This window comes from Vombatus ursinus, unplaced genomic scaffold, assembly GCF_900497805.2.
Source record: "Vombatus ursinus unplaced genomic scaffold, bare-nosed wombat genome assembly UNPS02004691.1, whole genome shotgun sequence".
In the NCBI taxonomy this organism is placed as follows: Eukaryota; Metazoa; Chordata; class Mammalia; order Diprotodontia; family Vombatidae; genus Vombatus; species Vombatus ursinus.
Genome location: NW_020944469.1, coordinates 5,070,646 through 5,200,305, shown reverse-complemented (window position 1 = coordinate 5,200,305; position 129,660 = coordinate 5,070,646). Strand labels below are relative to the sequence as shown.

At 38.3% G+C, this 129,660-nt stretch overlaps 1 protein-coding gene across 2 annotated transcripts; it reads left to right on the top strand.

Moving 5' to 3' along the window:
- Window positions 1–21,121: 21,121 nt before the first annotated feature.
- On the top strand, window positions 21,122–111,874 carry RPS6KA6 (ribosomal protein S6 kinase A6). Of its 2 annotated transcripts, none has more exons than XM_027839888.1 (21): window positions 21,122–21,174; window positions 42,821–42,940; window positions 56,105–56,186; window positions 56,953–57,033; window positions 58,132–58,211; window positions 60,741–60,847; window positions 61,156–61,193; window positions 63,694–63,836; window positions 66,300–66,370; window positions 66,634–66,722; window positions 70,845–70,909; window positions 73,244–73,346; window positions 74,048–74,172; window positions 74,704–74,829; window positions 75,416–75,505; window positions 76,159–76,317; window positions 81,283–81,444; window positions 84,756–84,832; window positions 87,412–87,529; window positions 98,252–98,392; window positions 109,387–111,874. In XM_027839888.1, exons 1-21 carry the CDS (start codon window positions 21,133–21,135, stop codon window positions 109,510–109,512), a joined length of 2,145 nt encoding a protein of 714 aa, XP_027695689.1. In that variant the 5' UTR covers window positions 21,122–21,132; the 3' UTR covers window positions 109,513–111,874. The 2 variants fall into 2 exon arrangements, with proteins under 2 accessions (XP_027695689.1, XP_027695697.1); XM_027839896.1 differs by having other exon boundaries at window positions 21,124–21,174; window positions 42,824–42,940.
- The last annotated feature ends 17,786 nt before the right edge of the window (window positions 111,875–129,660 follow it).

The following is a 129,660-nucleotide window of genomic DNA, read 5'->3' as shown; positions in this document are numbered from 1 at the left end:
GTGTGTGTGTGTGTGTGTGTGTGTGTGTGTGTGTGTGTGTGTGTGTGTGGCGAGCGCTAGTAAAGGGCAACACTCTGGAAAGCACACAGGCACACAGGATGGGACTCTTCACCGAGGAAGAGAAATGAGCCAGGGCTGAATGGGGGAAGGGAGGTCCCCTCATGCCTTTAGGCACATGGCTGATGGAGATAATAGACGTTCAAGTCCGTACCCTTTCATGCGTCTGGCACAAAGTCAGGGGGTGGGTGTTAGTGAGTTAGACGGTAAGTTGCTTTTGTGGGTCCTGAAAACGGAAATATTCCAGAGCCCTCTCACTGTCCCGCCCAGGGCCTCTCTCCCCCTCCTCCACTGACAGGCTACTCCTGGTACCCTTTCGGGAATCCTTCCTCCGGCTACTCTACTCTGAAGCCCCGAGAGGGCCTGCTGAGCATGTGTGAACAGTGCCGCGCATGCTCAGTGCGTAGAACAGGTTTACTGAAGCGGTTAGCCGCGACTCCTAGTACAAGTGGCTTCCTCCGCCTCCTCTGCCCGTCCCCAGCCCCCTCCCCTTTCCCTCCCCTCCCCTCCCCTTTCCCACCCTACCCCCCCCCCCCCCCCCCCACACTTGCAGCCCTTCCTCCCCCACTCCTCCTCACTTCTCCCCACTTCTCCTCACTTCTCCCCACTTCTCCCCTCTTCTGTTCTCTTCTCCCCTCCCCTCTCCTCCCCTCCCCTTTCACTCTCCTCCCCTCCCCATTCCTCCCTTAGCATCCTCCTCCTCCTCCCATAGCTTCACCCCAGGCTGGGGAATCTCCGTTGACGTCCGGGTGACGCCGCTGTGCTGCCGCCGTAGGGGGTTCCAGGCGCCGGCCGCACAGGTAACGCCGCCGCCGCCGCCGCCGCCGCCGCCGCCGCCGCCGCCGCCATATTGGCTGAGCCGCGAGCGGGGGAGGGCGCGAGGGAGGGGGGGGGGCCCCGGGCGGGGGGGGGGGGGGGGGGGGGGGGGGGGGTAGGTTGTGAGTCGAGGCTGAGCAGCAGTCGCAGTAGCGGCGGGAGCGGGCACCGCGCGGCAGTAGCCTCAGCCTCAGCCCCACTTAGCGGCGGCAGCAGCAGTGGCAGCAGCACTTCCACCCCCGTGCGCCCCCTCTATGGGAAGCGGCAGCGGGCGGTAGAGGGCACCCCTTGCTCCGCGCGCCCGCGGAGCGGAGCGGAGCGCGGGGAGGAGGGAGCGCGGGAGGAGGGAGCGCGAGCGAGCCGGGTGCTGGGCTCGCGGCAGCGGCGGCGGCAGCGACAGCAGCGACGACGGGATGTGTGGCCGCGACGGCGGCCGCCGGCTCCTCCTCGGCGGCTGGTGAAGGGGCGATGCTGCCGTTCGCTCCGCTGGAGGATCCCTGGCACCACAAAATGGAGGTGTGCGGCGGCGGCGGAGCAGGAGGAGGCGGCGGCGGAGCAGGAGGAGGAGGAGGAGGAGGCGGAGGAGGAGGAGGAGGCGGCGGCGGCGGCGGCGGCGGCGGCGGCGGCGGCGGGAGCAGCGGCGAGGTGAGTGGAGGGACCGGGGCTGGCGCGAGCCGCCCCTTCGCTTTCCCCTGTCCGGTCGGGAGCGAGACCCCCTAGGCTAGCCCCCTCGTGGCCCCCTGGCCCTGCGCGCATCCCGGCCCCTTCCCCCTCCCCAGGAGGCGCCCCGGGGGTGGAGGTAGGGTAGCCGGGACGCGGGACGGTTGGAGGTTGGAGCTAGCAGCTAGCAAGCGCGCGGGTAGCGCGCGGTTCTGCTGCTCCTGCTGCGGCTGCTCACGCTGCTAACTTTGCCCCCCCCCAGCCCACCTAGAGTGGGCTTGGGGGTGGGGGGGGGACCCCGGCACCGAACTCAGGCCAGGGCTCGCCCGCGTGCACTTTGGGGGAGCAGCTGCCGCGGAGCCGCAGCAGCCGCTGACAGCCGCGAAGAAAACCGAAAAGCAAGCCAGGTAGCAGAGTAGCTCTGGGCGCTTAGGGACGCGCGCTCCTCTCCAACTTCCTTCCCTTTGCCCATTCCCGGGCTGCTAATACCTTGAGGCGGTAGAGACCCGGGGTCGCTCGGCTCCGCCTGGCCGGGCTCGGCTCCTTTCCCTTTCTCCACGCTCCCTAGAATGCTGGTAATCCCGGGGATTCTCCTCTTCCCTCTCTCCTCCATACAGAATCTCAAAAAGTCAGGCTCGGATTTTTCAAAAGTACTTTTAAGAAAATATGGGCGGCTTTTCAGCTAGACCTTTTAAGTCGATGTCCCTTCCCAACGTGACTTCCCCGAGACGGAAAACTGTGGCGTGCTCCCGCTGTGCCTAGGCTCATTGTCAAAACCCTAAAGGACAATGATGGGCAACGAGCGAATGATGTGGTGTGCAAATGTGTGTGCCCTGGGAAGTGTGAGATGCCTCTGCTTGTCATCGTTTTATTACACATCTTACTTTTCTAATTGCTAGTTTTTTCGTGTGAACGAACCAGCAGAGGCCACCACATTCCTCCTTAAAAAGTCAGTTCCCACCGAGCTACTTTACAATAGGGGATTTTGAGGTTCCACGTAGCTCTGGTGCCCAGCAGTCACCTTTACTTTAAAGAACTAGTTCCGTTTTCCAAAAACAAACAAACAAACAAAAAACGTTTGCTTGACTAAAGCATGTTCGTTCCTTTTTTCTTTTATTCCGGTTGAACTCGAGGTCTTACGTTGTGTGACACATTAATTTTTAATGAACATATATATATTAGAAATGTACACAGAGGTAGAGTAAAGTTGGCGCTTCACTATTCCTGGGAAATATTTTGCTAGATGGCTTTTCCTAGTAGTGTAGGCAGTTCAGAAATACCATTTTATGTTTTACATCTGAAAACGTGGTAGAGGTTAATTTTTTCCTTGGTTGTTGCTCAGCTTTCTACTCGATAAAGTTTTTGTCACACAGTGATGACTAAAGGGTTTATAGTAGCAGCTTTTTTATATTAAAGACGTTTATACAAATAATTTAATATTTAAAAATATTTTGAAAATGTGGCAAAGTGAGAGAGCCTTTAGCATCCCAAGTGGGTTTTTTCCCTCTTCCTTTTTTGCTATTCATATAGTTTAATTCTGACCATTTTAATGACTATATAAGCCTTTTGAGATTAATGCACTGTGATTTTTAAGTATTGTTTTGATTTAGCACTTAATCAAGGTCTTGATACCTCAGTGTTTTGAACAAACATTCAAGTAGAAATTGTTGAACCACCATAAGATTAAAGAGCCAATAATGAGAAGATGAATTTTGTTTAAAATAATATATTGTTGGCCAAATTTGACATGGAAGTCAATCTAAATCAGTCCTCTAAGTGAAAGGCAAATGTGTAGTTTTGTGTTTTGATGTGATTGTTTCTTAGAGATTTTTTTATAACAAAAAGGTGAATTTTTTGCTTCTTTATTTTGTTCTACTTATTTATAATTCATGTTCTATTGTGCTGTTGTTGATGTAGAAACTTCATGTTTCTCAATCACTGCTTTCAAATAATTCTCTATAGAATGAATGTTTTGGGGGTTTTTTTTTGCAGTTTTTGTTTTTGTTTTTTACTGTGTATCATGTATTTTTAAAATTTTTTACTGAATTTAGAGAAAATAGAAGAATCTCTTTACTTTTTAAGCCCCAGGAAATAGAATTGAAATATATGTGGTGAATCCTGGCAAGAATACAGTGGGACTAGATTCATATTTTTCATAGCCTTTATCAGTTCTTTCTATTTCTCTTGTTTGAATATGGGCAGTTCCCAAAATACTAACAGGTTGCTTTTCAGAAGCTTGGTTGCAAGTTTACTGAAATTTGAAAAGGATTTTTATCATAGTAACTGTTACGATAGGAAGTTGTTTCCATATTATTTCCCACTTAGACTATTATAGTTCAGTGAGATAATCTTTGTAAATCAAATGAGCTATTTTAAAGTGTTTAGTACAGAGCCTATCACACAGTAGGAACTTAATAAATGCCTGTTTCCTTCCTTCCATTCAGTGAGCTTCTTTTTTTTTTGCTTGCAAAATTCTAGAAACCTTATCAAAAGAGAAACAGTGATCATTAAATGCTAGCATGTTTTCGTCAATAACAAGTCATGTCAGACTAACTTAATTTCCCTTTATGATAGAGTCACTACCAGAGTAACTGATAGATTAAGGGAATGTTGTAGAGAGATTAGGTATATTTACATATCAGGAAATCAGTTGATAGTCATTGCAATTCTGGAAGACAAGTTGGAGATGGGGTGAGATACTATTAGGTAGATTCACAATTGTTTGACCATCCTCCAAAAGCAGTCTTTAAGAAGTTAATGTCTACTTAGGAGTAAGTCTCTAGTGGAATGCCCCAGGGATCTACCCGTGGCCTTGTGCTGTTTTACAGTTTTTTTTTCAATGTGTCTGATGAATGAATGAATTCAGCAAATTCATTTCAGCATTCGTTAATGTTGTCTACTATGTACCAGACTTCACCACTGCTACATGTTGAACCTGTAGGCAGTGTGAGAGGATCTGCCTTGCTCCAGGGAGCCATTTTGTCTTAATGCCTGCTATCACAACACTGCTCTATTCCTTAGTCATTTCAGCAATAATGGAAGCAGTGCAAAGGTGGGAGAAAAACGAAATGAGTTTTCATGGAAAATCTCCAAAGAAGACAGCGGTTACACTAACTCTGGGTTTGGTGTCAAGTCCTGATAATATGCTGTTCTGACAATAGACACTTCTTAATTGGAGGCTGGCTGAAGGAAATTCTGAATCAATAGCTTGAAGAAAACAAAAACCGAAAAAAGCAGCATCCTCTTTAATGAAGAACCGTGAAACAACAAAGCAGTCTTAGCAAGACAGATAAAAGTAGCATCGAGCAAGTCTAGAAAGTGAACTCAGGAGCATAGAACAAAGAATCAAAGAGAGAACTATGCAAATTAAATGCCATTCTCTGAATAATTGCGTTGTGCAAATATACGAATCTTCTTAGGGTGCTGTGATGGTTAAATTTTAGATTTATAGTATGATAGAAATAATATGTATTGAGGGGAGAATTCAGGGTTTTTTTTTTCCTTGTAGCTTATCTAGAGCTTTTCCTTAATTTGAATAGCCCCAATTCCTTCAAGCAGTCCTTAAATAGCATGGACTCCAGTCCCTTCACCATCTTGTTCATTCATTTTGGACCCATTTACAATTGATGCTCCAGCTTGACAGTAGCCTTTTTAAATCATGCTGTTCAGAACTTACATATCTTGGCTTCCCAGATAAAGTTTCCCCCCGATACATATTTCAATAGATAACCACTACTTTCTAATCTCCCCAAGATAACATTTGATGAAATGTGAAAGCCATTTATCAAATAGATTAATACAATAAGAGCATTTGTGAAGAATAGATATCCATAGGCATATATGTATATCCTTCACCAGTGATAGGTATATTTTAAGATGCAAGTTTCAGCATACCTTTTTTTGAGAATCTCTTTGGAGCACTTGAGAACCATTAAAGTCATTAGTACTAACTTGAGCTAAGCAGAATAAACCAACCCCTGCCTAGTAGGAAATAGTTTAGCTGCCTTTCTCAAGTCATTAAATTAAACTTCTGAAAGTCTAAAGGTTCCACAAGAACTTTCTAATGGTATATTATTTTGATCTACTTAAATCAGCTTAGTAACTTGGCATTTGTATTATTAAGATCTCTCTTTTAAAGTTTGCCGACATTTGGTTGATTTTCAATGACTTTAAGTCATAGAGATTTAGAGCTAGAAGGGACCCTAGAGGCCTTCTAATAAAACACACTCATTTACAATCTCTTTTTATTAATTCATCAAGTAATTTTGAGGCCTTACTATGTTAAGAAAAAAAAAAGGCACTGTGGTAACTAGTAATAGGGTCCATATGACTTTTGCATGGGAACCTTCCTAACAAATACACAATTAACATAACTAAAATGCCCCAGAAGCAATTATATTTTCATCTATCATCAACCTATCTCTCCCACAGCCATAAAACAAATGTCTGATGAACAGAAGAATTTTGTGTCATTATGCTATGTAGACCAACAAATTTAAACTGTAAAGAAAATTCCTCCTTTTGTTTTCTTTTCCCTGTGGTAGTAAGGCAATATGGTGTAGTAAATAGTGGGTTGGCATTGAAGTTGGCATTCGAGGAAGACCTGAGTTCAAGCCATGCCTCTGCTGAACACTAGCTTATGACCTAGGCAAATTACTTAACACCTCGTGGCCCAGGCAAACACTCTAAGATTAGTTGTTGATGTGCATCTGTGGAGGTGGTTTCCACATCGGGAGTTCCCCATACTGAACACCCCTCTCCTACCCTCCCCTTCCCCCTTAATTTTCTAATTCTGTGATATTAGGTTCACTTATTGTCCTTATTCTTTTATCTTTCCTATGAGGAGCTTCTTTTTCGCTTATTTAGAATGTTGTTCAGTAAGAAGAGCAGTAATGTGTGTGGCAATTCAATTTGACTTGGTACGAATCAAACCATAGATTGTGCATGTCAGAGCCAATTTATGATTGGGCATAAGTAGCCCTTGTATTTATCTAGTGGTGTTTTTTTTTTTTTTTAGGTGACCAAAAGCCACCTTCACAGTCATCTTTGTATTTAGGCTTGCTGGTGCTCAGGACCTAGGGTTGTTATATCCCTGATAGAACTAAGGAGCAGTCACTTTCTGGAAGTCGAATTTCTGGGTCAGCAAGTCTAACCCTCCCAGTTGCTAGTAATATTTCTCAATTCAGTAGATGTAGGCTCTACCACCTCCTGATTGCCAAAGTGTGAACAGGGAGTATACCAGAGGACATAATGTACATTCTCCAAACGGCTTTGTTGTAGCAATCGTATAGAATTTAGTGTTTAGACCTTCTTTCATCATTTTCTAGGTATATCATAATGGGAATGTTCAGTACCTAGCTAGTCAGATGAGTACCAGCTGCCTCTCCCCAGCTTATGTGACCACTTGTCTATCAGTATATACTGTGTATGTCCTGTATATCAGTGCCCCCTCAGGAGCACAGAGGAAGTTAGCCTTGAGAGGGCTGACTTCATGTGGGCATCTGGAGAGTTGCATGAGACTGCTTTGGAAGCTCCGATGTGACCATTTTCTAGAAACAGTAGCATCTCCAAAGGGGCAAAGGGATATTTGAAACAGGATGGAAATTGGTGGGAATATTTGAATCTAGTTAAGTTACTGAACTTAAGGTTTATTACTTTGGCTTACTGGAAAGAAAATGATTTTATTCTCACTGTTACAGTTTAGTGCTTTCTAAAATTAGACATTCTTTGTGGCAAAAACCTTGATTTTCTTTACTTTCCTGATACGCTTAGTATGGTCTGTGTGCTCAGAAACATTGAAGGTGATTCAGATAGACTATTCCCTTCCCAAATATCCCTGCCTCCCACCCCCACCTCTTACCAGTCACTTATTTTTAGGACTCAAACCTTCTAAGATCTCAATGTAGGTATCCTCCTACCATAGGGAGGTGTTTTTGCATATCTCTGCCAATAAGAGTGCTGGTGCCTCCTCATTGGCTTTCACAAAGTAGGAAAGATAAAGTGCTCTTCTTCCAGTGCCTTCATTCATGAAGATCTTAGAGACACTGAGATAGGAGGTAAGTAGGACAATGCTCTTCCTGTTTTGGGGTGTTTGTGAATATGTGCTGTGTATTGCAATGTCCTGTACATACTGTGTGGCTTACAACCATATATTCATAGAGTAGCTATTTTTAGTTTGCTCTTCTGTTGCTGAGGCAACTCAGTATACTTTCTTGTGCATATTTTTAATTTATACTTGTACTAATTACCAAAAAAGTGGACTCTCTCCTTACAGTAGACAATTGTTCTACAGCATAGCTTTTGAAAAGTTTGACTTGTACTTGTTTGGTGGACAGTGTTCAGAATTAGGCTTCGGACTGGGGAGAGCTTTGTGGGGCATAGAATCTTTTAAGAAGGGAAAAGAGGAAGCATAAAATTTAGAGAGGTGTGGATTTTGGTAAATTTACCCTTGTGAATAAAGGGAACTCTTGGGTATGGGGGCCTTTTGTTTGTTTTTGTTTTTTGACGTGACATGTTTAAAATAATTGAATTCATATGTGACCGGGGATTAAAACTTTTAAAAATTATTGGAAAAATCACCCTTCCATGAAATTTTACTTTATGAAAGACTTTCAAAAATTAGTTCTAAACACTCCAGATAGAAAAATTACCTGTCTAATAAAATCATACAGTAGGTATTTATTGTCTAAATTAATTCCCATAAACTTAATAGAGTTGATTCTCAAATTTTTCAGTGAGGGAGAGGTAGCAGAAGTATAGGTTACCAAAAATGTCTGTTTCTCCAAAGATCAGTGTGTTTTATAATTTGAATATGTGTTTTGTTCAGTTTAATTCACTCCCCTTCCCTGCCAAAAAACTAAATGATCATACCCTCCCTCTGCCCTAAAGATTTGAAAACACCAATCTAAAGTAAGAACTTTTTTCTCTCAGCCCTCTTTGGAGCAGGTTAGGGGTTATATGTTTGGGTTTCAAAAGGCTTCTCTGCTGGGGTCCAGGCTGCTTGTTAACTTAACTATAAACTGAAAGCCTGGGGGCCAAAAAAAAACTCTTGAACAAGTCGTTTAAAAAGGTTATTGTATGTATTGTCAAATTTAAAAGCAAGATTTATCCAATAAGTAAGCAAATTTACTGTATACCTTTCAGTTAAAATAAGGTGAAGAAAAAGTCTAATTAAGCTGATTTCCCCCCAAGAACCTTTCAAAGACAAAAAAAAAATTGCCTGCTCCGGGAATGTTGAACAAATTGATAAAACAGATACTATAATAAAAATACTTTGGAATACTTTCTCCTTTGCTTTGTAAAGATAAGTGCGTGGTGTGTGTGTGTGTGTGTGTGTGTGTGTGTGTGTGTGTGTATATACATGCACACATAGTTTAGAAAATATTCTTTTAAAATTCTTTCCTCAAATGAAGCAGGTGTCACTGTCTTAAAAGTAATTTGTTTTAGCCTTCCCAAAATAGTATGACAGATTGAAGTTAAATCAGGATTTTAGGTTGTTAATGATGTAGCAACAAGGTCTGATCCTTGAGAGAGTTTTATTAGTTATCTGCAGTAAAACCATGATTAAGCCGAGCCTTCAATTTCTTCCCTCCACCTAACATGCCAGTTGTAGGAAACATTTTCTTACATTACTTCTGGATTTCTCCTTTGCCCTTATGTTGTTTTATGCTTAACTGTGCCAATGCCATATCTCTGCCCCTCCCCCTCCTTGAAGGCAGTTACTGTCATGTTTTATATTTATATCTCCAATGCCTAGCACAGTGTCTTCAACATAATAGACACTTAATAAATTGTTAGCTTGAAAAATGACAAAATAAGCTGAAACCACTTGTAAGCTATGTATTGGGCTCAATGCAAATTCTGCCCAGTGACATATACCTTCCACAGCACTATATGGTAAGTGATGTTTTATGTTCAGAAGATGATGAAGTCATTGCAATATCCAGAATCATCCTCCAAAGTAGTCATGTCTAGTATACTCTACTCGTGAATTAGGAAAGTGTATTAATTAATTTGAGGAAGTTTAAGTTCAGTGTTACTGTACCTCGGCTTCTTCCTTAGCTGTTCATCATCAGATGGCTTTATGCCTACCCAAGCAAGCAGAGATGGTTTTATGAGAAGCTAAAATGATAAAATTAGTTTGTTTGTGGGAAATGTAAAATTATGGGAAGTTTCATCCCCATAGTATTAAATCAGGTAGATTTGTTTGAGCCTGCTCAGACCTTCTTTTTCAGTGCTTAATTAATAAGGATGCATACAAACTCCCATGTGCTAAGCTGATGTGGCATGTACTTTTTGATTTAGTTCTCAATAGTTATTTAGCCTGGAAAGAAACCTGAACTTTTCTTTCAGGAGAGAGCTATTTGGGTCTGATATATCACAATTGGGAAATTATTTAGTTAAGATCAATAGGTTTTCTTTAGAACTTTAACTTTTTACACAAGTTACTTTTTTTTTTAAACAATAGTAGCAGTGATGATAGCTAACATTCATAGCACTTATTATGTGCCAGGCGCTGTGCTAAGCACTTTACAATTATTTCATTTTATCCTCACAACAACCCTGGGAGGAAGGCGCTATTATCACTCCCATTTTACAGATGAGAAGACTGAGGCAGATAGTGGTTAAATGACTTGCCTAGGGTCATTCAGCTTTTAGGTGTTGGGGCAGGACTTGAGCCTGGCTTTCCCTGGTTCCTCCCACCTTCTTTTCTCCTATGTCATGTTCCCTCACATGAGCCATAGAAATGTAGTTTTGCTTACCTGATAAACTTCAGAGTGCATGGGGATTTTTTGGTAGTTTCTTATAAAAGGTTATTGTGAAAAATAGTTTTCTGCTGTTGCTTTGGTCTACTCACCCTGATTTCCTTTTCCTTCTTACCTATTTACCCCAGTCTTTCCTGACTAGTGCTCTCCCACATTCTCCCTTGTTATCTGTTCATCTGCTCTCTCTTCTACCCCCACCTCCCCCCATGACTCTTCCCACTAAGGGTTTTGCACATATTCTTGTTTGTATGATACTGTGAAATAGGGTATATAAATTTTGTATAATGCTGCTCTATCAGTAAACCACAGATTAAAAACTATACTTGTGTACTTTCTCCACTTAAATATTTTCTCCCACCTTTAAGTTTTGAGAAAGTAAAGACTCCTCCCCCCGATATGATTTTCCCTTGATGATTGCCATTAGCAGCAGTAACAGCAGCAAGCCAGTGGTATAATAATCTAAATATAGGTAGCAACACTAAAATGGAATCACTTTGAAAAGGAAAGAAAAAGTACATACTGAACAATAGCACTGATCATAGGCCATTGTATAAAACCATGTGTATTTTTAATATATGTGGATTTGGGTAGAAAGCTTGTGGGCTCTATTCAGAACAACATATAGGAGTAGTAGATTCAAAGTGATTCCCATGCTTTTCTGGGACTAGGCCAGTGCAGCAATTTAATTGATAGTATCCCTAGGTGAATGCTTGAAAATAACTTATTTTTCCCTTTTCTGTGGAAATGACAATTTTCAAAAATCTTACAGTAGACTGATATATGTGAGTCTGATACAGACCACTCTTTGTTCCATCACCTATTACCTCTACTTTGGAAATGCTTTTGAGTTCTTCAGGAATTTTCTTCTCTAGAAAGTTATTTCCATATCATTTCAACATCAGTTTGACAACAGTATGCCTCTTTATTTTCTACCTTGGAAATTTTGTTTTGAAATAAAGGTTATTCTCCAGTAGAATTCTTAGGAAATGACATGGCTCAAAGAATGATTTAAGTTTAAGAAATGTACTTTGGAAGTGGCTCTGAATTTATATGATTATAGTCCGAACATTGTTTTGACGTTCAAAAACTTAATCTATGAGAAATAAGAGTTGCTTATATTCTACAGTCTTTGTTGTTTGGAATGATCATTTGTGTCTACAATGTTTTGAAATTTTTTCCATGAATGGAATTTCATTTGTTCTAGTTGTTGCCTTTAGTACTCGGGTGGATTTGTGAGCTCATCAAAATGCATATTCCTTCCATTAGTATAGATCACAACTTAGCCATGCCTTCTTCTCTTGGGTTATTCTTGTCGGTTCCCTTGCATGAATCCTCCATTGAGAATCTACCCTTCTTGCTGGAGACATTTCCCTAGATCTTTTCATATTTTGTGAATACCAGTGCTACACCTGAGCTGTCCATCTGATATCCCTCATTTTTATTATGTAACTAGCCCACCTTCTTTTCTACTTATGCATATTATGATTTCTTCTGTTCTACTTCTTACAGATCATTATTGATAATGTGCTTCAGCCTGCATGTACCTATTATGGATCTTTCTATTGGTCTTGAGTCATCCACAGTTTTTGTTGCTTTGGAAATTGTAATATTCTATGATTCATAGCCATATGGCATCATCAGAAGGTTGGCCACTAGGTAATGAATTCTTCAGCTATGGTGACCCACAAAATGGTTGAACCCTGGGGAGAATAGTGAGGAAGCAACCACGAAATACTCAGGCAAGACAGTTTTGGAATAAATGGGTTCACCACTAATCACACATCTGTAATTGAGGTGACCAGTAACCTTGGCAGTGTCAGAGGGAACTTTTTTGTGCTTGTGGGATAGAACTTTGCCAGGTTTTCACAGAAAGATATTTGAGGAAAAGTCAAGTGAATAAATGTGGTGGCCGAATAGTGGGCCTGTGTATCATCTAGCTATTTCCAGGTCATTTTGAATAGTATTAAAACTCTTGTGAAGCATTTTGGAGTAGTGGAAAGAGCGCAGGTCTTGAAGTAAAAAACTCTGGGATTTTTTTTGGGGGGGTGCCTTTACTAGCTCTGTGATCCTTGGCAAATCACCTAGCCTCAGTTTCCTCATCTATAAAATAGAGATAAGCCTACTTTTACACCCTTCACCATAAAGGTTGTTTTTCAGGATCAAATGAGAAATGGATATGAATTACTTTGTGAGCCTTGTATAAATGTAGGCTATTAAGCTATTTAAGTCTTGTTGAGATGTTTAGATAACTGTTAGTAATCTTTTAATTCAGATTACAATTTCTTAGATAAATATTTCAAATTTGTATCCAGAGTAACTTTTGTTCTGATGTGATCATTGAACTCTATATGCTCAATTCAAGATAATGATGATGATAATAATAATACCTAACATTTATCTAGTGCCTACTATATGCTAGGTACTATGCTCAGCGCTTTTTACAAATATTATCTCATTTGATCTTTATAACAACCCTGGGAGGTAGGTATAATTATCCTCATTTTACATTTGAGGAAACTGAGGCTGACAGAGGTTAAGTGACTTACCCAAAGTCACACAGATACTGATTTTCAAAAGCATCCTTGGTTTGTGTTTGTCTTTTTTTTCTTAATAGTTTTTGATTAGGTCATCAATTTTTTTTCCAGAGATTCTGTTTGATTTACCTCATAGTCCTTGTATTCGAGTCTAAAATGCAAATTCTAGTTGAATAGCGTTTCAAAAGTGTGTTTTAAAGTACTACTTAAATCTAAGAAATAACACACATTGTTTTTGTCCATTTTATTTTTGGTTGAACCAGTGATCTCATCTGTGTAGGAAACGCTGGATGTAGAAACTCCCTCTACTGATAAAAATATGTAATTTATAATCTTAGAGAGTTGCTGGGAATGCTGACAGTGAAATGACCTGCCCTTGATCACATGGCTATCGTGTGCCAAAAGTGAACTTGAACAACCAAGTCTTTCTAACTTCAAGGCCTGGCTATCTGTTCTCTACGTCATGCTGCGGTTCCTTTAGCTACTAGAAGAGTTAAACTATCAGAAATATTGCTATTTAGTATACACTAAAGAATCTAGGCTAATGTGTGATAAAATTAATGTTTTGGATATACTTGTGAGAATTTCTTGATAAATAACTTCACTAGGAGTTATTGTTGATATAACTTCATTACATATGCTGATAATACTATGAGATGTGAAGACATAGCTACCGATATCAGAATATGTGCCTTATTTTTAGTAGTATTGATGGGATTTGTTCTGGTTCTTTCACAGTCTGCTTTGTGGCCAATTTTCAGGAAACTTGGGATTCCGGGTACAGTTTTCAGCTATGTAATAGTGAACCAAACTAGCCCATGTAGGAACTGGACCCACCAGCCAGGAACTATTAATATATACAATAACATATAATATAAATAATGTGAGATGTGACTATAATGCAATGAAATTGATGTTCTTGTTTGCCTTATGGAAAGTAGTCTCGTTACTTTATAATCACACTGTGTATATGACTTTGAAATGATGTTATATTGATTGCATTAAGCCCCAAGACATTGCAGAGCCTCCTAGAAGAGACCTACAATCATTCAGAGGAGGCTAGTTGGCCTATCCGTCCCCAGAGGAAAGGCAAAATGAATGAAGGCTATCAGTTGCCCGGATTTCAGCATGACTCTCTAGAGCTTTTCTAACAATGTGTATATTTAGGACAAATGATACAGATAGTCAGTGAACTAGGCCCATAGTTTAAAAGGAGGAGGGCAAATTGGATTGCCTTCAGGAAATTGCACAGTACTTGTACTGACACCAAGCTTCTCATAACAGTAAATCCTTATTTTTTTCAATGCCAACATTTTACTAGTGTTGTAACACCTTGTCTCCAAAGAACTAAAGATGAGCATCACACATAGGGCAGTGGAAAGGGACGTACGTGGTAAATAGGAAGAGGCTGCCACATAAAATTGCAAAGATGTTATAAAGAATGATATAAAGAAATTATAGGTTAGGAAGAGAAGCAGGACTGGTCACTTGGTAAGAGCAAGGGATTTATAGGTTCCCTTGTTCTGTTGAGAAAAATCAAAGGTCATCAGCACTTTGGGTGGGCCTCTTGTGGTAAACTTCTGGGAACACATGGACAGAAGTCACACAGGATAGTCAGGCATGGGTGCACTGTGATTTTCATTGTTTGAGGGAACTCTCAAATTGATCACAGATACATTTGTGCATTTGAGAGAGTTATTTTTATTAAGGTTATAGTAAATGATGTATGTAATGATTCATGATCAAGTAAAAGTTGAGTTACCTGCTGTCATCTTCAAGAAATGACTGTTAATTGGCTGTTGGCACTCAGAACTTGTTCTACCTTGGAGACCTCAGACTCTATCTTCACTCCGACCTGTATTTCAAATGCTGATTAGACATCTGCACCTAGATTTCTCTGTACTCAACGTTGTCAAAATTAACTCACTATTTGGCTTTCTCAAAACTTTTCTCTAAGTCAGTTCAACACACATTTATTTATTAAACGTCTCTACACTCATTCTGATTTTCCTATTTCTGTTAAAGCCTTCTAGTCACCCAGGCATGAGTCAAATACTTTTTTAAAGTCTAGAACAAATTTAGTGCAGATGGAATGTTATATTCTTGACATCTTTCAATCACTTGTGGGATGATAAAGTGCTCTAGTCTGTAATGCCACTTGGAAGAAGCTACCTATTTCCTTTGAATATCCTCAGCTAAGGATGCCTGGGATGCATGTGGGGATTGTTTTCTTAAAAATGTTATATAAGTGGGAAAGTAGGTCTCAGAGTCCATAGTTTGTTATATTTTTTCTTCCTTTTTTTTAAAAAAAAGTCATTATCAAGTCCAAGATTTCTTTCTCCATGTCTTGGCTTTCTTCCTCTCCTTCAGATACCTTGGATGCATGTTTCTTCTATGTCCTCACAATTGGCACCTGTAAATGAGCACCCTTTAGATAGCCTTACTGAAGGCCGACTGCTTTTCACATCTTTGCTTGCTTTAGTGCCATTTCCACTTTCTTAGTAAATATAACTGGGGCCCTGAGAGTAGATTCCACAAGGATCTCCATTGGTTTTAGAGTGAAAAGAGTTGGTTCCAGAAACTTTGCACATCTTACCTATCTTTTATGTGTCTATTCCCTTCCATCACAGTTCAAGTGTCCATCCATTCCCTTTTCCACACCCACCCCTCCACTCCCTGATAAATTTGCTAAGTTGAGGCTCTCACCCTGTTTTCTTTAACCTGGATCATACATAGATCTAGAGCGCTAAGGAACTTTAGAAGTCACCTAGTCCAAGTTCCCTAGAGCGGTGGTGTCAAATATAAATGAGACCACTAAACCGTCCACATCCTTGAGGGTAGCATCTTGACTTAGAAAACCATATGTTAAAATTATCTATATTCCATTGTATTTTTTACATATTTTGTTAAATATTTCCGATTACATTTAGATCTGGTTCTCTAGGATCCTGAGTATAACAGCTGTGGTCTGGATTACTGAGGATTTGTCCAGGGTCACAAAGCCAATTTGTGTTAGAGATTTGAACTCACATCTTCCTAACTTCAAAGCCTTTTCTCTATCCACTATACCACCTTGCCTATACCTATAATGTATATTGTACATAATGTTCTTATTACTTTGGGTATATTTAAAATAACCATTATTCTGCTTGCTTGTATTGTGTTTACATTAACTATGTCATCCATAATACATTGCTGGGAAGTTTCTTGTCACAATGTCTCACTACTTTTATCTTTACTTAATTGCAATTTTTCAGGAAACTAACAATCCGCTTGGCTAAGCTTTATTCTTCCCAGTTTGAGCCCATTTGTTGTGGGGGTGTCTCAACTTGCTTTTTCCTGGCATCTGCTTCTTGAGGAACATTTCACCTAACTCGCCTGTTTTTTCCTCTTATATAAAACATACCAGAGGATTCATGACCAATCAGTTCATTACATATAGAATCATAGGACCATGGATTTAGAGATGGAACCTCATAGGTCACAAAGAACAAACCCCCTATTTTCCAGATGAGGAAACTAACATCCAGATAACTCAAATGGGTTGTTCGAGGTCCTACATCCATAGTAGTAAGTGACTGAGATAGGATTGGAAACAAGTTCCCATCCTTCCAAATCCAGCATCTTTCCACTCTACTGTCAGAGAAGGCACAGTTTCCAGGACTGAGGAGGCAATGTTACAGTTCAGTGATAGTCCTTTTGTGCTCTGATTTGGTCAGACTATATCTAGTAATTCATGCTTAGCTCTGGATGCCACAATCTAGGAAGTGTAGCTATAGAATGTCCAAAGGAAGTTATCCAGAATGGTGAAGAACCTTGCGTCCATGTCACATCACGATTGATTTGAAGGAACCAGGGATAGTTAGTTTGAAAAAGAGGAGACCCGGAAACATAATAGTTGTATTTGAAGGATCGTCATTTGGAGGAGGCATTACATTTTGTTCTGTTTGGTCCTAGATGGCAGAATCAGGAACCACAGCTTACAAAGAGGTAAATTTATGTCTGGTGACAGGTAAAACATCCTAACATTAGTTTACTTGTTAGTGAAATGGACTGCCTTGGTAAGTAATGACTTCCTCCCTTATCGGAAGCCTTCAGGCAGAGGCTGAATGACCACTTGTTGGGTATGTTATAGTGGGGATTCCTTTTTGCACATGAGTTGTTGGTGTGTATGGCCACTGAGGTCCCTTTCCACTCTGAAATTCTGTGATCCCTTCCTCTTCTTTATTCCTGGTAAACTTGTTAATTCTGTACTATACTCTATCTCACATCTTTATTCATTCCCTTTATTTCATTCTTAGAGTTACCGCCCTAGTTTAGCCCCTCACTATTTCTCACCTCCACTACTGCGTGGCTTTCTAATTGGTCTTCTTGTCTCTAATATTTGTCCACTCCAATTTGTCCTACATATCTACTGTCAACATTAATCTCCCAATATAGAATTCTGACCATGCCATTCTCTGGCTCAAAAAAATCTTCAGTAGCTCCCCATTGTCTAAAGGATAAAGTCCTTCCTCAATTTGAACCCAACCTACTTTTCCATCCTTATTTCCCCTGATTTACCAAATACAACCTATCTTTTCCTGTGTCCATCAGTTTACTTGTCTCTCCATCATCACATTTTGAAATTTTGTCTCTGTCATCCTAGGCCTAGTTCAAATATCATACTTTCAAAGAAGCCTTCCTGATTTCTTTATTCTTTCTTGTCTTCATTCTCTTTTGGATTCCTGTTACTACTTGGTATACCACCTTTCTTATGGCAGTTATCACTTACAAATAATTATAGTGTAATATAGAATGTGTTTTCTCCTCTACTAGATTATAAATTCCCTGAAAGCAGAGGCTGTTATTCATTTATATATTTTCCTTTATACCTTACGAAGTATCTTATGCATAGTAGGAAATTAATAAATATTATGTGAGATAAAAGTATGGTTTAAGTATTGGTTCTATACACACGAAGATAGATAATTAATCATGTACCTACTATGTGCCAGTACTGTGGTAAGTACTAGAAATAAAGACAGAAGAAAAGTCCCTTCCCACAAGGAGTTTACATTCTATCAAAGATTGTTGTTGTTCATCCATTTTTCAAACATGTCTGAGTCTTCGTGACCCCATCTGGGGTTTTTTTGTCAAAGATACTGGAGAGGTTTGCCTTTTCCTTCTCCAGCACATTTGACAGATGAGGAAACTGGGACGATCAGAGTGAAGTGACTTGCCCAGGGTCACACAGCTATTAAGTGTCTGAGGCCCCATTTGAACTCGGGAAGATGAGTCTTCCTGACTGTAGGCCTGGAACTCTATCCACTGCAGCGCCACCTAGCTGCCCTCTATCTGAGATAGTATAGACTCAACATAATTATATACAGAATAACAAGGTTATTTGCAATGGGTAGAGGCAAACACCAGCATCTAGGGGGATCAAGAAAGGCCTTACGTTAAAGATGGCACTTGAGTCAATCTTTGAAAGGAATGAGGAATTCTAAGAGGGAGAAGTGGAGGTTGGGGAGAGGGGGAATCATCATGTGTGAAGAACAGTAAGAAGGCCCTTTATTCTGAACTGTAGAATATATGAAGGGGAATCATGTAGGTTGGTATTCTATTGGTAGCAATACATGTATGATGTTTACAGAAACTCATTTGGCCGGAATATTTAATAAGAATATGCCATTTAATGATAACTTTTCCTTGAAGTGAAAAAAAAAAAGCATTTTCAACTACTGACTCAGTTGTAGCCTGAAAACTATTCAATTTCTTCCTACCTTCCAGCCAAACCATTTCCTTCTTTCACCTTTATTCTAGTATCTACTCAGATGAGACAGTGGAAAGTTTTAGATAGAGCAGAGTTGGCCTCACATGTTCATGTTCTCCTCTGCTCTTTGCTCTCCTTGTCTTAGTCTTGAATTCTGTCTTCCCTTGCCTCATTTTGTCTCTTTGACATTGATAATACTATTATAATTTAGGCTGGTTCTTCTTTGCCCAATCCACATAACTTCACTTCCTACAAAATCCTGTTCAAAACTTAGCGCCTACTGGAAACTTCCCTTTATTAACCTGACCTAGCTCAGATATCTTTTAATCTGTGTCCTCTCAGGAGCTTTGTGGTCAATTGTGCTTGTTTATGTTTTGTTTCATAGGCTCTGTGTGTGTGTGTGTGTGTGTGTGTGTGTGTGTGTGTGTGTGTGTATGTGTTGGGAGGAGGTAAGGGAAGGGTCCCATCACTTAGATTTAAACTCTCTGTAAGTAGATGTTCTCCTTTCCCTTTAAAAAAATCTCCAAATCCCTCCCCTTATCCAGTATAGTGTTCTATATAGTTTTTAGTGTTGATGGGCACACATCTTTTGAGGGTAGATAAAATGAAAGTAAGTGCTTTGATTTAATAGGTTTTTCTTGGTAGTTAGTACATGATCCCAGGATCTAGGGACCTCCTTAAATCTCTGATTCATTTTTCCTCCTGTTTTTCAGGACTGTAGCTTCATGTTGAGTCAGTCAACACTGGGTTTGAAGAACAGGGCAGTTGGAGTTCCGTCAACAGAAAAGAGAGCAATATTGGCCTTCCTTGTGGGTAGTGAAAAGAGCTGATTATATAGTACAACTTCAGTTATCTGGACCTTCTATTTGTAGTTCCACACAAGTCATACTTTCAGAGTTGGCCATCTTACCAGGGGTGGGGAACCTTCAGGCTCAAGGCCACATGTGGTCCTCTAGGTCCTCAAGTGTGACCCTTTGACTGAATCCAAACTTAACAGAACAAAAAAAGAATTCCATTGTACAACAGAGCTGACAAGATTTTGATATATCTGGATCAAATTGCTGAGTGATTCCTCTTTCTGTTAATATTTGTAGATGAAGTAAGAACTTAACACCTTCCTTTGTATCCCTCATAGTCTAGTGTGTTATCTGTGTATATGCACTTTAGAAATGCTTATTGAAGTAACTATTCCAGGATCTTCCTGGTTCATGAATGATGATGGTTTTCCTTCAGTCCAATGTGTTTTGTGTCAGCTTCTGTAGAGTTGGTAACAAAGAAGTTTCGAGTAAATACAATATTAAGTTTGTATACCTTTAGGCACCCTTTTAGTAAAACTTAAAATCTTTTTCAAAAAGGCTCATTTGAAATTATGCTTTATGGGTCAAAACATTTCTTATTTTGTCTGGAAGATGGGATAAGGAAGAAATGGGATAGTATTTTATCTTTTTATTGAAAAGAGTATATAAAAATGCACAGAGGTAGCAGTGTTGTGATAATTGCTTTAAAAATTTCTCTCCAGTTACTGTAGTGGACTGAATAAATTATCTACTTTGACTTTGGTTTGCCATGGTATTCTAAAAGGAGGTATGTTAGTTAAAAACTGAAAGTGTCCCTTTGTATTGTGGGAGTTTCTATAGTACAAATCACCCTTCAAGTTGGGTTTCATTTTAAGTAACAGAGTAAAATATTTAACAGTGAGTAGTTAAACCTTTCTTGGTATATATTGGACCTTGAATCCTTTAGAACAAGTATGTTTAGTAAATATAGAAAATAATTTTTCTGGCAAATAGCCAGTTAACTCTTCTTAGGTCAGAGCCATTGTGAATTGTCTCATTTTGTAGACTTTGTGTTACTGGTATCATCTGTTTGATTCTCAGATATAAAAATCTTCGGGTCTAATAGGCCTTAGGTAAAGCTTTGTTTACCTAAACAATTTTGTTAACATGACCAGTTATTTCTATTTCCCATGCTTGCTTTGTTAGGTATATTATCATAACATTTAATTGAATATAGTGAAAAGGGAGAAATCCAGACTAGTTTAAGTGTATAAAACTCTTCCTAACCTGATTTCTTTTGAATACATTTTGGAATAGGTACCTTCTGTAGCATATTTTCCATTTTCATTTTCTCATCAGGTATTTGGGTAGTGGCACTCTTGAATAGAACTCAGTAAGTAATTAGTTGTTTGAAAAAACTCCATCTTGCTATAATTCTTACAGCATAGGTCATATATTTCTAGTTAATTATTACATATTGTTGACTTTAATAGGAAAAGTCTACACAGTATGATTTGAAATGGATTATAAGGCTATTGAAATCAGTTCTCCTGGAAAACCTCTCAGCGTCTTTGATTAGCGTTGTTTTCATCATAATTTTTTTTAGCTCCATGGCCTTTTGTTTGTGCTTTGGTAGGTATTAATCTCATCAAGTTGTAAAGTGTAATGCCTTTGAGAATTATATCTTTGTTCTAAGTGGTTTTATTTTTAAATTAATACTGTGAAACTTCAATTTTTAAAAATGTGTTTTTCAGCTGAATGGTCTTAAAATGGTTGAGCCAATGGAAGAAGGGGAACCATATTCCTACCATGTAAGTATTCTTGATGACTCAAGTTTTTTCTTATCTCAAAAGTTGTTGCACATAGATTTTTTTTAACTTGGTAGTATAGGCCTAATATTAGCCTGTTGAGGTTCTCTTATTTCAGAGTATCTTGCGGCTTTCTCCTAAGTGTAGAAACAAAACTTTCTACCATAAATACTTTGGTATTTGGATGAGATCAAGGATCTGCTGATGTGGACCTTCCTGTCAGTGGTACAACTTGCATCCCAACTTGTCCTGATGGTTCGTTTTGGGGTTTGAGGAGCTCATTTTGAGTCCTGGCTCTGCCACTTCTGGCTTTTTGACCTAGGGCAAGTTAGCTTGGCTCTCTGGGCCCCCACTTCCTCTGTAAAACAAGAGGATTAGACCAGCTGGCTCCTAAGGTCCTTTTCAGCTCTAGCATTGTCATCCTGTGATTGTGGCCATATCTTCCCAGAAATTCTCCACGGGAGACCAAGTCAACACATGTGAGGTCTTCCATGAGGTTTTAATATTTCATGAATGGAGACCTTAAAAAAGTTTTTAAAAGTCCAGTCCCAGCCTCTCAGGCTGAGTCTAGTGTTCTAGTATTGTTTCAGTGAAAGCAAACTGCTTATTCTGTGGGAGAGTTGAGCTGTAATAATACATGAATGTGTTACATGAATGTAAGACATGAAGATCTTTGAGATTCTAATTGGGTATTATTCTGAGATCTCTTTAAAAGGGCAGTAGAAATTTTTCATTTTAACCTCACATTGCTGTTGGTTAAGTTCCATAATTTTAGTCATTTCTCACATAACTTATTTTAAAAGATCAACACTAATCGAAGTAGGGAACTATATTCCTTGTTTAATATTTTGTCTGGCCACTATAAGGGTGTGTGTATGTGACTGTTTGTCTCTTTGTGTCTGTATGTGTTTACTAGAGAGAGTGATGCCTCAAACTGTAGTTGATGTTCCATTATCTGTGTTTCTGTGGAACAACTAGTCATTCCTAAAATTGAGCCGATTGAGAAATACAAATAAATACTGGTGCTTAATATTTTTTGCATAATCTCAAGTGTTAGAAGGTACCTCATAGGCTATCAAATCCAGCCTATACCCAATGAGAAATTCCGTCTTACACACTGCTTATCCAGCTTTTGCTGGAAGATCTCTTCTGAGGGAGTATACCACCATCTCTGGCACTAGAAGGCTAATGTTTTTGTGGACTCCCTGAAGCTTTTTGCTAAGAGTCTCTGTTTTTTTCTCTTGCCATTCTCTCTTTTAGACAAAAGGTGGAGAGCATTATGAAGTTACCTAGCTATGAGGTCCCTGTATTAAGCCGACACAGATTCCTATTTTCAAGAGAGTTCAAAACATTATTCTGTATTTAAGATCCATAAGGTAGCCCTAATGTGGTGAGAGTCTGCATTCAGATTGTTAGTAGCTTAAATGAGATTATATATTTAGAATACATAGCAAACTTCATAACACTGTGTAATTGTCAGTTATCATTCCTGTGAAGTTTTCATTTCTGTATATGACATATTCATAAGATCATAGATTTAGAACTAGAATGAACCTTAGAGAGAATCTAGTACAACATCCTCATTTTACAGATGAGGAAACTGGGGCCAAGGGAAGAGTGACTTGACTAGATAGTAAGTGATAGAGCCTAGGTCTTCTGACTCCAAATCTACCATTCTTTCCATTGCACCGTGCTCTTTCCCTATGTTGTCTCTATTCAGATGCTTATGGTTCAGAAGGAAGAAGTAGAGAAGTACCCATATTTTCTAGATTAGATAAGGACAGAATCACCCGTGATGCTAGAATTCTTATTTTTCTTTTTCATGAAGGCAGTTTGCAAATGTCTTTCTCTGTTGGGAACCAGTCAAGAGATTGATGTTAGGTTGTAGCCAAGGTTTCAGTATTCCATCATGGCATGAAGGTGAAATTCTTATTTTTTTTTGTTTTGACAAGGCGGTTGGGGTTAAATGACTTGCCCAGGGTCACACAGCTAGTAAGTGTTATGTGTCTGAAGCCAAATTAGAACTCAGGTCCTCCTGACTCCAGGGCCAGTGCTCTATCCACTGCACCACCTACCTGCCCCATGAAGGCGAAATGCTTGAAGAATGTTCCAGCAGAGTGTACTGTATGGGTCCTACCAAGCTTAAAAGATGAAAAGCATGTGATATAGCAGGGGTAGGAAACCTGCAGCCTCGAGGCCACATGTGGCAAGTGCGGCCTTTTGACTGAGTCCAAACTTCACAGAACAAATCCCCTTAGTTAAAGGATTTCTTCTGTAAAACTTGGACTCAGTCAAAAGGCTGCACTCAAGGACCTAGAAGGCCACATGTGGCCTCGAGGCTGCAGGTTCCCCACTCCTGGACTATCATATCTGCCATTTGAAGAGCAACCTAGCTATTTTGGGAAAAGCTTATCACTAGAAGATTGGCCACCAGGCCAATCTTTGCTTTGTCCATAACAAGTCAAGAAGACCATCTGCTAAGATGTTAAATGGTTGTGGTCTGTCAATGAAAAAAATACCCAAACTAATTCAATCATAAGTTCTTAAAATACTAAATAACCAAGACTATTCTTTGAAATACATTTGTAAAAATTTGCCAACTGGTAATCTTGTGACCAGTTCTAGTAATTAGCTCAGTTCTAGTAAAATATAAGTTAAAAACATTGACCTTTTAACCTTTTTAAGTTTATGCTTTTACGAGTAACATGTTTATTCTTATCCTTGTTTTGATTTCATTAAGTGTGAATAAACTGAAAATTAAGGTTGTCTAAGATGTATTACATAACATGAGCTAACAGGGCTATTAATTTGCTTCGTTGTTTATCCACTTCTGGGAAGCATGAAGAAATAAACAGGGCAAACTAGAAGATTATCTTAGTTATCTTGAGTAAAGTATAATGTGGTAATAAGTAAATGGAATGCTACTGATGTTTATAATATGTAAGGCTGGAGGGGTAGTTATGTATTTGGAACTCAGGTTTCAACAAAAGGATTGGGTAAACAAAAACTGGAATGAACAGCACAATAAGTAACAACTCCTACTGCTGCCACCCTAGTTCAAACCCTCATTACCTTTCCCCTGGAGTATTGTAATAGCTTCCTAGCTGGACTGACTGCTTCTTCTCTTCAGTTTATCCTTTCCATGACTGCCAAAGTGATCTTAAGTCATGTGTTGGACCACATCACTCTTCTGTCCCAAAACAGGACCACTAGCCAGTCCCTATTTTGTTCCTACCTTCCTCACTTCTGTGTCTTTGCATGTTGTGTTCTTTGATCCTTGAATGGTCTGCTCACATACCGGCCCATCTTTTTCCTTTAGGTCCTGCTTGAGTGCCACCTCCTCAATAAAACTTTCCCACATGTACATGATTGCTTCCTTCTTGAATCTGTCATCCCACTCTTGATTTCTATGCCTTTATAACATGATTTATTCTCATAGGTGTCTTGTCCCTCCTACTGGAATATAAACTCCTTCAAGGAAAACACTTTTGTCTTTTTTCAGTTACACAGTACAATGCACATAATAGGTGACTAATAAATGTTGGATTGATTTAAATTCTGATGTGTATTAGTAGATGCTATGAACCACAACAAAATCATAGAAATTAGTGTTCCAAAGCTAAAAGACATCTTAGCAGTCAACTCCCTTGACCTCTAATTCTATAGATACAGAAACTCAGGTCCAAAGAGGTGAAGGGACTTGCTCCAAGTCACACCAGGAAATCAACGATGGAAGAGCCCTAGACAGATGTCTAAGAATTTGTAATTTTCTCTTGTCCACAAGGGACATGAGAGAAGACAGTGTCTGGTCATTTAACCTTTCAATTTTAGGCCTCAGTTTAAAATATTAATTTGCTTTATCAGCATTCTAAACTGGTAGGATAGCGTAATAAACATGATTTTTCACCTTTTTATTTAATAATTTCCACTCTACATTTATTCTATTCTGTGGTGATACTGCTGATTGGTATCTCAGATGCTAATGATAATAGTCTACTGCTGTGTCACACAGGCCTTTCGACAGTATTCCATACCGTTCTGGGAATGTGAACTTCTGTGCTTCTCTAATCTAATACTGCTTTGTAGTCTTTTCAGCCTTATGATTGATTATTTCAGTTAAATTGTTCACTCAGTCTTCAGTTGTTAATTTTGTAGATTAACATGGTTGCTTAGAAAAGCTTTCCATACTGCATGAAATGTTTTAACACTTTGTTATCTTTTAAATGTAACATAAAGTAATATTGATACCCCTAGATCAGGGGTTTTGACTATTGTTTTGTGTCATGGATTCCTTTGGAAGTCTTGTAATGATTATGGATACCCCTTTTGAGAATAATGGTTTCAGATACATAAATTAAAATGCATAGCATTGAAAAAGAAACCAGTTCTATCGAAATACTGTTATAAAAATATTTTTTTAAAAAATAAGTTAAGAACCCCTATGCTAGATTTACCACTGACAAATACTCAAATATGTCTTCCCGTTTTGGTAAGTGATGAGTTAAAAGTCATTGCTAATTATCTAAAAGCTGAAGAAATGTCATATTTCACATCATCCACCTTTTGCTTCTCCCATTTAATGATTGAATAGTGGCATAAATGTTAGGGGAGAAAATGTCATATTGCTTTTCTTTCATAGTTGATGAGATAGGGAAACCATCTAATAATAAATTAGATGTTTTTGTAGTTATTTCTACTCACCTGTTATTTGAAATGCTGCTTTTGTGAGAATGGTAGCTGACATGAGTACTTTTTTTTAAAAATGTAGTTGCCAGGGTAAGCATGTTAGATGTCTTTCATTGATAATGCCTAGTGATTTGGTGATTTATATGGCTTTTATCCTATTTGTCAAAAGCTTTATGCCTTGACAGAAGACTTTTTTTAAAATGCCCCAATCATAGTAATTTCTTAAGACTGAGTTATCAATTAAATTGTTGTTTCATTAACATTAGGTGAGTGCTATATTTGTTTCTAGATCAGTTTCCCAACTGTGATCCTGTGAACCTAACTGCAAAGCTTTACCATCAAAGGTTCTTACTTTATAAAACCTACAGTTTTTTTTTTTTGTGAGGCAATTGGAGTTAAGTGACATGCCCCGATTCACATAGCCAGTAAGTGTTATGTGTCTGAGGTGGGATTTGAACTCAGGTCCTCCTGACTCCAGGGCTGGTGCTGTATCTACTGCACCACCTTGCTGCCCCAAATTTTAAATAATTTTTAACCTACAAATTTTTTAAAAATTGACCCCTCCATCCCCCCATACCAAACATATATTTCCTGCATGCTGGTCCTTGCAGGAACTCTGATTCCTTACCCCTTGAGCCAGAGAGAGCTGAACGTCGATGCTATGGAGGGCACAGCAGCCAAAGGTAGATATTCTGCAGGTCTGCAGCACAGTTTATGCTGACAAACAATATTCTAGATAAAGTTATAGCTTTAATAATTATGAACTTAGATCTCTATCCAGAAATTTGAATGCCAGATGTAATCTAGAACTGTACATTTTTTAAAGGCAAATATACCTGAATTCAAGGATGAATGGTATAGTGGAAAGAAAGACTACCTTGGGAGTCAGAAGAGATGAGTTCAGGTTTTCCCTCTGACACATGCTAGCCTTATGATTCTGGGCAAGTTGCTTCTCAGCCCAAGGCCTCAGAGAGCTCTCTCACACCCTAAGTTGTGGATGTACATCGGTAGGGACCGGGAGTTCCCCACACTAAAATTCTAGGTCCAGGAAAAAAATACTTAAAAAATATCTTTTCCACAATGGTATTTTGGATGAGGTCAGTTATTAACTGTGTCACGTACCATGTGGCCTCACCTTTTGATTGACTGATTCCTCCCTGAGCCTCAAATTTAAGGAAGAGGTCCAGGCTAAAGATGCCTGTCTCCAAGCTGCGCTGCTGACTCATCTTCCCAGGACTTTTGTATACCATGCCACAGAAAACTCTTCACCCTGGAGATACACTTTTCACCTTGAGGCCTTATCTTCTGATTGGCTGGTGCCTCCCAGAACTCCCAGTTTAAGGAGGAGGCCCAGGCTGAAGATGCCTTCCTCCTTTTCCAGATGCATTGTTGTCTCACCTCCACGGGACTTATTCTGCCATGTCCTGGGTCAGGTACCTTCTTCCCAACCCTCCCCACTCCCTACCTCATTCTTCCTGCCAACTTTTCAGCTCCTTTTTTATATGTTGTCTTCTTCCATTAGAATGTAAACACCTTAAAGGCAAGTACTGTCTTTCTCCTTCTCTTTTTATTCCCAGTACTTAGCAGAGTGCTTGGTACATAGCAAATGCTTAATAAATACTTGTTGACTGACTTACTGCTGGAGTTTTGTTTGAAATGCTCCATGGTGTGATTGAGTGTTCTTAATTTTAATTCTTTCACTGTTTTTATTTCCTTGCCCTAACTTGGATTCCTGATGGAGCACCCCCTCCTCTGTGCCTGCTCTACAACTTATGTGTATTGTTGCCTGGAGGCACTGAGAGGGTCAGTAACTTGACTATGGTCACACAGCCAACACGTGGCAGAGGCTTCTGCTGGTAAAATGTGCTTAAATCTGTTATCCCATATGTTTTATGTTTAATGTTGAAAGTACATGGGAGGGGCAGCCAAACTAGCTGAATCCCTTCTGAAGGGTCCTTTGTTGCTTACTGGTGAGAGGGCTTGCTACCTCTGAGTTTTTTGTGTTGATTTCACCCTGCTGACTGGCCTCCCATTCTGCTGAGCAGTAACAATATTGTTCTGCCTCTTTTCCTCCTCTCCTGATCTGTTCAGTCTCTCATATCTGGTTTTTCAGTCTATTTACTTTCTATTTTTCTGTTTCCTGCTTAAAATACCACTTATATTCCTTAGCTCTGGGACAAATACTATGTCAGTACCAGTTTATGTGGCTTGAGATTTGTATATTCTAACCTCAGAGATCTTTATTTTTGATTGAGTATAGAAAATTCCCCTGTTCCTGAGTAAAATTGTCCTGAAGCTTGTAAGTCCTCAAGGAGGGAAATGGGGAGAGGAGGTAATAAATTGACTATGATAGAGGACCTAAATATCACCTCACTTTCAGGTACTGCTTGACCACTTTATGTCTTTGGTACCTAATGCCATAGTACATGTTGTAGCATGAAAATTAGATGGTTGGTTTAGGATGCCTTTGGTATCTTGTTGTTTTTTTTTTTTTTTTAAATTACTGAACTGAAAAAGAACAAATAAATGTATTGCATTTTATGAGTCATTACCACACGTCATACCACAAATACTACTTTCTGATACATACTTAATATAACTTGACTAAATGAAATTTCTTGTAGTTTTAGCGTAATGTTCATTGCTTGAAGAAGTTACTATTTTCATATTTAGTAATGTATTGCTTTGACATTAAGATATATTGCATTCGGTTTTTATTTGCATGTTTACTACAAGTGCACCAAAATATTTAAAGTATATATTCTGACCATTTATATTACATTATGAAAACCAGTGACTTCTTGTGTGTATAGTAACATTAAAATAGTTATTGAAAGATTAATAACTGGAAGTTTTTGTTTCTTCCTTCTTTGGTTTTAGTCAAATTTTGTCTCTATCCTGGACTCCATGGTATCATTACTTAAGTATTTGATCAAATATGGTCTCTTGCTTATTTCATGCAAGATCCAGACAATGTTTCTCTATAGTCATGTTGGCAGAAATGAAGGAATAAATATATAGATGGACTCTCATATTTCAGTTTTTCAGAAATTTCCTTTTGAGTGATTTGGAATCAAAACTATTAGGTACATTTCACTATTAAAAATTACAGGACTATCCATTGGTATGTGAAATTGTAATATAATAGGACATTGGACTAGGAGTCAAACCTGTGTTCTTCTTCTGCCTGTGCCAGTAGCTCTGTATGTAACATTGGAAATCAGTAAATAAGCATTTACTAAGGACATGCTATGTGTCAGGTACTGTGCTTGGTGCTGCAGATACAAATACACAGAATAAAATTCCCTGCTCTCAAGGTGCTTACACTTTAAATGGGAAGACAAGAAGTACATAAACAAATGTATGCAGAATAAATGGAAAGAATATACAAGATACTTTGGGAGTGAGGGTACTAGTAGTAGGGATCAAGAAAAGCTTTATGTTGAGGGTGGTACTTGAGCTGCAACTTGAGGGAAAAGAGAGATTCTTTGAGTCAGGGGGTAAGAGTGATACATTCTAGGCCTGAGGGATAGCCAGTGCACAAGTATGAAGATGGGACATGGGGTGTCGTGTCTGAAGCATAGAAAGAGGCCAATTGGGATGTATCACATAATGGAAATAATATCCTAATTAGGCTGGCAAAATGGCTTGGGACCAGATTGTGAAGGGCTTTAAAAGGTAAACAGAAGAATTGATGTTTTATCTCAGAGGGAGCCCCTGAAGTTGATTGAATAGGGGAAGTTACATGCTCAGATCAGTACTGAAGAAAAATCACTTTGGCAGCTGGGTGGAGGATGGACTAGTGGTGAGAGACGAAAGGCAGGGAGACCACTTAGGAGGCTGTTGCAAGTCACTTGCCTGCTTTGAGTGTCTGTTTGTGTAAAATAATGGTGGAATAGCAGAAAGCAGTGCAGAGAGCCTCCCTCCCCCCAAAAAATAGACAGACTCCTCAAAACAGATCTAAAAAATGTACCAGGTCACATCCTGATGGGAAAGTCCAGAAAAAGTCACAGTGAATAATTTGTCCAGTCAAGATCTGCTTAGGGAGAAAAAGAAGTCTGTGGACACTAGGGAGGGGGTCAGGCGAAGAGAGAGCACTCCAGTAGCAAGGGGGAGAGGCTATGAACTAGGGCAAGAGGATGCCCCAGAGCACCACCAGACCTACACTGGGCACTGGGATGGGGATACATGTCAGTGAGCAGTTGTGTCACCCACTACCCAGTTTTAGGTCACAGTTCCAAGGCAGATTGAGCAGAGGACCTGCCCCCAGTGGTGGTATTCCTTGATAGGAAGGCCCTGGGTAAGGTGAGCAAGCAGCAGTGTTAGGGTTCAAATGTCAGGAGCAGAACAGGATCTCAATTCCAACATCTGGTCCAGTCTTCAGAGGATTGACTTCCCTTTGGCGAGCTTACAGTTCTGTCCCTCTGAACCAGCAGAGCTTCCCAAGTGGATGATAGAGGTTGAGTTCAGCAGTGTTCTACTGTTGCTCAGACCCAAACCAGGTCAGAAAATTATATGGCTCAGACCAGAGAGCAGGCAAGCAAGCTCTGCCTTGGATCAGACCACGTAGGAAAGCATTGAAATCTTACATGGTCTATATGGATGATGAGATCCTGAAAAGTTGATTCTAAGGTTACATTCTGTATACTGAATTATATTTTCTAGCTATTTACCATATGCATTAGTTAGATATCTTCATCCAGAAATTGATTTGGAATTCCCAGTTTTAGGCATATAGCTAACTGCTGCCCAATTTTACTGGTCAGGGCTTCTTGAGAAGTGGTGTCAGCTGGCAGTGTTGGAGAAAGCTGTCTTGTGATAGTGTTACAGACAGAGTTTTATAGCCTTTGGCCCCACCAGTCGAATTTACCTTTGAGGTGCCATAAAGTAGGGAGTATTATAGTATATGTCACTCGAAAATATTTCTAAGAACCTAAAAATTTTGTAGTGCTGCATCTTTATATAAGATCTGCCAAGTCCATTAAATGCAGGACATTTCAGCATATTATGTGGCTCTGTGCCAGCAGAGCACAAAGGCTAGTAGACTCTACCATGCTGAAATGGTTTTGTGTACAGTCCCAACAACAAACTAGTTTTAGAGGACCACCTTAGCTGAGTCCAGAGAGACTCTCACCAGTAGGCCAACCACTTGGTGATGATGTTTGATGGTGACTCATCAAAGAAAAATACAAAATGGCCCCCATTTTTCTGTGTAGCTCTCTTCTATTTCTGTAGCACCAGGTTCAGAGTGGTAGAATAGGAGCAATGTGTATTAAGAATCATATTATTTTTAAACCACCTATAAAGATTTACTTATGGGGCAGCTAGGTGGTGCAGTGGATAGAGCACTGGTCCTGGAGTCAGGAGGACCTGAATTCAAATTCAGCCTCAGACACGTAACACTCACTAGCTGTGTGACTCTAGGCAAGTCACTTAACCCCAATTGCCTCATATATTTTAAAAAAAAAAGATTTACTTAGCTGTTAGTACTCTAAATGTGAGCTACTTGTCCAGTGACTGAGTAGATATGTTAGTAGAGAAACAAAATCATATCAGTATTGCCATTTTCTCTGAAACCAGAAGACTATAGGAAGTTACAGCTAAATAGAACAGTTGTTCAGAGGGCCTCCTTAGAGAGGGAAATAAAAGTTAATGGAGTTAGTTTTATCTTGTCCAAAGGCATTAAGAAAACAGTTCATGACATACTTGGTTGTATTGCAGTACTCTTGGTTGCATTTTTGCAAATGCTGATCATGAAAGAAATTGGAACTTACGTGCCAACATCCATTGCAGAGAATAAAGGAGTTAGGGAAATTCTACACAGAACTTGAGAAGACCCTCCCAATTAAATCAATGTGTACTTTAATACTTGGTGACGTCAGTGCAAACGTGGGCATACAGAAAGATGGCCAAAATGTTTTGGAAAACATGATTTAGGAGAAAGAAATGAGAGATGCAAAAGATGTGTACAATATACAGATGCTTCCTGCCTGTGCATGAGTACTTTCTTCTAGAAGAGTCTGCAGGTATGCCACATGAGGAACACCAAATAAGATCACAGAATCAAAGTGTATACATCTAATGAAACAATTGATTACTGATGTAGAAATAAATAGGAGGAAAGTAGGTGAGAGTGCATTTAGGAAATTGTGCAGTGTTCTTAATCACTCCAAGCTTCTACCTGAAAGGAAAGTTTATCTTTTTAACATTAATAATTTTCTAGTGACGCTATGTGGCTGAAAGTCATAGAATATTATCAGTCTCCAAAGAATTAAAGCTGTGAGTTACCTCAGGGGCAGTGGAGAAGGTTGTGAGTAGGCTGTGCCATGTTAACATTGAAGAGTTGTGTAGGAGAAGAGATCATGGCATCAGATATGATTTATGATTGGAAAAGGTTGTGGGCCAGGCACATAGCAAGAGCAAAGGATCATGGAAAGGTTTCATTGGTATCCATGCACTGTTAAGAGATATAGGGAAGGTCCTCAGCTTATTGACCCTTTCTTCTCTACCTCCATCAGTACTACACATATATGTACCAAATGGCATAGCATCTAAATGCATAAAGGAAAAGTTAGCTAAATTACAGATACTTTAATGTTCTCTCAGAACTGGAATCTAGCAGAAAGATAAAAAGGAAGATATATAAAAACTAACCTACAAAAACACACCCATATTTAGAAAACATAAAATAGAGATTTTAGCCCAGTCTCAGAAAATTATATTGAATTAGCTGAAAAGGAGTTACTAAAGGAAAAAAAAATCCAGTCCAGGTGGATTTACAGGAAAATTCTTTAAAATATTTAAAGAATAATTATAATCAATACCTGTACTATAGAAATTATTCTCAAGAACTGGTAAAGAAAACACTACCAAACTCCTTTTATGAGGTAACATCCACAGAACTCTTGATGGTCTGTGGACTCTAGGCTAGTTAAGAACCCCCTATTCTAGAACCCTAACCTGATGCCCTCTAGTCACTGGTGCCTTTCTTTCAAATTATCTTGTATCTCTTTTACATACGTTGCATATATACCTATATATGTATGTGTTGTCTACCTTGGCTAGATTGTAAGCTCCTCAAGGGCAGGGAGTGTTTCATTTTAGACTTTGTATTCCTAGCACCTAACATAAGTGCCTGCTATTTGTCACTCTGCTGACTGCTGAGGATACAATTAAAAAAAAAAAAAACAATCCCTACTCTCAGGAAAGTTGCATTCTGGTGGAGAAACAATTACATATGTAAATAATAATAATAAATGTTGCCTTATATATAGTACTTTAAGATCTGCAAAGCACTGTGTGTACACACACACACACACACACACACACATATATGTAATATATATTATGTATATACTATACGTATATATCATTCATATATATGTACGTATATATGTGTATATGCACACACACTCACACACACACATATATAATTTGATCCTCACAACAGCCCTATGAAGTAGATGACTTTATCCCCATTTTGTGGATGACAAACTGAAGCTGAGGGAGGTTAAATGACTTGTCCAAGGTCACACGGCTAATGCATCTGAGGTGAGATTTTAATTCAGGTCACCCTGACTCCAAGTCCAGCACTCTGTCTGAGTTGTATATACAGAATACATATAAAGAAAACAAAAAGAAGTTAGAAAGGTAGGGCAATAGTAATTGAAGGGATCAGGAAGTTTTATATAGAAGGTGACTCTTGATCTATGTCTTGAAGAAGAGAGGGATTCTGTGATACGGAGGTGAGGAAAGAATATTTCTGGCATGGTGGACAGCCACTACAAAGGCACAATGATAAGAGATGAGTGCCATGTGTTAGGAACAGAGAGAGAAGGTCAGTTTGGCTGGACTGCAGAGTAGAGTGGTGAGTAATAGATGGTCAGACTAGAAAGATAGGTTGGGACCATATTGTAAAGGGTTTTAAAAGCTAAATTTTAGCTTTACATGCAATAGTGAATCACTAGAGTTTATTGAGTAGGGGAAGTAAAATGGTCAGATCTGCTCTTAAGGAAAATCACTTTGGCAACTTCATTAACGATAGACTAGAATGAAGGAAGACTTGAGGTAAGGCGATAAATTATAGAAAGGTGTTGCAGTATACTAGGTGAGAGTTCAAGAGGGCTTCAACTAAAGTGGTAGCAGAGAACTGGAAACAAAGCCTCTCAATTGAGGAATGGCTAAACAAACTGTGGTACGTGCATGTATTGGAATACTAAATACAGAGAAGCATCAGAAAATTTATATGAACTGATGCAAAGTGAAGTAAGTAGACCAAGGAAAAGAATATACCCCATGACTATAGCATTGTAAATGTAAAAAAAAAAAAGAAACTGAATGCTGTACAGTTATAATGACCAAGCTTGGCCCTGAAGATAAGATGAAAAAATGTACCACCCTGTCTCTGTTGTGGAATTGGGAGACTACAAGTGTGGAGTCTTACTTATACTATTAGTCTCAGTTGATGTGTTAGTTTTGCTGAAATACTTTTTTGCTTTACTTTTGCATTCTTTGTTAACAGAGGTGGCTCTTTGGGAAAGGGAGGAGGGAAATATATTTGGAACCTCAAAGAAAGTGAATGTAGCAAGGAAGCCAAAGGCAAAGCTGAAACAAAATACGATGAAGTGCAATAAGAAACCCTCTTTGAAAAAGGAGAGACCCAAAACTAATAAGGTACCAGAGGTGGAAGAATTTAAAGTGAAAGAAATTTAAAGTCTTAGTAATACTTAAGACTTCCCTCTATCTCTCTCCTGTATTGTTAACATGGAGGAATAGGTCAACTATTTTCTAAATGTAGATTTGTGTTTTTAAGCATGGTTAATTCTGGAACATCTCCATCTTTTTTTTTTGTTTGGTTATGATGTCAGCAACAAGAAATCACTGCCTCTTCATTTTGTGATGGTAATAGTTTGATTTATAGGAAGAATGAGTGGTGACAGCTTCTTTAGTCACTGTGTACTTTATTTGTGGAAGCTATCTTTTCAATCCTTTAGATTTTTCTTTGACCCTGGTACGTTTGATTCTATGAAGCAAGGAAGTCTCAAATGGAAAGTTCCTTTTCATTAGCCAGTCCATGGTTTCTGTGGGTTGATTTTATTAAGAAGATGAGCTATTATTATTAAATTCTAAGAGTTGGAAATACCTTAACCAATTAATATTAGGTTTTGTTAAATAAAAAAAAACCATGTTTTAAAATGAAATCAAGTATTTATTTCAGAAGGACAGACTGATTGATTATATGTGTATCCACTATTAGAAATTTTGTTGGACTTATCTCAATACAGTGAAGACTTCTCAAAAGAAAATACATAACTAAAATATAATTGAAAAGAACAAAAGCTCCACCTGAACAACTTGTCTCTAAAGAAGAGATGAGGAAATGTGCCTCCTCCTCTTTACAGGGGTGGGAAACTTTGGGACACTACATATACCATCGGACTCAGTTGATAAAGTAGTTTTGCTGAACTGTGTTTTGTTTTTTCTCATTTGTTATTGTTCCTTGCTAAAAGGGATGCCTCATTGGGTAAGGGAGAGGGGAGGAGGCATATTTGGAAACAAAAGTGATATAAAAAGAAAATGTAAATACAGGAAATTTTAAATGAAATTGAATCATTTGATAAATTTCTTCGACTTTCCTTCTCCTACACAGATGCTGAATTTAATTGTATTTTCATAACTTATGTAATTCAGTGGTGGCTGGTTGGTTGTTGTCCTTCATTCTCTAAGAGGACCAAAATGACTGCACTTTGTTGGGATCAAGCTATAGTGTGTCTGACTGTGGCTGATCAGACCAATACGAGCACAGACGGCTCTACCGTATGTCAGGCACGAATAGTCCACATGAACATTTGGAGTAGAGGTATCTCTAGATTTGTGCATCTCACGTTTCCTTTGTGCTACTGAGATTCAGCTTTGCTCATGGAGCACAGCGTCTTCTTTGATGTTGGCACACCATGTTGGGCAGTTCTGTGCCAGTGTCTCCCATGTCTCCCAATCAATTCCGAAGTTCTCACAGTGGTGGCAAATTCAAATAGAAACATATTGACAACATATGTAGGCAGCATATTGACTTAGCAAACCCCAAATTAACATTGTCTATATTGTATTGCATTTTTATTTATTTTGTTAAACATTTCCCTTTTACATTTTAGTCTGGTTTGGACTGTTCTCAGGATGTTTTGTGGCTCTAAGTTTGACACATCTGATCAGGTAGTTACCTACAAAGAAAGGAGTCCCCTCTATCCTAGAATAATATCCCCAGCCTTGTAGACTTTTTGAATATTGCTGTGAGACTTCAGCAGCCATATTGCGTTTTTGCCGGTTAGTTAACTGGTACTGTTGGCAGGCTTCAAGTTGGAAAAAAATTTTGAATATTTTTGTTACAAAGGGAGATTGGGGTACACAGCCCATTTTAAATGTATCCTTTTCTGTTATTTTCATTCTGGATTGTAAATTTCTTATGTCTCAAGCACCTAGTAGAGTGCCTTGTGCATATTAGGTGCTTAATAAATGTTTGTCGATTTGACTATAATCCCTTATTTCTAAGTGTGAAAAAGACCTTCCTTTGAATGATATTTTCATTAGTTGGTAGTGGCAGGAATTGCTACTACTACAGTTTTGGGTTCAGATGCATTATTACATCAATAGGATGAAATGGTGAAATGACATTTTTTCTGTAGATTATTTGTAAAAGCAACGAGTGTGGTGTTAGAAATGAATTCTGTGAAATTTGGAATTTAAAAAGAAATTTCATATAGTGAGAAACTTGTGTAGTAAGGCAGTGTGGTATATTGAAAAGAGGACTGGAGTTCAAACATGTTGTAGATTCTAATCTACAATTGCTATTCCTTGCATATGAGGCTGTAAGCAGTTAACTCCATTAAATTTTCTGGTTCCCAACTTCTGTAAATTGATGGGTTTTGACTAGATGGCTAGAGATCTCTCTTCATCTTTAGAGAACCTATCATTCCATTGTGAATCACAGGCTAAGAGACAACATTTTCTGGCCCCAAATGGGCATTTTTATGTTTATAAGTTACACTATCTTCATTACTATGCTTCAAGCCTTTTTGGTGCCTTATACTGTGTATGTATGTGTGTATAAATCAGGGTTACTAATTTAAGGAAAAACCTTACCTTGAACTCAAGGGCATGTTATTGATTGATTTTAGCTTTCTGAGTCTCAAATTTTGTTAGTTTGTCTAATATACTTATTCCCTTTTTTATCTACCATTAATAAATAACATTTTTTAAAATAAATTTTTATTGATTTTTTTATATCACCCAAATTTTCCCCAATACCCTCCCTTTTTCTCCTCCAGAGAGCCATCCCATATAACAAAGAATATTTATTTTGAAGAAAAAGAAGAGAAAAAATTTGCAAAACTAGTTGGTAAATTGAAAAAATATGAAAATATATGCAATGTTCCACACCAGTGGATCTCCCATCTCTACAAGGGAATGGGATGGGAATTTATTCTCATGTCTCTTTGGGGCCATGCTTTTTGTTTATAATTTTGCAACATACACTTTGGACTTGTGTGTGTGTTTTTTTCCATTTACATTGTTGTAATCGTTATGTATGTTGTTTTCTTGGCTCTGATTACTTCACTATACATCTGGTGATGTAAATCTTTCCATGCTTCTTTGTATTCATCATATTCATAATTTTTTATGGCATAGTAATATTTTATTATATTCTCATACCGCAGTTTGTGTAGCCATTCCCCAATTGATGAGCATCTGCTTTGTTTCTAATTCTTTGCTACCACAAAAGATGATGCTATAAATATTCGGGTGTATATGTCAATTTTCTTCTTATCAATGAGCTTCTTAGGGTATAAGCCTAGTAATGGAATCTCAAGTCAAAGGGTATGGAGAGCTTATTCACTTTATTTGCATAATTCCATTTTGCTTTCCAGAAATGCTGTATGGATTCATGGCCTCATCAACAGTGGACTAATGTCTCTGTCTTGCCACAACTTCACCAACATTGACTCTTCCCATCTTTTGTCAGCCTTGCCAATTTATGTATGTAAGGCAACTCCTTAGGATTTTTTTGAGTTGCATTTCTCTTATTATTAGTAATTTGGAGCATTGTTTCATATGGTTATGAATAATTTGCAGTTCTTTTGAGACCCATTTGTTTATATCCTTTAACCACTTATCTATTGAGGAATGGCTTTTGGTTATACATATATACATATATATGTATATATATGTATATATGTATATCTCTTGGCTACCAAACCCTTATCAGAATTTGATAGAAAAATTTTTTCCCCTTGCTTTTGACTGATTCCCTTCATATCTTAGGTCAATCAATTTTGTAAGAACATATTTTTAAATTTTTAATTCAACAAATGTTCATTAAATACTTCCTGTGTACCGAGTACTGTGCTAGACTTTGGAAAAAACAAAACAATTCTTACCCTCAGGGAACTTGTATTCTACTGGGGCAAAGCAACATGTGCATAAATAGGTGATACAAAATATATACAAAGTAATTTTGTTGTCAGGGAGAGGTATGCACTTAACAACTGGAGGGAACAAGGGAGGTCTACTCCTTTTGAGTAGGAGGCCTTTGAGCATAGTTCTGAAAGTAGGGATAGATTATAAGAGATAAATATTAGGAGAGTGAACATTCTAGGAATGGGAGACACCCTAGGCACGGGCAAAGAAGTGCAAGTTGGAATTCCATTTATAGGGAACAAGTAGAACAATTTGGTTGAAACATAAAGTGAATGAGAAGGAGTGATCTGAAATCAGCCTGGAAAGAGGTTTGTGTAATATTGTACAAAGCTTTGAATATCAGTCTAAATTGATATCTTATCCTAGAAGCAGTAGGAACCACTGAAGCTTCTTTAGCCAGGTCTGACCTGCGCTTTGTGATTCTCATTTTGGAAGCTCTCTGTAGGATGGATTGAAGAGGGTATAACTTAAATGCAGGGAGACCAACTAGGAGGCTACTGCCATAAACCACAGCAGAGTTGTCAAACCTGAGACTGACAGCCTACAACATTCCACAGTGCAGCAGAAATTGGGAAATATTTAACAAAATAAGTAAAAAATACAATAGAGCATAGATAATGTTAATATGCGATTTTCTAAGTCCCTGTGCTTAGCACAGAGTTCATTATGTTCGATTTAGTAGCCCTGTTTCTGTTTGAATTTGACACCATGGATCTACACCACAACAGTGATGGCTGTGTGAGTAGAGAGAAGGGAATATATTGTGAGAGATGATAAGATTTGTGTCCAGGTGAGATGAGAGAGAGAAAGAGGAGGAGTCCCAAAGACAGTGGAGACAAATTCCCCTCCAAACAACTTTAATGCCTCTAAATGAATTCTGGAGCAGCAAAACCCACAAAAGGATGAGGTAAAACAATTTTCCAGCCCAAGACAACTTAGAAGGTTGGCAGGAAAGGTCTGTCACAGTGGGGTGAGAGTGGAGCCACAATACTGTGCAGTCAATGCCCCAGCAAGACAGCAGCAGTCCTAGGAGGCACACCTCTCCCTGACATCAAAATTGCTTTGTATATGTTTTGTATATACATGTTGCTTCGCCCTAATAGAATGTAAGTTCCCTGAGGGTAAGGAGCAACCCGAAAGAAACAGTTTAAATATCATGGATCCACAGTCAGGATAATACAAGATTTAGCAGCTTCCACATTAAACGATTGGAGGGCTTGGAATATGATATTCTGGAGGGCAAAGCAGCTAAGATTACAACCAAGCAAAACTTCAGGGGAGAAAAATGGATATTCAGTGACATAAAGGATTTTCAAGCATTCTTGATGAAAAGGCCAGAATAGAAAATTTGACTTTCAGACACAAGACTCAAGAGAAGAATAAAAAGGTAAACAGGAAAGAGAAATGATAAAGGGATTCAGTAAGGTTAAACTGTTTGCATTCCTACATGGGAAAATGATACTTGTAACTCCTGAGAACTTTATCATTATTAGGACAGTTAGAAGGACTATACATAGATAGTGGGCATAGGTGTGTTTACTCTGATTTTATGGGGTCTAAAAAAATTAAGGGGTGAGAAAGAGGAATGTATTGGGAGAAAGGGGAAGGGAGAAGTAGAATGGGGTACATTATCTCACATAAAAGAGTTGTGAAAGAGCCTTTACAGTGGAGGGTAGCATTTGAATGTTACTTTCACTGGAATTGGCTCAAAGAGGGAATAACATACATGCTCAGTTGGGTATAGAGAACTGTCTCACCCTACAGGAAAGTAGGAGGGGAAGAGTATCAGAGAAAGTGGGATGATAAAAGGGAAGACAGATTTGAGGAGACAGTAGAAGCAAAACACTTTTGAAGATGGACAGAGAATGAAGGGAGAGAGTAGGATTAATGGGGGCGGTAGGATGGAAGGAAATACATAGTAATCATAAATGTGAAAAAAATTTTACAGCAAGTTTCTCTGATAAAGGCCTTCCTCATTTCTCAAATATATAGAGAATTGAGTCAAGTTTATAAGAATATAAGTCATCTTCCAATAGATAAATGGTCAAAGGATATGAACAGGCAATTTTCAGACAATAATCAAAGCTATCTACAGTCATATGAAAAAAGTGCTCCAAATCACTATTGATTAGAGAAATGCAAATGAAAACAACTCTGAGGTACCATCCCACACCTATAAGATTGGCTAATATGACAGAAAAGGAAAATGACAAATGTTGGAGGGGATGTGGGAAAATTGAGACACTAATGCACTGTTGGTGGAGTTGTAAACTGATTCAGTTGTTTTGGAGGGTAATTTGGAACTATGCCCCAAAGGCTATAAAACCATGCATACCCTTTGACCCAGAAATACCACTACTGGGTCTTTATCCCTCAAAGATAAAAAATATAAAGGAAAAAAGACCTAAATGTACAAAAATATTTATAGCAGCTCTTTTTCTGGTGGCAAAGAATTGGAAATTGAGGGGATGCCCATCAATAGTGGTATAACTGAACAAGTTGTGGGATATGATTGTGATGCAGTACTATTGTGCTGTAAGAAATGATAAGCAGGATGCTCTCAGAAAAACCTGGAAAGACTTACATGAATGGATACAAAATGAAACAAACAGAACCAGGAGAACATTGTACACAGGAACAACAATATTGTATAATAATTAGCTTGGCAATTTTCAGCAGTACAGTGATCCAAGACAATTCTGAAGGACTTATGGTGAAAAATGCTTTCCACCTCCATTGAAAGAACTGATAGAGACTGAATGCGGATCGAAGCATGCTTTTAAAAAAATTCTCTTATTTTTCTTGGAGTTTTTTTTGGTCTGTTTTCTTTTGCAACATGAATAATAGGGAAATGTGTTTTGTATCACTGTACATGTATAACCTATATCAAATTACTTGCCTTCTCAATGAGGGGGCAAGGAGGGAGAGAATTTGGAAATCAAAATTTAAAAAAAAAACTAATGTTAAAATAGCTTTTACATGTAACTGGGAAAAAATAAAATATTAAAATTTTCAAAAAAGACTGAGGTTCCCTACCTGGAAGATGGAAAGGATAGTCTATTTTCTGCATGCAGAATGTTTGTCTGAAAACTGGGTAGGTAAACTCTCTGCCTTTGTACAGTCTGCCTAATTAGAATAACATGATCATAGATTTAAGGCTGGACAGAGAGGACCTTAGAGGTCATTGAATCCAACCTTCTCATTTTACAGATGAAGAAACAGAGGCTTAGGTTAAGTGACTTGACCATAGTTGCACTGCTAGTAAATATCAGGGGCAATTAATCTAAACTTTTCTAGATATGTTTTAGTGAAGCCCTAGAAGGGTTAGTTGGGCTGCAAAGCTCAAGTTATGATACTTTACTCTGAGCTCTATCTACATAGGAAATCTCTGACCAAATTTCTAACCAAATACCTTATAATATTTTGTGAACCAAATGCCTTGCTTTAAGCAAACTCATTGTATAAGAACAGAGAATCAGTATCTCAGTGTTGGATCTGGAAGGGACAGTTAAAGTTAATGTTATTTACAGCCTTCCTACTTCTCCAATCTTCTTACATATTTCCCTCTACCATGCATTCTGTAGCTCAGTCATAGTGGCCTCCTTGCTGTTTCTCATGCACAACATTCCCTGGAGAGCCATCCATTATGCCTTAACCCAGCTAAAAGAAACTGGAGAATTTATTTACCCAGCTTCATGAGAAATAAGGCCTTAGTTTGGAACTAGCTAGGTGTATACAGATCTTTGTTCTCTATACCAGTGGTGTCAAACTGAGATAGAAATTGGGGGGGGGGGTAAAAACCATATGAGCCACATGTTTACTTAGAAAACCACATATTAACATTATCTACATTCTACTGTATTATCTATTTAGTCAATTACATCATAATCTGGGCCACATTGGGGAGTGTTGTGGCTCACAGGTAACATGTTTGATACTTCTGCTCTATACTATTGTTTTACCTTCTCTTGTCACCAATTGAGTTGATTGTTTTAATTTTTTTTAAAAAAAAAGTTTGAGGTTTAAAATATTTATCAATTCTCCTAACATGCAGTTACTTCCATTCACTAAGTATTGTTACAGGCTTACTTCTAACCTAGTCAACATCACACTTCCTAGGGACTCTACAGGAGACTCAACTGCTGCTCTTACTTATTGCTCTTTTCCGTATGCCAAATCAGTAAAAAGGCACATTGAAACATAAATATATGCTGTACCTTCATGAGACCATCAATAGGAAAAGATGTGAGGCATTGAGGAGGGGGTTTAGAGGGACGACATAAGTCAGTATCATATCTGTAGATCAGGCAATTATGTCTGGTTCCTGGATCTTGTTATATTTTGATTCCTATGATCTCATGGAAATTTGGACAAGTTAGTAATGTGACAGAAATGAACTTGGTGTGTGTGGAGGTTGGGGCTTAATCTTTCTTCTTATATAAGAAACATAATAGAATATTGTAACTGAAGTTGTGTTTAACATTTCTTTTAGCAGGATGAAGAAAGTATTAAAGAAATTCCTATTACCCACCACGTAAAAGAAGGATGTGAGAAAGCAGATCCTGCTCAATTTGAGTTACTCAAGGTTCTTGGTCAGGGATCGTTTGGAAAGGTAAGGACATCATTTTTTCATTTGTTTATGCTCTAGATATTTAGGCAAAATTTATGCAGAGAATATGGAGTAACAACTACTTCCAGGTTTCCTAAAGGACACACATATGAACAGCACCATAATTTTCCCACTTCTTTCTTTTCTTATATCTTCACTTGCTTTTTATATTTGCTTGTTTTTATCTATGTATCACCTCTTACCAATCTTCACTAATTTCTTTCTCAAATGTACAAAACATTCAGCGTGTTGCTGGTTTAGGTCATTTAATTTTTTAATGATTCTTTTTGTCTCTCCATATACTTAGTAGCATACAGTCTTTGCTCTTGGTTTCCTATCTTCTGTTCCCCTAACTGTACCCCAGACGTTAGGGAAAATGTATTTGTTGATTCACACATTCATCAAGCAAGCATCACTTTCCACTCTGTGCTGGACACTGTACTAGGGAATACAAAGACAGAAATTTAAAAGTCTTTGCCTTCAAGTATCTTGTGTTCTACTGGGATAAAACAATCTGAACACAGATAAGATAATACTATATATATATGTATATATATGTATGTGTGTGTATATATATGTATATACACACACACATAAAGTAAATTTTTTTGGGGGGGTGGTACACTGGAAATGTGGTAGAAGAGGTCTGAATAGGCCTCCTGTACATGGCAGCACTTCACTTGAGCCTTGAAGGAAGCTAGGATTTTGACAAGTCCGAGGTAAGAAGGTAGAGCATTCTAGACTTCAGAATAGCCTGTGCAAAGGCATGGAGATGGGAGATGGGATATCACATATGAAAAATAGCAGTTGGGCCAGTTTGCCTAGATTGTATGGCATATATATTGTGCATTAAGCCTGGAAAGGTAGGCTGGAGCCAGATTGTGTAAGGCAGAAATTATTTCTATATTATTTGTTAATCAGAATGTATGAAAAGCACCTTGAAAGGGGCTAGGTAATAAACTAAATGGATCCTACATTCATAGAGTTCAGACTTAAATATAGAAAAATAATTCATTCAGCTTTGTCATTTAAATGTTTGTTTAGTGCCTGATTGCTTGTGGTGCTGTATAAAGAGAACTTTGTAGACTTGATTTCTGATTTCAGGGGGTATACCTTTAAAGACCTGAAAGTATTAAATACCAGTATTAAGAAACAGCCTCTAGATGTGTCTATTAAGATGCCAAACTAGACAATTTCTTCAGTCTTTCTTCATTCTCAAAAACTCCCCCAAAAGAGGGATTGTAATCCAGAAGGAAAGCAATTAGAGCTGAATTGACAGTCAAGAAAACAAGGTAATAACCTTATGAGTTAAAACTAGAGAATGGGGGCAGCTAGGTGGCGCAGTAGATAGAGCACCGGCCCTGAAGTCAGGAGGACCTGAGTTCAAATCCGGCCTCAGACCAAACGCTTGACACTTACTAGCTGTGTGACCCTGGGCAAGTCACTTAACCCCAATTGCCTCAGCAAAAACAAAACAAAACAAAAAAAAACAACCCAAAAACTAGAGAATGCTAATCCTTCAGGTGCTCTCTTAGCACCTCTTTCTCACTGGCTTCCATGCTCTGTCAGAGAAGTACACACCATTCCGCAGGCTCGTACCTGTGGGATACAACAGGGATTCCCAGAAACTTTGGAGGCACATTTCACCTTTTACTTGTCCACTGCCCCATTGCAAGAAGCAGCAAACTTTGATTCAGCCCAGCCATATGAGCACATGAGGAGGGGTGGGAGAAATCAGGCTTCCTATTGCCTGAGGTGGTGCTTAGGTTAGGGAATCCCAATGCTGCAGAGACCCTGCTTAGAATACCCACTCTGGTCAACTCCAACTCTGAAAAAATCTGATTTAGCCCGACTAGAAAAGGAAGTAGGGCAGGAGGCAGGTGTGAGTGGTTACACTGGGCCTGAATGAAAGATGACTGAAATTTAGCTGGGGTCAATCCTGTCCCTCCCAAAAGATACTTAGGGCAAGAACCAAGACCTATGAAAAGTGAATGTCCTAACAAGGGAGGAAGCTGAAACAATTGTTCCCCAAGGATTATACTGACCATTAAAGGTGAGGGGGACTCAAAGAGTGAGTGACAGGGAAATATAAAGGAAAAAAAGACTGAAGAGTCACATTTCAAGAGGAAGAAAATTCAATTTAAAATGTAGGATGCAAGCTGATAAGGAATATGGAAATTAAGTTGTTGTTTGTCCTTCATTCTCTAAGAGGTCCAATGATATCACAGGTGATGTCTCACCTCGCATGTGAATTCGATTTAAGTGAGGCAGAGTTGAACAAAGTTGTCAGCCTCACTCTGTCTTCTTGAGTCATCAAAGTCCAGTGGTAGAACAAAAGTCAGGATGATTGGTGATGGCCTGGGAGGCAGTGGATGACCTTGGCATCTTTGATGCCTGGCCAGCTCTAAGCATTCCACAGCTCCTGCTTTAGTCACTTTGTTGCCATTGGAACAAATTGTTCTACTCCACCCATTCTGCCAGGGGAAGTTTTCACACACTTAACGTAGACACTCCCCTATCTCACCAGCAGGTTTGGGGCCCGTTGGTTACCCTCAACCTGGTTTAGCCCATCTGCTGAGATGGTTTTACTGGGGTGTGGCTGCTGCGCATGCTCCAGCTTCTTGGAGCCATAGGTGAGAGTTGAGTGAAGGTGGACACCAAGGGTGGATGAGCAGCCATGAAAAGGATTTAGCAAACCCTCACACCAGTGGTGCTCATCCTCCCTGAACAAAAGATGGGAATAGCTAATGTTGTGGAGTAGTTATGGGAAGATGGGCATCACTAGAACATTGTTGGTGAGGCTATAAATCAGTATAATTGTTTTGGAAAGCATTTTGAGATTATGCAAATAAAGTGATTAAAATGACCGCACCTTTTGACTCAGAGATTCCATTACCAGGCTCATACCTTAAGAATAAGATTGATAAGAACAAAGTTACCATATACACCAAAATATTTACAGCAGCATTCTTTGTGGTATCAAAGAATTGGAGACAAAATTGATGCCCATCAGTTGGGGAATGGCTATATAAACTGTGGTAACGAGAATGTTACGAAGTATTTTTCAGTCATGTCTGAATTTTTGTGACTTCTGTCGGGGTTTTCTTGGCAAAGATATTCGAGTGGTTTGCCATTTCTTTCTCTAGCTCATTTTACCAATGAGGAAACTGAGGCAAACAGGGTTAAGTGACTTGCCCAGGGTCACACAGCTAGGAAGTGTCTGAGATCAGATTTTAACTGAGGAGGAGGAGTCTTCCTGATTCCAGGCCTGGCACTCTATCCACTGCAGCACCACCTAGCTGCCCCAATGAAGTATTACTGTGCCGTAAAAAAGATGCGTATGATGAGTATAGAGCATGAAAAGTTTTACATGATTTGATGCCTGGTGAAATAATCAGATCCAAGAAAACAATATACATGATGACTACAGTAATGTAAATGGAAACAACAACCACAAAACAGTCTAAAGTGAATGTTGCAAAATTACAAAAAATAAGCATGGCCCCCAAAGAAGAGAAATTGAGAAGAAACTCATAGCCCACTCCTTGATAGAGGTGGGAGGTCCACAGGTCTGGAACATTTCATAAATATTCAGACTGGGGAGCCAAGATGGCAGAGTAAGAAGTAAGTCACTCATACCTTCCCTTGTTAACCTCTGAAAGGCCAGAAAAAAATTGCCCCAAGAAAAACCCTAGAACAGCTGAAGCAGCAGAAAGACAGTCTTGTAGCCCAGGAAGCTTAGGGGATTAATGGATAAGGCCCCTCTTGCCCTGAGGGAGGGGGAGCAGTACAGAACATGAGGCGTCCCAGCAAGCTAGTGGAAAGCCCCACCTCAGCATACCAGGAGGAGATCCTGAACCCCAGGCGGTGGAGCAAGCCAACACCAACACCAGGACCCCTGAGTGCCTCAGTACAGGCTGGGAAACCAGTGGAAACCAGCTCAGAAAACCAACACGTGCCATAGTGTTCTCCGGCAGCCACATCTCCCAGTACCTCAGCAAAACTCTGGGAAGCACAACTCCAAGAGGTAAAGCTCCAGGCTGAGAGACATCCTGCAGCAGTGAAACATCCCTGTGCAAGGCCTGGGTGAGCAGGTGTCCTGCAGGGGCCAGACTCCCTACCCCTACCCCTAGAGTTCCAGTGTTGCTGATTCCAGCCCATCACCAGGTAAGCTGCCAGAACCTTACAGCCTCCAACTGCCAGCATCTGAGACCCCAGCACACAAAGCCAGTGACCAGGCTGCGGGCTCCCAGCACAAGAAGCTTGAATCAGTGCCCCCTGCTCTCCAGCGGAAGAGCTCAATTTTTTTAAAAGTCAGGAAATAAGCAAACACCATGAGCAAAAAGAAACATACAATGACCATAGATTCTTATTATGGGGACAGGGAAGGTCAAGGTAGAAATTCAGAAGAGGACAACATTGTCAACAAACCCACATCTGAAATCTCAAAAGGGAATATGAACTGATCTGAAGCCCAAAAAGCCTTCTTGGAAGAGCTCAAGAGGGATTTTAAAAGTCAAATATGGGAGGCATAAATATTCAGACTTTTTCAATGTACTGTCCATTTTTTGGTGATTTTCCCCCTCTTTTTTAAAATTAAAATTGTTTTTTCTTATATGAGATAACTCTTTGGAAAGGGAGAGAAGACTATTGCAAGAAATTCGAATGATGTAAAAAAAAACTAAAAATTTATTTTAAATGAAAAAAAATAGTCTAGATGCACTGAGCATGTTGATTACCAAATAATGTAAGCCCGAAACAAAATTGATTATATTAAAAATGATATTCTAGAATGGTTCAAAAGAGAAATGAAAGCCATGAGACATTAGAAGGGAGCAAATGTCAGAGTTTATAGCTTTTGCAGCAGAAATAAATAGCAGAATAGAAAAAATAAGTTCATGGTGGTAAGTTTCTCTAAAGAAGCAAAAAAGAGAGCAACAGATTTTGAATACAGATGTACTAGCATCTCCAAATGCTTGTTGGACATCTCAGACTGGGTTTCCTGTAGACATCTTAAAGTCAATAGGTATAAAACTAAACTTGATATCTTACCCCTCAAACTCTCCCATCTTCCAACTTTCCTATTACTGTTGAGAGTATTACTATTTTCCCAGTCACCCAGGCACTCTCACTTTCAATCTGATGCCAAGTCCTGTTAATTTTACCTTTGTAACATCCTTTGCATATATCCCCTTCTCTCTTCTGACACTGTCCCCACCTTGGTGTGGATTCTTATCACCTCATGCTTGTACTATTGCAGTAGTTTGCTGGTGGGTCCATCTGCCTCAGATCTCTCTCCATACCAGTCCCTGCCACACTCATCACTCAAATTGATCTTCCTGAAGGGCACATCTGACTATGTCTTCTCCCTCCACCTGCCTCCCATTCAGTAAATACCAGTGGCTACCTCTCACCTCCAGGATCAAATACAAAATCTTCTGTTCATCCTTCAAAGCTCTTCAAACCTGGGACCTATGTACCTTTCTTTGCAGTCTTCTTACAACTTGCCTGCCTTTACCTACTCTGCAATCCAGTGACTCTGTCCTCCTGGCTATTCTTCAAATACAACACTCCATCTTCTGACTCTGGGCATTTTCTCACACTAACTCTCCCCTTCATGTGCAGTAATACTCCTCCTTCCTCATTTCCATCTGGCTTCCTTCGCTTCATTTTGAGATAAAATCCCAACTTCTATGCCAAGCCTTTCCTGCCTGGCCTCCGTTGATTATCGTTGACTTATCCTTTTTTTTTTTTTTTTTGGTGAGGCAGTTGAGGTTAAGTGACTTGCCCAGGATCACACAGCTAGTAAGTATCAAGTGTCTGAGGCCGTATTTGAACTCAGGTCCTCCTGACTCCAGAGCTGGTGCTCTATCCACTGCACCACCTAGCTGCCCCATCGCCAATTCATCTTGTATGTATCTTGTTTATAAATAATATTGTCTCCATCATAGAATGTGAACTCCTTGAGAGTAGAGACTGCCTTTTGCTTTTCTTTATATCCTCAGCATTTGTTAGAGTGTCTGACACATTGTAAAAGCCTAATAAATATTTGTTGGCTGATTTAAGGACTATCTGGAAGAAGAGAATCAAAAAGCAATAATGTTGAACAAATGATTACGATGTAAGCAAAAGCTACTGACTCCAAAAAAATCTGAAGAAAAAAAATAAGGATCATATGTCTCCTAGAAGAACATGATGTCAAAATGTGGGAAGGCATTCAAGAAAACTGCCCAGAAATTCTGAACATAGAAAACAAAGGTACCAGTCAAAAGAATCCACAGATTACCTGTAGGGAAAAAAATAAGTTATACTTTAAACTCCAAGACACATAGTGATTAAATTGAACAGTTCCAATGATAAACAACAAATTCTGCAGGTAGCCAGGAGAATGACCTTCAAATCTGAAGGAAAGAAAATCTTAATAATACAGGATTATTCTGTACCCACTAGACACTGTAGAAAGCAATAAAATAATATATTCCAAAAAGCAAAAGAGCTCAAAATGCAATCCAGAATGACATTCTGCAAACCTAAGCCTAATCAACAATCTTAAAAGATAGATATTCAACAAAAAAAAGCATTTGAAGTATTCAATCAAAAACAACCAGATTTGAGTAGACCATTCAACTTGTAAACACTCTGAAACAATAGAAACACAAGAATGGTAAATAAGTATAATGACCAATGAATATATAAAGAAATAAATTATCTCATCTCTAGAATTATTGTTTTTTAAGAGAAAGAGTATGACTAATCTATAGGGTTAAAAAAAAAGTACACAAGGGCAAAAAGAAAAAAGCAGAATTTAGAGGAATGGAAGTGAAGGTGAAGAAACAGAAAAGAAGCACTATTAACTTAACCTCACCTTCCCTGTAGGTGTATCAGTGTATTTTCTGGGACAGTGCTGAATGGGAGGGTACATAAATGGGGATTGTTGTTGTTTGTCCTTCATTCTCAAAGAGGACCATGACATCAGGAAGGTGATGCCATGACATGCAAGTGAATTGGATTCAAGGGAAGGAGGGCTGTGCAGAGTCACCAGCCTCACTTTCTCCTCCGGAGATGTGGATCAAGATGACTGGAGATCAGGGCACCATAAATAGGGAAAAGGGTAGGTGAAGGACAAAAGGGAATGTCATATGCCCTTATCAAATCCCTGGGTGGATAATCAAGGAAAGATAGCTTCTGTAGTCATTTAGCACGAAGAGAGGCTGCAGGAGAATGGTAGATGTATCAGAAGGGAGGAATTGAAACTGAGGGAACAAAGGTGAATGCTTCAGCCTAGTAAGGGGCAAGGGGCCCCACTGAAGAGTGCCCCCATAGGGTAAGAGTAATATATGTTACGACCTTATGTTAGTTTTAATGTGGGAGGAGTTGGTACACAGAGAGACCACTTGTTCTGTGAGTGCTGTGCCTCCTTGGACAGTATCTTGCCTCAGGAGAGAGAAAATTAGAGCTTCTTAGGTCAAGAAGTACCCAGAAAGGTGGGAGGCATGTACCCCAGAGATGAGATCACATGGCAGATGGGAAGGAGACTGATCATGGAGAAAGCAGGGTCAGGGGATTTGAATTAGACGGCACCTTTTGAGACATGGAAATTTTTACCACGGGCTATTGATTTTATCCTCATGAATTGATGCTTCTAAGAGTGAATCACAACAGAAAAAAGGGACAAAGGTCTACAAAGGCAGTAACGTAGAAATTGGTTAGAAGAGGAAGCTCAGGAATTAAAATAAGAGACTAGAACAAAATTTTCATTGCATCAGAGGGATCAAAAAAAGCAGAGTAGACTAGCTAAAGATCACTCAAATAATGAAATTCGGTAACCCTGCATTCAAAGTAACCAAAAGCATAACTTCTCTAGGAAAGAACTCCTTCTTTGTTAAGAACTGTTGGGACAATTGTCAGGTCTCTCCGTACTCTGATCCATTGTTCATTCAGCTCTTATTGATCTTCATAAAGGGCAAGTCTGACTATATCACCACCCCCATTCAATAAACTCCAGTGATTCGCTGTTACTTTGGTAAGTGCTGGGGTTACAAAGAAAAATGAAAACATTTCTCACCCTTAAGGAGCTCAGAATCTTATGGGGAGATGACATACAAAGAACTATGAACAAATGATAGATACAGGATAAATTGGAGATAATCTCAGGGGGAGGGCACCAGTATTAAGGCTTTTTGGAGAAGGTGGGATTTTATCTGGAGTTTGAAGCCAAGGAAGCCAGGAGAATTTTATATTTGATCCTTGAGACAGTAGAGAGCCACTTGAATTTGTTAAACGGAGTGATATGGTCAGCCCTACACTTTAGGAAGATCAGTTTGAAAGTTGAGTGTAGGATGAACTGGAGTGGGGAGTGACTTGAAGCAGGGAGACTAACCAGCAGGCTATTGCATTAGTCCAGGCCTGAGGTGATATGGTCTGCACCAAGGTGGTGGCAGTGTCAGAGGAGAAAGGGGGGCATATATGAAAGATGTTCAAAGATAAAATTAACAGGACTTTTCAATAGATTAGATATGGGAGGTGAGAGAGAATGGGGAGTCAAGGATGATACCTAGCTTATGAATCTAGGTGACTGGGAGGATGGTGATACCCTGGAAAGTAATAGGGAAGTTTGGGAAGAGGAGAAGGTTTGAGAGGAAAGAAAATGAGTCCAGTATTGTGCAAGTCAAATCTAAGATGTCTACTGGACATCCATTTAAATATGGCTAATAGGCAGTTTGGGATTCAAAACGAGAGGTAAGGAGAGTGGTTAGGGCTAGATGAATAGATCTGAGACATCTGCTGAGAGATTATAATTGAAAATCATATAGTAAAGTAAAATAGCTAGAGGGAGAAGAGATGAGGGCCCAGGGCAGGACCTTGGGAAACTCCCACAGTTAGTGGACATGATGTGGATGAAGATCCAGCAAAGAAGACAGAGGAGAGGTCAGTAATAGAGAAATCTAGAGACAGAGGGTGAGCAACACTGTCTGTCAAAGGCTACAGAGAGGTCAAGAGGAATGAAGATTGAGAAAATGTCAGAGGTAGATGTGGCAAGTAAGATCGTTAGTACCTTTGGAGAGCATCATTTCATTTAAATGAGAAAGTTGGAAACCACATTGAGACGGGACTTCTCAGGGAAGCCTTTTAAAATTTTGTTTCAAGACCAAAACATGGAATCATGGTTCTAATACAGTTTATCAGTATTCTAGGCGAAAAGGATATCTGGTTCTGTGTGTTTCAGCAGAAGTGATGTATAGAGTACACTTCTTAGCCTGAATTATAGGCATAGATATGCTACTTTTGTAAATATAAAGCTTTTAACTGGAGGATTTTAAAATGAACTTTCAAAAAGATTAAAACCTTATGCTGTATAAGCACTTTGGTTCACAAATGATTGTTATGAAAAACATTATTTAAATGTGTCCTGCAGTTGGCCCTTTGTATCCTCACCTCTCCCTTCCTTCCCCACAAGGTGATTATATTAAAAACATTGCCACCACTTCTACCCTCAAGAGTCTTACTTGGAAGTTGCGAGTTTCATAGGAACAACTGAAGATTTTATGCTTATGTTTTTAAGTATTTGAAGGTTTTTGTATCAATAGTAGACCAGTACTTCTTTCATGACACATGGAGAATCCTATTTTAATTTTTTAAAAAAGGAAATTTAATTTAGCATTCCATTATATAGAACTGAACTTGTGAATTGCTACCTTTCAAGATTTGGAATCTTCTTCAGGCAAGAATGGGTTTTCTAGCTGTCTTAGAGGCATTACTGTATGTGAGGGAGGAAGAAAGTCTACACATACAAAAGAGAGCAGATTTAACAGGATAGGCCCTAGGAATACTTGTTAGGTCCATCTGATGCCTGCTTCATTTCTGTTGCTGTCTTGGAAGTTGGACTGTTATGGAGGTGCTTTCATTTTTGCCTCCTGGATATGTCATGTGTATATGTCAGTATGAGAATATGCTTGGTTATCAGTATTTCCTCATTTGTGTAGGCATTGTGTAGGTGTGACTTGTTATATGCTGAACCTAAGCAGAAATCTGGCCAAAGCTGTGAATCAGATCAGTGTAGGAGCGATTCCAAGAAACTTTGGGTTGCTGAGTCTTGATTTAGGTTTTGCTTCAAATGCTCCATTGTGAAAATGTTACAAATGGGATTTTAGGGCATATAACAAAGGCTTGAGGTTTTAGCCCTTTCTCCAGCTGCTTTAATCAAAAGCAACAGAAGTGAGTAATAGAGGCTTTGATTCTTCCCTTGAGTGTTGGATTTGCCTTTAGTGGACTGTACTAAATACAACTTTAATATTGTTGATAGGACTTATTGGCTTGGTATGGGTTGTAATCCAACAACCCAAGTCACCTATACCCATTGTTAAAAATGCCCTTTAATCTTTCTGCCTTGGTTATTTTTCAAACATTATATCCTGTATTTACCCAAAACACTAATTCTCTTTAAATCATAGCCAATGTCTTTCATTCTATTTAAACTGTATTCCTTTTTTAGTGAAAATTTTGGTATATTTTTCTAATTCCTTGTAACAATAATTTTTAACATTAATTTTTAAAAATTTTGATTTCCAAATTTTCTCCCTCTCTCCCCTCCTCTCTCCTTGAGAAGGCAAGCAATTGTATATAGGTTCCACATGTTCAGTCATGCAAAACATGTTTCCATATTACCCATGTTATGAAAAAAAAAACAGACCCAAAAACCCAAGAAAAATAAAGAAATTTTTAAAAAGTATGCTTCGATCTACGTTCAGACTCCATCAGTTCTTTCTGTGGAGGTGGATAGTATTTTTTTATCATGAGTCCTTTGGAATTGTCTTGGATCATTGTGTCGCTCAGAATAACCAAGTCATTCACAGTTGATCATCGTACAAGTGTTGCTGTTACTGTGTACAGTGTTCTCCTGGTTCTGCTCACTTCACTTTGCATCAGTTCATGTAAGTCTTTCCAGGTTTTTCTGAAACCACCACCTCATCATTTCTTAATGGCACAATAGTATTCTATCACAATCATATACCACAACTTGCTCAGCCATTCCCCAGTTGATGGGCATCCCCTCAATTTCCAATCCTTTGCCACCACAAAAAGAGCTGCTATAAATATTTTTGTATATGTGGGACCTTTTCATTTTTCTTTTATTTCTTTGGGATATAGACCTAGTAGTGGTATTGCTGGATCAAAAGGTATGTACAGTCTCATAGTCCTTTGGACAAAGTTCCACATTGTTTTCCAAGATGGTTGTATTAGTTCACAACTACACCAACAGTATATTAATGTCCCAATTTTTCTGCATCCCCTTCATTTTTTGTCATTTTCCTTTTCTGTCATATTAGCCAATCTGATAGGTGCAGGGTAGTACCTCAGAGTTGTTTTAATTTGCATTTGTCTAATCAGTAGTGATTTAGAACATTTTTATGTGACTATAAATAGCTTTGATTTCTTCTATATCTTTTGAGCATTTATCAATTGGGAAATGACTTGTATTCTTATAAATTTGACTCAGTTCTCTGTATACTTGAGAAACGAGGTCTTTATCAGAAAATGTGTTGTAAAAGTTTTTTCCCAATTTTCTGCTTTCCTTCTAATCTTGGTTGCTAAACTGGGTTCCTAATGGACAAATGCAAGAGCTTATATGAAACGTAGGACTCATCTTTAAGGATGAGAACTTGAAACCATACAGTTTCTTCTTCCACTTGTAGCTGATCTTGGGGAACAGGATAATAATATTCATAGGATCATAGATATAAGGTTGGAAGGGATCTCAAAGGACATTTTTTTTCCCAATTCCCTCATTTTACAACTGTGGAAGCTGAGGCCCAGGGAGGTTCAGTGATTTGTCCAAGATCACATAGATAACATTTGTCGATTTATCAAGTGCCTGGTCTGTGGTTGTCATCTGAACTCCAAAGCCAGTGTTCTTTGCGGTGAATCGTCTTGCTCACATAAGCCCATATGTAAGACCTGAATTAATAATGCCAGGCCTTAAGAATAACAAACAAATAATTCTGTTAGTCCATCAATGAGCTCTATTAATAGTTACACTTCACATGTAATAATAAGAAAATAAGAAGTAACAGCATGCTTTAAGGTTTCCCTCCTTTATGTGAGCATTTGAGTCTCCTAACAACCCTTTGAGGTGGGCTCTTCTGGATTTAGCCTCCTCCTCTTTTTTTTTTCTTTTTCCCTGAGGCAATCAGGGTTAAGTGACTTGCCCAGGGTCACACAGCTAGTGAGTGTTATGTGTCTGAGGCCGGATTTGAACTCAGGTCCTCCTGACTCCAGGACCAGTACTCCATCCACTACGCCACCTAGCTGCCCCTTCCTCCTCTTTTTAAAGGTGAGCAAACCTGAGGCTCAGAGGTGTCACCCTTGACTCCCCCCTCTCTCTCTTTCATCCCTCATCCAATCCTCACCAGTGGAATAAGTGCCATCAGTTTTCTCTTACCTCCAGGAACAAATACCAAATCCTCTGTTTGGCATCCTAAGCTCTTCACAACCTGGCCCCCTCCTGCCTTTCCAGTCTTCTTATGCCTTCGTCCCTCTAGGTGTTCTGTGATCCAGTGACACTGGCCTCCTGGCTGTTCTTTGCACAAGACATTCCATCCATTTTCCAGGCCTTTTCAGAGGTTGTCCCTGATGCCTGGAAGGCCTTCCCTCCTCATCTCTCCCTCCTGTCTTCCCTGGCTTCCTTCAAGTCCCAGCTCAAATTCTCCCTTCTGCAATCCCAGCTTTCCTGATCCCCCTTTAATGTGAGTGCCTTCCCTCTGCTGATTATTGCCACTTTATCCTGCCTAGAGCTTGTTTGTACATGGATGTTTGCATATTGTCTCCCCTGTTAGACTGTGAGTTCCTTGACAGCAGGGCCTAGTCTGTCTTTTGCCTTTCTTTGGATTTTCAGCTGCTAGCACAGTAAAGGACAGTGCTTGGCACATAGTCGGCCCTTAATAAATGCTTGCTGACTGACTGCCACAGTACTCTGCATGTTGGCAAGGTTTAGTAACTCCTTGGGGAATTAATGAAGAATATGAAATATTTATGTAGCTGAAGAACTTAATGTAACTTAGGAGAGGAGCACATATCTTTAAAATTGGAAATCTGTAAATGTGTGTGTGTTTATAGTAATATTAACTTGAATAAAATGTTCTTTTTCTCCTCTCCCTTCCCTCCCCCCAGGTTTTTCTCGTAAGAAAGATCATTGGTCCGGATGCTGGGCAGCTTTATGCAATGAAAGTATTGAAAAAAGCATCTTTAAAAGGTAGAACATTTATCAAAGTATGACTTGAAAAAGATCCTTTTCAAACTTGTTTTCTAGTGCTTATATTGCATATAGTTGTATCTTTTAACAACTGTATCATGCTTTCCCAGCAAATCATATAAAATGCATATTTGCCAATATTTATCTGAAGCGTTCCTTTAGTGTGTATGTTTCTCTTGTTGGGAATTTTCAGCCGGCAAAATATCATGTCCTTACCATTTTATTATTTGGAATTTGAGGAGCAATGCAGTGTGAGGGAGCATTGGATGAGTAGATAGACAACTGGGGTTCAAGTGTGGACTCTTGTAAATAAATAGCTGTGTGTGTTTTTTTCGACTTTAATTGAACTGTACATTGGTAAGTGTAGATTTCAGCTGTATGTAGATGAGAAAAATTTATAGGGATGAGAACTGGCCCCGTGGCTTCATCTGTACAGGGAACTCCTTTGCGAGAGGATTCCCTCTTCCAGTATTGGCAGGTCAGCACGTTCACTGCATCTCGTACACCTAGAGAGTTGCGAGGGCACTTCAGAGTTCACTGACTTGCCCAAGGTCACAAAGTCAACATGTGTAGGAGATAGAAATTGAACCCACGTTGTCCTATCTTTGAGGCCAACTCTATATATGAGGCCACCCTGCTTCTCTGTACAAATGTATCCTGAATGTTTAAGCAAAGGAAATTATTTTCTTTTAAAATTTATTAGTATTTGATGTCTTTTTTTGTTAAACTCATGTCAAGTAATACTGTTACTATCTTTTCTTTTCAGTTCGAGATAGAGTTCGTACAAAGATGGAGAGGGATATATTAGTAGAAGTAAATCATCCATTTATTGTCAAATTGCACTACGGTAGGTATTGCCTATTTTTCACCCTTTTCTGATCTGCACTGTTCTTCTCATCTCCTCTAATTAGTGAAGGTCGAATATAATTCTAACTCATTGAAATACTCTAATTGCCAACTATGATTAGATAGTGTGTCACCATTTTCTTGAGAATAAAGAAAAATATTATGTTTATAGCATTGCCATTTTGTGAGATGAATTACTGCTTTAGTAGACAGGAATTCTAAAATAGAGTACAAATATGTTAAGTGCTGACTACGTGCAAGGCATTGTACTGGGTGCTTGAAACACAAAGCTGAAAAATGGCTGTCCCTGCCCTCAAGGAGCTTGCATTCTATTTGCCATGTACACAGCTAAATATAATACAGGGGAATGTGTGATGAGAGCAAAATAGAAACGGAGAGCCTGGCAAGATTTCTCCATTAGTCTCAAAGCAGCCTAAAAATATTTATTCTTGCTTCAGATGCCATGGTACTTAAAAAGGTTGTTCCAGTTTTATATGTCAGTAGTACATCAAGTCAGTGATAGCCCAGTGACGGACATAAGCAGTGCTTAATGAGTTGTTAAGTTGAATTTATAATGAAAGATGTGAGTAATGTTAATACCTTGACATAACCCCATCCCCTTCCACTTCATCTCCAACCTGATTTTATTCTCTTCAGTGTTCCTTTGAGAAATTATATATTTGTGTTAACATTCATTTACAAATTTAGTCAAATGATATGAAGTCAGCCTTAAGAAGAGTCACTAAATTCTTGATCTCTCACTGTATGATTCCCTGGTGGAAATGTGTGTACAAGCGGAGTTAGTGTTTCCAAGCTCCCTGCCTCTTAGTCTCAGGGCTGAGGTTGGGCAGTAAAGCATGCATCTTTATAAAGGAAGAGAGTCCTATTCATGAACGCCTCACTTTCTGAGAAAAGGAAGGTAGTTCTTGTCAAAGTTGGACCTAACTCCATGTTTGAAATGTTAGCTGATGGTATTCCTTTAATGTGGACCATGTCATTGAACATGAGTACTTTCTCTTATAAACAAATTTGTAAACAGTAGTAAGATATTTAATCTTTTAAGATTTTCATCTTTACTAAGTTTCTAATTTTTGATTAGCCTTTCAGACTGAAGGGAAGCTGTATTTAATATTGGATTTTCTCAGGGGAGGAGATGTTTTTACAAGATTATCCAAAGAGGTAAGCATCTACTTATGACTTTATGCTGTAGGTCCTTTAAGTTGAAAATGGAAAGACATCTAGTTCTCCTGCGAACAACATTCTTATTCTAGGAAATTTTAGTCTAAATGATTTTGCAAGTCTCAGTGTATTTTACTTATGGCACATGTGTGTTAATGGTGCCTTGCATCTGACTTTCTTAGAGAACATTTTTATGATTTATGTGAGATGTATTTCAGTTCTAGGCTGTCAAGCAACGTAAATATCTGAACAAAGTCGGTTGGGATGAGGTTAGGACTACGGATGTGCAAGCTACTCAAGGGCCCTTGGAATTAACATTTATGAACAAGTAGGAGTAGTCTCAGGTCTTGCCTCCACATTTCTGAGTAGGTGAATGTGGATGCACCATTGTTGTTTCTTTTGATTTAGGAACTTCTGAGACAAGAGGAAGCAAATAGAGAGCGAGGATTAAGGGCATTCTTTAGCTGGCCAGGGTCTCACCTGTATACCTTCCTACCTCAGGAAAATTCAGTGGACTCTTAGCATATTCAGTCAAATCCATTGTATAGCAAATTCTGTCAAGGATCCCATATTTATAAACCATATTGTACTATGTAAATATTAGCTATTAAAATAAACAATAATTAGTAGTAGTATTTGGCACTTCTTTACTTACCTACCAAAAAGACCTTGGTAGAATGTGGTCTTTAAGAAATTCTTTCTGGTAGTCCTTCTCAGTTTTCTTCTAAACCAGAGGTTCTTAATTTGGGGTCCATGTATTGATTTTTAAAATAGTTTGGTAAGTGTTATTTCATTAGAATGTTCCAAAAATCTTACTGTGGTTTTAAGCGTTAAAGCCTGAAACTGCAGTAAGACTTTGGGGGCATCTTGTATGATGGTTTTCTTTGTGAGGCTCTGTATTTTGTTTTATGCATTTAAACATATGACTCTGAGAAAGGGTCCCTAGCCTTCATCAGCCTGATTGCCCAGGGTGGATAAGCAACACACACAAAAGGTAAAGAAGCCCTGTTCTAAACTCTCTAGGTATAGATTCTCCAAAGTATAAAGTATCTAAATCTCTGCTTCTTATAGGATCTAACATGATAAAGTCAGTAAAATTTGAATAATGCTCACCTTAGAGTATTAGATAATTAATAGCTAGCACTTTTAATACTGTTCTCATAAAAATCAGTAACCAAGCCATTCATCTATTTGGCAGGAGGAAAATGGGATCTGTAGCCTCTGGGTTTGTTTAGTTTCTAAATTATAGGGATCTTAGCTCTATGGTATAAACAGAATCTGTTTGTGGTTAGTTCTTTTATAGCAATGCCACACTTTTGTATAAAAAGCATAATTTTTTTAAAGGCAGTAAAGATGGCTAATTGTTTCTATCTTGTAGAAAAGGTAAGTTTCATAATATTCTTGGTGACTGTTGTCTTATAGATGATATTGTTATATAATATTATGATATGTATTTCTTGGTCTGTCATTTTTTTAAATAAAGCAGCCACTGGCACCCTCATTCCCCCCAAAAAACAAAACAAAACAAAAAAAACCCATGAACAAACCTGATCTCTCCTTAGTCAAGAAAGTCTACCACAAAGAGAGGTGGCAAGTGGTATTGGTGAACACAGAGTAGTAGAGACAGATCTTAGAGTACAGGAGCAGAGCTGTGGTCATAGCACCTTTGTGACTAGTTTCTGAGAGATTAAAGTATTCTCTAAGTAAGGTAATAAGCACGTGAAAATAGGCAGCTTCTTTAAGCTCCAAATCATGCTTTATTGACGGCAGTGCCAAGGAGCCTAGGCCAACTTGGTGTGCAAGGGCACGGTAGGTGACAGGGACTCTGAAGTTCATGATCTACTGATCTTTAACAAACTTTTGTATTCTTGAGACTGCCACTCAAAAGAAATAAGTCATTTAAATACTCTTAATATATTCAAGCAGCATTACCTGAATAACCAAGAAGTAAGTGACAATAATGTACTTAGGTTTTCACAGAGAGGTAATGTGGTACAGATGACCCTGGGCAAGTCAGTTCACTTGAGCTTCCACAGGCAACTTTGTAAGTTGCAGAGCAGTTACTCATCTGCATTGGTAGGAGTTTCTTCAGGAGGAGTTCTCAGCTCCAGTGAAATTGTAAGCCCAGTAAAAACAATGGTTTTCTCTACAGATTATTAAAATTCAAAGAGAAAGACAGCACAGCAACATCAGCTGTGCAGCAAAGCCCCTAGTCTTAACAACTCCTGAGGGCACCTCATGATTATGTCATCTTATAGTCATTCAGCTTCGTGATACCAGCTAAGACAGGGAGAGAAGGTTCAGTTCAGAAAATGCAGAGCCGGTTTTTAAACATTTTCTTAAAACAAGCTCATAGAAAATAAGATTTAGTTGTGTAAAGGAGTGGACTTCAGTTTTCCAGAAAATTTCTCTCTGAGCTAACTCCTTCCCTAATGTTACAGCTGTTTGATTTTGAAGAATAAACTTTTAAAATGTGATTTTAGCCACCAAAGCAGAGATCAGAAGGTAAATCTCTCCAGTTCTTATTAGGTTATGTTTACAGAGGAAGATGTGAAATTCTACCTCGCAGAACTTGCCCTTGCTTTGGATCATCTGCACAGCCTGGGGATTGTGTACCGGGACCTGAAGCCAGAAAAGTAAAGTAACCTGTGGGCCCTGGGAAAAGTCACTGTTCTCTAAAAGTTCAAATTCAGCGTCCTTCTGCATTCTCTATTATGTATTTTACTTAATTTTATGAAAAACAGTAAAAAAATATAAAGTGGAAATTTTATTTCTTCAGTAATCCATTGATTCTAATTGTGCTAGTCACTTTTGTACATTGCCAATTTATCAACTTGACTATTGGAGATTGACTTTTCTTAAGTTTGTGATAATTTTAATAAAAGTTTTATGCATACATATTTTACTATTATATACATTGGTGAATGTGACTTTTAATTTTCAGCATTTTGCTTGATGAAGCAGGACATATCAAGTTAACAGGTGCGTAAATTCTCAGTACAGTTAATCTTCCTATGCTATATATTTTACTTATTTCAATAACTAATTTATCTAGGTTTATTTCCCTTTCCCTATTTCTTGATTTTGATTTATATGTTACCTGTTTAATTAACTCATTTAAATGTTAGGTAAGCTAACTCTCTATTTGTCCTAACTGTAGTAGGTATTGGTAGGGTTAGGGGGAAGGATGAAATGTACAGAGTAGATACTGTCCTATTGAGACATATCTGTATAATTCGTCACCTGGGAAGGATTGCTAGTGTTTTAAAATCTATTGGACCCTAAATCATGTTTTGAGTAAGATATACATAATTTTACTTATCAAAATTATTTTTTTAAAAAATTAAGTCTTTGATGGTCTTTGCAGAAATTTTTGAAATCTATGCAGTTTAAAGGTAAGTTTCCACAGAATCACCAGTATTATAATACACTACTCTGAGATAGCAGTCTGGGCTAATACCATCCATACTGAGGTTCAAAGTCACTTTAGTGAGACCTTTTGATTCATAACCTCAGTCTCTTTTTGGTGAGTGTCTCTAGAGAGAGCATATAGGGAATGGCATGATCTGAGGGAGGATAAAAAGGAAACAGTACAAGGTGAGGCTGTGTAGTGTTATAGGTATAGGATACAATCTGTATTTGAAAGTAACTTAACACTGTGCAAAGTTAATGCTTTTCCTTTTGGGTTGGAGGATAGGGGACAGGTTTCATTAAAGTTTCTCTATACTGCCTTAGGGTTATTTGAGTAAATAAATGGTGCCAAGTAGCATCTTCCTATAGTCTTATGATATATTAATTGATCTCCCTACCTGAATGAAGTTTCTACCTTTTCCAACCCATCCATCAACTGCCAGAGGGATTTTATTAACCACATCATCACTACCACCACCACCCCTCAGACACATTCAGTTAACTCTAATGGCTCCTTGTTACCTCCAGGATCAAATGGAAACTCCTCTGTTTGGCTCTTCCAGTTCTTCATGATCTGGTCCCTCCTACATTTCCAGCCTTACTGCCCATACTTTCCCCTATGAGGTCCAACCAAACCAGCCTCGATAGTCATCCTCACACATGATGCTCTGTCTCCTGTCTCTGTATATGTTCCTGGTGCCTGGAACACTCTCCTTTTTTACCTGTGTCTCCTGGAGTCCCAGATTTTCTTTAAGGATTTAGGGTAAAAATACATACACATAAGAAAATAGTTGTATCTTTAAACCTTTCTCTAAGGTTCTTGGCAGATTAACCAGTGTTAAATCATGATTTTCATTAAAAAGCATAAAATTAATTATATCCCGAATATGTATATGAAAAGAAAAGCATTTTAAAAGGAACTAGTGAAAATGTCATAGTCAACTATAGTTTTAAAGAAATAGTACAGGAAAAAATGATGGTTCATTTATAGAACTTTTTATCATAGAAAATATTTTCCTCTACCATGAGCAATTTAGAAAAGACATATACTTAATAATTCATTTGCTCCTATAGCTAACTCTTGATATTGTCTTTGTTGTTTTTGTGTTTATTTTTTTTTAATTTATTGCTTAAAAAAATTAGTGTCAAAAACATCGATTTTATCAGGATTAGGTAGTATGAGCAGAAGACCTTCTCCGGCATGAGAATATAAGAGTGAGGCTTTTAGGACAAACCTTCAGAAAGTTTGTAAAGGAAGTAACAGCATTCTTTTCTCTTTACTTCCACACCTCTTTCCCTCTTGCTCTGCCCCTTCCCCTCCCTTAAGAAAAAAATAATAGCCAATGTTCTTTACAAGACTTTGGAGGTATATTTTTAGACCAAATGAAGGTAATGGGAAAATTAAAGCTATGTTTACAGTTTGTAAATAGGTAGTATGATAATTAAAGCTTCTTAGAACAACAAAACATAAGTAGTTCACTATAAAGATGAATACACAAATGATATTGAGGATATAATTAATAATTATTTAATGAAAGTGAAGTCGGTAAATCCTTATAAAATATTCTAAGATATCAAGTCCTTCTCTAGAGTGAAGCATGCTAAAGCAAATTTTGCTTATTCCCTTCCTCCCTCTCAATGCCACCCTCCCCCACCCCCAAAGGAAACATTGAAATGGCTACCTCCATTTTGGTCGGAGGTAGCAAAACTTAGATCAATATGATAGGCTTCCAAATATGTAGTTTGTGGTGTTCTTATTTTTTAAAAAGTTATAGTTGTGAGTGGAAAACTAAGAAGCATATATTTTGAGCACTTTGGGGTTTAAATGTATACTTTTCAAAACTGTTTTAAAGGTATGTAGTTTATGTATAAATTGATAAGATTGAATTTCATAATGTTAGTGTAACTAAATCTAGACTTTTCCTGTAATGCCCTCACAGTACCTTGCTTTTAAGAGCAGTTCTGTGTATGACCATACACAGCTTTAACTCCATACCATGTTGTCCATATACAGGAGATTTCTACATTCTAGAGGTCTTCAAGTGTATTTTTTATAACACTATTATTTTAGATTTTGGACTCAGCAAAGAATCTGTAGACCAAGAAAAGAAGGCCTACTCATTTTGTGGTACAGTAGAATACATGGCTCCTGAAGTAGTGAACAGGCGAGGCCATACCCAGAGTGCTGATTGGTGGTCGTTTGGCGTGTTAATGGTAAGTTCTGTGTTCAGTCCCTCAAAAAACATTTATTTTGTGGCATTACGTTTCTGAGTCAAGATCATAGAAAATGAAAAACTGTTTTTTTTTCACATTTTCTATTTAAATACTTTGTTACCTTGTGGAGAGTGGGAATGAAGGAAAGTTTTGACAATTTAGAGTTATCAAAAAGCACAACTGGTACAGTGTTAAGTTTTGCCAAAAAGAAAATTACATTCCTTTTTGTTCTAACCTTGTCTTTATCTTGCTAGATAAAGTTGTAAATACTGGCAGTTATTATGTAGACTTTAAGGTCCTGCTCTAGAAAGGATCTGTCAGATTCTATATTACAAGAAACTAAAGTATTTAATGATTGTATAGTATATTGTTGTACTTCTAATTGCTACCACAGGTTTTAGCAGACATATATTTAGTGTATACACACACACACACACACACACACACACACACACACGAATATTTCTGTGACCTGTGAATGTCTTACCTCCCCAGCATGTTTATAATTTCCTTTAGGACAGAGATTGCCTTCCTTTCACTTAGTATCCCCCATAGTCACAAGTAGTGTAATAAATACATACTGATTGATTTGATATATAATTCAGTATAAAATATGTGACAGTAAAGTTTTTTTAATGAAAACACTTTACATCAGAGGTATTTTGCCATTAAACTTCTAATTATTCATTTAACAGCACATCATCATTTCTGTGCTATTAGAAATATTTTAATTTTAATTTTTTGGGGGGGTTAGGCAATGGGGTTAAGTGACTTGCCCAGGATCACACAGCTAGCAAGTGTTATGTGTCTGAGGCCGAATTTGAACTCAGGTCCTCCTGACTCCAGGGCCAGTGCTCTATCCACTGCGCCACCTAGCTGCTCCCAATTTTAATTTTTTAATTTAATTTTAAGCACCTACTGTACACCTAGTACTGATAGGCATGTATGACATTATTACCGACCTCCCTTTACCCATAGTATACTTGGAAAGACATACATATATATGTATACATATATGCATGTAAACACATACACACATGAAACACTGAGAACAATGAAATGCAAAACTGGTTAGTGCTCATCATAAATGCAATAAGATTCAGAGAAGGCTAAGATCAGTATGACTTAGAGAAATAGGAGAAGACTTTGAGAGGAGGTGAAACTTGAGTGAACCCTTTTGAAATCTGGATAGAATTTGGAGAGGTGGAGAATATTACTATGAGGAAGAATAGCATTAGGGAAGATATTAGTGGGAGTGAGCACAGCTTGGGGGTGAGGAGCAGGAAGGAAGATCAGACTGGCTCAGAAAGTGGGTATTGGGGCCTGTGGGAAATGAGGTTGAGTTGGTAAGGTAGGATCAAGTTCTAGAGGGCTTTGAAAACCAAGCCAGAAGAATTTGACCTGGATATTATAGGTAGAGGAGCTATCAAAGGTTCTTAAGCAGGTGAGATATGCAATAAAATCTTTCTTTTTAGAAAGGTTAATCTTACAGCATTATGTAAAATGGATTAATTGATGAGAAGAGTAGAGGCAGAGAAACCATCTAGGAGGCTGTTGGAATAATCTAGGAATGAATTTATGGCAGTAGTAACCAAAGATGTGTTGTTCTGAGTAATACAGAAGAGGAGCATAAGTGAGAGAAGTGGCCATGTTTGAGATTTAGAATTAGGAATCCTCTTTATAGAAGACTAGAAACCATGAGAATGAAGGAGTTCACCAAATCTAGAGAGAGAAAACATAGGATTGAGGCCAAAGCCATTTTTAAAAATGACTTATGTTGAGAGCTAAATAGGACTAATTGAAATTTTAAAATATTTGCATATGTATTAAAAAAGAAAAACCTTTTTAATGAATTGTGGTGCTAGATAATGTTGAGTCTATTCCGTTTTGTCTCTTTATCTTCATTTTTTCTAAATATTATTTTAGAAAATTTATTTCCTTAATACCATGATGTGTGATTACCTTACATCTTTTGTCTTAATATTTTATTGTGTTGGTTCTAAATTTTGCTCAATGCATTTGTTTTTGTTTTTGTTTTTTTTTTTTTTTTTACTAAACAGGAATAAAATATTCCCCTATCTGGTATCTTTGGATGGGGGTGGGCACAAGGTCTCTTAAATCTATCTTGAATGTCTATAAATTTTGTATTTAGATAATCATTTTCCTTTAATCATTAAATTCTTTGAAGTAATTCAGTTTTGTTTTGGAAGAAAAATAATGTATCTCTGAGGATTTACAGGTTTCTTTGGACCTTCCAAAGGTAGAATTGGAATATTTAGTTGGTTTAACTTGCCACAGTTGACTTATACATTAAGAAGCTAGAAACACCAGTTATTATGTGGTTTCAAGAAAGTCAGACAAATCTACTTTCTTGATCCTAGTTTGGCCCATGATCATACTTTAAAAAAAAGTGTTGTACATCCTAAATCATACTTAATGGACTTCTGGTATTTTTTGTTTTAGTTTGAAATGCTCACTGGTACTCTGCCTTTTCAAGGTAAAGACAGAAATGAGACCATGAATATGATATTGAAGTAAGTGTAACTCTTCAGTTTATCTTTTGTATACCATTCCTCCCCCATCCTACCCCACACCAAACAACTCTAAGCCCTTGCTTTTAGAAATTTATGATAGTTAAGATGGAAGTAAAATAATATTTTTAAGTATAAACTGTTTTCTTTCTATTACTATAATAAAATACCTGCCAGTGTGAAAAGTACTCAGTAATTCTATTGTATGGTAAGTTTTAAAGTGCAGATTGTTGTTAAATTACATTTCCTAAAATTTTATTTTCCAGAGCAAAACTTGGAATGCCTCAGTTTCTTAGCCCTGAAGCACAAAGTCTTCTAAGGATGTTATTCAAAAGAAATCCTTCAAATAGATTAGGTATTCTTATGTTTCATGGTTTTTGTAGCAAAGTGTACTGCATATTTTTCTAGGTGAATGATATTTTTCAGTTTTCTGATTTATTTGAATTTAATGGCATTCACTAACACTTTGAATTCTAGATTTTACTATTGAAAAAATAATTGTTGAAATTTCTGAAATGCTAGATGGATATTCTGGCTTAATCAAATGTCTTGGCTAGTAAGAGATTACCATATATACATCAATCATCCGTTTTTAAAAGAAGTCATAGGTTCCTAGGGAAGGGACCTTATAAATCATCTAGAAGTTCGTTTTCTTCCCAATATAAGAATCTTCTCTGTAATGTCCTTGACAAATGGTGATCCAGCCATTCCTTAAACACTCTCAGTGCCAGCAAATGCTATTGTTAGAAAGCTCTGTTGGACAGCTGTTCAGTCAAAAGAACTTTTCCTTCACCCAGTAATTTCTACCCATTGGATCTCAGAGTAGCATACAACAATTATATTCTCTCTTCCACGTGACAACTCTTGGGACATTTGAAGACAGCAGTTATGTACCCCCTTTCCTTCTCTGTGCTTAACAGCTCTAGTTCCTTCAGTTATTCTTTATATAACAGTTTCCGTACTGAGTGTCCTCCTCTGTACACATTGTAATTCTTTAAGTGGGACGCCCTGAACCAAACACAGTGCTATAAATGTGTTCCAACTAACACATCCTAGAGTAAAATGGTTTCTCTTGATCTCTGGAACTAAGATGACATTCGTTTACAGATAGCTGGGATGATCTTATTGAACTTGTCTCTAACTAAAATTCTCAGTTCTCTTTTACATGTCTCCTCTGATTTCTGAACCACTGCCAGGGATACTAGAAGACAGACTATAGAACTGGAGAAGGACCAATGTTGGTCCCTAGTTTCAAAAAAGGAAAGAGTATGAAAACTTCAGTCCAATAAACTTGCTTTTGATTCCCAGGAAAACTCTATGTTATCAAAGAGCTAATGAACATCTAGAAAAGGCAATAGTAATCACAAAGAGCTGGCATGGCTTCATTAAGAGTGGGTAAAGCTAAACTTGCTTCATTTACTTTTTTGACAAGATCCTTAGACTGGTAAGTATGAAAAATGCTATAGATACCATTGATCTTTTTAGAAAAGATTTTAGATTTTAGAAAAGCAGCTAAGTCTCTCATATACACTTTGTGTTTGTGTATCTAATGCCTAGCACAGTGCTAACCACATGCCTGTTGACCGATTCAATTTTTGTGGGCAATATTAGGAGATATGAGCTAGTCGGTAGTGTAAGTAGGTGAATTTTAATTGGTTAAATGAAAGAAATCAAAGAGTAGTCATTAATAGATGGATATCTAGTTGGAAAAAAGTCTCCAGTTGAATGCCCCAGGGATCTGTCCTTGGCCCTGTGTTGGTTAACGTTTTTATCAGTGACTAAGATAGTGGAATTGATGGCGTCCTTATCAAATTTGCAAATGGCATAAATCCTAGGGGGACAGCTAACTCTTTAAATGCCTTAGTCTGAAACAATCTCAACAGGCCAAAAAATTCAACTGAATTTAAGGTTAAATTGAATAGAGATAAATGTAAAGTCTTACACAAAATTCTGTTGTAAGCCCAAAGGAAACCCGAACATTTCATAGGATGTTTGGTCATCCTGCATTATAATACTAATGAAAAGTATCTACAAAAATGTCACCATGAAAATAATTACAGCCTGTGTACCAAGATGGTTGCTAAGGATGAAATGGAAGAAAAATTCAATGAATGACTTGAAAAAAACACTCCAGAATAAATCAGCATGCACTCTAATACTTAAGGACTTCCATACTAAGGTGGGGAAAAAGGTGAGAAGGGGGCAAATAAAAAAGGAAGTATGACTCAGGAAGAAGGAATAGGGAAAGACAAAGACTGATAGATTATATTCTTCAAGAGAACAATTGGTAGGTGCTAGATAGGTTGAGAACCAAATAACACCATAAGAGATTGAAATTGATTTTGTTTTTACAGAAAGGAAAATACTTGTTATTGATTAGGCATTATCCCTGAGCCTAGATATGTGTCTTGTCCCTGAGCCAAGGATATGTGTCAGTCAGACCATTGACTTGTCAAAAGTAAGATCAAAGTCACTTAAAAAATAGCAAAGGATATAATGCACAACTGAAACAGATGAGCCCTGGTCAAGCCCTTGAAAATTAAAAATAGGAAATCAGAAACAGAAATGAAATCGATACTGACTATAATAATTTCAGCCAGTATGGTTGAATTACAGGATTATGGTAGGTCTACTTGGCAGTTGGTGATATGGGACTACAGCTCAGGAAAGAGCCTGGGTCTGGATATGTAGTTCTGGGAGTCATCAGCAGAGAGATGGTAATTCTCTCCTTGGGAACTTATGTAGACACCAAGTGAAAGATTGTCAAGAGAAAACAGAAGAGGGCTCAGGATAGTTTTATAGAACACTCACAGTCAGTGCATATAGCATGGATTATGAATTAACAGATGAGACCAAGGAGTGTTAAAATTAATAGGATGAGAAATGAAAGAGAACAGTCTCAAAAACCCAGAAAGAAGAGTATCGTGGAGGAGAGGATAGTCAAAAAATGGTAGGTGCTTCAGAGAGGTCTAGAAGAGAAGAAGCCATTTAGAAGAGGCCTTTAGACATTTGACATTTCAGAGGTCATTGGTAATTGGAGAAATTTAAGTCAAAGTATAGACCCTTGTAGCAGTCCATTTAGAGTCCTTTTAGCTTCGGATCAATCCATTAAACAGCCTTTTTTGGGTGCTCCTTTTCAAGCTGATAGAAAATCATATAATCAAATGATCCACATTTCTCTAGCCTGTCTGAAGACTGAGGTTTTTCATGTCTTGCTGAAATCATCATATACTAGTCTTTGTCATTTCCCTGATCTACCAATTTCAATCTTTCAGAAAGGAAATATGAACTAGTATTACATGTATTCTTAGCTATGTTTGGTATGACTAGTATTCTTAGCTCATACTAACTACTGATGACTTTTTTCTTTTAAAGTGCTCAGAAACACTTTCTCTGTAGCTGTTCTCTTTTATAGCTCATCTGGACAGAAGTCATCTCTTCTCTGAATTTTTATGTTACTGATTTTCAGAGACCCAGGGTATAATGCCGTGTGTACCCTTCTTTTATTATGAGCTTAAAATGGCATGATCATTTTTTCTTAAGATTCCTACCACTTCTACCTTTCCAGCTAGTTTTTCCTTGTTGGTTAGAGTTAAATCCAGAATAGCCATTAACTTTCAATCCTTTTGCATGGTGAAATTGTCAATACAACAAAACAAGTGAAAAAAAAGTCTCAGTTCTCTTTTTAGTAGAATCAGATTTCCAAGAGCTGTCTACACTATACCTTGCCTCTCTGCCAGGACTCATATTAACAAATGTTATCCATATCCTCCATCCAACCAGGCAGTCTGTAGTAGTCACCTCCATAACAAACAAGCATCATTTATTTTATCTTTCTTTCACTCAAATACTGTCTACTAATTTCTACCCTTAAGTTTGTTTATTTCCATATAGGTGTCTACCTTCTCAACTTACAATTCTGCTCTCTTTTCTCTTCTGTTGATGTTTCTTTTGAACAAGGTCTACCTTTCCATTTCTGCATTCTAGTCATTGTTCCCATATCCATTAGATCAACAAGTATTTATTCAGCGCCTGTTATGTGCTAGGCACTAGTGATAAAAACACAAAGAATAATGATCTCTACATGTAAGGAGTTCATATATATATATGAAATTATATTTAAAATTTAGGTTGATTTTTAAAGTTTCCTTACTCTGTACATTGGCTGTGAGTATTCACTTAGAACAAATAAAATATATTTAATGCCAAATCTACACTAAAGATAATTTAAGCCTTTTACTGATTTAAAAGGTACTTCAGTATCTTCAGCAGTGCCACTGGAAAATGATTGTGAATATCCATTAACATTGTACCACAGAAATGTAGAATTTCTAAGTGATAGACTGCCAGATAAAAGTATATACACCATAGCTGCCTACAAATGAGAGATTTAAGATTTACCTACAGAATAGATCCTTGAAATGGAGTAATAAGAACAAGAAAGTCATACCAATAAAAAATATTTCCATTTTTAAAGGAGCTGGTTCCGATGGAGTTGAAGAAATCAAAAGACATCTTTTCTTTTCGACTGTTGACTGGAATGTAAGTTACAGTGCAATGTAATTTGAATTAATAAGTACCTTTCTTAGCTCTTGTTAGAGGATAATTTTGTAGTATATGAACAAAATAGATTGGAAGAAAATAATTCTATGTGGGCATTGCCAAGTAATAAATTCAAACTCTGTTTAAATTCCAGTGTGACATTTTAACTTACGGGTACATGATAAAATGACTTTTGACTTGAATATTTACTAGTTCAGTTTTATTTGGCTCGGTAGGGCAGCAGATCCATTGTTAGTAGACTTTGAGCAAATCTTTTGGGCTAAATTTTGTTTTCCATCCATAGCAACATCTAGTGTAGTGTAGTGGAGAGGATTGAAGTTAAGTTTAGAATCAGGGACTTGGGCTCCAATCCCAGCCCTGCTCTTTACTAACTTTGTTGTATGACTTTGGGTAAGGTATTTAGGCTGTCTGTGCCTCCGTTCTTTTATACAAATTGTATAAAATTAATACAAAATTGTATTAAGCTGATCCCTTCCAGTTTGAGAATTTCTGCCCTGCTCTAAATCTCTTAAAGATTTTGACCCTGTTCCTGTAAATGGTCACTGGGGGAAAGAGTGAGGTGGAAAGCACTTTGTAAAGAAAAGTACTGTAATGGAATTGCATGATGCTGTTTAAATCTAGTCTATCATTTGTTACTTATTAGATTAAGTAGAAGAGGGACGACGATGAAAAAGTAATTTGAGTTTTTAATAAAATATTACATTTAGAAAAGTTAAGGGCCTCAAATGTGCAATCTTCAGTTAGAAAATCTAATTTCATTGTTTTTGTCTCTCAACTCTTTATTTTCACTTTCTGTGTATGTAGTCCTCCACTAAAGTGCTACTCCGATGCCTCATCGTGGTGTGGAGGTGACGCTGGGTTCTTGAAGGCTCTGCCAGTGGAGCATGAGCTCTGGCAGGTTCTACCAAGTTTGACAAGCTTCAATTTATAGGCCCGGCAATGGACTTTGTCTGTTGTCTGAGAACCATCATAGCTAAGTTCAGAAAGGCTTATTATCAGGGCATTGGTCACAGCAATTCAAAGACTGTCCACATAGGCATGAAGGAGTTGTGGTCTGCATATGTGGAGGGGGCTCTCCTTCCAGTGAAACCACAGACCCTTGATGAACTGAAATGTGTGTGTAATATCTAATCACTGCAGCATTTAGGCATTTTGCATAATTTTGTGCTGGAATGGCCTGTTTGTCAAACTCTGAAGAATTTTTTGGTGAGCTCTCTAGGATGGGGATACAAACGAGAAACTACCTGCCCCCTTGGTTTAATTACATCTGCCTTGCAGGGCAAGTACCAAAATGCAGTGCCTCTACTTATGCCTGTAGAGGCAAAAAAAATGTAACATAGTTTAAAAGTCTTTAGTACAATATCTTAAAGGACTGCAGGATATAAATGGTATTCCGTGAAAATTTCACTTTCAATTTTTGTTCCTGTCTGTATTTCTCTGTCTCCTTCCCTTTCCTCTTTCCCTTAACTAGTTATAATAGAGAACAGAAAGTATTATTTTTTTTTATTTAAAAGCTTTATATACTCTCTAATTTTCCAAGAAAATGAGTAAGATGTTTATTTCTCTCTAAAAGTTGCTTTATACTTAACTGATCTATGATTTTGTTCTACAGGCCAGTGGTTCTTCAGTAGAAAAAAATGTTTCCTACCCTGCCTTCAGGCTATTTTATGTCTTTCACTGAAAAATAAACTTTATCCAGTTGTACTGTTGGACAAGGTTAAATTTGAGATTTCTTTAATGTGCCTCACCTAAAAACAAAACAGCCTGTTCTCATTTATATTTGCTAGGTCACAAAAATTGCCAGAAAATATTTGAGATTTTAAGTGTGTTTCAAGTTTTCAGGCATCACATAGTATAAATGAATTTCATATTATAGAAATGCTACTTGTATGATAGCCTTTGATTTCAGAATCCTTGAATTTTGTTAGTTATTCCTGCATGACCATATGGTTATGTGTTGTCATCACTAGGGAGTTAAACCAGTTTTTAATAAAATTTGAAATTGAATATTCTCATCTCTTGCAAATGCTGCCTTTAGCATCTCCATCCTCATTGTGTTCCTTGGCCTACTCATTGAGTTCAGTACATCATTTACCAAGTTTGATGAACTTATTTTATTAGCAGATATTTGAAGTCTATTGAAATTTATCTGGTAAATCTAACCTGCAGTGTTCCATTTGTACTTCTTAATATGTTGTCATTTTGTGTGACTTGTTAAGGTTAAGCTATGACTATTAGCTTCTTTAACTTGAAAAATAGAATAATTTGTCCATGTTAATAAGTTTTTGCATTACCCTATACTGCTTCTTTTAGAAATTATATAGAAGAGAAATTCAACCCCCATTCAAACCTGCTTCTGGAAAGCCAGAAGATACTTTTTGTTTTGATCCTGAATTTACTGCAAAAACACCCAAAGGTAATACACATTTATATGGATTAAGTTAGGTCTAGTTAATAAACTAATTAATAAACCAGTCTTTCACTGCCCGGATAAAAGTTAAAAGGATACAAAGTTTGACTGTGAAATAATTATGTTTAATGGATTGTTTCGTGTTAAATCATATGTACACATGCCTGGGTTTTGTATACAGCATGTACAAGCTTCTTGGAAGAATCAGAGGATTACAGTGGTAGGAGTTAATTCCCAGTTGTTTAGAACCAGACCAGTGATTGCCTTGCTCAAACCGTTGCTCCATCATTGCTGTGGGATAGTATAGTGTTTCCCAAAAAAGGACTCAGAAGCCTATTAGCGAATCACTTTAGACCGAAGTCTTTAGGAACTAGAGTCAAGAGGAATCTTTAAATATGAGATATTTAGAAGAGAAAGGAGCAAGGGTTGGGGAGAAGGCTAAGACTGGTCATGAAATGTAAATATATATTTTTTAATCTTGTTGTAGAATTTCTTTAGTCTTTTCGTTGTTTTGGTGGGGGAGTTTGAAAGAGAGGAAATAATACCTAGAAGGTATTATTTATGACTTATATTTTTTTAATGGAATACATTTTGTTTTTATAGCAGAGTTGTATATTTTATCAAGATTTACCTTCAGCCAAAAAGAGTATAATTGTGTGCTGTGAAAATTTTTAATTTTTTGTGAAATTTTTGTGTTTGAAAACTAGATTCTCCTGGAGTTCCACCCAGTGCTAATGCGCATCAGCTTTTCAAAGGATTTAGCTTTGTTGCAACTACTGCCATAGAAGATCAGAAAATTTCTCCCCTCACAAATATATTGCCAATAGTACAGGTAAATCATATCTAATTGTTTTTCCAGTTATAGGATTAGTCATTTCCTTGGGAGAAAAAAGAGTTTAAGTTTTAAAGCATGTCAATGGCCAGCCTATATTATAGATACCATTTATAATAGTGGTTTATTTTATTTTTTCAACTTTACATTGAGGAAAATGGCAAGAAATGGTCAGACTTTAAAAATTAAAAAATATTTTAAAAAAAAAAGGCAATATGACCCATGCAGTGTGGTGATTTGTTTACTTTTGGCCTTGAAACATAGTTAGGGATTTATAAGTTTGTTGATTGGTCTTGTTTAAAGAATCTAGAGTATCTGTAATTTAAATTTGGTTCATCATTTGTTTAAGTTGTTTATATTGCGAACATATGCTTTCCTCAAACTCAGTTTTTTGCATGATTTTTAAGGTTTCTGTTAAACACTGAGTTAGGAAATAAACACAGAAAATTGTGGGAGGTCAAGTTTCCATTCTCCTTGATGGACAGATAGGTTTTTAATGCATTATCAATTTTCCCCCTTATTTTTTCAAAGCAATTACATGGAAACAGTGCACAATTTAATGATGTGTATGAACCAAAGGAGGATATTGGTGTCGGCTCCTATTCTGTTTGCAAGCGATGTATACACACAGCTACCAACATGGAATTTGCAGTGAAGGTATTGTCTCTAAATTTCTTTCTTCTGTATTTTAAGTTGGAATGATTTGCTTTAGTTATGTTCTCACTGGGGCAGGGTGGTTGGGAGGGAAGAAAAAATAAAGGAGAGGAATCTGAGTTTACATCTCATTTCTGAATAGGTTCTACCAAAAATTTCTTTTGAAGAATAGTGAATTTCATATTTTTCATTCTTGCTTTTAAAACATGTAGTACTTTCAAAAAGTAATATATTGTGATGAGAAAAGTAATCCTGGCAACTACTCAATAATTGTTTGGATCAGCATTTAAAGTAGTTTTAAGTAAATAGGAAATTATGTGTCAAAACATATCTTCTAATTTACTGTTTGTATCAAGGGTACTGTTATACCCTTATTTTTAAAAGAAATGGGATAAGATAAAAGGAAAATTTATTTTTTGTTCAAATGGAGACAAATAGTGTGATTACTCTTATTTTTGAGGTATTTCTAGGATACAAAATATGCCTACATCCCTATAATTTGAAAAGTTTTCAAGATACCTTTTGATGCTTTTATGATAAAATAAAAAATTTTTAATTTACCTGAGCTTCTCCCCATCATATTTCTCAGATCATTGACAAAAGTAAGAGAGACCCTTCAGAAGAAATTGAGATTTTGATGCGTTATGGACAGCACCCCAACATTATCACTTTAAAGGATGTAGGTATTAATTTTTTAAAAATCTGATGAATGTTAAGCAATCTGGTGAATCTGATGAATGCGTAATGAATTATTTTATGGTAGATCATATATAAATAGACCTGACTTTTGCACACAGCATGTACAAGCTTCTTGGAAAAATCTGAGGATTATAGTGAAATAAGCCAGTTCACAGTTGTTTGAATCCTGATCAGTATCTTTGCCCTGTTCAAACTGTTGCTACACATCATTGGTGTAGACTAGTATTGAGTTTCCCGAAATAGGGCTCACAAACCTTTTGGTGAATCATTTTTGTTTAGAGAGTAGTCTTTAGGAACTAGGGTCAAGGAATCTTTAAGTGGAGAATATTGGAGAATGGCTGACCAAGTTATGCTATGTGAATGTGATAGAATTCTACAGATCGAGAAGACTCGTGATGAAACATGATGAAACCTCCTGACAGAAAGGTGATGGCTTCAGGGTGCGAACTAAGACATTTTTAGTGGATGTGGCCTTTGCTGTAATTTGTTTTGCTTGACTATAAATGCAACAAAAGTTTTGTGTTTCTCAATAGAAGGGAAAGAAACAGATTGTCATTGATTGAAAAAAATTAATTTAAAGGAATTAATGATAAAAAGTATAAAAATATGTCACCTTTTTTTTGTTTTAAACAGGTGTATGATGATGGTAGATATGTTTACCTTGTTACTGAATTGATGAAGGGAGGAGAACTACTTGATCGTATTCTCAGACAAAAATATTTTTCAGAACGGGAAGCTAGTGATGTACTATATATAATAACTAAAACAGTTGACTACCTTCACTGTCAAGGAGTAAGTCAAAGTTATTTTATTCAATTCAATTTTGGCAGTTGTATTTGTATAAACTCAAGAGGATGGAAGGGACACTTTGGCAAATCAACTCAGTCATCCTCCACCATAAAACCTTCCCAGGCAGATGCCTAATGATAGCTAACATTTATATAGCGCTATGTGTGAAGCACTTGTACTGAGCACTTTACAGTTTTTATCTCATTTGATTTTCACTGGAATAAGTAGGGGCTATTATTACCCCCATTTTATAGATTAGAAAAGTGAGGCAAACAGGTGAAATGACTTGTCTGGGGTCACACAGTTAGTAAATCATCTGAGGCCTGGTTTGAACTCAGGTCTTCCTGACTTCAGGCCACAGTACTCTCTATCCACGGGGCCACCTAGCTACCCAAAAAAATCAATGTTAGAAGTTGCTTGGTAACCATTGCACTGTCAAGTGTCAATAAATTATTTATGTCCAGCTTACATCTCTTCTGTATTTAGCCCATTTCTGCTTCTAGCACATTTAGAGATAGATATTCCTTTTGCCTACCATTCCTCATTTTCTTTTGCTAGACTCTCATTCAGGTCCCACCCTTTAACCACAGGTGTCCATTAGAGCTCTGTCCTGGGCCGTCTTCTCTTCTCCCTCTACACTACTTCAGTTGGTGATCTCATCAGCTACTATGGATTTACTTATCATCTCTATGCTGATGTTTCTCAAATCTGTCTCTCTTGCCCCAGTCTCTCTCTAGTCTCACATCTCTGACTGCCTTTCACACATCTTAAACTGGATATCCAGGTTGGGGGGGGGCGGAAATCTGCCTGCCTGAATTGTCTTCCAACCTGACTTCATCTTTTATTCAGCCACCAAAGTGATTTTTCCGAAAGCTCAGGTTTACTATGTTGTCTCCCTACTCAAAAACCTCCAGTGCCTCCATATCCCCTCCAGGATCAAACACAAAATTCTCTGTTTGGTGTTCAAAACCCTTATAACCTAGCGTACACACACACACACACACACACACACACACACACACACACACTTTTCCATCTTCTTATACCTTATTTGTCACCACATACACTTCAGTCCAGTGACTTGCCAGAAATAAGATATTCCATCTCTCAGCTCTGTCCTCCATGCCTAGAGGGCTTTTCCTCTTCATCACCTACTGGCTTCCCTGGTTTCAAAGTTCCAACTAAAATTCCATTTTCTAGAGGAAGCTTCCCAACTCCTTTTAATTCTAGTACCTTTCTATCTTTTAATTATTTCCTGTTTATCTTGTATATAGCTTGTTTGTACATATTTGTTGTCTCTCACGTTAGATTATGAGCTCCTTGAACGAAGGGACTATCTTCTGTTTCTTCTTGTATCCCCAATACTTAGCACAGTTCCTGACACAGAGGCCTGATCTAGTGCATCAGTAAAGTTAGAAACAAAAATGCAATTCATATTTCATGCCTAAAGTCTTAACATCTGTTTCCTTAATGGTCTTATTTTTAACCTATTTTAGAACAAATTAAATCACATTAATAAGATGAACAATCAAAGACTACTTATTGATGTGATTTAACTTGTTTTAAAATACTCCATTTGGAGTTTTTAAAGGTTTTAAAGGAGGTTTTAAAGGAGAAATGTATATGTATTCAAATATCATTTTCCATTTGGGATACTGTATATAATTATGTTCTCTGTGCTTCATAAGAGACAAAACATCCAGAAATAAATATTCAAAGGAGCTATAATAGCTTACACAGAAAGGGAGACCAAAAAGATTAAGACTCTTGTGGCTAGAATGGTGAAGGCTAAGTAGAGATATAATTCATGTCTGTAAAATGGTATAGAAATTTATTTACCAGATTTTTAGATACTAGAGATAAAAAAAATCTTGACGTTTGAAAGGGGAGGTAATTTTAGAATATACCAGAGGAATCATGACTTCTGAGAGTTATTTGTAAATGTGTAGCTCTTTACCTTCAAAGGTAGAGGCTGAAATAGAAATAGAAATAGGTTGACCAAGGGCTTGGGTAACTCATGAACCAATAATTAACAAATGAGCTACTAAAGGAAAGGATAACTTCTGGAGATACCCGTTTTGGGGGATGTATTCTTCTCCTAAATTTCCTTGGCCGTTATTGGGTCAAGTGAACAAAGGAGTTTCATTGCACCACATATATGCAAGGGACTGTACTAGGCACTTTGCAGCCAGTGACACTGATCTCCTGGCTATTCCACAAACGAGACATTCCATTTCTTGTCTCTGAGTATTTTCTCTGGCTGTTCTCCATGCCTGGCACATTCTCCCTCTTCCACTCCGACTCCTGACCTCCCTGGCTCCCCTTAAGTCCCAACTAAAATCCCATCTTTTACAGGAGGCCTTCTGTAACCCCTCTTAATTCCAGTACTTTCTGTCTTTTAATTATTTCCTATTTATCCTGTATATGGCTTACTTCGCGTATGTTTGTTTGCATGTTGTCTCCCCCGTTAGACTGTGAGCTACTTGAAGGCAGAGACTATCTTTTGCCTTTTTTGTATCTGTAGTGCTTAGCACAGTGCCTGGTGCATAGTAGGCACTTAAATAGTTATTGAATTGGATACAAAGTTGAGTAGGATACAGTTCTACTTGTCAAAGAGCTTCTTATCTCATAGGGAAGATAAAACGTGTTTATAAATATTCTACAACATGCTATTTACTAAGTGCTGGAAGAAAAAGTGCAAATAGCAACGTATAGGTGCTCTAAAGAGAAAGATTCATCACTCCAGCTTTATGAAAGAGGTAGCATTGAAGAATGGCACTTTAGCAAGCAGAGATGAAGATGAGAGGAAAGACATTCCTAGTGGAAGGGACTGACTGCATGAGGCACAGAGATGACCCAGGGCAGAAAGTTCCTTAGCATGATAAGTGGGCCATTTGAACTGAAGAATAAGATATGGAGGAAAGTGGTAGGGGATGAGACTAGGGAAAGCAGGTTGGGTCAGATTAGGAAGGGCCCTCAATGCCAGGCCGAAGAATTTGGACTTTATTTATATGGTAGATAAAGAAGAGCTCAGGAAGCTTTTTGAGCCCAGGGAGTGATATGGTTGGATCGACTTAGTGGAAATAGGATCAGAATATTTTAGAACTGGAAGATACTTGAGAGATGATTTAGTCCCATGTTCCATTTCCTGCCCCCTCCACCTCATTTTACAGGTGAGGTAACTGAAGCTTAGCAATGTTAGGTGACTTGCCTGAGATCGTTCAGGTAGTAAATGGCAAAGCAGAGCTTTCTGACTTCAACTTCAGTGGGTTTCTCTTGTGTGCTGCTGTTTCCTTAGCAGGGTTTTGTGGGGTTTTTTTCCAGTTTTTTTTTTTTTTTTTTTGGAGGAGGAAGGGTTGATGGAATGCAGTTCTGAAGGAAATTTGTATTTTCCCTCAGTTGTATAGAATATAGTATTACTTCAAGTTTCTATCACATTTTATGTCACTTAGATACTTTATGAGCATCGTATTCATAGAGCTCATGATATTGGAAAGGTTAAGGAATTAATGAAATCATATATGCCTTATTAATTCTCTGCTTTGTGCCCGAGGGCCCTAATTTAACTCCTTTTTAATCAGTTAAATAATGCTTTTACCTAATTATTATTTAAATTCCTTCCTAAATCTCTTCTGAATTAAACAGTGAAACATAAAAGAATTGTGTGAGAGCATATGTGACACATTTCCATCTTATGTAGTAATATTGGGGCTGAAGTCACATCGCTCGTTGGTCGGGTGACTGTATTATTTCATTCTCTACACATCTCTCCTCCTGGTGTCTGTAGTAATGACAGCGGGAGGTTGGAAGCGTGTCCCTATCCTCCCATTATGCAGTCAGTTAAAGGAATTTGGTTTGTGAAGGATTTTATTAAAAGTCTGACATCAAGAAAGGAGTAGTTATATAGGGAACATCCTGAAATAAATTAAGAAGAAATCATGGCTTAGTTTGTACAAGGAAGACAGATGATTAAATGCTTTAAATTGTACAAAGTTTGATTGATTAATACATCCTGATGTAAGAAAGTCATGTGGGAAATTATACTGAACAGCAGTAACATTCTGTGGTGGAAGGCATTTGGATTAGGAATCAGGAGACCTGAGTTCTGGTCTTCGTTTTACCACCAATTTGCTGTGTAACACTGAAACTCTCTCTTTATTTCCTCATCTATAACATGAGAGGATTGAACCAGAAGACTTCCATGGCCCCTTCCAGCTCTAAAATTCTCTGATACACATGGCTAATTTTTAAAAAACCTGACTTAGAAATAGAATCAGAAGAACCATACCTACAGAAATAGTCATCCTTTCCATTGCCAAGCCTTGCTTCCTCCTGAGTCCAGGATTATGTTGATTTGATAGTAGACAAGAATTTCTGGGTTGCAATGAATAATTCACTTGTGAGTAACCTAGAGTTGATTCTTCTGAGCAGAAATCCTGCCTTCTCTTGTATGATTTAAAAAAAAAAATCTATATTAGATGTCAAACTAGGATTTTTTTCATAAACTACACACACACACAATAGAGTTGAATAGTTTTTACTCTTTTAAAACATCACCTATCTCTAAAGAAATGGCTTTCAAACATTTTCATTCCATAAGCCATCACCTAAATTGTGATTTAAGGTGTGGGTTGACATACTAGAATGGTCAGCAGTGCCCCAAACAAAGATGGCAGAGGATGAGATTTCATTCTCTAAGAACAGAGATAGCCAGAGGAGGCCAGTACTTGATGTGTGTAAGCATAGTATGCAGAGAGTTTAGGGCCCTTGGTAAATCGTGGTAGGTAACTACCTTATGGATAATCCAGTTTTGAGACTTCCCAGTGAAAGAGTCACATTGCTAAAAGAAACTCAAAAATCTTGTAAATGGGGAAATTCTAAATTTTCAAAGCACTTAAGCATGAATTTTTGTTTTGTATGTCTTTGTTAGGAGCCAACATTTAAAATGTCTTTCATTTTATTTTCAAGGTGGTTCATCGAGACCTTAAGCCTAGTAATATTTTATATATGGACGACTCAACTAATGCTGATTCTATTAGAATCTGTGATTTTGGGTTTGCTAAACAACTTCGAGGAGAAAATGGACTTCTCTTAACTCCATGCTATACTGCCAACTTTGTAGCACCTGAGGTAGCCTTCAAATCATATATCATTTTATAATTCTGCATTTGCCACGTGTAAAATTGTGTGAGGTGTTGGGATGCATTTTGTTTAGTTTCTGCTTTGTGTTCTTTTCTATGAATTGAACATATTAGATGTGATCAATTTATTTTTATTTATTTATTTATTTATTTTTTGCGAGGCAATTGGGGTTAAATGACTTGCCCAGGGTCACTCAGCTACTAAGTGTCAAGTGTCTGATTTGAAACCACATTTGAACTCAGGTCCTCCTGACTGCAGGGCAAGTGCTCTATCCGCTGAGCAACCTAGCTGCCCCAAATAGTAAATAGGAATTAAGAAACTTTTTTTTTTTCCCCAGAGTCACATAGCTAGTGAGTGTTATATGTCTGAGGTGAGATTTGAACTCAGGTCCTCTTAACTCCAGGGCCAGTGCTCTATCCACTGTACCACTTAGCTGCCCCCATGTTATCAATAAGAATTGTTTTTATCTTATCTTAGCAACCTAAGAAGATAGTGTTATCTTCTAGTATAAATCTTCAGTCTTCTAAACCAACTGGATCTGGACCATACTATAAGTTCTTCATTTTTCTAGAATCACAGAAAACTGAGTACCTGAAAGGTAAAATGACTTGCTCTCAAAGTCTTACAGTGGCAGAATTGGGACTAGAACCCAGGTGTTCAGGCTCCGAGGCTAGTTTTTGGTTTAAAAAAATAAATTCGGGGCAGCTAGGTGGCGCAGTGGATAGAGCACTGGCCCTGAAGTCAGGAGGACCTGAGTTCAAATGCGGCCTCAGACCAAACACTTGACACTCACTAGCTGTGTGACCCTGGGCAAATCACTTAACCCCAGTTGCCTTAAAAATAAATAAATAAACAAAAAAACAAACAAATAAATAAATGAGTAAATTCAGAAGTTAGAGCTCTGTCACAAAGGGATTTTACCTCCCACATAAAGATTTTCATGTATGAATGACTGTCTTAATTTCCTCTTATGTCTTAGGAAGGAGAGTAAGAGAAGAGGTAGCCAGGTAGATAATTAAGTAGATCCACATACATCAACTGTGGGTTACCTAGAATTCAGCCCCAACTATTCTTCACTCCACCTGGCCGTGTCCTGAAGCTTTCCCTGTGCCTACTGTGTAGGGGTCAGCTGGCATGGGTGGTGCTAGAGCAGAGCAGGAGCAGCAGCAATGCTACTAGAGCCTGGCTCCACTATTCTCAATTTCTCACTTTGTCCATTTAGCTTGTTACCAGGTGAATGTGAGCACGGACAGAGCAGCGGGTGGCGCTTCCAAAGCTCCTTCCTTGCACCACGTTGTCCAAGAGGCACTCTATAAATATTTGTTGAGCTGAATCCCATACCCCTTCTTTCTTAATGTACAACAAGGTTTGAAATTCTTTCCCCTAATGAAGAGATAATATAAGCCTCCCTTCTGTAAGTGAGCAGGGTGGAGGAAGTGCTAGGGGTGACATAACCCACTGGTGTCTTGCTGATTTCCTTCTTCCTGTCTAGCAAGCTAGGAAAGGATCAAGGGAATACATCTTGGAGGTGAAGAAACACAATGTGGCACCTGGAGGCTGAGGTTCACTTCTGAGCCAATCATTTTACCTATCTGTGCCCTTCAGCTACAAAATAGGAGTAAGAATTCACCACCTGGTTCACCAGGTTGTTGTGAAGAAAGCACTTTGTAAACTTTAAAATGCAATGTCAAGGAAAGAAATTGACTGGAAAGTCTGGCATAGGGGATAGAGTTCTGTACTTGGAGGAGGAAGTCTTGCATTCATCTCCCACCTGAGACCCTTTACAGCCAGACAGGTCGGTCATTAAACCTCTTTGAACCTCAGTGTCCTCATCTATAAAGTGGGATTAATAATGATCCTTGTTTCACAGGGTCGTTGTTGTAAGGATCAAATGAGGTAATGTATGTTGAAGTACTTGGCAAACCTTAAATAAATGGGAGCTTTTATTATTACTCATATTTCTCCATTGCCTCTATCATAGAACAGATCCTCTTCTATCCTTTTGACAGTCCTAATATGACTGCACTGTGCTCCATGCTCCTCAATCTAGATCATTCTTAATTTCTTTCTTCAAATAAGTGAGAGAGTGAGATCTGCTACAACTGATAGGACGGGTATTTAGCAGTGCCTCATTATCTGGATCTGGGATCCCTATTTATATTATTTGTGGGAGTTGATTACACAAGTTGAAAGCCTCTTCAGCTACTCAGTTTTGCTTTTTGTTTTTTAATTCTGTGGCTGAAAAAAAACTTGAATTTTGGATTACTTGTTAGTTATATACTTACTCATGTCTGGCAACTGTCAAAGCCAAATATGATTTTTTTAGTCTTTTTATGAAAACTTTATGCTGTTATGCAATTCTGTGTTAATGCATTAATAATGTTTCTATTTTGTCCATATGCCTGGAGGCTTTCGCAGTGGACTAATTTTTCTAAGTGAAAAGAATATGACTATTTCATTTCCTTGGTATTTTTTTTCCACACACTTTTAAACTTATGTTTATTTCATAGGAAACTTTCAACTGAATATGCTGTTTGGTTATTGTTTGATTGAATTAGTATTGTCCCCAATTTCAAAAAATTGTGACAGATTATCTAAGACATTCACAATTAATCCACTATATATTTGTGACCTAAATAGACTTTTTTTTTTCAAGAAATCGTTGAGAAACATAAACTAGATTCCTCGTGCCTTCATACTGATCATATACTGTCTTATGACATTTCTTGTATTGCCTTCTGTTGTTATTTGGCTCCTTGTATTGTTTAATCTTTCATAAGTAGGTATATCTTAGCTCTCTCAGACAGGGCTGTGTCTTATACCTCTTTTTTATTTTTTTTTGGTTTTGCAACTGTTCCCCCCCAGCTCTTAAGAAAGTACTGTTCCCTTGTGTGCACACACACAAACACACACATGCACACGCACAAGTGCTGAAACAATATTCGGTGAATATTTGCTCAGAATTGAAAAGATTTCAAGTTTTTAGTGATTGTGATCACAGAGTTTTCCATCTAGAAGGTACTAGAGACCATTTAACCGATGAGAAAACTAAAAGTCATAGAAGATGAGGTTAACCAGCTGTCAGCAGAGCCCAGGCCTCCTCATGTCTAACCAAGCAGCCTTTCTCTGCTTCCTCTGCAGGCTCTTCTACATCACTAATAACTTTCAGATTCTGGTTCAGGAAGTCACTTCATTCAACTTGATTTGGGGTAGAAAAGCTGCTCAGATGTATTGAATATTTAATCCACAGCTAATACTTCTAATGTTGTTTCTCTGTACCTCTAATTTGTGTTTCTTAGGTTCTCATGAGGCAAGGTTATGATGCTGCCTGTGATATTTGGAGTTTGGGTGTCCTGTTTTACACAATGCTGGCTGGGTAAGAAACATTCAGATTTCACTCACTATTTTTGTGGGAGATGAAAATAATCCTAAAGAAAAGGACAGTTTTCATTTGTCAAAGATTCTGCACTTTCTCTTTCAAAATTGATATGAGTACTGTATCCTAATAGACCTTATTGATTAGATAGCTATACTGAAGTAACTTGTCCATTGATAGTCATTTAATGATACTTCGATCAAGCCAAAAATGTGTTCCTTTGAACACAAGAATGTTTTCAAATTGGAATTCTTGTTAGGCCTAATATTAATTTGATATAATAGTCTGTTTTTAAAACTTTGTAAAAGTAATATTTGATAAGAAAATAAGTGGTATGTATAAGCAAGAAGTTACCTGGTTTATTACTACTGAGTCATAGTTAAGGGCTAGCAATGAAATATGATTCTTAATAATACAGAAGGAATACTTGATAAGATCAGCAAATAACTTCTTTCAGTTTAAATTGAGACCTGTGCCTGCCTTGAAAGGCCTTAATAAAATGCCTGAAATATTTGAAGTGTGATAGCAATTGCTGATGTTAACATTGGCAATATGCACCTGATAACCCAGATATCTTGTGACCGTTAACAGCAAGTCTGCTTTTGGGTAGGTTTGTTTAGAAGTGAAAACAATGTTTCTTGCTGTCAAGTTTGTTCTGAGAAACCTTAGTGGGGAAATAACCACTAATTTAGTCAGTCAGTAAGCATTTATGAAGCACCGGATACAAGGAAAGGCAAAAGACAGTCCCTGCCCTGGAGGAGTTCAGAATCTAATAGAGGAACTCATGAGGCTTATAATGTATGAAGACAGGTGAATAGCATAGTGAGATATTGAAATGTGACTTGTTTTAAAAAGTATATTTAGAACAATTGGAATATAACGCTGGAGCTGTAGTAGATGTGCCATAAGCACTTCTTTCATATAAAAAGTATGGCTTTAAAATGTTTTATAATTATCTAGAGAGTTTGTCATGAACTTGTATTTAAAAGTCATTATGAAAATCATTGTATATTTGCATAAAAATCATTATACAAACTTCAGTAAAGTACTTTATCAATCAATTTAGTAGTTGCATTAGTGAAAGGGTACATATCAGACTTGGCATGCCAAAACAAACTATTCAGAATGAGTGATCAGCATTGAAGTTTTCTATCCCAAGAATACTATTTCTAGCTTGTTAGATTCAAATCAAACATATTATCTACTCCATGGTTGGGGAAAAAAATTCTAGGCTTAAATTTATTTTTGTCCATAGTTGACCAATATTAGATGGAACATCGGTTAATTAAATCTTTTAACACTAATTATAGAAAATTTACTCTCCCCACTTTTTTTTTTTTAACATAAATCAGCTTTGTCAAACCCAAACAGTGGGTGCATTACCATTTGCTCTGATATTGATATACCAATTTGTTGTTCCTTTTCCCTGTGAAAGGTAACTTCCAGAGAATTGTGTGGCTGGGGGGGGAGGAGGAGGGAAGGTTAAAAAGACCAGGGTTTTCATTGGTGTAGCAAACTACTTTGAGGAAACTTCCTCTACCAATGCAGATAAGCCTCTTCTCTGCAATTTACTGCCTTAGAGAGTTGCCTGAGGCACTGAAAGGGTTAAGTGACCTGCTCAGGGTCACACATCCAGAATGAGTCAGAGGTGGACCTCAAATCCAGGTCTTCCTGACTTCAGGGCTGATTGTCTATCCATTCTATGTCTCCAAAAAAATGAAAGAAAGTATCAGTTTATGAGATTTTTAAAAACCAGATGATGTCAAATTTATATGCAAATTTTCATTCCTCTGGGTATGTTGATCATATCTTTAATTCATATATAGAAAATAGTTTACAAATTAAGGCATGCAACCTCTTACTGTGTGTCCCCTGAAAGGTGTCAACAAAAAGGTACTGAATTGAGAAAGCTTATTTTTCAATTTCTGAAAGTTTAACCCTATATTTAAATAGTGATTATCTTACAAATTATCTTTAAAATGTTTTACTTGAATGAGAATCCATTTATTAAAACTTACATATCACTGAATATATGCAAAATATAAACTTTATTCTGGTTAGGAATTTGTGGTTTGGTGATAATTTCTTGGGGAAAAATTGCAACATTGGCTTTGTCTTCTGGTTTGGTTTTAAGCTAGGAGTTCTACACTAAAACTTAGATTGATGAGCACAAAATGCATAAGCCCCTGTAGGTACAGGTTAGATATTCTTGTTAACTTTACAATACAGTAGACATTTAGTAAGGAGAAAGAAATGGCAAGCCACTGCAGGATCTCTGCCAAGAAAACCCCGTGTGGGGTCACGAAGAGTCAGACACGACTGAAATGACCAAACAACAACAACCACCACAACAAAAACTATGTGCAAAATATTTTGATAACGGGTCTAATGTTGTGTTCCATTAATTGTGATGTAAAAAAAGATGTGGGCAATAGCAAAATTGAGTATTAGGAAGATAACCTTCACTCTTTAGTGAATATTTTCCTGAAGTCTTCTATTCATCTTTTTATTAGATTTATTATTTATATAATCTTTTATTCGCTCCTAAAATGTATGCTCTTTTTGTGTTTGTTTTGTAGCTATACTCCTTTTGCTAATGGTCCCAATGATACTCCTGAAGAAATCCTGTTACGGATAGGTAGTGGAAAATTCTCTCTAAGTGGTGGCAACTGGGACACTGTTTCAGATGCAGCAAAGGTGTAAATATGTTTTGTTATAACATTCTTAAGGCTTGCAAATGTATTGTGGACTACTGAAGTATTTTAAATGAATGAATAAAAGAACGAGCATTCATTAAGTGCTTATTTGTGTGTAAAAGCACTGTGCTGAGCATTGGGGATACAAATACAAGTGAGAACAGTCCCTGTACCTCTCCTGGGTCTCCTCTTAACTCTCTGACCTCTCCTTCTCAGTCTCCTTTTATGGCTCTTCCACCAGGTAACGACCTCTAGCCATAGGTGTCCCTCAGGGTTTTGCCCTAGGCCCTGTCCTCTTGTTTACACTACTTCACTTGGTGATCTCATCAGCACCCAGGGATTTAATTAATTACCATCTTTATGCTGACATTTTCAAATCTACCTATCCTGCCCCAAGCTCTGTGTTGACCTCCGAGGTCCCATCTCCAGTTGCCTTTCAGACAACTCAAAGTAGATGTCCAATAGATAAATTAAATTCACCATGTCCAAAACAGCTTGTTATCTTTCCCCTAAACCCTCTCCCCACCTCCTACCTTCCCTATTACTGCAGAAGGCAAAAGTATCGTCTCATTCTCTCAAGCTAACAATCAACAGTGTTCTTATTCCCTCAAGCTAACAATCTAGGAGTCATCCTGGACGTCTTGTTATCTCTCACCCCTCCACATCCAAGCTGTTGCCAAGGCCTGCAACATCTCTTAGACATTCCCCCTTCTCTCCTCTGATGCTGTCCTCATCTCCCCTCACCTGAACTATTTTCTTAGCCTCCTGATTGGGCTTTCTACTTCTAGTCTCCCCCTTTTCTACTTCTAGGCTCTCACCTCATCATATAGAGTTCCTTCGGCTGCCAAATTAATATTCCTAACACAGATGTCTCCCTGTCGTTTCCCTGCTCTGAAGTCTTCAGTGGCTCTTCATTTGCCTCCAGGATAAAATATAAATGCCTCGCACTGGAACTTGAGGGCCTCCAAAATCTGGCTCCCACCTACACTGAAGCCAAACTAGCCTACTGGCTGTTCCCCAAACTTGACATCCCATCTGTCACTTCTGGGCCTTTGGACAGACTTGTTCCTTGTCTCTTGAAAGTACTCCCTCCTGACCTGTGCTTCTTTGTATCTAACTTCCTCCAAGAGCCAGCTCACATGTCTTCTTTCTACATGTAGCTTTTACTAATCTTTATTACCACTAACCCCCTATTATCACACTGTCATATTATAGGAGTAGTATAGGAGTGGAAGCCCTCTGGTCAGAGATAAGCTCCTTGACTGTTTTGCTGGTCTTTGTATCACCAGGGCCTTATACCTAGTAGGTACTAAATAAATGTTTGTAGAATCAAATGTTTGCAAAATACTAACTAAATTTGTTCAATGATATTAGCAGATTAGAGGTTCACAGAGTATCTAATGCTTTCTCTACCTGTATTTCAGTGTCGAATGCTGATAACTCAATTAACCATGTGTGGATTATCAATAATTACATTTTAATTCCGGGTTGACTTTGCCCTGCCATAGCTCTGGGTCATGTTCCCCTGTTACCAAATCATATCTGTTCGTGGAATGTAAACATTTCAGTACTAGCTAAGCCAATCAACTTGGAGGGGGGAAGCTCATTTTGAAATAGGATTGGTATTTTCTCACACCATAGCTCCTTCTAATAGTCTTGATTGTTGTTGTTGAGTTGTCCGGTCATGTCTGACTCCTCGTGACTCCATGGACCATACCGCCCCAGGCCCTTTTATCCTCTACTATCTCTGGAAGTCTGTCCAAGCTCCTGTTCGTTGCTTCTACGACACTATCTATCCATGTCATCCTCTGCTTTCCCCTCTTCCTTTTGCCTTCAGTCTTTCTCAACATCAGAAGCTTTTCCAAAGAGTCCTGTCTTCTCATTATATAGCCAAAGTATTTAAACTTCAGCTTCAGTATTTGACTTTCCAGTGAGTAACCTCAATTATAAGTATTGACTGATTTAATCTCCTTGCTGTCCAAGGGACTTTCGAAAGTCTTCTCCAGCACCACAGTTGGAAAGTGTTGATTCTGTGGTGCTCAGCTTTCCTTATAGCCCACCTCTCACAGTCACACATTGCTTCTGGAAAAACCATACCTTTGACTAGACAGACCTTTGTCGACAAGGTGATGTCTCTGCTTTTTAGTCTGCTGTCCAGATTTGCTTTCCTTCCAAGGAGCAAGCGCTTTTTAATTTCGTGACTGCAGTCGCCATCTGCAGTGATCTTGGAGCCTAAGAATATAAAATCTGACGCTGCTTCCACCGCTTCTCCCTCTGTTTGCCAAGAAGTGATGAGACCAATTGCCAAAATCTTAGGGTTTTTTTTTATGTTAAGCTTCAAGCCAGTTTTTACACTCTACTCTTTCACCCTTCTTAATTCTTCTTCACTTTCTGACATCAGAGTGGTCTCATCTGCATATCTGCAACTGTTGATATTTCTCTCTCGGCAACCTTGAGTCTAGCCTTTGATTCATCCAACTTGGCATTTTACACATATGCAGGTAATCTGCATATATAAGTTAAAGAAATAAAGAGACAATCTGCAGCCTCGTACTACTTTTCCAATCTTAAACCAGTCAGTTGTTCCACATTTGGTTCTAACTGTTCCTTAGTAGTTGTTTTTTGTAGTGTTGATTTACTTTTAGAAAATTTACAGGCCAATTTATCAGTAGAATCTAGATATTTATTACTCATTGTTTTGAGTGAGAAGTAAAATAGTAATATAACATTTTTTACTTTTTAAAAAAATCTCAGCTTCATTGCTGTGTCCTTTTTGGATTTTTTGCTGATGTTATTAGTAAGAAATTTAGAAAGGCTGTAAATGATGAACTCGAAAGAAAACGTATGGGTACTTTAGCTTAGAGAACTATTCCTGGGACTGTGCTGTTATAAAAGCTACTTCCAGCTCTTTTCTCTGAGCAGCTTTTCCCTTCCCTTCCTAAAAGAAGCAGGGAAAGGAGGGAACACTGTGTAAGGCCCACCTCCCACTCTTACATCAAGATGACTAGGGTCTCTCCAAGCAGAATAAAGAAAAGCTCCACTTAGTCTTAACGAAATGATCGCTTCATAAAGATTAGTCACTCAGTAAGTCTTTATTGAAGGAATGAATGAATGGGTGAATGAAGGAATGAAGAGTCATACAGCTCTCCTGCCTGCAGCTTTTTATCTCCAAGCTGATTTAAACGATTTTACGTATAGTAACATAGAGTAGTATTTCCTTTAGCAATGCCCTGGTAGTGACTTAAGCAGCTTTTTATCTCCAAGCTGATTTAAATGATTTTACATATAGTAACATAGAGTAGTATTTCCTTTAGCAGTGCCCTGGTAGTGACTTAAGCAGCTTTTGTCATCTGCCTCTAAGAAGAAAGTTTTTCATAAGCTTTTCTGAAAGATCTAGAATGCTTCACACAACATACTTGAGCACAGATGGAAGCTGATTTCCTGACAGGGTGACATGTTTGGGGGAGAGTAGAATAGTGGCAATAGAGGCTAGAGTCTAAGAGCTGTGTGAATTGGCAGAGTCTCTCTGACTTAAGAAATTGAGAAAGGTCCTGGACCTAACTCTCCATAACCAGTTACGCAAGGGTAAAGTGGAGTTGGTGGCGCATGGAGGAGCAGCTGGAGCACCACTTGGGCCTACATGATTAATTGCTGATGACTTCTTTCCCTCAGCCCCAAAGCAGCTTACCATCTTTATTCTTCTCCTCATAAAGTCAGGGAGGGAAAACATGAAATCAGAGGAATGGAGGAAAGTATGTTATTAACTCAGATGAAATGGAAGTCAGTAAAATCTGCCTAATACAGGCAGGTATCTTTGCTTCTAAGATAAAATACAAATTCCTTTTTAGCCTTTAAAGTTTCACACAACCTGTCTCTGACCTAGTTTTTCAGCCTCAATGAACATTAGTCCGCTTCCTACACTCTGTCACCCAGTCAAAATGGCCTTTCTTTTTCTTAGAGAGGCCGCCCCTCTCAGTACCTTCTTGTTTCTCCTCTCAGTGCCTTCTCACCAGCCATTTCCCTCGCCTGGAACGCACTTCTTCCTTACCCGTATCTCATACGGTGTCTCTCTTCCTTTGAGACGCAGCTCAGGCACTACCTTCAGCATAGTCTTTCGTCATTCCCTACACCCCTTAGTACTGGTAGTTCCAAACTACCTTGTCTTTAATAACTTTGTATATATTTGTGTTCATTTCATATTTATGCTGTATGTACTTTAGGTGTGCTTGTTTTGTCCCCCATTAGAAAATAAGGGCCTTGCAAGTAGAGATTGTTTCATTCTTTGTATTTGCAGTGCCTCCTGGGTACCAGGCACTGTATGTGGCATATGGACGCCAAGAAGGAAACAGTCCCTATTCTCAAGGAGCTTTAGAAGATTTTTTAAAACCAATTTATTATTTCAGTTACATAAGGTGACTAAGTATTGCCTACCAGTAGTCATTATGGGAGTATAATTTACAATGAGTCCATCAACTGTATAAAAATGATACTTCAGAAGTGTTGGGACTTACTTTTCCTAAGCACTTTAATCCTTTCCTGAATTCTACTTTATATTTTCATTTGTACCTGGTACCCTTTTTCATAGATGAGAGGAAAGGTAAATGTCCGTATAGTTCCTTGTCTGAATGACTAGAACTTAAATCCTTAATAAATTGAGATGAACTTGGCAAACATTTTCAACTTTGATATCCAAGTAGTAAAAGACTCAAAGCAAAGCCTTTTATATTGTCACATTTAGTTTCTGCAGTATACAATTTAAATATACTAGAGACTTTTACAAGCCCTATTCTGGCATTGTCCATGTTGCTTGGCCATTTATAGTTGATGTTTATAGGTTGTTATGAAGTCCTCCTAGTACTTTCTGTAAACCCTAGCATTCGACAGTTTCTACTGGGTTTTGATGTTAGAATTCTGTTTATGAAGAATGATCATGTACTTTTACCTGGAATCAAGGCATAATGTCTTACTTAAATGGTCAATCTGTGAAAATATTTCCTTCTTGCTCCCAAATACCAAAACCTGGAGTTGTAAGGCCTTTGTGAAAATTCAAACATAATGTCCTCATGTTGATAGTCACTAATTAAACTAACAAGTAATAATATTTTTGTTAATATTTTAGTTTTTAATTAATAATAGGCAGTCAAAGTGTTAGAACCCTAATTGATTAATTTCCATGTTGGTCATACCTATTTGCAAATAATATTACACCTCTTTTAGGACTTTGAGCAGTATAGTCAAGGTGATGATTAGTCACATTCATCCTAAATACTTGGAGTTTTCTTGAGACTCTTATTGAATATAAGAATAACAAAGTTCTGAGAATCATGTTGAATTAAGTTTAATGACTTTGAGTTAGTAATGTTTTTCTTCTTCATGTATTTTCTGAATGGCTTCCCCATTGATTATCTCTTACAGTAGCACACTGTTATATCCTTTCTTTTTCATAATCAGCTCTGCCAAGACCACTCAGCAAAACTGAAAAATATTCATATGGAGGTGACAGATTTTGTTTTGTGACCCATGAGTGAGCTCATTTTTCTCTGATCTTAGCTATTACGAAAATTCAGTGAATATTAAGTTAATGGCACTTTTATTTGTTATCTGTCTTCATCTTGCCACTCTGACAAGGAAAATTTACCTCTTATTTGAAAGAAATGCTGAAGAATTATAAGATTAATGAGGTTCCATATAAAATACTTTGAACTCTGTAGAAGTAAGTTATAAAACCTTGTATTAAATTTCTGCTATGAAGCCATTTATCACAAACTAAAGAGTACTCTATTCAAACCTTTCCAAGTGAACAAATATTGACCATAGAGTCATGTAAGAGTTACTGGGATGGCACCATTTATTAGTTATTTTTTGTTCCACACCTCAGGAGAAACCACTTTGCTATTGAAAAATCAATCCTTATTTCCAGATATTAATTGACTCGGTTTTATGACTGTTCGTTGTCTACCAAGGCTCCTGTGGGGCACTTAGAAAAGTACATTAATCCTAGATACCTAACCAAATCTTGACTTCCTGCGTTAACTATTCTTAGTTTCTTCACTCAGTAAGACCAAATACTGTTTCCTGTGCAAAAACCTAGAGGAAAACCTCTTGGGCTGATGGTAGTACTTTCTGAATAAATACTAAGTGATCAGTGCCTTTAAACAGAGAACAATAAGTGTGTACCATTGCTTAACAAGTTTAATGAGTATTATGTCAAACACTGACAGACATTTGAAAGAAAATATGTATACCAGTGGTTAGCACCATGAGACTACTTTTAGGGTAATAAGGAAAATTCTACAAGTTGACTGCACACTCAACTGCCCTACCCTCAGACACTGGTTTGTTCCTGACAGGTTCCTATTAGATTTGGGACTTTTTGTTTTCCTTCTGACCTACAAAAGTTTCAGTCTCCAACTCTTAGTTAGGCGCAGGGATCTGTTTCTGTTACAGATATGTTGAAATCATCCAGATCTATCCTGATGTAACATGGTATAATGGATAGAGAGTATTATACTTGGAGTAAGGAACACTTGGGCTCAAATGCTGCATTAGTAGCGATGTGACTTTGTGTAAGTCACTTAATCAATCATTCAACAAACATTTATTGAGCACCTACTGTGTACCAGGCACTCTGCTAAACACTGTGGATACAAAAAGAGGCACAAAACAATCCCTGCCCTCAAGCTCACAATCTAATATGGGGGGGGGATGACATGCAATCAAATATATACAAAACAAGTTATATGTAAGATATACAAAATATATATCCTATACATAAACTATACACACACATATATACATATATGTATATATATGTGTGTATGTGTGTGTGTGTATATATATATATATATAAAGTATATATAAATCCTATATATAAACAGGATAAGTAGGAAATAGTAGAGGGAATTGAGAGGGGCTGGGGAAGACTTCCTATAGGAGTAATTTTAGTTGGGATTTAAAGAAAGCCAGGCAGGTCAGTACTCAGAGTGGAGTAGGGACAGCCAGAGAGAAAGCCCAGAGCTGAGAGATGAAATGTCTTGTTCATGAAACAGCCAGGAGGCCAGTGTCACCGGATCAAAGAGTACATATTGGGGAATAAGGTGAAAGAAGACTGGCAAGGTAGGAGGGGGCTAGGTTATAAAGGACTTTGAATGCCAGAGAATTTTGTATTTGATCCTGGAAGTGATAAGGAGCCACTGGAGTTCATTGAGTAGGGTGGAGGTATGTGCGATAGGATCAGACCTGCATTTTAGGAAAATCACTTTAGTGAATGAATGGAGGATGGACTAGAGTGGGGAGAGACTGGAGGTAGGTAGACCTACCAGTAGCAATTGCAGTCTGCATGTGGTGATGAGGGCTTGCACCAGGGTTTAGCAGTATCAGAGGAGAGAAGGGGCCATATTCAAGAGATGTTGCAAAGATATCATTGACAGACCTTGGCAATAGCTTGGATATGGTGGGATAAGAGATAGCTAGGAGTCCAGGATGACTCTAGATTGTGAGCCTGAGGGACTGGGAGAATGGTTTTAACCTCTACAATAATAGGGAAGGTAGGAGGTGGGGGCAGGGTTTAGGGGGAAAGATAATGAGTTCTGTTTTTGGATATAATGAGTTTAAGATACATATTAGACATCCAGTTCAAGATGTCTGAAAGACAGTTGGAAATGTGAGATTGGAGGTCAGAAGAAAGATTGAGGCTGGCTAGGTAAATTTGAGAAGTATCAGCATAGAGATGATAATTAAATCCATGGGAGCTGATCGAGAGGATCACCTATGAAATAGTTTAGAGGGAGAAGAGAAGAGGACCCAGGACAGAACCCTGAGAGATATCTCCTGTTAGAGGGTGTGATCTGGAGGAAGATCCAGCAGAGTCAGAGAAGGTGGTCAAATTGGTAGGAGGAGAACCAGGAGAAAATAGCGTCCTAAGAACTTAGAAGAGAGTATAAAGAAGGAGAGCTGGTCAACAGTGTCAAAGGCTGCAGAGAAGATAAGGAAAATGACTATTGAGAAAAGCCTATCGGATTTGTCGACTAAAAGATCACTAGTAATTGTGGAGAGAGCATTTTTAGTGGAATGATAAGGTCAAAAGCCAGATTGTAAGGGGTTAAGAAGAGACTGAGAGGAGAGAAAGTGGAGGCATCTATTGTAGACAGCCTTTTCAAGGAGTTTAGTCATAAAAGGCAGAAGAGATAAAGGATAATAGATAGCAGGAGTGAAGGATCAAGTGATGGGTTTTTCAGGATGGGAGAGACATGAGCATATTTGTAGGCGGTAGGGAAGATGCCATTAGGGAGAGATCGAAAACAAGTATAAGAGTGGGAATGACAGCGGGGGCAATCTGTTGGAGGATACAGGATGGAATGGGATTGTTTGAACAAGTAGAGGGGTTAGCCTGGTAAGGAGTAAGGCCACTCCATTTTGTGAGATGGGTGAAGAAGGAGAAAGTGGCAGAAGGCCTCTGTTTCCTTATCTGTAGAATGGTTTAAATGAGTGCCGAGGTCCCTTCTAGCCCTTATTTTGTGATCCTACCCAAGTACATACAGTCAGAGCCCTAAAAGCAACCTTTGAACTGGACTTAGTCGGGGGGGGGGGGGGAGTAGCTAGGTGGCACAGTGGGTAGAGCACCAGATCTGTAGTCAGGAGGACCTGAGTTCAAATCTGGCCTCAGGCACATAACACTCCCTAGCTGTGTGTGACTCTGGGTAAGTCACTTGATCCCAGTTGCCTCACAAAAAATAAATAATATAAACTGGACTTAGTCACCTTGGGGTCCTTTCGGATCAGGGTGACCCAGGGCCAATGTGAACCAGAGTAGATTTCCCATTTCCATAAATTGGGATATAGTGTAAAGAGCACAGGATTAGGAGCTGAGACTTGAGTTCTCATCCTGATTTTTTTTTTTTTTTACCAACTAGCTATGTCACCTTATTAAGCTTCTCCCCTTCTCTACCTCAGTTTTCCCATTCGTCAGATGAAAGTATTAGATTAGATATTCCCTAAATTCTCTTTTAGTTCTAACATTCTAAAATTTTAGCACCCCATCTTCAGGACTAGGCTAAAAACCAAACTGCTAGCCTTTGCCTTATCTTCTCCCTTCACTTTTTGTGACTAAATATTTTCCTTAGCTAACTGGCCCTATTGGATATTTTCCCACAGAAAGGGTAGAATTCATGGCATAGCACTATGGTCTCAATTTTACAAAAGCCTGACTGCCTTTTGAGTTCCCTCTCAAACCATTTTCCTTTGCCTTTTCCTCCGTCTCCCCTAAATATAGAGGAAAAAGCAATTGGTCAAGTATAAATAGCAGCAGACTGGAGGTCTGGGATTTTTTTTTTTATTACCTATATGGTTGATTTAAAAGTTTAAGTATTCCATGATCAGAGAGAACTTTTCTAATGATAGTGATTCAGTGAAAATCAATTTTGATAGTTTGCATTTGGCTCTATCATATGTCACACTCAGCATTCAGTTCTGTTATATGTCATATTCTGTTTTCATTTTATTTATTTTTCTTTCACATTGCTGCTTTTACCTGAGTGTTTCAGTATCTTTCCATAATTATCCTGTTCTTCCTTTTACAATTTGCTATTATCATAGTTTTCTGTTAAATCTAAATTGATACCAGATACACTACCACCACCAAGAGAAGAGCAGTAGGGAGAAGAAAGAGAATATACCACAACTTGGAAAGTTCATTAATTTTGAGTCTGAGAAAAGTTTATGGGGTTTTAAAAATAGTATTATCTCATTTTCAAAAACCAAATAGTATTTTACTGTGTCTGTAATAAATACGAGAGGCCATGTAGCTTAGCGTTGATACAGGCCTGACCTTGAGTCAGGAAGACCTGGGTGAAATCTTGTAAATCACATATAAGTTAATAATGAATTGAAGGAGTCCCCACACTGGGAGTTCTCCAAGCTTATGGAATCACAGGTCCAGATGTGTGTGTGTGTGTGTGTGTGTGTATGTGTGTGCATAGCATGTTTACATATTCATATACATTTTACTGTCACACTGAAATTTACAGTAGTAATAATTGATGTGATATGTGTAATATACATATGAGAGATAAAAGAATATAGAGGTAACATGTATAATATAATAATGTAATAATATGTAACAATATTATACATTAATGTGAGATATTGAAGTTAAGGGCATTCACAGTAGCTATAATAGAAGAACTTAGCATTGTAGCGGTTCAAACATTATAACGGTGATTAAGAGTAAATACTAGATTTAGATAGTTGCTTTTATTGCTTTCTTAAGTGTTTCATACAGTAAAATCCAATTATAAACTAAATTAGCCACATGGAAGCCTTCTTCTCCCCTGTCCCCAAATGTTTTAGGCATTTACTTTTGGAGTCATAGTAATAGTATAGTTCTATAGTTACTTTCTTCTTGATCGCTTACCGTATTTCAGGGTAGGTGGTTGTTGCTTTATAGCCATTTTCTGAAAACTATTTTCCCCTCCCCTTCACTTACCATATTGCAGCTTCACACATGTGGCTTTTCCTAGTTAGTTGGAGTAGCCAAAATTGATATATTTTGGGAAATTGTCTCTTTTACCATTTGACTATTTTCAATATATGTGCTATTCTACTGAGCTGATGTCCAAAGAGAAATTATAAAGCTACAAATGTTTATATTTAAGAAAAATATGAAATAGTATCTTTTGTTTATTTCATGTTTGGTTCAACTAAATGTTTTTTCATTTTTATTTAGGATTTGCTATCCCATATGCTTCACGTAGACCCACATCAACGGTATACTGCTGAACAAGTATTAAAACACTCATGGATAGCCTGTAGGGACCAGCTACCCCATTATCAGCTCAACAGGCAAGATGCACCACATCTAGTAAAGGTAAAATAATTATTTTAAAACTCTGTTAATATTTAATGCCTATCCTTAATATCCAAGCAAGTCATTGTACTGACCACAGTAAGGTAATTATCTTAAAAGGTTATTTTAACAGATACAAAGCCACCTTGAGGAATTATTTTAACTTCAGACTATTATTTTTGAACAGTAAATCTTAGATACTTCCTAACATTCTTTAGTTTTTCTTTTCCATATTATGAAAGAAAAGCTTCCTATCTTCCCCTTCCTCACTCCGGACACCTTAAAAGATCATGCTTTTGTTTTCTTTTAAATATATCTTTTGTGGCAGTGGACAGAATAAAGGAAACAAAAACTGGTAACACTAAAGACACAACTGACATCTAGTGCTCATTCCTTCTAGTATAGCTGTAGATTTCCTTCCATTGTAGACAGTATTAGAATAAAGGATGTCATGGGGAAAATCTACAGTGTTAATGGTATAAAAATAGTGGAGTGACCTGCCTAAGGACAGAAAATCTTCCCTACAATTCTCTTACGTACTTGTTCCAAAATTGAACTTTATTTTTAGTTTGTTGTTGTTTTTTCAAATATCACTTTCCATTTTGGCCCTTTGTTTTTGTGTCTTATGATGCCTTTTGAGGTATACTGCTCAGTCTAGATATCAGTGGGGAAGGAACAAAAAAGTTGATATTACCAAATAAGGAACTAATATTTATTTGTTCATAATAGAACACACACTAGTGTAGACTCCCATGTAAGTCTTATGATTTAAATTCCCAGCCAAATTAGACTTATTAATTAAAATATAACAATTCAAGCAATCTTTTGAACAAGATTGACCCAAAAACAAATCTCATATTCTTCTCTTTAGTTACATCAATGCATTGTATTATATAGTTCAGGGCTTTAAAATAGGAACAGTCTTGCAGAGTTTCATAATATGGAGAAATCACATTCAATTGGAGGGCATCAAGGAAGGTTTCGTGGAGAAGGTGGTATTTGTGCTCGAATAATGAGTAGGATTTTGACATGTGGGAATCCCTAAAATACTACAGGATACAGGAACGGGTACCATCTGATAGCTCGGTTGCACATTATCCAGTTTCTGTTCAGACTGAGTCAGAAAGAGGGGACCTCCAAATAGGAATGGTAGAGAGAAGTGATCACTGATGGGCCCTAGCTATGTACTGTACAAGGAACAAGTTTGGAAGCAAACATAGCTGTGTGGTTCTGATTCTAGGAGCAGAGCAGGGACTCAGTTTTAACCTCCAGCCCAGATGGAAGCCTGCAATGGATTTATCAGAGCAAAAGTCTCAGACCAAGGGAGTAGCCTGCAGTTCAGTCACTGTGAACCTGCAGAGCCTCCCAGTGGGCTAGTAGCGGCTGAATCTAACAGCAGTCTGCTTAAACTCCCAACCAAGATAAGCTGACAGACCCAAACTTGGGTTAGGAACTTGCAGAGCTCATGCTGGGAGGACAGTAAGCAGACTTCTTCCCTTTCACATCACATTGGGAACACTAAAATCTTGCAGGCCTCCAACCTGAGTTGTGAAAGTTGCAGAATATAAGCCAGACATTTCCTTCAGGTGTGCAGAGCCCAAAACTAACATAAAGTCCAAAGTCAAGAAGTTGACTGAAACAATGAACAAACCAAAAAAAGAATCCCCCCATAATAATAAGCTCAAATCCTACTGTAAAGAACTATTATGACAATAGAGAAGATTAAAACACAAACCCAAAAGAAACAATGGCTCAAAAACATCTACATGCAAAGCCTCAAATAAAAATATAGCTTGGACACGAAAGCAAATAAGAATTCCTGGAAGAATTAAAGCAAGAGGTTTTTATTTTTTTAAAAAAGCTAAAAAAAAGATTTAAAAAATAAATGAGAGTGGTAGAAGAAAAAAACTGGAAAAGAAATAAGCTATGGAAGAAAGATATGAAAAAAAGAATTAACATCTTAGAACAAAAGATACAAAACCTTACCCAATAATATATAACTTTCTGAAAATTAGAATGGGCTATATAAGAGCTAATGACTCTGTGAGACATCAAGAAACATTTTTTTAAAAATCAAAAGACTGAAAAAAGGGAAAAAATACGAGATATCTCAGACCAAAAACAACTAACCTAGAAAATACATGGAGGAGAAAGATTGTAAGAATCATTAGGCCAACTAAAAGCCATGATAAAAAAAAAGAGCACAGACATGAAAATCGTGACTTTCAAAAGAGCACAGCCATCATATTTCAGGAAATCATAAAAGAAAACTTCTCAGAACTCTTCGAACCAGAAGGAAAAGTAGAAATTGAAAAAAAATCCACATCACCTTCTGAAAGAAACCCCCAAATGAAAACTCCAAAGATTATTATAGCCAAAATCTAGAGCTCATAGATCAAAGAAAAAAATACAGAAAACCCTAGGAGAGAATTCAAGTACTTGAGTGTCCACAAGTAGGATCCCTATGGATTTGGAGATTCCCTTCTGCCCACTCATCCTCCACTGGATGAGGAGCAACTGAGTACCAGATGGTACCTGTTCCTATACCCTGCACAAGATTTAGCAGCCACCACTTTACAGGAGCAGAGAAAAAAAAAGGAGCAGAGAGCTTGCAATATGATATTTCAGAAGGCAAAAGATCTAGGCTCAAAACCAACAGCAACTTATCCAGCAAAACTGTCTATAGTTCTACAGGGGAAGAAATGGACCTTTGACAATGAGAGGACTTCCAAGCATTCTTGATGAAAAGACGAGAGCTTAGTAGAAAATTTATATACAAACACAGGAGTTAATAGAAGAATAAAAAGGAATTAAAGAACCATATAAAATGTGCAGAGGTGACAGACTTTTAATTTTGATTCTCCCTAACATTAGGTGCCTTATCATAAAAATATGAAATTTCACTTAGGGTTACTAAAATGGATTCATCAAGGTCAGACTGTAATAAGACACAGATAGACTCAATCCTCTGCAAACCCAATGGAAATAAATGCTGCCCTTGATTAATCTTAATCACAAATTGTTGGCTTTAGGTGGCTACAAAAATTAAAATTATTATGTTTTTTAAATTACCCTTTCTTTTACTTGAAATGCTGGGGAAATTATTTTTAAAAGTTTTTGGCTTCATCTAATCAAAGAATCCATCTTAAGGATTGAAAAAAAAAACTCAAGAGTCATTTAATCCTACTCCTACTAGATATCTTAATCCCTCTACAAAGCTTGAACATCTCACCTCTCCTTAAAAAGTGAAGAAAAGACTTATTCATCTTAATAGGCAACCCTAAATATTGAGAAGTTCTTCTTTATATTAACCTAAAATCTACCTCCCTATGTTCGGTATAGTTTTGTTCTGTGGAGCCACAAGAATAAATCTAAGCCCTTTCTCATATGATAGGCCTTCAAATGTTTGATGAAGTTATCAAGTTTGCCTATATCCTCTCTTTTTTCAGGATGATGTAATGGAAACAATAGTAGACTGAGAATCAGAAGACCTCCATTCTAGTTCCATGACCTTACTTAGTGTTTGTGCAGACTTGGGTAAATTATTTAATTTCTCTGTACTTCAGTTGCCTCATTTATAAAATCAAAGGCTTATATTATCTCTAAGGTCATGGAATCTTAGAATTTCAGAATTTGATAGGAACCAAAAGGCCACTGAGTTCAACTCTACCCTGTCCCCTTCCTCCTCCCCAGTGAATGAATCTTTTCTACAAATCCCTAGGAATTGATCAACCTCTATTTGAAGACTTCCAGTGATGGGGGGAACTTAATACTTTCTTGAGTGTCACATTACATTTTTAGATAACTCTATGATTAGGAATTGTTTCTATATACTCCATCACCAAGCATTTGTTAAGTGCCTACTGTGTGCCAGGCACTGTGCTAAGTGCCAGGGATCCAAAGAAAGCAAGACTTTCCTGCCCTTGAAGAGCTCACAGTCTAATAGGGAGACAACATACAAAGAACTATATAGAAACAAGATATGCACAGGATAAATTGAAGATAACCAGCAGAGAGAAGACACTAGCATTCAGGAGAATCGGGAAAAGCTTCTTAGAGAAGATGAGATTTTAGTTGGGACTTGAAGCCAAGAAGCAGAGATGAAGAGGAAGAGAATTCCAGGCATGGGGGACTGCCAGTGAACATGCTCAAAATCAGGAGATAGAGGACCACGGGCCAGGAGCAGCAAGGAGGCACATATCACTGGATCATAGAGTACATGTGGGGATTAAGGTGTAAGAAGACTGGGAAGGTAGGAGGCAGCCAGGTTATGAAATGCTTTGAATGCCAAACAGAAGATTTTATATTTGATCCTGGAGGTGATAGGGAGCCCTTGGAGTTTATTGAGTAGGGGAATGATAAAAACTTGTACTTAGGGAAGATCAGTTTGGCAGCTGAATGGAAGATGGACTGGAAAGAGAAAAAGGTTGAGGCAGAACACCAACCAGAAGGCTATTGCAATAGTTCCAGTGTGAGGTGATGAGAGCCTGCACAATGGTGATGGCACTGTCAGAGGAGAGAAAGGGGCATATACAAGCAATGTTACAAAGGGTGAATCAACAGGACTTGGCAACAGTTTGGATAGTGGGAGGAGCAGAGGTGAGAGAGTAAAGAGTCAAAGATGATTCTCAGGTTTTAAGTCTAAAGAAGAAAGTAATAAGAAAGTAAGGATGGAGTGAGAGTTTAAAGGGGAAGATAATAAATTTGTTTTTGGACTTATGGAGTTTAAGATGTCAGTGAATTTAACTATGAATTGGAGGAAAGATATGGCATAATAATTAGTAGGGATGGATGCGTCAAGTGAGGGGTTTTTTGAGGATGAGGGAGTCCTGGGTAGGTTTGTAGGCAGTAGGGAAGCAGCCAGTAGACCAGGAAAGATTAAAGATGAGTGAGAGAGTAGAAATAATAGAAAAGACAATCTGCTGGTGAAGATAGCATGGAATAACATCACCTGTGCATGTAGAAAGGTTTTCCTTGGCAAGGAGAAGGGCCATGTCTTCTTGTAAGACAAGGGTGCAGGAGAAGATAATGGCAGAAAACATCTGGGAGATATGAGATGAGGAAGGGAGAAGAGGAAGCTTATGGGTGAATATGAGGTAAGGTTGTCTACTGAGAGGGTGGGGGAGGGGAGCCATGGAACTTTGGGGGGAGGAGGAAAAGGTTTGGATTCAGCGTGATGTCGTTTGTGATTTTCTCCAGCTTTGTCCACCGCACATGAAAAAGAATGAATGCGGAGGACAGTGGTGATGATTTAAGGCTAAAGCTTTGGCAGGCAAGATCTGCAATAGGATAAGGGGGCACATGACTTAAGAGAAGAAGACAGGGTAGAGCTGAATTGGTTCACCAGTAGGCCAAGATGAGGAAGAGGGAAGAGTGTAGGAGTGATGACCTGGGAAAGAACTAAGAATGAGAGGGATTGGAGGTCGTGGTGAGGACAAGAATAGAATTTGTGCTTGCAAGGCAGAGAAAGAGGTGGGATGACAATAGATTGTGTTCAGAAAAGAGAATTTCAGAGTTCATGAAGTAGAGTTGAATTTAAATTCAGTTTACACTGAGTTTTAAATAAGCCTTCCTGTTAATAACACTGTTCCTAATTCTTTCCTCTGTAGCAGCAAAGAAAATATCTAATTCCTCTTCCAAGCGTTTGATAACAATGCTTATGTTCCCAGATTTCTTTTCACTAGATTAATCATCCTTTCCATCCTTCCAGTTCTATGGTTTCTCTCCCAGTACCTTTTGATTCTCTGCACATAGTAGGTGCTTAATAAGTGTTTGAATTGAATTGAATTCTTTTGGAAATTATATTTCTATTCGTGTATCCTAAGATCAGATTCCAATTCAAGAGTTCCAAGTACAGGCTTGGCAACAGACAGTCCAAGCACCAGCCTAATTAAGTTTGAAGGAGTTCATCACCAGCTAGCTATAGGGCTTAGGTTCTTAACCTGGAAAATGAGTTTTTTTTTTAATTTTGATAACTATATTTCAGTATAATTTCTTCCCTTTGGGAAAAAAGGAAGCTATGGCAGTGGTCCAGATGAGATGAAGGCCTGAACTAGAGTCATAAAACTGGAAATGGAAAGGGAGGAATTAATTTGAGAAACATTGTGGAAGTAGATTTGACAGGACATGTCAAATGATTAGATGTTAGGGTAAGGGAGAAGAAGGAAGCAAAGATGGCTGGAGTTTGGGTCCTCTGTGACTTGGGAAAATTAACAGAAATATAGATGTCAGAAGGAGGATATGCTTTACTTTTCATATAGTAGGCTATTGTTTATTGAATTAAATTGAATTATTTCCATTTTTAGCAGACCAATAAATTGGGTATGCAATTAGAAAGACCAGAAAAAGAACAAATTAAAAATCTCCAATTAAACACCAAATTGGAAATCCTAAAAATTAAAAGTGAGATTAATAAAATTGAATGTAAGAAAACCATTGAATTAATAAATAAAACTAGAAGTTGGTTTTATTAAAAAAAATAAAATAGATAAACCATTGGATAATGTGATTAAAAAAGCAGAGAAGAAAACCAGATTACTAGTATCAAAAATGAAAAGGGTGACTAGACCACTAATGAAGATGGAAACAAAGCAATTATTACGAGTTATTTTGCGTAATTATATGCCAATAAATTTAACAATTTAAATGGAATGGAAGAATACTTAAGAAAAATATAACTGCCTAGGTTAACAGAAGAGAAAATAGAATATCTGAATAAACCTATTTTAGAAAAAGGAATTGAACAGTTCATAAATGAGCTACCTAAGAAAAAAGCATTAGGACCAGATGGATTTGCAAGTGAATTCTACCAAACATTTAAAGATTGACTAATTCCAATATTAAATTATTTGGAATAATAGGCAAATAAGGAGTCCTACCAAACTCTTTTTATGAAACAAATATGGTGCTAATACTTAAACCAGGGAGAGAAAAACCAGAGAAAGAAAATTATAGACCAATTTCTTTAATGAATATGGATGCAAAAATCCTAAATAAAATATTAACTAGGAGACTACAACAATATATCACAAAGATTGTACATGGTGATCAAGTGAGATTTATGGCAGGTATGCAGGGATGGTTTAACATTAGAAAAACTATCAGCATAATTGACCATTTAACAAAAATCATATCATTATGTCAATAGATTAAAAAAAAAGATTTTGACAAGATACAACTCTCATTCCTATTAGAAACACTTGAAAACATGTATAAATGGATTTTTCCTTAAAATGATAAGAAGCATCTACCTAAAACCATCTAAGCATTATTTGCAAGCTAGAAGTCATCCCAATCAGATGTGAAACAAAGATGCCCATTATCACCAATATCATTCAATATTTTATTAAAAATGCAAACAATAGCAATAAGAGAAAAAAAGAAATTGAAAGAATCCGAATGGACAATGAGATAATAAAATTATGTCTTTTTGCAGATGATATGATGATATACTTGGAAAATCCTAGAGATTCAACTAAAAAGTTAGTTGAAACGATAATTTTAGCAAGGTAGCAGGATATAAAACGAACCATCTGCCTTTCTGTATATCACCAACAAAACCCTGCAGGAAGAGATAGAACTATCTCTTAAGATACCCCATTTAAAATAACTAAAAATAGTATAAAATACCTGGGAGTGTACCTGCCAAGACAAATCCAGGAACTACATGAACATAATTATAAAACATTTTTTATACAAATAAAAATCAGATTTAAATAATTTGAGAAATATTCATTGTTCATGGGTGGGTAGAGCCTATATAATAAACAAAAATCACAATTCTGCCTAAACTAATCTATTTGTTCAATGCCATCCCAGTTAAATTACCAAAAAATTATTGTATTGAGCTAGAAAAAATAATAACAAAATTCATTTGGAAAAACAAAAGGTCAAGAATATCAAAATAATTAATAAAAAAAAATTAAAGGAGGTTTAGCAGTACCAGATCTTAAACTATATTATAAAGCAGTAATTATCAAAATTATCTGGTACTAGCTAAGAAATACAAAGGTGGATCAGTGGAACAGAATAAATATACAATATACAGTAGTAAATTATTTTAGTAACCTTGTGTTTGACAGAGGTAAAGATTTAAACTTTTGGGATAAGAATATATTAGTTGGTAATAATTATTGGGCAACCTGGAAAGCTTTCTGGCAGAAACTGGGTATAGACCATTATCTTAACCATTTGCCAATATATGGTCAAAATGGATACATGTCCTACACGTAAAGGGAGATATCATAAGAAAATTAGAAGAACGTGAAACACATTACCTATAAGACTTATGGATAGGAGAAGAATTTACAAATAAACAAGAGATAAATAGCATTGTGAGATATAAAATGGATAATTTCGATTACATTAAATTAAAAGGATTTTGTACAAATAAAACCAACATAGCCAAGATTAGAAGGAAAGCAGAAAATTGGGGAAAACAATTTCTTTATACACAGTTTCTCAGATAAAAGTTTCATATCTCAAATATGCAGAGAATTTTGTGAAATTTGTAAGAGTGTGAGTCATTCCCCACTTGATAAATGGTCAAAGGATGTGAACAGGCAGGGTCTCTTTTGGTTTTCTTCTTTTTTTATTTTTAAATATTATTTTATTTTTTCCAATGTAAAGATAGTTTTCAACATTCGTTTTTTATAAGATTTCGAGTTTCATATTTTTTTCTCCTTCCCTCCCATCTCCCCTCCCCATGACAGCAAGCAATTCGATATAGTTTATACATGTGCAGTCATATAAACATATTTCCACATTAGTCATGTTATAGAACAAAAGGGAAAAGCAATAAAAAAACAAAAAAAGTGAAAATAGTATGCTTTGATCTGCATTCAAACTCCATAGTTCTTTCTCTGGATGTGGGATAGCATTCATATACCACAACTTGTTCAGCCTTTTCCCAGTTGATGGGCATTCCCTCAATTTCCAGTTCTTTTCTACCACAAAAAGAACTACTATAAATATTTTTGTACATGTCATCATTTTCCCTTTTTTATGATTTCTTTGGGATACAGACCTAGTCGCTGGATCAAAGGGCATCCCCTTTTTTGTTTGATTGTCCTTTGGGCCTAGTTCCAAATTGCTCTCCAGAATGGTTGGATCAGTTCACAACACCACCAACAATGCTTCACAACACCACCAACAATGCATTAGTGTAACAGATAGTTTTTTAATGAAGAAATCAAAATCATATATAGTCACACGAAAAATGCTCTAAGTCATTATTGTTTAGAGAAATGCAAGTTAAAACAACTTTGAGATATCATCTCACATCTATCAGATTGGCTAAAATGATAGGAGGGGATGTAGAAAAATTGGGACACTAATATGGTATTGATGGAACTGTGAATTCATCCAGCTGTCTTAGAGAGTAATCTGGAATTATGCTCAAAGAGTTGTAAAACTGTGTATACCCTTTGACCCAGCAATACCACTATTACATCTGTTTCCCAAAAAGATAAAAAACAAAAGGAAAAGAACCCATATGTTCTAAAATATTTCTAGCAGCTGTCTTTGTGGTGGCAAAAAATCAAAAATTGAGAGGCTACCCATCAATTGGGGAATGGCTAAACAAGTTGTGGTATATTATTTTGATAGAATCCTACTGTGCTGTAAGAAATCATGAGGCTGGTTGATTATAGAAAAACATGGAAAGACTTGCATGAAATAATGAAAAGTGAAATGAGCAGAACCAAGAGAACATTGTATACATTAACAGCAATATTGTTCAAAGAACAACTGTGAATGACCTATGAAGGAAGATGCAATCCATTTCCAGAGATAGAATTGATAAGTAGAAGTATGCATAGTATGGTTTTACATATATTTATAAATCATCATTAAATGGTGGCCTTCTCTAGCACGAGGTAGGGAGGGAGGGCAAATTTGAAAATCAAATAAAAAAAAAAAGAATTATTTCAGTTTTGGACGCGTTGAGTTTGAAAGGCCAGCAAGACATCCAGACAATGAAGTTCAGCAAGCAGAAGGAAACTCAAGACTTAGGAGAAAGGACAGTTCATAAGATAGAGTTTGGGGAGTCATATTAGATGGAAGTGATCATTGAAGCCATGAGAATGGATGAGATTCTCTCTCAGGCTAGAGTGATGAAAGATAAAAGGGCCTGACAAGTTAATAATAGGGAATGTGATCCAGAGCTCAGGTGGAAAGAGGAGTAGCCTTGACAAGAAAGGAAGCATTTCTCAGAGATAGGTTCAAAAGAGGAGGAAGTGAGTAAAGACACAGAAAAATTTTGAGACAGAGAGAAGTTAAGGGAGGCTGGTCTCCTCAGAGTAGCCAGTGAGGTTATTTCCAAAGTGAGAGGAACATGAATGGGCTCTTAAGGAGAGTTGGGGACAGGTTTGGAATAATTACTGTGGAGAAGATGATATGAATAAAACAAGTGTTTGGTATTGGAAGTTACTGGCATGAATTTGTAACAGCCCCAGCAAGGTTTATGAACTTTGTACAACACCACTTAGGAGAATGAGAGGAGAAAGAACAAAGTTTTGGATTGGCAAGGTGAGGATGGCAGTAGAGCAAGGTATCAAAGACAGAATTGTGAGGCGATAAGGAGCATGTCATTGACATTATTTAACTACGGAAGCCAGAACAGGGGTGATTCAGATAATAGGATAATGTTGACGGACTGGAGAGGCATGGGGGAGATGGGAGAACAAGATCAGTAGATGTGGTTAGAGAGGAAATTTTGGAGACCTCAAGATGTCAGAGGTAAAGAAGTGATGAGACTGAAAGTTCCTCCGTTGCTGGTGGGTAGCTAAAGTGGAATAGGGATGTTGGTCAAAAAATTGTGGAGTTTGCATGAGAAGGGTGACCAACGCGTATGTCAGAGTCACTGAGGATGATGGCAGAAAGTGAAGGAAAAGAGCAGGCCGGAGCTGTGGGAAGACAGCTGTTTTTCTCAATTAAATATCGCAGAAGATCTAATACAGAAATTACTTCTTTCTCTCAGCAGTCTTTCAGATTGTGCTATTTTTCTATTATTTCAGGGAGCAATGGCTGCTACATACTCTGCACTGAATCACAAGACCTTTCAGCCAGTCCTGGAGCCTGTTGCTGCTTCGAGTTTAGCTCAACGGAGGAGCATGAAAAAGCTAACATCCACAGACTTGTAAGATTGCCAAACCGGAAGAAGGGAAAATCTGAAGAACGGCTCTCTTCTCTCTATCTAATCGGTGATCAAAGGCATATATATAGTTTTCTGCTACACTACTTGAAAATTCTGTATAAGTCCTTTTTTTAGAAAAAAATTTGTAAAAACCACCACAGGTCCACAAAATTCATACAATGTTGTTTCGCAGCAGTGTCTGTGCGTTTAAGTTAAACACTAGGGTATGTTGAAACCCTAAAGATTTATTCCTGCAAACTGACTTCTTAGAAGTTTGTTCCAGCTGTGGATGTGTTACTAACGGTTTCTCTGGTTTCGTAAAGAATGGTTTGGGGGCGATCATTTCCAGTGACCAGGTTGCACATAAAGAAGTGTGATGCCAAGCAGTATCAGTATTTTTTTTTTAACATTGAGCCCTGCTAGAAAACCTTTTTGGTTTGTGTCATTTTAAACAAGTATAGAAACTTGTCATTTTCCATAATCAGTGGGCTCCGTTTAACTCGCTGTAGCTGCCAAAGTATGGATTTGGCAATTTGGTGCCAGCACAAACTACATTTGTGCTAGTGTGAGAACTCCCAGCATACCTGGTGCAAAGGCCTTGACACAAGAATCGACTAAAACAAGGCATGCAGTTTAGATCTGCATGTTATCCAGCGAAGTCAAGTCAGTGAGCGACTTCATCTAGATATAAGGGTATCCATCAGGCTTTGTAAAATTGAAATCTAATTGGGGGCTTTCTAGGAAAACCAGAGATGCCCCCCCCCCCAGAGTCTATCATCAATGGTGTAATATATTAAATAGGATTCAGCCTTTGAGAATATGAATCTAATGTTGGTACTGACTTGGTTATCTGTCACTCTTTCAGCTTAACCAGTCAGAGTCAGTCATTACCTGCCCCCTTTACACATGAATTACACTGCTGTTTTTCTGACTGCCTTGTGCAGTATGCCATGGTAATCTCCCCTGAAATGTATGGTAATCTAACTGACATTTTAGTGTAGTACTTGTGCACTTAGCACATGTGATATAGTGTGCATTTCAGTAAACTTTAGAAAATATTACGTAATAGTTTAAATTCATTAGGGTGAATAGCATTTTAAATAAAAAATAACATTAATGGTCGACACCTAAATTTGAGCACATTTTAAAATCAGACTTCATCAAAAAGCCAAACTGGTCTGAGATCATTGAATTTATGATTCAGAACCACTTCTGTAGTAGGTATTGTTTTCTCTAAGTGATGGACTCTCTAAATACTGGAAAAATAACTAAATGAAACATTTTCAGGTGATGCCATAATTACTATTACTACTGGCAGAAGGAACTCATGAATGTAAACTGGAGGATATTCAAATTTTGCTTTGTGAATATCTGTGAACTACTTGTGTGTGCTAGGAGTACTGTTTGCTGTGTGTGTTAATTTTATTCAGTTGAGAGCAGGAAATTTATTTCTGCGTGCAGAAATATACCATTTAGGTTGGGAGGTATGGAGGTTTGATATTTAATAAAAGAAAACATATTCTTTTCATTATATAAATGATATATACCCAGTGCACCAAGATCTGTTTCTTGGGTGTGATGTGTGAAAGTTTGTATCTCTTATTTTGAACTGTCTATTTGAAATACTTGAAAGACATTAAAGAGCATCTAATGCCACGTGGAATACATCATTTAGAAATAGTTATACTGGTGTCTTATCTGGTGGCTTTTCCTGTCCCAGTTTGGCTTTTTCTTCTCTCGTTTTTTTTGTTACTGGAAGTGCTGACACGTGACAACAGTCTGTTCGTATCTTCCAGCTTATTACCCACGTTGTCATCATTTTATTTGTCCTGTTAGGTCCTCGTCCTTTTCAAAGTTGATAACAAAAATTCAAAAGAATAGTTTTGGTGTTGGATTTTCAGAACTTTTAAAGATCTGTTTTCAAATATATTTCTGTAGTAATAAAATTTGGGGAAGTAAAATTGGGAAAGGAGATGGAAATGATCCTAAAACTTGCCATTTTTCCATAGGCATTCTTTTTGTTTAAAAAGAAAAAGGAAAAAAATGTGATTTTCTAAAATTTTATTTCATATCCAGAAGGACCATGTCATACAATCCCACTACTTTAAGGTACACAATCAGTTTTAGACAAAGAGGGATTCTCTGTCTGCTATGGTTTGTCCAGTTGATGCTTTGTAAAGGGCATGAAGATAACCTGATAGATGTGTATTTTCTGCTGGTTAGATTACCAGAAGTTTCCTTGTAAATTCAGACATGCTAGCCTAGTAGTATGAACTCTGAAATAAGATTTCACTTAAAAGGGCAGCTAGGTGGTGCAGTGGATAGAGCACCGGCCCTGGAGTCAGGAGGTCCTGAGTTCAAATGCTGCCTCAGACACACAACACTCACTAGCTGTGTGACCCTGGGCAAGTCACTTAACCCCAATTGCCTCACCCAAAAAACAAACCAAAAAAAAAGATTTCACTTAAAACAGGACTCATTTTGTAGAAGGAAAGCCAGGTAGGAATATCATCTATTCACTTCCACAAATATGAATCGAAAGAAGGCATTTGAGTGGCAAGGGTTAGACAGGACATGATTTTTTTTGTTGAACTAATCTTCACTTTCTACAAAATTCACTGTGTTCCTCCTGTGATATCTTTGATGTATTCACCTTTTTGTGGGATTTTCCTTCAAGTTAACAAAAATCAGAGTTCTTGGCAGTATTTAATGATGGCTTAGTTTTGCATGACTAGAGTGCAGGAGGGGAGATAGAGAGTAAGCACTGAATTTATCTTTCTCAAACCAAGAAGACTAGTTTTGCTCAAAACAACTATCTTTAAGTCCTAAAGCACATCTTATCATGAGAAAACTCAGGAAAACATTTAAAAGTTAAATTGTATGTAAGTCTAGTGCTGGTGGTAGTCATTTTGTGAGGGGGGAGAAATGACAACTTCTGTCCTTCTGTGAAGATTAAGCTTCAGCCTATTTTGTTAGACCCAGGAATGCTTATGCATTGAATTCCTATGCTTTATTATGGTTGGTATCAAAACAGTGAAACATTTTCCATAGTAAAAATTTAGATTTGATAGCAGCTTTCTTCCGGTGAGCTCATAGAGCTTTCACATGTACAAGTATTCCCCAGCCTAAAAACAGGTTGTTTTCCAAAAGTTTATTTGTAAGGTAGTTGAAGATTCAAATGCATTTTCCATCAACGCAGTGTTCTCTAGATGGTGGTTAGATGCCCAGGCTAGCTCTCAAAAGCCTCTTTAACCTATAATGTAGGTGGACTACAGTACTAGTCCTGAGTTCTACATTCTGGGAGTAGAGGCCATGTGACAGAGTGAGAAGGCAAAAAGCAAAGAGTCCTTCCTTCTCCCCTCCCCTGCCCCTCCCCTCTAAGGTCCAGGCCAAAAGTTTTAAAATTGACAGAGATTATCTTTGTCATCCACTTCCCTGTCTATACTTGTCAGCCACCTCTGAGCACTTCTCTGCTGGTGTTCTCATGTGGCTCAAAGTTTTCCCTGGGGATATCCCTACCTTGGCTTACCTTACCCCCAAAACGGGTTCCACGATGCAAAATTTTCTGCCTCCCATCCCTTCAGTCAAAATGACCTATCTCTGTGCAGCAAGTATTGGGAGGAATGCAATCTTATTGAATAAATTCACATTAATATGTGAGTGACTAACCCTGACAAAGGAGTTTGCATTTTAAAATGATAAAGGCTTATTAGATCACTTAACTCTCAAGTGAAAATGAAAATGAGGAGTTGCCCCACTGGGATGGCTCAGCCTTACCTGAGAGTGTGTCCCTTAGTCAGCTGCCCCAAGGTGCTTTTGCTTTCTCAGTTTCATCCCTTCTTCCGCTTTGGAACCTACAGATTATTTGAAAGCTTTTCTGTGATTGGAGAAATCTAAGTTGAAGATATCTTGTGTTCTAATTCCTTACATTGCTTCCTGCCATATTGTCCTTATTTTACAAACAGGCCTGAGAAGTTATGACACAGTGGATTGGCACTGGAGGCATAAGCTTCCAGAAGTGTTTTTTAAACTTTAGTGTTTTAAGTGTGGGCTCTTATCTTATTATTTTCTCAAGTGTAGTGCTCTGGCCACTAAGCTAGTCTTTGGGACATAGAGGTCCTGTTATGATAATACTTTTTCAGTAAGGTTGCAAGCAATATTAAACCTAGGTGGACCAACTACCATTTAAAAATGCATCCTAAATTTCAGTCGATTCATGCATTTGTGGAATAATTCTCTCTATATGCATATATATTTATGGTTTCATATATATTATATATAATTAAATGTCACATTTAATTATATATTATACATATACATATGTGTGTATGTGTTGTGGTACTTGCCATCTCATACAGGAGAATGTTAGCAACCGACACCCTACTTTTGAGGATGCACTGTTTCTGGTTTTAGTGTTACTATATTTTATTAAAGTACATTATGTAATTAAAACATAAAGTGATGATGTTTGGCAACATCCTATGACTTTGATCACCTGAATTCCACTGGGTTACTAATTCCCATGGATATTAAAAAAGTAGTGTTTCCTGAACGTAGATACTGATACTTCAACTTCATATTATAGGATTCCCGAGAGTTGAAACAAAACACAATTAAAGACAAAAACACAACCCTCCAAAATTTAAGTTTGCTTACATCATATATGCAAGATGTCACCTCCTAGCTTACTGGAGAGCAAGCAGTTTTTTAGCTAAACGCTTATAAATATTTATGTAATGCCCTGTTTAGGATTATGCACTAAGCTCACCATCCTCAAGAGACAGACACATATGCAAACAAACACACACAAGGCTTCTTTTGGTGACTAGGGTTCTTCTAGTTGTCTAATTACATGAACTAATTCACTATTCGAAGACATTTATTAAGTAGCTAATTGTGCGATGCCATACTAGTAGGCATTGTACTACCTGCTAATGTGTATTAACATCATAAAATCAAGTATTTGTCATATACTATGGCCTTTTCGATGTAATTGCCTCATTCTACCCTCTATGTTAGTGTTACTTAGATTGTGTTCCGAATATTTGAATTTCTTTTCTCAAGTCATCCTTCCAAAGTTACTGTGTGCTTTTAAAAACAAAAAAAGTTGAACAGAAGTGTAAGTTTCGTGCATTGTGTGACATGTAATTGTTTTTAAACCTCAGGATTTCACCTAAGTTCAGCAAATCTTTATTGAGCATCTAAAATTGATGAAAACAGTTCTCCACAGAAACAAGTTTTAAGGATGTCAACATGCATTATCTTTACCCTTCAATTAAATGTGTTCATGCTGACCTTTCGAAAACAAAAATGACTTCTCAGCTAAACCCCCCAGAGTACAAAAGTTGAAGGAGAATGTGTTCTTTGCCAGAGGTAGCATTCTGTTACCTGTGAGTTCAGTAGGCTCTCTAACCACATTAGTTAGGTGATGATCTCTATGTTGCTTTGTTGACATTTCTCAAGCACTTTGGCATTTTTGCACTGATGCTCTGATTCGACTAGGTATTGTACTGGCATGTTCGTACTGCAATTCTCAATACAGAAAAGGGCATTATGTGGAAGTTGTATGCAATTTAATGTACATGCTATGGTACTTAAAAACTGCTATGGAATAAAAAGGTCCCCAGTGTTTAGATATTGTAGTTCTTATTTCCTTCTATAAATATATGATGGAGTTTATATCATATTTATTTTGCTTAATTTTTAAATGTTTTCTTTAAAACACTGTACATGTTGACATTCAAGTTTGCATTGTACTACATTCTTCTCCTTGTAAGGCTGACTTCAGTAGTGCATTCTACAGTTTGTGTTTCCTTGTGCAGTGCTGCTGATAAACAGCTCTCACTTTGAATCTACAACATGCCAAAGACAACATAGAAATTGTATTTATTTTTGTTCTTGTTGAAACTCTGTGATCAACAATTATGGAGATACCATGTTCAATAACTGGCATTCTCTGGGTACTAGAATAAAAAGGCTGCAACTTTATAATACCTTATAATTGACCACACTTGATCATTTATGGGTGTATGGGTATAAAACTGAGACTGCTGTTTTTATTAACCTTGTACTGCTCATTGTATGGTTCATCTACCTTTACTTTGTGTTCAAAATCCACTTGTGAAAGTGTTTCAGAATATATCTATTTACTCTCATTTTTTAAGATCTTTCTACTCTAAGATCATTCCAGTGGTTTCTTTTTATTTGTAACGCGAGAAAAATCAAATTACTGAGTTTTGAGCATGAGAGCCTATAAAAATGTTCAGGACTCCAATGAGGGGGGTATATCAATGTGACATCATGTTGCAGGGCTGGTCTTTTCTGCAGTAATTACTAATTAAGATAATGTTGAGGCATTGGTTCATATTCTCTAAAGCTTCGAATCAAGTATCCTCATAGAAATTGAGCCTTCCTTGAAGGCTACGTTAATATGAAGAATTTGCATTGCTTTCACTAGGAATCTTGGAATTCTCTGCTTCATTGGATCTGTGATCTCAGTGTGAGTACTCACTACAGTGGGGCCTTCTTATCCTGTACAATTCTTCATACCTTCCCATAAATCCTCTGTGAAGGATATGCCCAGTGTGCTGCAGGCCTTCCTCTGCATCCTTGAGTAGTCTGTGGGCATCAGTGCAATACTCAGACTGTTCATAACTTATTCCTGATTTGACACTTTTTTTGATTGTGCATTTTCTGGATGATGGATTTTATGCCCCTTGTGTGTGTGAGTCATTGTTGGTAATGTGCTGTAGCCTACTCACAGCCACCATATCTTCCACTGCCCTTTGGATGACCCATAATTTTAATTCTTTGGAAATTGTGGTGCCCTATGATCTGCAGTTGTATATAAAGCGTCCCTAGAGAATGAAGAAGGTCCTCTATATCATTCCTTCCCCTACATACCCAACCTTTCCAAAAAAAAATGAAAACACCAAAAAAATCAGTAACAGATGTTTGTGGTTACATACACCACTTATGTTTCTCTCAACTCAGTTCAAGGTAAACAGCTGTCCCTGGAAAAAGTTGGAAGGTCTGCCATGTTTATTTGTTTTTTTTTCCCCTGTCACAGAGAAAGGCTCTCCGTCTTTCTCCTTCACTCTCTCCTTGCTGTCAAAAGGACCAGAAGCAGTCAATTATGAGAAGGTAACAATTTAAATAAAATGCCCAATTACATCATGTTTACCTAAATACATCTCCCTATTTTTACTCTGAAATGGATACAGGAAAATTAAATACCTAACAGTTTGGCCTTTTGCTTTGTTTGAATCACATTCATATATCTCTATCCCTATCTATCACTCTTTGGGTCCTCAACCTCTAGCCCCAGCCCTGCTTCTTTTTCCTCTTCCAAAGTACTCACCTTCTCTCTTTAGTGAAGCTTATGGTTTCTCTCCCTGTGGCCTACCTTAGTTCTCCTCTGTGGTAGCAGAAGCAGTACCACCCCACACACACACCCTTATGTGCAGAAGTGGGCCTATTTCTCTTTGCTCTCCTTACAAATTTTATTAGCCTAGGTACTTGTGGGACACATAAGCTGCCACTAGTAAGGGGAGCAAGGTTGGGGGTAAGCAGTAATTATATTGGGAATTTTTTATTTCTTTTCCCTCACAAAAAAGAGGTGGGGAGAGAATGCATGAAAATTTGCCCATCTACCCCCACACTCAGTGCCCCCATGAAGATTGCAGGGGGTTGACTAAGGTGGGGTGACCGCTGCCCTGGGACATTTTTGTTCTGATTTCCTGCCAGTGAAGAATTTAGAACAATCAATGGACTGATCTTTCAGGAGATCCCCTTCATACATCTTTATGCTGTAAAGTTCCTAAAATGCTTCTCCCTGAATTTTGCACTACTGAAGTAGCTTACAGCGATGCTGGGGCAAAAGCAGTGTCAGAGGCTTCAGGAGTCCCAGGACATTGTTTTTCTGCACAGTGAATTGACCCACACCCCCAACCATGGGTGACCACTGTGTTCCTTCAGCTCTAAGATCATTTTAATTAGCAACAGTAGCAGGTTTGACTCATTTCCCATTCTATTAGGAAATCAATCCAGGCAGGGTAGGGAAAGGACTGTGAGGCCTGTAGTTCCAGCATGGCATTAACCACCATAGCTTCCTCAGGAGGAATAATGAAGATGATACCTTAGAACCATAGAGATTTATAGTTTGGCCAATGGAGATGATGCCGGGACAGGGAGCTGGTTTCCTCTTATTTTACAGAGGAGGAATCTAAGGCTTAGGGAGGTATGGGCACTTGCCAGAGGTCTCTCTCCCTGTCAATTAGGACCAGGATCAGAGCCTGTGCTTCCAGAGTCTTCCTGACGAAAAGAAACCAGAGTCAAAGGCCTTGCCTTAAAGGATGGGTTACCACAAATGCCTGTGGTTTCAGAGAGGGCAGGAAATTGCAACCAGAATATTCCCTTGCCCCCTCTCCTTTCCCCCCACCATGGCCAGCTGCAGGTGTCTGCCAAGCAGTGGTCTGTGGTTTGTAAGTTTGCCCCATCATTCCTAAGCTAGTGTACAAGATTTTTTTTCTTTTGGATTGCTCACCAATACCCCATGGCAGACTCAGCCACATTATGCCTGCTTTCTTAGCTGGGAAGATGACTAGAAATGAAGAAGCAAAAACAGGAGCCAAGTCATTTTTCATCCGTGTAGCTCAAGGCCTTGCATTAGGAAATTTGTCCCTAAGTGAATTCAATTAATTAAAGCTGCTCCAAAATGGGTGTCAGTTATCCCCAGTCACAGATGTACCTGAGGCATCTGTTTGAAATGAAAGATAATGGGGGTTTGGGGGGCCTTCCTGAGAGGTGCCTTTGGTATCCTGTCTCCCTCCCATTCCCACTACACCAGCCCTGTCCTGCTGCTGCCAAGGCACATTTCAGCAGGGACTGAGCAGAGAGAAGGTTCTGGAGGGCTAGCAGTTGGACGACAGAACCAACTACCATTAGAATAGGGTGTGGTGTCAGAGAGGGTCAGACTAGCAAGGATTGATGGGTGAGAGGCAAGGCCTCCAGGCTCACGCTGTCAGAGACAGCGAGGTGAGATTTAGGCTGTGGGAGTCTTGGATCAGCAAGCTTCTGCTGGGTCAAGTATGCCACCTGGCAGTGGTCTGAAGGAACTGTTGCTTTTCAGGGATTGGCTTTGTTTGAGTAAACACAGTCTAGTCTAGTGGTAAAGGCACTGGGTTATACTTAAAGGCTAGGTGGGGTTCACATCCCTGCTCTGTCCCTAACTAACAATGTGACCCTGAGCAAATTACTTAACCTCTTTAGACCTCAGTTTTTTATCTATAAAATGTGAATAATAATAATAATAATAATAGCAATACCAATTTGACAGGCTTGTAGTGAGGATAAAACAATAGCTTAGTAGTAGTAGATGTGTGCTCCTGTGGCAAGTTGCATAGCTTCTTATATAATTGGTTTACTAGTCTTTAAAGCAGATGTGCTAATACTTGCATTACCTACTGCACATGGCTGTTCTAAGGAAGTACTTTGTAAACCTCTAAGTAGCATGGAAATGTAATCTATCATTAACTGTTATTACTACTGAGAGGCAGTGTGGTATAGTGGGTAGAGTGGTGCCATGCTTAAAGGCAAGACCTAGGCTTGAATGCCACCACTGATACATTTTAGCAATTTTAGCAATGTAACCATGGGCAAGTCACTTAACCTCTGTCTCAAGCACTCTAAACTAAGATGGTAGGTCACAGATTGGCATCAGTGGGAAAATTTCCACATTGGGCATTCCCTATGTTCACAATATCATAAAGAAAAGATTAGTCTTAATAAAAACTTTTTGCTGGGACAGCACATAGCTACTTTAACCCTTGGGCCAAAAAACTTGAGTGATGAGGGCATTTCTTCAGCCCTATTGCCTCTGAAGAGAGAGCATATAGTATAATAGAAAGAATTCTGGACATATGGGAGTCAGATCCGGGTTTGAATCCCAGCTTTGACACTTAGTAGCTGACTAATCTTGAGCAAGTTTCTTAGCCTCACAAAATCACACCACATCTAAGTTGAGAGGGGCCTCAGTGATTTAGCCCAACCCTTAGCTGAATAAGCAGAGGTCACCCAACTTTTGCTTGAAGACCTCCAGGAAAGTGAGCCCTTCCACTTTTGGATAGCTCAGAGTTAAGGTTTTCTCACCATCAAGCCTATATTTGCCTCTTGGAAACTTCTTTCCACTGCTCCTGGTTCTACCTTCTGGGGTCAAACAGAATAAATCAAATCCTTCTTTCACATGACAGTCCTTCATATACATGAAGACAGCTCTCATGTCCCTCCTAGATCGTCTCTTCTCCGTACCAAACGTGCCCGGTTCCTCCAGCCAATCTTCCTATGACATGATGTCTAGATCACTCTCCTGGTCGCTGCAGTCTATTAGTGTTCTTAGCTGAAATGCAGTACCCTTAACCGAACACGATACTCCAAATGCTGTCTGACCAGTGCAGAGCACAGTGAAACTCCCCCTCTTGTTTCTGGAAAGGATGTCTTTACACGGCCTGAGCTCATTTCAGGGTTTTGCCTACCATATCACACTATTGACTTCTGTTAAGAGATAGTGTGGTATAGTGAATAGAGAGCCAGCCCCAGAGGTAAGAAGATATATTCAGTATAAGGATGTGACTCTGGGCAAGTCACTTAACCTTTTAGTGCCCCAGGAACTCTCTAAAAAGTTGCAAAGTAGGTGCAAAGGGAGTTACCTTACTGTATTTCATATGCTAATGAGATATAAAAACAAAACAATATATAGCAAACAAATATATATATATATATATATGCCTTACTTTCAGTTCTCTCATACTGAAGACAGGTGGCACAATGGATAAGGCACTGGACCTGAGTTCAAATCCAACCTCAGGCACTTACTTGTGGTATGACCCTGGGCAAGTCACTTAGTCACCATCTGCCTCAGTTTCCTCATCTGTAAAAATAAGGATAATAAGAGCACGTATCTCTCAGTGTTGTGAGGATAAAATGAGATTATTTGTAAAGTGCATTGAAAACCTTAAAGTGACACAGAAGTGCTAGCTATCATTATTATAAAATCCTCAGACCTTCTTTAGATGAACTGATTGCTAGGCATGCTGTCCCCATCTTGTACTTCTGAGAGTGATTTTTTTTTAAACCCTAGTGTAAACCTTTACATTTGTCCATATTTGATTTAATTGTATTGGATTCATTCTAATGTTCAACCTTGTCAAAATCTTTTTGCATCCTGACCGATGTCAGAGTTAGTTATCCTGTCTAGTTTTGTGTCATCTTCATATTTGAAAAGCATGCTATTTCTTTATCCAAATCATTGATAAAAATGATAAATAGCACTGAGACAACATAGATCCCTGGGGCACTCCACTATAGACTTCTTTACAAGTTGACATCTAGTTCCAAATCCACCGGATTGTCTGATAGAAAGCATGAGAAATGTCAAATCTTGTCTAAAATTAAGGTAAACTCTATCTATAGCATTCCCTAATCTACCAATGCACTAACCCTATCAAAAAAGGAAATGAGGTTATCCTGTCATGATCTATTCTTACAGAAATCATATTGTCCCTTTGTGATCACTGCTTCCTTTTCTAGATGTTCATTAACCATCCTTTTAATAATATGTTAGAGGATTTTGCCAAAAATTCATCTAGCTTACTGGTTTATAGTTTACATACTCCAATGCCTTTCTGTTTTGACAATGGGGGCATTCTTTTTGGTGAATATCCTGTGCATCCATAACAATCCCTTTTAGAGTCTAGGGGTCCCTCACCTAGGGTCCATCAACTCTTTTTAAAAGTATTTTGTTAACTGTATTCCCATATAATCATTTGCCTATGTAATCATTTAATTTGTAATCATTTAAATCATTTAAAAACATTATTCAGAGAAAGTGGGGAGAGGTCTACAGGATTATATGATAAGGGTATAGGACACAAAAAAGGTATAGAAGCCCTGCTTTAGACAATTTAGGGTTTTGTCCTCATCAATTTTTTTTTTCTTTTTGTTCTCATATTTCCATTCTTGACAACACCATCCCTCTTGGGCTGACTTAACCTGTAGCATTTTATTTCACGGGATTCTACCTAGCCTTCCTCTGAACCCTTTGAAATCTGCCTTCCCCAAACCTAGGGTGTATTGCAGACCATACCCAGTTTCCTTCCTCCCTCACAAACTGTAGAAGAGAATGGCTGCTTCCCCCCAAAGTTCCCAACATTTCTACCCCACCAACCAATTCTACCATTCACACTTAAGCAGACTCAATTTCCAAATCTGTAAAATGATGTTTAACAACATTGGCACTACCTACCTCACACACTTACTGTGAACTCTGTAAACTTTAAAATATTCTTAAAAGGTAAAATGCTGGTTATTTGAAAGGAGCCATATATCCCATGACCAGAAGTGGAGTACACGCCTTCCAGAGACTACACTGGGTCAGGCCCTGGGCAACAGCTTGTGGCTCATTGGAGGAGGTCTGCCCCTTGGTGACATCAGACTCACCATCCTCTGTATCTTGCTCCCCCGCCTAGAACTGGGTCAGGGGTCCTGGCTGTGGGCCTCTTCCTTACCATCTGATTTCAAACCCATTTCTTCAAACTCATTACCAGAGTGCTCAAGCCAAACTCCCTGGGCTGGGTTGCCATAGGGATGCCTAGGGAAGGCAATCATCTGCGTATTGCCTTCCTTGCTGACGCAGTGACGAAGGCAGAGCCAGCTCACCCTCCAGAGTTGCATTTAAGGATTGCAGTGTCTGATGACAAAATTACCCTTATGCCCTAGGAAAACAAGGCACTGTATTCCCTGTCACATTATTCATTTGCCAGGGACGGGCTCTCCTGCCCTGTAGTCCTTAGTCGTCTCCATTTTCCTCTCATTCTTTAGTGCTTGGCCCCAAAAGTGATGGCATGGGGAGTCAATCCCTGTCCTTAGCACTAAGCCACCTAACAGAAACACCAAGGCAAAGCCAGTTTTCCCCGGGAGAAGGCTGATTTCAGGAGCCAGGGTTTTCTATGATGTTTTATTTTTTTATTATCTTGAGCCCCATGAATTGGGGCTCCAGCTGTGACACAGCTGAGCAAACTACAGAAATATCTTCAGAGACACCACTGATGGGGATAGTGAGGGCACAGCTGCCATCTGGGAAGCCTCTGTCACCCTAGTCCACAGTAAACACATCACTGGGCGCCTTTGCCACGGCCAAAGCAAGTGGCTCAATGGGGCTGTGCACACTGTGCCTTACATAGAGTAAGGCCAGTAGAATGTAACCTCTGTCCAGGCATGGACAGTTTCAGTTTTTGTCATTGTATTGCTAACGCCTAACAGTGCTTTGTATGCAATAGGTCCTTGGCAGCATTAGCACAGTAGAAAGAGAAATGGAATGACAGCTATGAGATCTGGGTTCAAATACTACCTGAGTGACCTTGGGCAGGTTACTTCACTTCTCCAGCCCTCAGTTTCCTTATCTGCCACATGAGGAGGTTGGACGGGGTGACTTCGAAGGCCCCTTCCAGCTCGAAATCTGTGGTCCCATTAAATTAATTGGACGATGAACCTAGATTTCTGATATTCTTAGCTTCTTCTCTTGTCTAAAGACACTGCCTTCTAATCGCTGCTTGTCATTCTCCTCTGAAAGTTTCTTTTGTTGTAAGTTATACTTTTGATGATTCTGAGTGTGGTTTGATGAGCACTTCCACTGAGATTTTCTATTTTAGACACCTTTTCCTTCATTATTCATTACTAATATTCCACGCAACCTGGTATTTTTCCCATCCCCTTGCTGTGAGCATCACAAGACAGGAAGGACTCCCGAGTCTCAAAGCATTATTCTAATCTGTCCTCCTTCCTCCAGTCATACTGAGAGGAGTGGGGCTTAGACGTGATTGTTGGGACTAGATGCCCCCATTTCAAGGCCTTGTGCCACATGTTCCTGGAGATACACAGATAAAGCCTAGTCCCTGCCCTCAGGGAGCTTGCAATCTAGTAACAGAGACAAGATACACAATAAAAGGTGGGGTGCAATCAAGGCTAATTGAAGCACTAACAATGATCCAAGGAGGGAGCCCCGACTTTTAGCTAGAAAGATTAGGGAAGGCATTTGAGCCTGGCTTTGAAGGAGGGGTAGAACTTCAACAAATAAAAATGGGAAGGGGGGGCATTGTGGAAGTGTTGGTAGGGAGTATAAGCAGAGGGGAAGGTTGAGGGGCTGCATTACGGGAAAGGTGAGTTGTCCAGTTTGGTAGAAATATAGCCAGAGTATGAGAGGTGACGAGGTATAGCTGCTGGAATTAGCACTCAGAGCCAAACACCTGTGTTCAAATCCCATCTCAGACATTAGCTGTGTGACCCTAGGCAAATCACTTAATATCTCTGAGCCTTGGTTTCCTCAGTCAGCTCATCAGAAAACATTTATTAAGTACCTACTACATGCCAGGCACTGCGCTAAGTGCTAGGGGTATGGAGAATGGTAAAAAAAATAGTCCCCACCCTCAAGGAGCTCACAGTCTAATGGAGGAGACAAGATGCAAACAACTATGTGTAAACAACATATACAGAGGATCTAATCAGCGGAGAGAAGACACTGAGATTGAAGAAGAACAAGAAAGGCATCCCATAGAAAGTAGGATTTGAACTGGGACTTGAAGGAAGCTGGAGAAGCCAGGAAGTAGAGATTGGGAGGGAGAGCATTTTGGGCAGGGGGGCTGCCAGAGAAAGTGACCGCAGTAGGGAGATGGAGTATCTTGTTGAGGAACAGCAAGGAGGCCAGTGTCACTGGATCCCAAAGTTGGGGGAATCCCCAAGTATAAGGTATAAAAGACTAGAAAGTTGGAGGGCAGGTTATGAAGTGCTTTAAATGCTAAACAGAGCATTAAATTTGATCCTGGATGTGATAAGGAGTCACTAGAGTTTATTGAGTAGGAGAGTGTCATGGTCAGAGTTGAACTTTAGGAAGATCACTGGCAACTCAGTGAAGAATGGATTAGAGTGAGGAGAGACTTGAGGCAGGACAACCCATCCACTGCCGTCGTAACGGTCCAGGCAGGAGGTGATGACAATGTCAGGGGAGACAAGAGGGAGTCTGTAAGAAACATTAGGACAGTGAAAGACAGTAAAATCAATAGGCCTTGGCAGCAGATTGACTACGGGAGGAAGGGGTTTGAAAGAGAGAATGAGGAGTCTAAGATGACTCCAAGGTTTCAGGTCCAGGTGACTGGGAGGATGGTGGTACCTGTGACCATAATAGGGAGGTCCACAAGAGGGAAAGGTAATGAGAGCTGGGTTTTGGACATGTTGAGTTTAAGGTGTCTACAGGACATCCAGTCCAAGATGCAAAAGGCAGTTGGAGATGCAAGACTCTTTGGAGGTCAGCAAGGACATTAGGGCTGGATAAGTAGATCTGAGACTCATCAGCATAGGGATGATAACTGAACCCATGGGAGCTGATGAGATTACTAAGTGAAACAGTATAGAGGGAGATGAGAAGAGGACCCAGGACAGAGGACAGTTCTCAATGTTAGCAGCTGTGACATGCTGGAATATCCAGCCAAGGGGACTAGGAGAGAGAACTACCACAAAAAACAAAACAAAACAAAACAAAACAAAACAAAACTAGAGGGAAGAGAGTATCAAGGTGAAAGGGTCAAAGCTACAAAGGTCGAGAAGGATGAGGATTGAGAAAAGGCCTCTGATTTGGTGATTTAGAGCTTGTTAGTAACTTTGGAGGGAGCAGTTTCAGTTCAACAGCCAAAGTGCAGAGTTGAAAAGAGAGTGAGAGGAAAGGAAGTGGAGGCACTATTGTAAATGACCTTCTGCAAGAGTTTACTCACAAAAAGGAGGAGAGAAGGGGCAGCTAGGTGGTGCAGTGGATAGAGCTCTGGCCCTGAAGTCAGGAGGACCTGAGTTCAAATCCGGCCTCAGACACATAGCACTCACTAGCTGTGTGACTCTGGGCAAGTCACTTAACCCCAATTGCCTCACAAAAAAAAGGAGAGAAATGGGCCAATAGCTAGTGGGGATAGATGGATGAAGTGACTTTTCTGAGCGTGGGAGAGACATGAGCATGCTTGTAGGCGATAGTGAAGAAGCCAACAGACAGGGAAAGAATGAAGATAAGTGAGAAAGTAGGGATGATCGAGGGGAAAATCCTGGCAAAGATAGGGTGGAAGGATCTCTTGTGCCTGTAGAGGAGTTTGTCTTGATGAGGAAAAGGGCTACCTTTTCGTGTGAAATACAAGTGGAGAAGATGATGGAGGAAAGCATATGTGTGATTCAAGTTAAGGAAGAGAGAATAATAATCATGATGATGATAGCTAATATTTATATAGCACTTACTCAGTGCCAAAAACTATGTTAAGTACATTACAATTATTATCTCATTTGATCTTCACAACAAACCCTGGGAGATCGATGCTACTATCATCCCCATTTTCTTGTTGTATCCGGCTCTTCCTGAACCCATTTGGGGTTTTCTTGGCAAAGATACTGGAGTGGTTTGCCATTTCCTTCTCCAGCTCATTCTACAGATGATGAAACTAAGGCAAACAGGGTTAAGTGACCTGCCCAAGGTCACACATCTAGTAAGTGTCTTAGGCTGGATTTGAACTTAGGAAAACTCATCTTCCTGACTCTAAGCCCAGCATCCTATCCGCTGCACTGCCTAAGAGGAAGCTTTTGGCGAATGGCTTCAGTGGAATATGGGGCCAAGTTCTCAGCTTTGAGAGTAGGGTGCAGGGGAGCCCTAGGGGGGATGTAAGAAGGGATGAAAATGTTTGAAAAAGCCACTGTGGTGAGTGGGAAAGTGATTCATTTAGGGACGTATAAAAGGATTTTCTTGGTGCAGTGAGGGCCCAGTTGAGATTATATAACAAATTTGTAGTGGATACAATGAGTGTGGTTTCCTGATTTTCTCTAGCTTCATTCCGCAGCATATAGGTAGGAGTCAAGGCAGGAGATGGTCGGATTAATCCAGGACTGAGGCTTGAGTCACCAAGATTGGTGATAGGATAAGGGGGAAAGTGATTCAAGAGAAGAGGACAGTATGGGGTTGAACAGTTTCACCAAGGGGTGAGAATGGGGAAAGAAAAAGAGTGTAGCCGGTACAGGGATGATGGTCTGGGAAAGAGCTGAGGGATTAAGGGATTGGAGATCCAGACAAGGAAAAAGAAGAGTGTTTGGGGTGGCAAGGCAGGAAAAGTTGAATGACAACAGATTGTGACCTGATGAGAGAATTTCAGAGTTCATGAGCATGGACATGGAGGGAGTGTTTGTGGGTGATGGCAAGATCAAGAGTATGACCCTCTCTGTGTCTCTGAGGTGGGTGGAGGAATGCGCCATGGGAAATGAGCACATTGTAGAACTAGGGGGTAAAAATATTTGAGGGGGTATCAGTATGTTGAAGCCTCCTAGTATAAGGGCAGAAGTTGAGGAGGAGCCTGGCACTGACCTCTCTTGAGTTCATTCACTTAACCTCTCAGAGCTTTGGTTTCCTCATTGGTAAAATGGGGCTAGTTATAGTACCTTCCTCACAAGGCTGTTTTAAGGATAAGATGAGATAATGTTCCTAAATCACCTTGCAAACCTGCCAGTGCTATTCACATGTATGGTCTGGGGAAAGGGGAATAGTGCAAGCTCAACATGGGAAGGGCAATGAGAAGGGCCAGCTTATGCCTTCTGGGAAGAGTCTCAATCTTGTGATTCAGACAGCAGTGCTGACAGAGCCCAGTTTAGAGCCATTGTCTAGATTCTGTACAACACAGCTTGGTTCTAACGGGGCCTTTGAGAGTCAGTTGATCCTCTACATTGGACTCTCTGATGTTGCCATAGGTTATAAATGATCGCTTGATGTTTGCTTAACTGGTTCCCAGTATATCTCGGATCCCAGTTGAGTGCAACTCCCTTATTAGACAGGTGAGGAAACTGAAGTGGAGAGAGGTTAGGTGACCAGAGTCACACAGGCAGCTTATGGCAGAGCTCGGATTGGACCTTATTTCCTCTGGCACCAAATCCAATGCTGTTTCTACTGACTGGAATGTTCCTGGGTAACATGTCAAATTTGGACGTTCAGGGTCTGAATTGAGACAATTCTCCCCGTCCATCACCTTGTTCCTTACAATGCTATTCCCCTCCCCTAGACGCCCCCCGCCCCAGCTTCCTTCCTTTAGGCCCCTCTCTCCTCCTGCACCCTCTGCACAAACACTTTTCTTTCCTTCCTATGTCCCTTCATCCCTTTCCTTGTGTGTGCTTTCCCCTCATTGGCCATAAGATGGTAGCATTTCCTCACAGATTCTATTTAGCAGCTGTGTTGGGATGCCCTGGACAATTCTAGTACAAAAAGTTGTGTGTTTTGCATTTTCCTAAAGCTGTCGCCTCCTGAGACTTTTCCAGACTTTGGCTCAGGAACATAGAAAGGGTAGCATTTGGGGGACCTGTCTAAACTAGGAAAGCTTTAGAAGTGGATTGTTGGGAAAGTTTTGACCTCAATGCCTTTAATTCCAAACCTGTGCCATGCCTTCCCTACTGTGGCAAAGCCCCCAGGGCAGTGCATGGCATCCCTTGAGACAATGTCATATTAAGATTTAGATGGTATTCCTGGAATTTCCTCTCCTGTGCCTCCCAAGCCCTGGAGTGTTTGGGAAATGCACAGAGGGCCAGGGAGGCTTCCCAGCTGCTTCCCAGCTAAGGCGATCCATTGTCTTTGAATGTTTCCCTAACAAAGAGGGACATAGGACCCTTGGGGACTGGGGTTAGATAGGGAGGGTCTACTCAAAAAGTAAGTACAATTGGAATGAGATAACACAAAAATAAATGATTGGAAAATCTTAAGATCTGGTTTGCACCTTCCTATAATTGTGGCTCTGGACAGTGGAGCTGACTCATCTCCAGGGGCTCAGACCATGGGCAGCATCTTCCTGATGGTCTGCTGTATGGTGTACCAGAAGGAGGACAGGACCTGGAAACTACAGATTTTAAAATATTCAGACCTTGACTACTGACACTTATTGGCTAGGTGACCCTAGGCAAGTCATTTCCCTTTTCTGGTATTCCATTTCCTCATCTGTAAAAATGGGAATCATAATATTTGTTCTACTAGGTGACCCTGGTCTTTTCTATTCTGTGAGTCTGTTTCATCATCTATAAAATGAAACTAATCCTTGCACTCAGAGGGTCATTATCAGAAAAGCACAAGGTACTCTAAGAACAGGAGTAGTTTACATCTCTGTAACACCCATATATTTCTGAAATCTTTCCTTCTGGAATCCTAGGGACATTAATTTCCCAGGCTACACATAATTGGAACAGGCTTTGCCGCATTGTTAGCAGCCATTTGGCAAAATTGAAAACTGAGTAGGTTTCCATTATTCATTCATTCACCAAACATTAGCTAATCTATGGCCAGTGCATAAAGATAACTTTTCCTGGAAGTAGCTCCCTTGCCTCCTAAAAGCCAGGATTGTTTTTGGGTATTGTTTTTGTAGAATTGGACTTTCAGAGCTGAAAGGGCCTATGGAGATCGGTAGTCACCTCCATCATTTTACAGAGGAAGAAATGTATCCGTCAACTCTTAGCTCGCTTTGGGCTATGAAGGTCCCAGAGAACAGATAATGAAACAAAACTCCTTCCCCTCATCAGAGAGGTGGGATTCTACTGGGACAGAGTGTTGTCTACATTGTCAAACTCAGTCATTGCTTGGGGTGGTTTTACTTAATTGCTTTTCTTTGTCATCAGAGTATGATCAATTTGAAGGAGAGGGGGACAAGGGAAGGGGTAGTTGCAGAAATGACTGTGATATAAAAATGAAAGACATTAATAAATCCTTTTTTAAAATGTAAGCCACCTGGCAGAATTGATATAAGCTACATCTGTCTCATAGCTCCTTATCAGAAACAACCAAGTGACTGAGCAAATTTCTTAATGTGCCTTGGTCCCCAGGAGAAGTCTCTCTCTCTCTCTCTCTCTCTCTCTCTCTCTCTCTCTCACACACACACACACACACACACACACACACACACGCACGCACGCACGCACGCACACACGCGCACACACTCATACACAGTGAAAAAGAAAATGAGACTTCTTTATGAATTGAACAACAAACATATCTTGAGCATCTCCCAAGTGTCCAACTCTGTGGTAGGCAAGATAGAGGCTAGAGAGGAAGGAGACA

Bases quoted from the DNA above. Each gene is read 5' to 3' on its own strand.
- RPS6KA6 (XM_027839888.1), top strand. From the start codon at position 21,133: ATGGTTGAGCCAATGGAAGAAGGGGAACCATATTCCTACCAT. The intron at 57,034-58,131 runs GTAGGTATTGCC...ATTTTTGATTAG, and splicing joins TATTGTCAAATTGCACTACG to CCTTTCAGACTGAAGGGAAG. The intron at 63,837-66,299 runs GTAAGTTCTGTG...TTTTTGTTTTAG, and splicing joins GGTCGTTTGGCGTGTTAATG to TTTGAAATGCTCACTGGTAC.